Source organism: Phalacrocorax aristotelis, chromosome 2 (genome assembly GCF_949628215.1).
Source record: "Phalacrocorax aristotelis chromosome 2, bGulAri2.1, whole genome shotgun sequence".
NCBI lineage: Eukaryota > Metazoa > Chordata > Aves > Suliformes > Phalacrocoracidae > Phalacrocorax > Phalacrocorax aristotelis.
Genome location: NC_134277.1, coordinates 28,891,555 through 28,995,066, shown reverse-complemented (window position 1 = coordinate 28,995,066; position 103,512 = coordinate 28,891,555). Strand labels below are relative to the sequence as shown.

Here is a 103,512-nt window from a genome sequence, read left to right as displayed (position 1 = left end):
CTGACTCCCCAGCAGTTACATGTAAAGAAAGCAAAGCATGGGGAATTAAGAACCATTTCAGTATAATTTGTTTCAGTGTTTTAGTATATCCAGAGAGTTAATGGATCTAGGAAACGGGATGATATTCTAAAATAAAAAGATAGTTATCTGATCTTCAGCAAGAGGATAAAAAAATAACTGATTTTATGACGATTGCCACTTTTGTAACATTTACATAATAATTATATAATTGCTGTAACAAATCCCTGTTTTGTGACTTCACAAGAATGTTCAGCATCTCTTCGGCTTGAGTCTGTGCTTGCAGTGAAGTCCTGCTGAAATACAAGGGATGTATATATGTTAGCATTTCAGCCTGGGAGTCTGTCTCTGGATCATCCCAACTTACTGTTGTGTTTCTGAGTCATGGAGCCATCTCAGAGCAAGCTGATTTCCTTCCAAATGGAACTAAACCAGAAGCTGTGCTTCAGAGTCCAGAGGACATTCAGCCTGTAGGACAAGAGGAACAGGAGTCTAAACTGGCAACGCTTGTACAAGCGGGTATTAAACCATCGGCGTTGGTTTATATTTTTTCTCTATGGATCCACTCCTCTTGGGCTTGCTGTCGTGTGGTCCCCTTGCTGTTGTATGGACAAGGCTAAAGAGAAGCGTTACTACCTGGGTATTAACAAAGCATGCTACCCAGAGTATCATCTTAAACCAATGTCTCTTTAAGAGGATGGATAGGGCTCAGGCTTCTCTGCAAACCTCCTGTACTGCACAGATGTGGCCACCCTGTATGCATTTCAAATCCAGCTATTTTATTACTCACTGCTCCCACGGCATCCTTGCTCAGTGGGTTAAGAAACTGCAATTATGCTGTCTGCCCTGAGACAGCTTACAAGTTGTCCTAATAAGCAGCAGATTGATTTTAAGTTGCCTCTGCTGGCTTTCAAAGTGCCTAATGGCACTGGTCCCAGCAGTAAGGGAGTTTTTGCCCAGGCACTTCCCACCGAGGAGCGGTACTTCCACAGCATGCAGAGATCGCACTGGTCTGCCTGAGGCACTGAGGGAGCTGTGGTGTTCCTGTGGTGAACCCAAGCATGTAGAACTTGTCTGCACATGACATCAGGCTTAGTTCACCCTTCACTCCGAGCAACACCTGGAAACATTTGTTTTCCAGTGGTATTTTATTTTGACTATGAACAGACGGTACTTGAATGATCTTTCTTGGATTTTTTTTTTCCTCAAAATTTTCTGTTTGTTGTACCCAGTCTCTAAAGGTAGAATACATACCCCTCTGCTTGAAACAAAGGAGGAGGGCGGGGGTTTAACCCTGAGGGTCAAGAGCCCCTTGTGAAAGCTGCCAGGGTGCTGCTGAACGTGAACTTTGGAAAGGGATGCCCTGGGATGTGGGATGCTGTGTCCTCCTCTACCCACACACATTCTTTCCAAATGAAGGCAATGTGGGGAAAAAATAGCAGACACCACGGCCTTGTCTTGATGTGCGCCCAGGATACAATTTGGGTGTGTATCTGAGGCAAGAAGTAAGTCTTTCTGACCCCTGAATTAGATGTATAATTACTAGCAACTGTGAAGTAGGAGTCCATGTCCATGAGAAGCAGGGTTCAGATCCAGCAGGAGCTTGGAAATGGGAGCAACAACCGGTCACAGGAGCAAAATTTTGGCTTTGTTAGAAAAAAAAAATTCTCGGCTCCCAGTTGAAGTCCTTGCTCCCACTGAGATCAATGATCATTCTGTCTGCAGGAACAGCAGGTGAACCCAGCGAGGGGCTGCAGGCTCCAATCTATGTCAGCGAGACAGGCAATTAGCTGAACGTGCTGTCCTACAAAGCACAGCTCCCACGTTGGCTGCCTTTTAGGAACCCTGCAGTAACAACCACTTTGCTGAGCTTCTGGAAATACTCCAGATGCAGACTGTTGCCCCCAAAGCAGCAGAATTCCCAATCTTAGCTTTGCAGTCCTAATGCTCTTTTAGAATCAAATTTATATGGCTGTAATTGTCTGGATTTAAATAAAAAAAAAAGAACCCCAGGACAAGTGAGCCTAGCTTTTGCCCCAAAACCCATCATGTTGGCTTGAACTACGGCCCCACCTGGGCTACCAGCGTCACTGGGGGTTCAAGTGTCTCACCAGCCTGATAGCTGAATCTGTCATGAAAAAAGGTACAGAAGACTGTACTGGCAAATTTCTCAGATATATTTGCTAAGAGCAGAGAAAAGGTGAGCCAGTTGCCTAAAAGTGGAGATGAGATGCAACTGCAGGGTGAGCGCTGTTGACTGGAACACACAAGATGCAGACAGGCTCCTTGGCAGGCATTGCACACACAAACAGCATGTTTTTAAAAAGCATGGAAGGCAGCCACATTTTAATAGACTTTCTCCCTGTCCTTTTTTTAATCTTACTTCAAAGAAGAGGTCACCACAATTCCTTTCCCTGAGTCTCATTCTTGCAAATATCTAAGTCGCTTAGATTCAAAAAAAAGAGTAGGAAAATGTAGACTACAAAAAATGAGCTGGACATGATCCCCTACGAAGAGGAATCGCTGTTCCAGACCAGATTCTGCCAGCTCTTTCATGTGAGGATTTTCTCCACATTTGACACTTAAAATCAATCACTGGGAGAGGGACAGAGAAAGGGAGTGAAGGGCAGGCAGCAATCAAACTAATAAACAATTTGGTTCCTGCTAGAGAATGTGTCCTTTAAATGGCAAGAAAAAGATAATAATGTGTTTTCTTTTGTGTTCATGAAATCAAGTATTCTCACACTAAGTCAGTATTAACATTTTAAAGAAGCTTTAAAACATACAACCAGGTTTTGTAGTTAAGATGGGAAAACATTTTAAATTGGAAATGTGCATTTAATTCCCTCAATTAAATGTAAAATATTTAAATACTTAACCTGATTGCTGCCAACTGCAATTTCCTATAATAAGGAATTACAAGGATAGAGAGTAGTTCTTAAAGGCACATGGTTCACATGAAACCAGCAAAGGTTCAGGTCTGGAAACTGCAACTTCATCTATGCATATAGTCACTTATATTTAGCCCCTTCACGCATGTTACAAATGGGAAAATTTCCAGCACTATTTTTTATTTGGCGTTTAAAAAAAAATCTTCTTTTTTCCTATACATGGACTAACTGGTAACTACATTATGAACAGCAGATACAGCAAAACAATACATGTTTCCAGCCAGTAGAGTCACGTGAAGCACCTGACATCTGAATTAAAGGACATCATATGAGAATTCTTCTTGAAAAACTGAAGACCAATCTCACAGAATGCATTTCTTTGTGAATAATCATTTCATCTATCTGTCTCTCTATCAATACCTATATATATATACACAGATACATATCTACGTTCGCTATATATGTATCTGAGGTCATGACACATTTCTGTTGCCCAAACTTTTCACATTAATTCTGCTATGATCTTTAGGACAAATCCTGTTCTCAGTTATGATGATGGAAATTACAACAACTTTGCTGAAAGCCAAGCGTGTGGAAAAATCTCTTTCTTCTTTCAGAACTGCTTTTTTGTGGTGTAAGTTACCTCCACGTTGAGGACAAGATGCAGGCACCAGCTGGCAACTGGACTTCATGGAAGTTATGTAAACACACAAGGGCATTTTCTCACACATTTTGAGAAAGCAGCAGATTGAAGAACGCTGGTTGCTGGCCTACAAGTATATCCTGCATTCCACCTCAATCCGTTTTAGGAAGTGGTCATTATAACTTAACTTCCTCTACATCTCTCTACTTTGAACTGCTGTTCACTTCATAACTAAAACTGCATCTAGAGAATGATGTTTTCTTTTTATCTGACTTTTTCCTTAAATGCTGCATATTCTAATTTCCTCCTCCTCCCTCCATGGCTGGCAACAGACCAGCTCTTTTATTATATTTGGAGCAAAGAAACAGCCCACTGAACCTTTCCCAGACCATATTGTCAGGACTTAAACACTTTGAACAAATCAAAGTACTTATTTAGAAGTAAATTAATTCACATTTGTAATACAGCCTTCCACTGCTAACGACAGGTCTGATCTCTGCAGAAATAATTCATGGGCAGAGAAGTAGGACAAAAAGACTGAGATAGAGAAACTCATCCCATTTCCAGGCACTTTGCTGGGGCCCTCACTGGCAGCAGCAGTCACACTTGGCTCTCTGCGTAGACAGCCAAAGGAAGAAAGGACAAGCCAGAGGGTGATTCTCATCTCAACGTTGGCCAAAAAGCTCCTCTTTCCCTCCTCTCCTGTGAGCAGATGGAAACTAGGATGGCTGGGATTGTAATTAAGCACATCAGCAGAGAAAAGACTTGTATCTGAGAAATTCCCTGCTTGCACCTTCTGTCCCGGCCTGAGCCAGCATGCCATTAGGCACTTAGAAGAGGCACCTACAAGTCCAGCACGGATGTGTGGGGGGCAAAAGGTTCAAGGGAGGAAATTCTCAGATAAGAATTGTCCCTCTTCTCTGTTTACCTTGAATTTCATCAACTTAATGTAATAAACACTGTGGAAGAGGCTTTCTCTAGGTCAGGGAAGTTTAAGATCAACAGATATATGCAGGGGGGTAAGGTAAACAGAGTAAGCCAAGTGTTGCTGTGTAACCATGTTCTCAACAGCATTTCTGTCAGCTATTACCAAGTAGACCCTCAGTGTTTTTACAAATATGAGCAAAGTGCCAAGCTGCCACCTCTTTTTTTCTTTTTTTGACCAATGAAAAGCGTAGGATATTCTAATTTCTGATGTCATCAGTGCCCTACCTTAAATCCCCTTGTGGTGATGCCTTCTCTCATCTTCTAACGCTCTGGCAATGCCTATGCTGATCCAGTTTGCTGAGGTGGTTTTGCACAGATCATCTGTCCTGATACCAGTTTCAGAATAAATCCTAAAAGAGAGTGGACTATCCTCTTAGAGACTGAGAGATGGCTGGGTCATGATTTCCAGACTAAAGTGATCTATCAGAAGCGAACGGTGGTTCAAGTGAGAACTTCTTCAGCATTATCTTCCTAGTTTGTTAATTTGGGGAAGCAGAATATTAGATTGTGTATGAGCCAAAATAACTCTTTGAAGCAAGGTGGGGCAGTAGATGCCAGAAACGCTGTGTTCAGTTAATTGCAATTTATCTAAAACCACAATAATCTATTTGCCAATTTCCAAGTAAGATTTTATCCCTCATTTGAATTCCCTCATCTGTTTAAGAAGGGTGTACTTTTATTCTTCCTAACCAACAATTATTTTTATTTTGGAGACAATAATCTTTGTTCAGGAAGGTTGCTGTTGCAGTCGACACATTAGGAACACTTCTCCTACTCTGTGCTATGAAGACAAGGATATGCGAACCAAGCTAACACCAAAAAGTTATTACTTAGTCACTGTGCGCATATTTTTATAAAGAGCCGGAGACTTCCATTGCTACAGTAGATCCTTGCAGAGCGAGTCTTACCTGACTCCTTTTTGACATCTATGGTGAACAGATCGGTCTTGGTATGGCTTCCTTTTCAAGGAGATAGCCTTTAGCACCTTGGCCTAAATCTCGCTTTTTGGTCTAAGCAGGGTGAAACGGCTCAGGCAATCTGCTGAGATTGGCAGATCACCAGAAGATGATCTTGCTCAGTCCAAAATTTTAAAGGTAAATTGTTTTCCAAGAAGACAGAAGAGGACTTGAGCACCACCTTGCATGATTAGAGCAATTGTGCCAGGTCTCTGTCATTGTATGGCTAGTCATGTAGGAGATAGGGATGGAAGGTGGTCAAGTCTGCATTGTTTTTACCCGCAGGGTATTGATGTGCAACATCCTTTTCTTGAAGGACTATCACCCTAGAGATGCCTGTCTACCAGGATATGCCCCATCCCAGAAACAAAGCATCTGTCAAGACCCGACTGGATGGAGTAGAGCATCCCAGAGGAGGCATCGGACTGAAATTTCTAAAATAGGGCGCGACTTTCTTCTGAAGGAGAGACAGCCGTTGGAGGTGGTGGTAAAGAGGGTTAGTTTGCGAAGAATTAGACGTCTTAAATATGAAGATGAACAGTTTTGGACAAAACATATCATCCTGGAAAATGGCTTTATTCTTACACATTCTCTTAGATTTGTCCAAATCAATAGCTAGAACAACAGACTGCCATACAAAATTTTGTACAAATGTTGTAACTGCAAAATGAATAGAGATAATTTCACTAGCTAGCCTCTAAGTAAACAAAAATACATCAGCCATCTTTGTTCATTCAGTCTATTATTTACAGCTGTCCTCAGATTTAAAATTTGTCTTCAATTTAATTTATATTTAATATATATAATTTATGATACTGACATTCAATCTTAATACTGATTTCTACTGTAAAGCATTCTAGAGATCTTCAGCAAAGGACTACATCTCTGCTTCTCAGTCAACAGCCTCTTATTTGACGCCCTTTAAAAACCTGATGGCAACTTCCAGTTTTGAAGCAGTTATTTGAACTTTATCATTGAGTGGGTGCATGTACTGCACACTACATGCGGTAAACATATCAGAAGGAAGTCATTTTTAATCCCTCTATTAATCCAGTATCAATTGCCAATATGACACCTTCCCACTTTGCCTACCCCCAAAACATGAGTTACCTTAATGTGAGTTGAACTACATCAGAACATAGAGAATATGTTAACCCTGTATGTCCAATTTTAACCGTAATTATACTAAGATTGATATGTAATATCTGAAAGAACTGTAATATTACTTGAAATAAAATTTGGCAGTCCCTTCTGGGATAAATTTAGTGCACATGTTCTGTTCCACCCTATCAAGTAGAGGGAGACATGTAAACGCTTTTTATTTGAGAGACAACTGAAGGAGAACTAACCAAATTGCAAAAGACATAAAAGTCAAAAAACAACAAAAAGATCCTTTGAATCAATTGGTAAGTTAAATATTAAGTCTTTGACAAAAGCCCTATCTAAATATACAATAGACAAAGTCAGAGTTACAGGAATCTAAAAATGTCTTTGAGAGCAGAATAAGCCAAGCAGATGCACCAGTAGTTTCTAAAAACAGCTGAAAAAGGAAATTACTGTACAGTTTCCAAAACATCACACATTGCTTAATTTTCTTAAGGAAAACAGACAAATAGCAGATCTCTTCATAAAAAGGGTGACACAGTGATCAGACTAAAATCCCCAAATCTTTTTCCATTCTACCAAGTATCAGCTGCTTTAAATAATTCCCTTCTCACCGTGATGATCCATTTCACCTGAGCCTTTGTTTTCTGAGCCCATCTGCTTCAGACTCCTTTTCCAGTGCGATTTAGATGGATGCCCAAAGCTGACCTCCCAGAACAGTTACACGAACATTTGGACGTTGAGTGACTACTCTAACCGTAACACCGATATCCACTAACAGTTGGATGAGGGATGTTTATAATTGAGGCTCATCTTTTTTTTTGTTTGCTTGTAAGCAGTTTCTTTTATGTTCTGTTATTGAAGTGCATGTGTCGACTGACTTAAGAGGACAGCCTTGTAAATGAGATCTTTGATCTCAAGAGTTTATTTTATCTTTGCAGCAAGGAAAAGTGAATTGAATTGGCTGGCAGAACTAAGCCTGCTCTTGTCTCTGTTCTACAGCTGCTGCATCCTTCTGGGGTCATCATAACTTCCACTTCCACCGCTAGATACTCTCTTTTGGCACAGAATTAAAAAAAGCCTTCTCCAATACCTCATCATAACCTGCAGTACAACACTGAAAGTTGTACAACTCCTGGTTTATTATACGAATGATGCAGCGTGTTCAGACTGTTTTGCTTCTGTCAAAGGGACGTATTTGACAAACCACTGAGCTGTGAGCTACCCTGATACCTCATCAGGAAGTAAACTTTAATAGACTATTCATTGTATTTTTTTGGTAAAACAGTCTAGAAAGACTATGGCATGGAAAGATGCAGACTAAACCCAAATATCTGCTCTGAGATGTTAAAAGGAGTATGTGATCCATTTTTCTCTCCCATTATTTATGTTTTCATACAGAGGCATTAGCATTACGGACCTTTGTGCTATCTCTACATCTACACAAAAAAAGACAGTATGGGGCACAGTAGCAGTTTACTTGTGACTCGGATCACTGGTGTGATAGTGTCATCATATTGTTACCACCTGCATTTCATTTAGTTTCTATATTTTCATTACAGCCAAAATTATCTACTACAGAAATAATGTTCAATGAAAACTGCTTTAAATTTCCTCCTTCCCTCCCCTTAGTTTGATGTAATTTTACTACATATTTTTCCTTCTATACAACTAAAGGAAATAATGAATACATGAGAACTCTGCCATTTCATGGTAGGTAGATAACTGTAAAAAACTGAATCATTTTTAATGGCCTTAAAGAAATTGCATGTAGAGTAGCCAGGCTTAATCAGTATCTATAGCACGCACCATGAAGGTGGAAAAGCTTTCCATTAAGAAACTTTTTTGTTTCAGAAACTAAAGTTTAAATTATTTGGGGGGAGTTCTACTGAATTCTTAAAAACATCATACAGGGAGGAAAAAAAATTCTGCACACAGAGTTGCCTTACGAGGGGTCAAAGTAGTGCTTCAAATCTTAGAGATCTGCTTCAGATCTTCTTCAGATCTGCTTTTTAGTTTATTCAGCCTGCACATCAGTATGTGCAGGAGAATTAAAACAGTCTTACTCTTTAGTATTATACAGTGCAAAGAAAAACTTCACATATCTGTACACAAAACCTAAAATCTGTGCTCCATAACTCAACAGAGAGTGAGATGCCATGCCTAGGAGACTAAGTCTACTTCTTCAACTCCTGGCATGTGAAAATGATGAAATTCTGAATTGACAAAAATCTCAGTTTCATTCTATGGGCAGCAATGTTTCCAAGTTAACTGACTGTCAACACAATGGGAACAAGGTAGTGACTTTTCTCCCCTTCCAGTAAGCATGAATAGTTACATCTCTTCTTGTGGATGGCTGTGATTCAGACAGAAGGAAGGCTAAGAAGTGTCTATGGAAACAAATCCCTTTTGCAGAAAGAGACCCAGGTGTCTCTTCAGAAAACATTCTCATCTCTGTGAAAGATGTTGAAAAGAAGGATAGTTCTCTACAAGAATCAAAGGATATAAATACCTAACTGGTAAAGAAATAACATGGTCTCAATGGAGGATATAAGGAGATCGATAATTTTCCTTAGTTCAAGGAATTTGGCATTTTGATGGGAAGAAATTAGGCCTAACATACCTACTTCTGACCTTGCAAGCTTGTTACAGAATATCAAGCTTAAGACTGATGAAGAGATGTAGTACAGCAGGTGGGCTGAATGTACCCAACTTGGCTTCTTGGTTGCAGGAGCGCTGCAAACAGGACAGGCAAACAGGGCATGGCGTGGAAGTTTGCATGGCAGTTTGCACGGAAGGGTGCGCAGGGAAGGCGCTGCACCCTGCTCGTGGGCCCGCAGCCCAGGGAAGAGCTCTAGCTCTCTGCCAAAATGGTGGGCACTCACCTCAGAGCTAAAACCAGTGTTGCTGCAGAGAAAGCCCCAGAGATGTTGCACACGGATGAGCAAAGAGCTTCTAGAGAAACTGAAATGGAAGAAAGAGGTTTACAGTATGTGGAAAAAGGGACTGGCCGCTTGGGAGGAATATAGGAACGTTGTCAGGGTATGCAGAGATGCAACAAGGAAAGCCAAGGCCCACTTGGAACTAAATCTGGCAAGGGATGTCAAGAGTTAACAAGAAGAGCTTCTTGAACTACATCATCAGCAGCAGAAAGACTGGGGAACTGGGCCCGCTGCTGAATGAGGTGGGTGCCCTGGTGACACAGGATGCAGAGAAGGCAGAGTTACTGGATGCCGCATCCCAGCCCCCAGAGGCGAGAGGGAAAATCTGGAGAAAGAAAGACTTCGCCTTGGTCGAGGAGGATTGAGTTAGAGATCATAGAATATCCTGAGTTGGAAGGGACCCACATGGATCATCAGGTCTAACTCCTGTCCCTTCACAGGACAACCCCAAAATTCACACCACGTCTCTGACGGCATTGTCCAAGTGCTTCTTCAATAGTGTCAGGCTTGGTGCCATAACTACCTCCCTGAAGAGCCTGTTCCAGTGCTCCACCACCCTCTGGGTGAAGAACCTTGTCCTAATATCCAACCTAAGCCTCCCCTGGCACATCTTCCTGCCATTCCCTCAGGTCCTGCCACTGGTTGCCAGAGAGAAGAGATCAGCACCTGCCCCTCCTACTCCCCTTGTAAGGAAGCTGTAGACCACGATGAGGTCTGCCCTCAGTCTCCTCTTCTCCAGGCTGAATAAACCAAGTGACTTGAGGCACTCCTTGTGGTTTCTCCTCTAAATCCTGATAGCCTTCTACGATGGTGTGACTGGCTGGGTAGATGAAGGGAGAGCAATGGATGTTGTTTATCTCAACTTCAGTAGGGTGTTCGACACTGTCTCCCGTAACACCCTCACACACAAGCTAAGGAGGTATGGGTTAGATGAGAGGACAGTGAGGTGGACTGGGAACTAGCTGAACAACAGAGCTCAGAGGGTCGTGATCAACAGGGCAGAGTCTGGTTGGAGGCCTGTAACCAGTAGTATTCTCCAGGGGTCTGTGCTGGGTCCGGTCCTGGTCAACTTACTCATCAACGACTTGGACAAAGAGCCAGCGTGTAACCTCATCAAGTTTGTTGATGATACCAAGCTGGGAGGAGTGGCTGATACACCAGAAGGCTGTGCTGCCATCCAACGAGACCTGGACAGGCTGGAGAGCTGGGCTGAGGGGAACCTCATGAAATTCAATAAAAGCAAGTGCAAGGTTCTGCACCTGGGGAGGAACAACCCCATGCACCAGTACAGGCTGGGGGATGACCTGTTGGAAAGCAGCTCTGCTGAGAAGGACCTGGGAGTGCTGGTGGACAGCAGGTTGACCGTGAGCCAGCACTGTGCCCTTGTGGCCAAGAAGGCAAAAGATATCCTGGCCTGCATTAAAAGCAGTGTGGCCAGCAGGTCAAGGAAGGTTATCATCCCCCTCTACTCCACCCTAGTGAGGCCACATTTGGAGTAGTGTGTCCAGTTCTGGGCTCCCCAGTTCAAGAAAGACAGGGAACTACTACTGGAGAGAGTCCAGCAGAGAGCTACAGAGATGTTCAGGGGACTGGAGCATCTCCCTTATGAGGAAAGGCTGAGAGACCTGGGTTTGTTCAGCCTGGACAAGAGAAGACTGAGGGGGGTGTGCTTATCAATGCTTATAAACATCTGAAGGGTGGGTGTCAAGAGAATGGGGCCAGACTCTTTTCAGTGGTGCCACAATGACAGGACAAGGGCCAATGGGCACAAGCTGGAACACAGGAAGTTCCACCTGAATGTGAGGGAAAAACTTCTTTCCTGTGAGGGTGCCAGAGCAGTGGAACAGGCTGCCCAAGGAGGCTGTGGAGTCTCCTTCCCTGGAGACACTCAAAACCTGCCTGGACATGGTCCTGTGCCCCCTGCTGTAGGTGTGCCTGCTCAAGCAGGGGGGTTGGACAAAATGATCTCCAGAGGTCCCTTCCAACCCCCACCATTCTGTGATTCTGTTTCTGTTTGTTGTTTGTTCTGTGTTTGTTGTTTTTTTTTTAATTAAACCTTCTTCCTATGGCACTAAAGAGGAGCCTACCTTTGGATTGTAAGGAGGATTTTCTGCCTCTCTGTTGCTGTAACAGACAGTCTCTGGCTTTAAAAGGAAATCTGGTTAATCTGGAATTGCCCTGTCATCAGTAGAGGAGTTGCAGTTCCCTAAGAAGGGAAGGATTTACTCCTAGGAGTTGCACTTCTCGTTCCTCTCCATACTCACTAGGGCTGAGCAGAGAAAACCCAAAGAAGATGAATTATTGTGTTAAACAAGAGGGTGGTAGTGGGGAGGAGAGAAGGAGGTTTCTCAAGCGCAAATTTTATGCTAGTGTTCAAAACAACGCACTCGTCTTGCCCAGAAGGCTACTTTAGTGCTTTTGTGAACATAACAGGTGCAATAAACTCTGTTATTTTGAGATACTGTAATTACTGCAGTGAATATGCTCTTTGCCTTTTTCCTTTATTTGCTTTAGGGTCAAAAGCTCTCATCTGTGACCACACAAGTGTATACTTGCCAGCTGCAGTACTGTAGTATCAGGGTTTGGTTCATACTTTACAGGAAACATCAGAAACTGGATCTGTAACCGCCTCCTTGACTGACCTGCCGGGCATGGCCTTGTCTGGTTCTACTCCTGAGTTTGTCACCAGGGAGTTGTCTGTAGGGACCAGCTCCCAGTCAGCCTTCTGTCGGGCTGCTCTGGATGCAATTATTCTTTGATTTACCTTTGAACACGTGGGCTTTTCTCCCCTTTTTCGATGTTTAAAATTAGACTTTTCCAGAGCCTGTATTTACAACTTTTCCAGAGGAAATAAGAAGTGTCTTGTTATGTTTGATTTATTAGAAAGTTCCATGAGGAAGCTATCACACAATGCGGGCTACATCTCTGGCAAGGAGAATGTAGAGAACTGCAAATGAAACTCAGAATCTCTCATGAACCAAAGGAACTCTAAATAACCTATTTCATAAAGGAGTGCAGGCCTACTAATACGTCCACTAATGGCAATGACAAAGCTCCCATTTACAGCGCTTCATTGGCCCAGGGTCACACCGCAGCCTTTAATTATTAGTTCAGGAGTTGACAGCCTGTCTTAATTCTGACGTTAATGACATCAGCTATGAAATACCTTTCAGTTCTGTTGAAACAATTTACATACATACGCATAACACAAAACGAACAGTTCTGTAGAAGTTCTCATTTTTATATACAGAATATACAGAAAGGACAGCCAGGGCGGTTTACTATTTTGATGTCAATATTGATTATATTTTCATCGTTTTTAAATTTCTTAAAATTAACTATATTCCTTCATCAGGGGTCAAATGTTTGAATGACAATATTTGTTGACAGTGACAGATACACCTATATTCACATATATTCTATGCAATAATCACTTAGCATATGATGTTAAACATATCTTACACAAGTAATTCACATTTTTATATGAAATCTTTAATCTTCTGGAGTTTTGTGCCGTCTTCATGTTATTAGTGGGCAAATAGTAATATCCATAAATCTTACTGATTTATAACAGTTTAAGTGTATTTTTTTTCTTATCCCAGTGGGAATGAATTCACCTTTGCTGTCTGGATACCATTAGGTTTCAATCCACTTTTTATGGATGATGTCGAGCAAAGGAGAGCTTTGAGGCCCAGCCCTTGCTAAAGAGAGGGCAGTTGGGACACACATTCCCAGTGCTCATTACTAGTACTCTTGCTAGGTGTAAATTTTACCGTTTACAGAATATGGTTAAGAATGCAGCCAAATGTTTACTCTACCATCCATATTTCTCACCATAGGTGAATACAACCTCCTCTCCACCCTCCTTTGCCTCTTCTTTTCTTCTGAAAAGGACGGCATATTGGCTTGTGAGTATAACGGAGCGTGATACTGACGTGATTATTTTAAATAAATAATCTATCTTTAAACAGAAAATGAACACCAAAAAATTATATGCTAAGTCAGCTAGTAAGGAAAGAACAAGTATAATGAGTTTCTTGGCTCTTCAACAGTGTTTCACAGTTCTGCTTCTAGACCAGCTGAGCCACAGAAACATTTCAGATTTGAAACTGACAACCTGAATGGAAACATGTTATTTGCAGGATGGTTAAGTTTTTAATGATTAAATATAAAACAATTATGAAAAATTTAGTCCTTCAGGTACATGTTAAGTAGAAAACTCAGCACACAAACCATTTCTAAACAACTTGGTAAAATGAATTCTTCCTTCTAAGAGGTCCAAATAATTCCCAAGTACTTCACAGCCATACTATCCTCAGAATGTCATGGATGACACCTAAAACACCACAAGTCACCAACACAGTACACAGAATACATCAGATGAAAGTGTGATATATTTGATTAGAAGGACCCTGATTTTTAAATGACACTGAAAAGATCTCCACGCTGATTTTCCAAGTTCAAGCTTCCATGAAGTCTGAATGGTCACAGCGACAATAGACAATACAAGTGAAGCCAAGCAATTATTCTCACACGTAAAAAATAACTCACTATTATTTAGCATGTTTTTAATTGGAGTGCAGCACAGATACTTTCCCTGAAACAAAAACTTCAAAACATTTATGAACATAGCTGTCAAAAATATTAAATACATACATTTTAAAATATCTAAAACATGAATATTTAACAACTAAAGACATATTCACAAGGTAACTTCTCCATCATTTACAGTATTTATCTGAAATGCTGTAGGAGGATGAAAGTCTGAAAATATACGTCCTTTAGAGCTATCACAGAGCATAGAAAATATAGGAAAATATCCACTAACATTTGGCACAATATAAATATTCTACCCCTAGAGAGAAAACAAGTGTAGTCTTTTGTCTGACACAGATTATTATTCATCACAAATCATGACGTTACATCAGAGAGCTGTTGCTCATGCAACAGCAGCTCTGGTTTTAGTCGGGAAAAACAGGCTGAAAGCTTGTGAGCTGGGGACACAGCGGTCTGTGAGAACGCATGTTTAGGTACTTAGCCATTTAATTTAGCTGGATAAGAAACAATGTAATGTTTTCCTGTTGTTAAACATTGCCATCTGTATCTCTGGCACACAAATTAAAAAAAGAAGGGTGTGACCATTAAAAGTACGTGTCCTGAGATTTCCTTCTTCAGGGGGCAAAGAGGTTAAAATGGAAAAGCTGATCTATGTATAAATCAGGAACACATGTGGTAATGAGAACAAACAGCAGCCAACAGGCAGGCGGGGAGGACTTCTCCAGGCACAAAATGAGATGGACATAAATACCATCTACTGGAAAGGGAGCAGAGCGACTGATTTTCACTTTGAAATTGGTAAATTTAACCAGTTCTCTTAAGCCTTCATAATTATTTAAATACTCATGATTAACTCTGAGTTTTAAAACTTGGTTTAACTGCAAAGCTGCCTGTCCAGCAGCATTGCTTTAGCGTTAATACTGGTTTCTACCTGTAGAAAATCAGAGGTGATCTTAAAGAAACATGTATAACAGGATCTATGTGTTTAGTATCCGAGTGAAATAACAAAACAGTGCAGACGTGCGTAGACTTCATCTTACAGTTGTGAAATGTTTGTGTCTGCAGCCTACCTACTGGAAGTAGATACCAACAGCCAGTCTCCCACTCAAGCTGAAACACTTTTGTTTGATTTCTCCAGAGATAAACAGAATATTTAACATAGTAAGTTACAGTTCACTTAAAGCTAAGAAATATAACATGGTTGTGAATAATAATCCTTTTGATCCAATGCATCTGTATACCAGTGGCAGGCCCCCAAAATATTAAGTTGATTAAAATAAGTCTTTATCTTTACCATAAGACTTGCTTCTTGACACAGACAGAAAAAAATAAAGAAAACATTACGGATCACAAAGCACTGAATTTTCAAGTGTAAAGTCATACCAAAATCTTGATAAATTGTCATTGATGTCGTAGGTGAGCAATCGGTCAGGAACGTCATTGTGGGTGCCCTGTACTGCTAACACATGTGGTGCTAGGGCAAAGGGTACGTCACTCAGAAGATCTGACATGAAAGGGCTGCTTTCCAAATTTTGACTCCTTTCATTTCCCACCGCTGCACTTGATAGAGTCAACTGCGATCGGTGCCCTGTATTTATCTAAAGAGAACAGAAGAACAGAAGTTTAGATGCTACAGTAACTCAGGCAGCTAAGGCTTTGTATGTAGAACCATCATGACCTACTAATAAATGAAAACAAAAAATAAAATAATAAATAAAATCAGTTTCAGGGTTTGGTTCAGGTAGATCTAAAATAGCAATTCTTAATACCTGTTGATAGAATTCGTTGGATCAGGTTGACTTGAATTAAGGCTAAAATAACCATAGCTTTTTTTTTAACGATTAATGGGATTTCTCCACCTAATGTTACTCTGCATTTATGAAACCCATAAGGCTGGTGGGACTTTTTGCCATTATGTCCAGGCTTGTTTAGGGGAAATCACTTCATATAATTCCTTTCATAAACTGATGAAGCTCCATCTTGAGTTCCCCCTGTGCCTTTTCAGAAGTTGTCCAATAAAGGCATGACTTTGATGATTAAAAACCACTCCTATCCCAGTTATTTCAAAGTATTACTGATGTTGCTTTCCAATTTGAAATAGAATTGCATGACTGGCTGGTGATTATTTATGGCAATATATGCATTGTGAAATATGTGCTTTATAGAAAAACATAGTTTACAAAACTTAAAAAAACCCCAACAAAACCTCCTGAACCAAAACCAGAAATGAAATAAAAAATTCCCAGAAAAGGCCAATATAATTTACAGAAAATGCCAGCAGATAGGATGCTGGACCCAACAGACTTGCAAGCTTTGATATTGGCCTACCAACATGACCTTATTAAGCATCTATCCTAAAACTACTACTGTTTTAAAACAAAGAAAATACTATTTCCTCTGCCTCTAGAAATCACATCTAACTTGTTTTACTATTTATAGCAATAAAATGCTGTGAAAACCAATAGCTCTCACATAATCTCTAGGAGTAAGATGTTTGTTATATGGATTTCTGTTTTGTATAAGAACACATACAGAAATAATCAGTAATTTGTTCAAAAGTGCTTAATAAGTCATGTCAGAGCCAAGAACATTAGACATAAATTTCTGATTGCAGTCCTGACTTCTTCCTTTCAACCCTCCATACTCAGCACACAGCCAGAAAAATCCAAAGCTTACACTGTTATTCGGGAAGGGAGAGCACTGAATGCTTTAAACGCTGATTTGGTGTTCAGCTGACCATAAGACTTAAATGGATCTACTTGTATGGAGGTTGCTTTCGTCCTAAATCATTCCAGGATTTTTAGGGGAGTTGTGCTGCTTAAGATCTGACCTGTGCTGGAGTTGAATGTTACAGATCACGATTGTTACAGAGAACTCAAGGTTGTGGCTGTTTGACAGGAGGACAGTTTGGGCAGTGGGGTGGTGGTGGGGTTGTTTGTTTTCTAGCCTGGGACTATGTAACACAGCTAAGCATTTAGCCATGTAAAAGGTACGCCATATCCTTCTCAAAGGAAGGACTGGGTTTGATTTGAATGCAACCTGAGCACTAGTCATTCCTTACACAACCCAACATTTCATCTAGTAGGACAGATAAACAAACGTTAAACCTTCCATTAAACTGTCAGCAATGAAATAGATAATCTTGCCAGCCTAGGTCAGTTCAGAGCCAGCACTTGCCTTAGGTGATGGAGGAGGCTCACTCCTCCATAAGCTACTGGGACAGAAGGGATTAGTGGTGCTGCGTGCTCTGAAATGGACCCTCATTTGAAAGCTTTTGTTTATACTCACGATGATGATGACTAGAAACCTAAAGCTTAAGATAAACTTCCCAATATCCATTACTATGATGTCACAGGATAACAATGTAAAACTTCTTAAGGTTAAGAAGTTTCAACAAAAGGAATGACCGCTAGATATAACTACTAACTTTAGTGGTTATGATCCAATACAAAAGAGGAGCAAATGAGCTCCAAAGGAGGCGAGTGAGGAAAGCACCTTCCTACTGTACTAGGATTCACTTCCCAGTACAAATCCTATTTTACTCACCCCACTCCACCCTCCCACCCCGTCAGATCACCTTCTGGGTAATTGCTATAAAATGTTTTATTTTATAGGTATCAAAAAGGAAAGAGTAGTCCTATCTTTGTCTATTCTTCTTGGCCACTTCAGAGCCTTCTGGAGATAGACAGGGTGTATCACTGGATTTCTCCTGCTTTAACAATATTCTCTAAGCTACTGTAATACTGACATGTCTGCACTACATAATTCCTACAGCTACAGCTTACAGATGTTTCTTCTTGTTCTTTTACTTTCCCTAGCTTCACTTTTCTCAGTTCTCTATTCTTATGAGTAGCTAACAGCTCTTCAGAAAGCTACACACAACAGCAGAGGCAAGAGTTGATAAAGATTTCTTTTGGCTTTTCTTACTGATTCTGGTACTTCTGGAGGGCAGAGAAAATAGGAAAGCTAGCAAAGAAGTCAGGAAGATAGCCTGCATAGTTGTACTCCTGCTTTTCCAGCTCTGAGCAAAAATCCATGGGCAATAGCACCGTAAATCTGCACATTCAGGAAAAACCCTAAAACCTCTAGTACTTGTCTGTTCTAATCAGCACAGTTATCTTCAAGTCAAAGATCAGCAGCTCTCACTTTAAAAGGGATCTTAACCTCTATAGCTGCTAATTGATAACACTTAGAGGGCAGTCTTCCTTCTTGTCATGGCCGAATAGGCTCAAGGCATGCATCATAACAAAATTCATAAACATCTTCTGCTACAGACATATTATCTTGTGAAGAACACTGCCAAACACACGGAACATTTATTTATTTGAATGATGTTTATCTGGAAAAAAAAAACCCACAATATTTCAAATAAGTACTTAAACTTGTAGCTGCTGTAAACTTTAAAGCTTCCCTTAATTTCTACTCTGCATGAATTTGTTACATTCCCTCTTGAAAGAAATAATCTGTGGAGCATTTACTGAGGTGCTGGTATTTGCTTGTATTACATCAGTCCAATATTCTGAAAGGGAGAGCAGAGCCAGAAAGCCCCAAATGAAAACCAGGAAAAGGTTATATCTAGGAATCAATTAAACAAGATCTTCAAAGACCCTTCTGCCTCCCCCTACTCCCACATACCAGGGAAAAATGATCCCTCACTTGCTGTCCTATTCCCATAGCTCAGATGATAATCAGAAATCCCTAGAATCTAATGCTTATTTTGTTTGGCAAATTATACTTTTATGAACACCTGTTTATGTCTTCATTGTCCCACAAGCTGGATGAACTCAATTTACAATGCAAATTAGACTATCATGTGGCAAAACTAACTTCAAAGAGAAAAAAAAACAAAATTGGAGAGAGCACAAAACATCTTGGGTCTTCTTTTTTCCTCCAGAAACCTTACGTTTGTTAGAAGGGTGCCAAATGGGCAGCCCCAGAAATGAAAATCCTTTCTGCGTACAGCAGATACCGTGTATCGACAATGAGACAGCAAGAGCCAGCTCCAGCTTTTCTTACTCTCAAGCCCCACTCCGCATTTCAAAACAAGACTGCAGTAAGGAAGGATAAATTACATTAGCATTATTTTACTGTTAAACCTCATTTTGCCATACTCAATCTCTGCATACTGTCAGCGAGGTTCTTAATAGACTATAGATTCTGATACTATTTGAATAGTCAAAAGAGTATCACAAATGGCTGGGAGCAACATAGTACAGATAAGTTAGGAACAAAGAAAAGTGTCAGGCCAGTATAACAAATACCGTAATCTGATCCCGGATCCAATGGTCTTTGGGTTCCAATCTACCCCGTCCCTCATGAGAAGGTCTTGGGTCCAACATGACAAGATCAGTTCACAGCATAAATGAGAAAAGGACTCGAGATTTCCTGTTTCAGTTTCACACATAAACCACTACTGTCTCTCCCATGAAAATGGCTATTTTTCACTATCGTTATAGCAAGTCACATTTTATGTTACTATTTTTGGACTGACATCCCAACAAATTATGTAATGGGAAAAATACAAAACCTGGGGAGGATGATTCTTTAATGTAGTATGCAAAACTCAATCATGGTGGAAAAATGCTGGCCAAAGTTAACCTGGAAAGTTAACTGAAGACAGGCTGCTGGAAAACTATCATGTTTGCAGTTTAACTCCTTGAATACCGTGAAGCCCAACCCTTTATCTAGTACACAGTGTGTCATATGCATTATGGCATATACTATATTATCTCTTAGGTATCTACATACAAAGGAAAAAGTTCTTGTCCTGAACAATTCAGGTTGCAAGAAGTAATTTTTCAATTCTGCCTAGTGCAGTCATTACAGGCAATCATTGCCCTTTGCTATGCAGAATGGTTTCTGAGCACTCTTGCAGTGATAATTAGATATTGGCCTCATGTGCAAGATCTTATCAAACTAGACATATTTTTGTGCTTCCAAATCATAAAGACATCCTTTAAATGGGCTAAGACATATTTCACTCACATGCTGGAGAATCCACATCGGTGAAAAGACCTTGACGAAGCCAACCTGACCAGCAGGCTTTTGTCGTGACTGTGGTAATGCAACGAAGAACTGGACACTCAGCTAGAGAGTAGCCATCACCCATCAGTGCTGAGATCACCCAAGTTGGTTACAGTGCAAACACGAGCACAAAGCTATGTGATGCAACCAAAGTCAAAGCTTTGTTTTCAGGCATGCACTCTTCAAGCATATATAGAACTGCAAGTCTTAGAGAATCTGATATCCCACATTAGTCACACTGGTTTCTACTTAAATGCCTAACTTATTTATCCAGAATACAATCTATTCAAAGCATATTCTCTGGACATTAGCTAAACACAGCACTGCCAAATGCTATGACACACAATCCTGCTATGAGAAATATGAATTGAATGCACTTAGAAGCTCACCAAACAGCAGCGAGTCAAAATCAGTTAAAATTACAGAAGGTAAGGTAATCAACTTTAATTCGAATAAGCAAGGTGTTTTCTTCAGGCTTCATTCGCAATCCAAATGAACAGGGATAAAAGAAACACTCTGTAAATATATATGGTAGCTGGCCACCAGATGCTAATTGCACTCTGTTGGCAAGGGTGTTTTATGTTATTTTAAAATTAACAAAGTATAAAATTATCCTCTAAAGCAAATTCGTTTTTGCTTTTTTTAAAAAAAATGTTTCTCAGCTGCCTTTAAAAGCATCTAATTTGCTGCATCTCTGTGTGCTAACGATTAAGTCTGCCAAGAGTCTCGTAAGGAAGAAAAAATGCAGTTTACAATGTAATGAGAAGCTGGATTTACAGTGCTCTGAAGGAGAATCAAAGATCAGTGCTAGCATTATTATAATCCAAACTATTGGACAAGGTTTTCTAACAAAAAGTGGTTAATTTAAAAAATTTTTTACTTTCTGTTAAAAACAAAGGGGTTTTTTTTCAGAAGCAGACCCATCTTCCTTAAAAATACAGCTTTGAGATACAAACAGTACATTCAATCTTCCAGAATTTTTAGAAAATATCCAGCAATAACATAATTATGAGAGAGAACTACAACACTACCCGTGATACAGAAATATTATCTTCATTTTAGGCAATTTTGTAGTATTACAGCAAACAGTGTATCATAATGTATCTCAAAATTTATTCAACATTATGCAGTTATTTCTGATGTATCTAGAAATGGAAATTGTCTTAGGGGATTGTTCTTCCAATTGTGTTTCAGTTGATGCTTTTTAGGGTATTCACTGGGCCCTTTTAGAAAATTTGTAGGAATTCCAGAGTGAGCATCTCCAGTGATGACAACAATTCACTTTTCTAAGAAGAACAGACGGGAAAAGAAAAATGACTCACAAGGCTCTCCGAATTTTTACCTCTTTATATTCAAAAATTTAAGCTAGGAGAAAAGGATCAGTAAAACCTTGCTAGGGGGGAGGGGGGGGGGGAAATTGCACGACATGATAGTTTTTAAATGTCACAAAAAACCCAACCCAAAACATCAACAATAAAACACCCCCACGCCCAACACACCAATAGGTACGTGACCTATACCCTTACAGAACTGTAAGGAGGGAAGAAACCCACCCAGATAAGCACAATACAGATGTCCCTGAGATGGTTCAGCAAACCTCACGTGAACCATGAGCGCGGCTATTCTTTCCAGGCTCACTCAAAAGTTTAGTCAGCTTCCCCTCCAGGGACTCAAAAAAAAAAGAAGTTATTTCTGTCTGAGGGGACAAAAGTGGATGGAAGAAGTAGCGCTGGAGACCTTGCAGTAGCTCATTGCCATATCCAAATGGCTTCTGGTTGCTTTTTTTGAATGGGACTGTAATACTAGCCTAAGATTGGTGTTGTCCGTGGTTGCAATAGGGCAGACTTCAACACTGAAAGCTTCAGGCTAAGATGGAGTTCTTGGAGAGGCTTTCAGAGGCAAGAATGGCTGTCAATGGAAAACAGCTCTCCCATTTGCTTTGGGCTCTTGTTTCCCAGCTTCTTATGACTTTCATTCTGTAATACAATAGTGATTTTTCTTTCTTAAAGAGCTCCTGCTACCTGTACAAATTTTGTGTGATGAGTAGGCAGCATGTTTTTTCTCCATTTATCAATGTTGCTGTTCAGAGTAAAACAGAACCAGATTTTAAAACAAGCATTTAAGAGTATTTTTACTGATTTGTGACATACATTTTAGATATTTTTCGTTTCTTAGACTAGAACGGAATCATGGTCAGGTTAACGTTGCTGAAATCTTAAAGAAAAAAATTCTAAACAAACAGCAAAAAGTACCTCTGACATTCTACAGTTTTTCATGATTGCAGCAAAGCTCCCCATAGAGTATCCTGGCCTGCAAAGAACAGTAGGGGAGTCTTTGCTGAACCACACTTCAGTATCAATAGTGATGTACGTTTGTACATCCTTATTGGCATTAAAGCAATTAGAAAAGTGAACTTATTCAGAACTAGCTTTTTCCATAACATAGGAACAATTCAATATTTTAAATGCAGAATGAACTTTCTGCAATTAGTACATGCTCCTTGCTTTCTCAAACAGCTAAAACTGTTAATCTCTGCAGAGGGGAAGAACTGCAAGGTTGCCATTGGAACTCTGGATACTCCGAATGTGGAACAGGTTGCCCAGAGAGACGGTAGATGCCCCATTAAACATTCACGGTCACCTTGGACGGGGCTCTGAGCAACCTGATCTAGTTGAAGATGTCCCTGCTCACTGCAGGGGGGTTGGACTAGATGGCCTCTAAAGGTCCCTCCCAATGAAAACCATTCTGTGATTCTATGATTCTAATTATCCTGTGAGATTTATGTGTGAAATTCTTACAGAATGTAATTCTACCCTGAAAAGTGTTCTTAGGTACCACAAAAGATTGCCTATCTAGTGTCTAAACCAACTATCTCGTATGTCCTAGAAGAAAAAAGTTGATTTTTGGTAACAATTTCACAAACTCAGACCAGAGGAAGATTAAGGTTCTCTTTTCACTCGATCCCCTATAATAACAGCTGGGCACAGGAAATACTTGGAGGAGGGGTGTCAGTGAAAAACTGAAAATCTATTGAACTTAGTATCACCAAAATTGTATAATGATATTTTTATTCCCAATTCCTACTTTTATTCCTTTATTCCTGATTCCTATTATTCAATTATTTCATTCAAAATTGTTTAAAGACAGAGAACCATAACATCTCAAATGTGGGCATCTATAATACAAAACTATAAAATTGTGAACAAACAGGGATGACATGCTACATGAAGAAAGACTGCAGAACTAAGAGAAAGCAGAAATAAGAAGGAAGCAGAAAAGGATTCTAAATCTTTATTAAAAATGCTGTCTTAATTTCCTACCATAACTAAAATAATCACACTCGTCTTTCCTTCTATCCCAACCAATTTTAGGACTTTTGAATCTGGTAATTGAAGAGCTGTATCAGCGTTTATGCCCCTCAGTAGCAGGGTTCCTGTTCCTCCTGCCTCCCTGTGCCTCTCTGGAGGCCCCTGAGCTTAGGGCACTGTCCGAACAGGTGAATTTTGGGCTACGTTCCCCTCTGCAACATGGATATTGTGATAAGAATTATCTTAGAAGAAAGAGGGAGGTGAGGGTTCAAGTAAGGAACAGTGTTTCTAGTTCCTCTGCTCCTCTGAAGTACTATGCATGCTATTCATAGCAAAGATCTCATACATTATAATAAGCAATGTGAACAATATTCAGCATGCTATGCTTTGGCCAGTGCCAGGAAATGTTGCTAACTAGGCCAGATATTCTTTCTTCTGTAGCATGTATGCTGAAAGATTAAAAAGTTCATGAAAATTACTATAGTAAGTAAACTGCAAGCCAGAAGAACTATAATTGAAAATGCAGGCAGCTCTAGACATCCAGCAGCGCATTCCACAGCCACAAATCAGAAGTGAAGGACAAGTCAATATATGGCAAAATGAATAGAGAAGTCTGATAAATGCTGATAATGGATTTGCTCTGTAACTCCAGTGTCATCCAAAAGCAGAAAGCTCTCACATTTGTTTTGCTGCTACCTTCATTCCTGATATAACACCAAACTCAGATATTAACTACTGAAATTCAGTATGTTTTTGATTTTTAGACATTTTATTTTTATATAATATTAATTATTATATTAAGTTTTAATTATTACTTAAATGTAAAATAATATTTAAATATATCATATACCAATAATAATAATATCTATTAATATTTAAATATTAATAGATCTGATATTAACTGAAATACAGTTCAAAGTTTGAAGCAATTTTGAACCATGAATGAGTTCTTTGCGTGTTGGGTGATAATTTTAAATAGCTAGGGTGCAAATATTATACCCCACAAGAAAATACTCTTTTAACAGAGCTGGAATCAGGAGGAAAAGCTATATTTTAACTTTTCCATGTAGCCAGAGACCATACTAGGAAATTAATTTTCTATAAAACTTTAATTGCATATTGAAATAAAGAGTATTTAAATAATCCATTTTAATTTAGCAGCTACATTTGGTCAATGTAGTTAGTGACAACAAAATTTGAGTTTCTCTCTACTGCTCGAAGCAAAAAAATATCCTGAAGACTTTTTTGGGAAGCTGATGTCCTGAAGAGGAGGAGTTTAGACAAACTGGGTGTCTGCCTCCATGTCTCTACCTCTTGTTCCCAGCTCCCGCTACTGCAGAAGCTCTGACATGGTAACCTGCTATGACAGGAAAAAGATGACAGTTTCTCTGAGATGGTAGATGTCCATGGAGCAGAACCTCTAAAAAAGAGGGATAATACTGCATTGTCTCATTATTCTACTAAGTGTATGAAAATCCAAGGACTTGAGTGGGAAAGGAAGCTGTCTACTTAAGAAAATAACTTAGACAATTAAAGACTTGTAAGAAAATATTTAGCAAATATTGTTTCACAAAAAAAGTCAATAATCTTTTCAGCAAATTGGAGCAACTGGGAAAAGCTGCATAAATCAGAAGTTATTGTTTTGAGAAGAAACGGAAATCTCTCCTTGAGTAACTGAGGTAGTCAGCAACATCCGTCAAATGTCTCTCTACAACGTTAATGTCAGTGAGAGGAAAAAGACAGAGGGATAACAATTTCCATCTACAATAAGAGGAAAGGAAAAGGAAATGATCTTGGGCTTGGTTTTCAGAAAAAAAGCTAATTAAGTAGAGTGAACAGAAAAGAATTACTAGTCTGAATCCAGGTGAAGCTTCTTCCAGTGATACCTGTGAACAACATCCTCAGCTGTGCTTTCAGAAGTTTTGTTAGGTAACTAAACCCCTGGATCTTCCTAATGGTCATTCTCGTCAGCCTTGAAGAACATGGATTCTCAGGCAGATGTGTGAATAAAAATTGATGTATTAAGTGCTTTATTCTGAGGTTTTTATCATGCTGCTTAAAATCCAAGCATGTGGCAAGACTAGCAGTATGCCCTACTTACAAACTTAAAAGATTCTAATGCCAAAAAAGTTAAGTAGGCAAGTGTCTCCTTACACAACTTTCCACCTGCTCTCCATAGAGATTCAAGTCAATAAGAGGAAGGAAGAATGGATATTTAACTTTAAGTTCCTCCATACACAGTTGTGTAGCTGGTGCACTTGTCCACAGCACCTCCGGCAAAGAGCTTACCAAGAGCCAGAGCCTGTCAAGCTTCAATGTAGAAACAGTAACAAGACTGAGTTGTCCTCAGCACCTACTGCTTAGGCTTTTGAGATGCAGGAGTAAAAGCATGACGACTTTCAAAGCAGTAAAGGACAAATTAATTAATTAAATAAAAGGAAACAAACACTGGTCATCTCATTCAATCAAGGTGGCCTCTTTCAGCCTCCTGGTCTTCCATGGAAGGAAGATAATTGGACCATAATGCAAAGGAAGATGGGTACTTTTGGGGCTTTTAAAATTTGTTTTTATCAAGCAGGTCTACTAATTACATTACAACATTAGAAAAGTAGTCTTAAAATTTGTAATACTGTTGAAGCAAAGAAAAGAAATTTGCAAACAAATTATTTCCATTTTATCTTGTATTTTTAAAAAGCGCTTTAGAACAAAATTTGACTATGTACTACCCAATGGACAGTCTTTCACAAGTGTGATACGCCTGAGGAGTAGTGAAGTTTTGGGGACTTCTTTAAGGCAGAAATTACAGCAGTAGCACATTATGGTGAAAGGATCAAACCACACTGATGGAAAGTACAGAAAAACATATTTTTGTCTTACAAATATTAGCACTTTCAACTGAAATGAGACAGTTTTCATGCCATGCTTCCTTTCCATTAAAATTGACTGCCCACTGCTGTCTGGGGTTTGGGGGCTTTTTTCCCCTGAAAGTAGCAGTGAAACCAACCTAAAGACATTGTTACTTTCCTTACTTGGTGTTTAGAACAATTATTACTAAGCTGCCCTATACTAACTAGTCTTTCAGCCACCATTTTACACTAATGCATCGTGTTGTAAACCTCACTGTTCCGTCAGGCTGTATTAGCACTCAGTCTCACCAAGTGATATATGATCTACATTGCATTTTAGATAAATTTTAATATTTGGAAAGCCCAGAAGGGTTGCTCCCAGAGGCAGGATGACTGACCAATCAATTTGTTGACAGCAGCAAAGTGAAGCAGCATTACTGGCTTTTAGTCCAACCACATGTGTTTGGGCAAGAGATACAGGATAATGAGTGGTTTTGTTTGGGCATTAAGCTACTCAGAAGATCCCAAAATTAGAGAAAGGCTAAAAAGTGTGATGGGAACATCTGGGCACCCAATTTCAGTGTCTCCTGCTACAAATAACCATCCAATGTAACTGAATAAGCATGTAATTAAGTCAGGCATATCGCAAGTCTCTGCCCTAACTAAACAGGGAGGTACGCAAATTGTGCTTCTGGATACCTGTGCCTTGGTCACTATTTGGGGTATATCTTCCTTTACTAAAGCCTCGCTCTCAAAATGAAGAGGCTGCCAATCAGGCCAATTTTACTATTTTATGAAGTTTTTACATGCTGGTATGTACATTGCTATTTATAGGCACTGAACGATGAAAATATTCCATGCTTGTTTGCTATTCTTTCCCTACCCGAGGTGTTTTTGTCTGATGTTGCTCAAACCTTACCAGTCATACAGACCGACCACAGCACTGACTCCAGACTCCACAGGCAGGGCTGTGTGAGGGAGGGATGCTCCAATCCATTTGTTGTGTTTATGTGTATTTGCTGTCCAGACAGAACATTCAAGTCCCATCTTGAAAGACTGTAAGGCTTCCTCAGTTCTTGTCATAATGAAATCTCAACTGAAGTTAAAGGGTTATAACAGTCTTTCACACTTGCGAAATGCTATAGAAAAACACTTTGTAAGAGAGAGATGCATTGCTTTTTTGAAAATGAACTGTTTTCTAAGTTCAGAGAGGAAGTTGGTGACAACCACGTTAATTCACATCTCTCAATTCCCACTCCAGTTCCCTATATCTAAAAATATAATACTTCCCTTTAAGAAAAAGACAATTGACATAGCATTCTTGACATTACTACGATTACTAGTATCTGAAATAACCCCAGCTGTGTATCATGTTACACAGACAAAAAGTCTAACTATTCACTTTTAGAATTGGGGAAAACCCTACAAGGTGATAGTCTTACAAGACACCCCCAGGTCTTACTGGTTGACCCTGGGTCAATAGATCACTCAAATCAGAATTTATAAAATCTTTTTTGTGAGGCTATAGCAACTTATCCTTTGTGATGTGTAGAAGCATGTGTGTATATATACATGTAATATGTACCTACATCCTACCCAGCTTGCCCAATGGTTGAGGGCAGACAGAAGTCCACTGGTCCATACTTTCAGGAGGTCCTCCTAATATGAAAAGACCTCTTAAATATTTTGGTCAATTATCAATCAGATAGCAATATGAACGTTACAATACAATGAAGCTTTATAAAATATGCTATTGCATAGCAATAGTTGTAATATGTAATAGTTGATTTCTTGTAGCTGACTGGGCTATTTACCTTTATTCTCAGTAAGATCCCAACCATATACTGTGCCCTTCTTATCATATGGCAGCTCTACATCTTATCATATGGCAGCCACACTTCTGATCTGTGGCTGCACATGGATTCCCCAAAGAACTGCCAGCTATTTACTATACATGCAGAGGATGGAGGGAGCTAAGAAAGATGATGTTCACTGCAGCTGCCAACTCTGAAAACTAGTCATCCTCCTTTAAAGGTATTGTCAAAACTTCACTTCCTATAGCTTATGATTGTGCACAATAGCTGAGTAAAACTTAAGATCTTTCTTCTGACGGTACCAACATTTAGAGAAAAGAATGTGCTTGATGACCTGCTGCAGACTTATTTCAGTCCCTTCTAAGAGTGGATAATTTAATTAAGTGATTACTGCTTACATACCCAATTAAGAAGAGAGAAAATATGGACCAACATGCTTTTAGGGCTTTATAGGTGGAAAAGAAGATCTTGGAGTTAATATGACATATGAAAAGCAATTACTCTAACCAGGCTGTGACTAGAATTCTAGCTTATGAGAGCTTAAAAAAAAAAGCACCTATCTAAGCAGCAATATTTTCTATAGACACCATATTTTGTCAAAATGAAGAAAACTAATCACAAACATTGGCCAATAATTTTGAAATATAAACCACCTTCTCTAAAGCAAATGTAGGGAATGTAAAATGATGCAGTAAATCTAGACCAGAACAGCCTTCCTGAGATTTTAAATATGGGACCCTCTGAACCATAAACTAAGAGTTGGGTGATGATAAGTAATAGCTCCTTTTCCAGTAACTTGTAAAAATAATCCAGGCAGCCAAGGTTAGTAAAAACTGGGCAATAATAGGTCTGGAAGAACCATTTAAAATTAAAAATAATAATAATAAAAATTATAATGTTAGCATTATTAATGCCCTGGAATTATATCAGGTGATCTGCTCAAAAGGATATCCTAAAAGTCTACCAACTTCAGCAATACTTCCTAATTTCTCCAGATGAGTGAAAAGAAAATGAAATTATTTTTTCCCCTACTCTGTGCATGCACAACTCCCATTATCTCTTCCCTGACATTTTATCTCTCATAGTATTTCTGTTTTTCCAGTTGACTAATATGACCCCTATGCAGATGCCTAGGAAACTGTTGTTTACATCTTTCAGAATCCTTACCTAGCAGCTTTACAAAGCTTTACAATTTAATGAGGATATTATCTGCAAAGCCAGATACAAAAATATTTTTTCAAATTTATTTAGGTACTTGCCCAAAACAGCACACATTGGTATCTATATGCAGAAAACCATAGAAAATTTTAAATTTACTTCAGGAAACATGGGCCTTTATCTGCTATGTTCTCAACTTATAGTAGCAAATTATGTAAAGAAAGGGCACAAGAACCATAGCAGAACTATTGCAACTCATAAAGAAAACTATGTCCTATGATGGTAAGTATCACAGCAAGGTATATAATTAAGTGTGGCTATAACAACAACATATAAATTAGATAATTATGGATTAAGCAATCCCTTGGGGGGATTCTCTCTTGCCCTAGAAAACCTATAACAAGCTTCTTAGATAGAAAGCAATAGCTATTAAGTATTTGAGGGAGAAATACGACTATAAAGAAAAACAAAAAAACCCCAAAGACCACATAGCAAAAGAAAAAGAATCTTAATTTACAATCTAAAGACAGCTGTCATTTTTGGTAGTTTGTTTTAATACACTTACTGGTACAGTTTTCACCCGTTAAATCTGCTGACGTCTTTTGGCTAAAGAGCACATGTCAGATTATCAAGAAGTGTGGTATGAAATAAACACGAGCTGTTTCTTAAGGTGATGGTAGAGATATACAAAGCACTGCAGCTATTACCAGAAATGTAATTTTTGTTGTTGTTGTTTCTTGCATCAATTTAATAATCCCAGGTGTCCTAGACACCAGACATACAATAATCTTCATAAATCCTAATTCACAGCCATACCATCTGTCAAAAGTATTTTTCATGTCTCTTAATAGATATGCTCCATAATTGCTCTCACAGTAGGACAAAAATACATGGTTGCACTAATTTGCTTTACCAATGGAATAGCTCATTATCAAAAACAACCCCACCACATTACTAGGGTTTCTAGCACTCTTCATACATCAAAACTAACCTTTCCATTTTGTTATTTCTATAACCTTAAATTCCCAGTGAAAGCAAATAAAGATTGAATTATCTGGAAATTGAACTACAATAATGGAAAACTCGCAAGCATGAAAAAAATAAACCTGTAATATCTCTTTTTATTATGATGGTGTTGCAGTTAAAATTAGAAGCTTTGTATTTCAGTGTCACAAAGAGACTAATTTAAGTTCTCAGCCCTGCAGAGTGCTAAGCATTTTGGCCCTAATCCACAAAACCACTTAAATGTGTGTATGACTTAGTTCATGAGCCTGAAGCAACTTCAGCGGGATTGTACACGCTTGATTAGGCCCAGAGCACTCGTTACCCTGCCGGACAACGCATCTCCCTAGGACTGACTCGGCATCAGGAGATGACCCTCCCAAACCTCCATCTGTACTCGCGGAGGTGGAGAGGATACCCCACATGGGACTGTTCAAAGCAGGAGCTTCTGTTCCCACTCTGCAGAAGGTAAAACGTTTCGACTAAAGTTGGCCTTTGAGAGCACCCTTCCTCAACAATCTGCAGTTCCTCTAACATGCATGCAATATCAAAACGTCTTAAAATAACGCAGACTGCAGGTATCGCAGTTGTTCGGAGAGGTTCTGTTACATGTTGCTAGTTGCAGCAAGACGATCTTGGTGTAAGCTGTTATTTGTGCAGTAGTTTAAGTAAGCTGTGCAAGTTTATACAGAAATATGTACTTGAGAATTCAGTAATTGTACAGAGAAAAAAAATCCAATAGTACCTAAGTAAATGGGAAAATCCAAAGATGACAACAGTTACCAAAAAATACTCCAGAAGATACCTTCTTCAAAAAAATCAATCTCAACCTCATTTCCCTTTTGAATAAGGAAGTGAACCACGAACAAAGCATTACATAATTCTTCTTTAAATCACATTTCTAAAAACACTTTGCATGTTCCACAAAGTTTACATCTATTAAATTGTAAAATAGGTTATATTTAAAAATAGAAGCACGTTTCCAGCAATTGAAAGATGCAGTTGAAGAACTAAATGCTCTTCTGTTCAACTCTGCATGACAAATATCTGATACTACTTTGCAGTCTAACATATCTTTTAACATACTGTACAGTGTTTACAGAGTATTCTTGTTTTAATGCTAACAAGTTCATTATTTCAATTAACGTTCTATTTGTCAGTGACACTGAATATATAACGCCTTTCCAATTTTGCTAAAGTAGTAGATTTCTCCCACAATTTTATAAAAACATACGTAATACTGCAAATAGGAGTATTGCTTCCTTAATGGCCAGAACTATCCATTTTATTTCCATGATCCTCAGTTACTCTATTTAATTTGAGAAGTGGAGAACTCCTTTGAGTAAATGTGAAGTCCAAACACCCAAATCCATAGACTGGAATTAAGAACTTATATACTACCAAATGCTATATCTGCTGTATCTTAATTTAACCGATGTTGTCGCAAGCCAGTTCATTCAAGTATTTTTGTGGCATACTAAGTCTTCTAATACAAAGATTAAAAGAAATCTTTGTTTTATTTTCAGTGTAATATTTTCTGTTTTATTCTGAAAACTCAGCTTCTCTCCTCTAACTCATAAACACTTAAAATCTACACAAGTTCCTATTTTACTGAAATTCCACAGAATTGAGCAAACCACTGACACTACAGTAACTGGCAGCTCACAATACCTAGCAAGAACATCACATTAAGGGAAACTATGTTTAGTAGGTAGCCACAACAGCAATGCATTATACTGCCTCAGATTTGCAGGAGTTCAGTTGCAAAAAATTGGCTCAGATATGCATGGATCCAGAAGTCAGACTAAAATTTTGCGATTAATTGTAACTAATTCATACTGCCATGTTATCAGAAGGCAAACCACTCATTACTTCTGACGAATTAAAGATTTCTGTGTCAGACAGAGTTTTAAATTTTAAATTAAAAAGGGGACTACAGATCACACACACATTGGCCACCCTTAAAAGGTGCAACATTATCTCACACACCACTGATATACCAAAGGACTTAGCAATAATATATATTAAGATGGCATTGAGAAGAGACAGACAGACAGACATAGTTAGATCCAAGGATAGATATGAGAGAGAGAAAGTACAGGTTAAGAAAAAAAAAAAAATTGCCAGAAAATCACCAAAAGTCCACGCAAAATGTCTCACAGTTGTCTTGTAAATATCTAAAACTACATGGCAATGGAAAACAGGCTCATACACATTGCAAAAGCATTTTTAGAGGATGTGGAGAAGAAAGTATGTGTACATCATATACAGAAATATTCAGAAAAGCCCACTTTGGTATACATGGCTTAAATATTAAATAAACCAGGTGAAGAAAAAGTAGTCCAGATTTAAAGCCACACAGTACTGAAACAGAAAACAAACACACAGTAGAGACAGTCTATTATACTCACACATTTACAACATGTTACTCACAATGGTAGCTGTTGAAATAAATGACTTATGTAAATGTCTGACATTTTCCATCACTACTCGCCACACTAACGCTTCTAGGCAATTCATTAACATTCTAGCTACAGTTCCATGCTTGCATGTCTCAAGTATAAAAATACAATACTCAGCAATACCATATAGCCCAGCCTTCTTACTATTTCTTTTTCAAATCAATATCGGTGGCCTTGATAATATTGCCATCTAATTACTAGCAATGCTTCTTTTATAATAGATGACAAGGAAGGCTGAGTAGGCACTCAGTCTGCGGAAGATGTGAATGACTTGAAACCTTCTCTGGCAGGACATTTGTGCTTCTCAAATGAGCAGCTGTGGAATTTCATCATGTTTGTAAGGAAATAGCCTCCTACCTGTGAAGGCTGGTTGTACTTTGGTCTGGTCTCCGGAAACGAAGTTTTATCCTTTGACTCTCTACTTTGATCATCAATTGTGTCACCTAGCAAAGTAAAAAAATACCTATTAAATCACTGAAATCCTTCATATTTTACATGGAATAAGAAAATCTCTTCGAGCCTATTCTGAGTAGACTACTACTGAGTGCTACTCAGCAAAGAGTTTATTAGAGGAGACAACTTAGAAAGACAAAAGATTTAGTACTGTAATTCTGGTTTTATTTTTATTTGAACTAATACTGCTTTCTGTAATGGAATATTTTGAAAGTCTATCCTTAACGAGTCTTGCAGCAACATTTCTAAATGAAAGGGTTCAAGTTAACCCTTTTGCTAAGCCTGTGTTTCTCGTTGTCCTTTTCCATTTTCTCCAAAGGGTTAGTTAGAGCCGATGCACCTGGCAGAAGCTGTCGGGAGCAGCAGCCAGCCTTTGCCCATGCCCAGTTAGCCTGGAAACCAAGGACACCCGGGTCCATGCACGCTGGCTCCATGCTGTTATGGACTGGTCAGGTCCCCGGGGTACAAGGCAATATTTGGTAAAGAATCTTATGAAAACAAGCAGTAATATTTAGTCATCTGGCATGCTTTCTAATATCCAAGGATTATTCCTAACAGTGTATTTTGAGAATCATCAATAAGTTATCTTTGTAATACATCATTAATGTCTATTAATGCCATTAATGTCTACACTTTTCAAGATCTTTTCTAGAGTTGATAAATGCTGCTCAGTAAACTGGTAATTTTCTACATAAAATACTCTAAAGCATGGTATTCACACCATCTCTTACAAATAATAAAAAAAAAAAAAAGAAAAAAGGGCGGGGGCAAGACCAAAGAAGAAAAGGAGATGGGGAGTCAGTTCTTCAATTCCACTCCACAATACTGTGAAAAACAAAATTTGTAAGTGCCTATAAGATAATGAGGTAAGTAAGTAACAGCCATGAAAATAAATAATGTCCAACCATTAGTTCACATTTGTAATGAAGTAGAGAGGCCTGCAAAGAAAAATTATTAGAGGTCTTGTAAATGCACTCTGCAGTGAAAGATTGCAGAAACTTGGGGAGGCATGAAAATGGTTAACAGATACATGAAGAGGACAGTAAGACATATTTTTGATATGTTTGCTATGGATGAGAGTGCAAACAATTTTAAATTGTACCGAATTTAGGCTAAATCAGTTTCTCCAGGAGTAAGGCTACTTAAAGCACATGAAACACCCTAAGGAAATATTCTGTCTAAACAGTGGTCCATCTCCAAAAGATTTCAGAGGTAGAAGAAATGTCTGTCATGAATGGTTTCAAGCCTGCCAAGACAAGGAAGATGAATGACCTTTGTGTTCCCTTCTAGTCCTACATTCCACAAAGGATGCTGGAGGAAAGACTCCACAGGATACCCCTCCCTCAAATCAGGATTTGTCAAGGGAACTTATGCTGGCTCCATGGAGACTTGTGAAGGTGCAAGTGGACTGCAGCGAGCTGGACAAAGACTCATCAGGTGTGTAAGGGAAGAGCTGCATAGCCAATCATTAGCAAAGGGACAGCTAATTGAAGTCAGTCAGATGACTGGGTAAAGTTGGGTGTATGCATAAACATAATGAAAGGGAGTTACACAGATTTAAGAAACACAGGAACCAACTTTTTACTTCTTGTTGTTACATACCATTCCTGAGAAAGCACTCAGAAGTTTCTGTATGCAAAAACAAAAGACCAAATTCATGTGTGTTAATACTACCCAGAATATACTTTTTTCCTGTGATTAGTTTTCCTTAGGATGAAAAGAAATTTTTGTTTGAAATCAGACCAAAAGGTCAAAAATGTAAAAATGTTCACAAGAAAGGAGGAATAAGAACAGCTCATTTGGAGAGAAATGAAATTTTTTTACTTAGAACTTTGACATCCAACTCCCAGAGGTCATAAGTTCTTAAGGAGGCCAAAATGTAGCAATATCTATAGTGTTTCACAACTCAAACTGACTTTGTAAACCGAACTTTAATGCAAAGCATTTCTTTCCTTAAATAAGAAAAAAATAAAAGGCAAATGGGAAAACCCCAACATCTTGCCAAATTTTCAGGCATATGGTCCTGCAAGTATAAGCCATGAATCTTTGTATAGACTATTATTCTTTGAGCTAATGGAGTTAAAACAGTTATAGGCAGCAGCACACCAAGCTGCCCAAGATGTCCACTAGGACAGAATAGTCTTCCAGATAAATCAGTATTTTCAGTGTACTTCTTTCACTGGTTCCTCTCTCAAATATCCAAACAGATCATTCATCCTTATTTCTACTAGCCCAAATAATGAATTAACTCTCACATACCTCCCCAGCTCCACCAGTTTCCAACCTTATCAAGCTTGCCATAGCGGACCCTTCTTGTTTAGCCACCCCCAATTTTTTTTGTTTTGTTCTGCTTGCCTTGGTTTCCCATTGACCTCAATTCTAATCTCCTTTAACTAGAAGTCATAGTTTCTCTTCCCTCTTCAGGCTCAGCCTTTCAAATGCTTCCCCTCTGATCTGGCTTTTCCTCTTCTCCACTGCAAACCTGCAATCTCCTCTTCCTGTCTAACTACTTGTTAGGAAGATGGATGAAGGTAAACACCAAGTAGACAGACATCCCATGACAGCACAGACCTTTGGGAGCAGGAACTAATGCGGGCTCTTTTGAGTACTTCACACATTCTGGTTGATAGTTTTTGACTGGGGAAAAAAAACCCCGACCATCACCCCCTGCCAAAGACCCCAGAAAGAATCCTAAACCCAAACAATTCCACTTACACAATCCTGATGCCAATAGGTATATAATTACAATTTTGGCAAACTAAGCAACTGAAATCTGGCTCTGAAAAAAAATCATGAACACGTGACCTTAGTAGACAGGGCTACAAACTCCCCACCACCACTCCCCCAAAAAGTCTTTCATCAGAACTGAACTGCAAATATGTTCATAGATAAGGCCAGAGGGTCCACTGTAATCATCTAGCCTAACCTCCTGTATAAATATAGGCCATAAGATTTCTTGAATTAATTTGTTTGAACTAGAACAAGTTTAAAGCTGTATTTTAATTGAGATAACAGACAAAATGATTCTTTTTACAAAACAATTAGATTCTGGCTCATATATATCCCTTGGTTTAAAAGAATTAGGCAAAGTTTTAGTCATAAAACTCCTATTAAAAAAAAAAAATCTAAGTCATTTATCTAAAAATGTCATATACTATTTAGAGACTATAAGAATTAGAAATTAAGAGCACTCCATGCAGTGTAATACAGTTTAGACATCAGCAGCATAATCTGTGATATGCAGGACGTCACTGGGAAAATTTATCAGGAAGAAAAATAATCATGATTATTGCTGTAAAATATTCCCTTTCTTAACATTGGAAAACTATTTTCAAGTTTGAAAAGAGAGCAGTAGACATATTTAGCCTATTGTCCAGGTGAGCCCGTATTTCAAATCCTCAGTCTTGGCAGGCTGTTTTTAGGTAATATTAAGCCTCTTCCAGGCCCAAACGAATGGTGATGCACTCAAAGGTCAGACATCCATTTCTCCTTTCACTGAGCTGGTGCTGGAGCTGCACCAACATTCTCTGAGTTCCACTGGTATCATCTTTTTCCAAGAACTGCAGGCAGGTGTTGCACAGGAAAGAAATACCCAGTCCAGTCTTCAGTATGTACTAGGTATGTTGCCCATCAGACCCGAGAATTTTTTGTTTCTTCAGAAATCTGCATTTGGCTGCCTATCTGGACCCCAGCAAACTCTTGTATAGAAAGGTTCAACCACAAGTTTGGCTTCTACTCAACAAGGAAGTGGGGTTTCTATTTATACTCTTTCCTCTTCCAGCATTTTGTTATGCTCAAGCTGTGCAGTCTCTTGATCAACAGACAGCATTTAAAAGTCTATCCCACCCTGTTTAAAATATTAAAACCAATTGTAAATATATTTTAGAGTCTTCTGTAATTTAGGCTGCCATTTGTCCTGGTCTGTGCAAGAATCCGGTGAGACAGTGAAGCATGTGCAAGACAGCAAGCAGGAACTAGCTACCAAATACACAGATTTTCAAATGTCACCTTCAGCTTCAAAAGACAGACAGCTATTTTCCATTATACTTTAGTTATTTCCTTAACTCTTTGTTGCCTGACATTATCTTCTTTATCCTGCACAAAAATGGCAAGAACAAAGAGGATTCTGGCTTCTACATAGAAGGAAAAAGGCAAAAAGTTTTGAGAGTACTAGTAGGATCTGAAAACAGGAAAGACTGACTCTGTGGAAGCATCAAGGTTTTATTGCAGTTTCTCGACCCTCTTTCTTACTCATAAATCTTCCCGTCTCCCTGAGATAAGGAAGAAAGACAGACCAGACACACCAATTTTAAGTCATCCTGCTCCAGAATAAACTAACAGAACTTCGGGCTTCGGTCCATCAATAGTGGCAGCACTTTCAATGCAGGAATGTCTTGAAGAAGCACTGTAATTCCCTTTCCCCTCTGAACATGTGAGTCTCAGGACTCCCTACAATCTCATTTCTGCATAAAGGGATACTACCACTTTTCTGAGTCCTGCTCTTCTCTCAGCCTCATTTAAATAGCTTCGAGCTCCTTCAGCAGGGAGGAAATGTGTTTCTACTCAGTCTCTACCAGGCCCTGCTCATTTGTCCAGCACCCACTGCCAGGGTCTCACAGCTTCCCTTTGCTTCCAGCACCACTGCAAGCTTATTAGTAAAAAGTTCTTTTCCTTTCTTTGTGCATACAGCAGATAGGCAATCAGCAATGGATGTCAAGTGGCTGCTGTTCTCCTCACTGCCACTTCCATCCTCAAGCCTCATCTCAGTTGCCCTGGTTTCTTTTGAGAAGAGTTCAGAGCTACATTTAGAACCAAAGAGTGCTGAGCTGTCAATCCAGAATATCAGCCAAATATGTTTACCAGTCCCTTCCTGCCCAACAAGGCTGGGGACTGCAGTGGGGCAGTACCAGGGAACACAAAATTGTGCTGGTTTTATGGGATCAAGACAATTAACAGAAGACAGAGGGAAGGCCTTTAGAATCTTTGCTAATAAGCATAGAATCACAGACGGTTTGGGTTCTTTAAAGGATCTTTAAAGATTGTCTAGTTCAACCCTTCCCCCTCCTCTGAACATACTACACACAATTATAGCAAAATATAATAAACTGTAAGCAATTTGACACTTCCTGTTGGTGGTTAACAGACTGTTCAATGATCCATCTGAACCAAATATGGCACTGGCCAGGGACTGTCCTCTTCAATGAAAGAGATGGGACATTGGTGTGTAGGTGCTTCTTCTCTTTTCTTAAAGTGGGACTACCATTCTGTCTAGCATTAGTGCTATAAAACCTACACATTAATCCTCATTAGCTTCCATGTGCACATGGCCAAGACATAATAGCCTTATAAGAATATCTATAGTTGGCAAAACAATGAAGTCATCCTAGTTTCAGGTCACCTCATCCTGGTTTCATATTAAAGCTTTTCGTATCTACAGCAGTTTCATTTCAACAAGCTAATAATACCCCCTAAAATCCAACATATCAGCAAAAAGATTCTCCACAGCTGCAACTTTCAGCAAAACAAGAGTTTAAGAGTTTATGCTGCATAAGGGTGAATGAGAAGGAAGTCTGTGTAAGCCCATGCTAAGGCAGAGGTCTGTGTTAGCCTAAGCAGGTACATGGTAAGTCTTTGGCAGCCTTATATTGAGTTTCAACAATGTTTTTATAGCTGGGTGTTAAGGAATCCTACAAAGAAATCTTTGACCAGGAGTAAAACTTACCAGTATCTTCTCTAATTATCCTGATGAACTGTGAGAAAAATCTTTATAAACCTTGCAGAATGATAACCCTGAAAGACTGATTTCTTCAAAATTGTAAAAGGGAAGTGGGGGCAAAACTATAACAAGGTAAATGTTTTCCTGAATGTTTTTGCATTTACAGACATGAAGCAACAAGGTTCAGTCCCTTCCCAGTTAAGAGGAACAGCAAATCTGACTACAGCACGTGCCACTGAAGATTATGAGAGGGGCACTCCAAATTGCCACCCAGTTTCCTTTTGGTAACCCATCCTTCTGCAGGTGACCTTAATGTAAAGTCCCCATTTTCCTAAACAATTTTGTCAGAGTCTTCTCAACCCACATCCCATTATCAAATCAGAGCAAAAACACAGATTAAAAACTCTCCTATAGACCCCCCCCCCAAAAAAAAAACCCCACAACTTTTAGGAAGATCGCAACAGAAAACAATATGAGAGGATTAGAGGCTCCTGTAGAGTCTCAGTATCTCATATCTACATTCTTCTAAGTTTGCAAAGAGCTTTTTATTTCTGTACCTTTATGTATTTCCAACTTTTTAAAAGTTTTACTTTTTTTCAAAGCTTTCCTGGATCCTAAAACAAAGAATCCTTAGAGCTTAAATCCAACTCCATCTCCAACCACTTCACTGAAGCTAAATTGCTCCCACTCCCCTAACCCCCATTTTTACAGCTTTCTTTTAAGAGGTGGCCAACTCTTTCAGAAAGCTGATGAATGAAAAGCCAAAGACTCATAGCAAAATTTTGGTTGGAAGGATTCCTGGAGGTCACACTAGTCCAACCTCCAGTTCAGCGCAGGGCTAACTTCAAAGTTAAATTATGTTCCTCAGGTGCTTGTCCAGCTGAATCTGGAAATCTCCAAAGATAGAGATTCCACAGCCCCTCTCAGCTCTCAGTTATATTTATCCCTCTACTATTTGTTACCTCCAAGTCCACACTCACATTCAAAGAAAGCTGTAGAATTTATTCATCCATAAGCCAGGATCCCCTATGACTGAATTTCATTTTACTTTGGTTTTAACTTAAAATACTTCCATGTCAAATAAAGAAATGCCAAAGTTCAATCTCATTCTGTTCTACTGGTGTGATACATCCATGCAAGTACCTTCCCCTCCATTATATAAGCATACCAGTCTTTCTAAGTAGCCCACAAAAACACTGAAGCCCCTCACCACAGTATATCTTTCAGTAGATCTCACTTTTCCATTCTGCTGTTTGGAAATCCTATTCTAGAGTTCCTTACCCTAGATGCTGCCACACCTTTCTTATCTAGTCTTGCTATCGGAACGAGCAGTTGATGAGACTTATCAGCTACTCAATACATCCTTAGTACTGAAGCAACCAACACAGTACAGATCCAACTAAGGGATTATGGCATGTTCGATCATTTTATAAGAAAGAAGTTGAAAGCAAAAGCTACACAAGAGAAGAATATGTCCTCTAAGTCTTCTGACTCAGCAGTCGTGTTTATCTGGGTGTGTGTGCCCCTGCCTCAGGGAGAACCTCAGAACTATTCACTACTCTTCCTTTGTTCAACTGATACTGTGCTGCGGATAAGCCCCCAGCACACCTATTACATGTTAGCATTGTCATGAACCTTGTCCCTAAAAAAGAAAAATCTGCAAAACTGCCTGGAAGGCATAGATTAGATGCCATAGGCCAGTCTCTACATGCATTAAGTGGCAGTTCTTGACGTTCCCAGAGAACTTTTAAATTTTCCTGTCATTCATTTTATCTGTCAGTTAAGGGCCTCCTCTTCATATCAAAACAAACACAACCTTCCAAGCCCAAGTGAATCATATGTTTCTGGGGAAGTAATCCATTGAATCTACTTTTCTGAAAAAGAGAAGTTTTATAAGCTGATAGCAGAGTATTGCTGGTGAGCAACTTTTCTTGTCACTAGTTCAACTAACCTGTAAAGCCTATGTCAGGTGTTGTTCACCTTTTCACTATGAAATTAAGATTATTTCACCAGCCTCATTTAACTATGAGATTAGGACTCCCCTCCTCCTGTTTTATTCATGCTGTGGTTCTAAAGGCAATCCTGGCCAGAAAGAACGCAGCACATTGAAGCCCACTTTGACGAGGACAGAGATTTTCCTAGCACTTAAAAATCTGCAGTGTGGTCTGCCTGCTCAGTCTCTCGGTTACATGGTGTAACTTGCACATCAGTAGGTCCGGCATGTATTAAAATTATTTGCCTGTCAAAAATTGAGGTGCTGATAGTCTAATATTTGCATACGAAGCTTGCTACATAAATGCAAATTATGTTAGAAAACAAACAATGCAAATTAAAGCTAGTTTCCTAAGGAATTAGATTTACATGACCAATCTTCCGTCCCTGATAATGCAGAAGAACATTGTCAAATGTGGTTGAAGCTGGCACAGAGACAGAAAACTTGAAGATGTTTACAGAATGTAATCATCTGCAGCTGGGTAGTACAAAGAGACCAGGAGTAATGACCCTACTGAAGGAAAAACCCATTGCTCTCTGTTGTTCTTGGCCTGCTAGCAGGTCAGCTGGCAAATGTTGCTGTGGCTGGTCACTGGGAATGAAGGCAAGGGAGGCCACTAGAATAACGCAGGGAAATAGCCAAGGCTCTTGTAGTGGCGTAGACAGACTAGGAGATCCTCAAGCAAGTCCTTGAGAAACTGAACTTCATCGTTTCTCTATTCCAGGGAACACCCTGTTTTATCCTAGCTTGGTAGCATTTCGGGCATGTCTAAACAAGAAATAATTTTTACATAATGAAGAAGAGAAGAAAACCTCACAGAAAAATTTGTAGATCTATCACTCAGTCTACCCATATCAGGGTCACTTACACCGTTGTCCCACTAACTTCTGTGGTATGCACTGTGATGAGCAGATGATCATACAGAACCTCATCCCAATAACTAGCCTTCATGTGTGGGCAGCTACCTACAACATTCATGTTAGCTATTAAAAGCTCTTTTTGTCACATCTTCTAGAAACTCTGAAGGTAACCAGAAAGCTCAGTTAATACTTTGTGGGAGATGAATAAATGCATAGGACAGAACACTTATTTAAGGTAACTTTTATGCAACATAATTATAAGTCATCATCTCCAAAGTAATCATCATTTCCTACTTAAAGCATCCTTTCAGAGGCATGGAAGCCTCTGCTCAATTCTGGAACAAAGTTAAGCTGAATTAGTTTAAAACATAAACACCACACACCAAGTTATATAGATACACTGATACACAGCTTATATGTGTCTGTATGATGTACAGGCACCAATACACATGATGCACAAAGTTGAATCATAATAGCTAAGCTTCTGTCAGACACACTTTAGATAAGGCTTACAAATAGTCTGGCTCAAAAAGCTCCCCTCCCCATATTTTTCTGAAAGTTTGTCTAGACAGCAGCCTGGCAATCTTACGTCACTGTGGCAATCTATATCATGTCAATTCTGAGTATAAAACCTTATGTTACATCCACTGCTGCTTTTGCATTTCTGACACATTCTTGCAGGGTTTTTCTGAACACAGCATATTTTGTTTTCCTCTAAAAAGAAGTATAAACTCTCTGTTTGCATTTTGTGTGGTAACACGTATAAATTTATGAACATACCTAAAATTGTTACACAAAGGTTCTGAATAGATATTAAAAAAAAAAAAGGAAAAACTTAGATCCAAAAGCAATCTTAACAAATTATTCAATATACCAAACAAAACATCTCTGCCTCTACAACTCCTTGAAATATTACTTTTGGTTTACACTGTTAATCCATTGTATTACTACCACCTTCTGATCCACCTCAGTCTTAGGAAAGGGATCTAAAACCAAAAAAACCAACCAAACAAATGAGGTTAAGAAGTAGGCACTCTCCTCACAAAAATAAAACATAAATCCATTTAACCTGTCCTCAGAAATGGCAAAAACCAGCAGGGTAGCTAATCTTTGGATCAGAACTCTCTCATGAATAACCAGCTCCACACAGATGATTAAAGGACTACATAATTTTAGTTATTTTTTTATTTATTAGAGCACATAGGTCAATAATATGGATTAGCTGGGCTTTAAGTGTTATTTCCCTGATTACTTTTGTGTTTTCAGCTGGTTTAGTATTTCTAGGAACTTTATTTTAAAGTCAGCTTTGTAGAAGAAACTGCTCTATGGAACTTCTTGTTTACTTTTGACTTGTGTATAAACAACATGGAAATGTTCACTTCAACATGTTAACACTCGATTGCTTGATTTTAAGTGCAATGAGATAAATAGCATTAAATATTCACACACTTTTAGTATTTCTGGCTTTAGTACATTAAAATCTTTCTACCCCTTGTTTGGACCTTCAAGTGCATTTTCACATTACACAAAGGTAGTAGCGGAGGTTTGTTAGGAAAAAATTGGAAGTACCAGTACAGAAAACCACTAGCAGAATAATTTAAAATCATCCAAAGAGGAGGGCAGAAGTTACTTTGGGGTGGGGAGGGTCGAATGAAAATTTCTGATCAGAGAAATCTAGTTCACAAAGTCTGAAAAAAACCCCATCACATTAAAATAACCATTTACAAAGATACGAGGGCAACAGAACAAAAAGTGTAGTTGGTATGTTTCTGGTTGCATCTTCCAATGAAATCTCGAAATATTTGTATGTACACAAAAAAGTGACATTAACACTGCCCACAAAGCAACAAGAAAAAAAATATTGTACAGTACTTGAATAATTTGTTAAAAAAAATATATCTGCTAATGGTGTAGGGTCTGAGGGCTATGATCATTTATGCCAAGTTATGCCTACACTGTACATCAGTCCCTTCCCTACACACAGGAATGGCACTTCCCAGCTGAAAACAAAATATTTCCATTTGACAAAAAAACAAAAACAAAACACCCACATAGGATCATGCCAGCTTCAAGAGCACAAAGGCAATCAGGCAGTTTCAAAAAAGAGCATTTCTGGTTTCCTGAGATGGCAACCACCCACATCCCTTGGGGAGCCGGCAGGGTGAACTGCAGTGGGTTTCAAACTCTGCAGCCACAACTTCCAGTGAACTCCAGGCTTATGGGCACTCAAGACCCATGGCAATGTGTCAGCTATGTTAACAGGGGCTACCAGGTCTTCCAAGAAAAACTTCCTGATGTTCAAAGATGAAGGACCACTCTCTGTCTCAGGCTTTCAAGCTTGCAAAGTTCAGCTGACCAGAAGTACAAAGATTTCTGAATTGCCCAAAATCCAGCAGGCAGATTGTCCCAGAGGCTGAAGTACAGTATCTTCCAGGTTCTGTGGGTCCTTACCCACCTGCTCAACGTCAAGTTCCCAGACAGGTTTGCCTTGCACATGTAATTTTTCTGCAGAACGTTTTAATGCAATAACACAATTAGAATAGAATAAGTATCTGTTTCAAAACACAACACACTGAAAACAGACAAGGCCACCCTAGAAAAACAAACTGTGCACATCTGGTAACTCCCTTCTGGCTACTATTTGAAGAAGTGTCAGTCAACCTGTAGTGTGAACACTATTACCTAAGGGTGAGTTTTCACAACACAGCTGAGTCAGGCTAACAGCTCGGTGCTGCCAAAAGGAGCGGTCCTGCCTCGCCCACCCGCCCCGATGCTCCTGCTGTTTCCTTTGTAGTGGCTCCCAGAGTCTCCTGAGGTCTTGCGAGCCACCTGAGCTCACTGAACTGCTTAAAAAAGATAAATACATACTCTCTTTCCTGCTGGATTAGTTTTCTGCCAGTATAGTGAGCTAAATCAGAGATGTCAAATGAGCTGGCTGAGCTGGCAGAACAACGATGGAAAGTAGTTGTACTTCCAGCAGCAAGAAGCAGGATGCCCCGTTCTTCAGACAGCGAAGTGGCTCAGCTGTCCTGTGGAAACATACCCTATCACAGCACCAGTCTCGCTTTCCATCATGAAAAAACAGAAGGCAATATTTCAGATCTAAATGCAGTCTCCACTCTAGACATCATACAAATCAACATGGAAAGTTTCAAAGGTGTGCTAGCGTTACTTATCAAAATCATGATGGAATTCTTAAACATACCCAAAAAATCCCAAACAATGTACTGTACTATGAAGTGCTCCTTTTTGATATTATCTGTAGGAAACTAGAGATTAATTTATATTTTTAGTTTTCTTCCTTTTCTCCCTAAGGGGTCAAAAATGCAACTGGTTTTCTGTCTTCTGCTTTCTCCTCAAGAAACCTGTTTTCACTTTTACTTTGGCAGCCCCAGAGAATCAGACAAGTGAACACTCACTATGCAAAACTGAACTGCTGTGCTCAAGGAGCCACCTCTGGAAGTAAACAGTGTTAGTCTGGATGACAGCTCTTTCAGGACTTTCATAAACTGGCTTTCAGAACTACTATGGGCAAAGTAATTTTATGAAAAATTAGAAATCTTACTTGGTCAATGCAAAGAATCTATCCAAATATTTATTTTCTTGCAGACATCGCAGTTAAAAAAAAGTAGGTCAGGTCATGCAAGTTTTACAAATTCTGTTTAAGATGCACTTACATGAACCCTGGACATGAGGAATTTTGTGATGATTATATTCTTTCCCATTTCTAGCCATACTCCTTACCACCTCTGTTTTGAACTTAATACTCAGAAAAGGACAGACCAACAACGTCACCCTGCTCTCTCCCTATAAAACAAGCTAATGAACCAACCCATCCCATGCACAAAGGGCTGTGTTACCAGCTACCTATTCAACTGGTTGAAAATTGGCAGATCAAATTCTAGGTCACAAAGACCTGACCTCCTGCATCTGATAGGAAACCGCTATGGTAGGTTAATTATTTTCACAAAACAAGAGAGAATTCTTTTTCCATGATGCAGTTACTGCTTTACATGTGCTCTACTCGGGAACGTGTCCTGTATTCAGAACCTGAAATCCTCACACTGTGATCTGCCCACAATCATTATGCAACCTGCTGTGCAGAAAAACTAGAAGGAAAACAAAATCCAGGGCCATGAACACAAAATGAGACCCCCTTCTTCCCCAAAGACACTGCCTCTGTCTGGAAGACAACTGATTTTGTATCTCCTTTGAGAAGAGGCAAGGACCACAGGCTTAGTGCTTAGAGGTTTACACACACAAGCACTGCAGTGGGACAGATACTGCACATGGTTGCCGTCAGACCAACTCAATGCTGCTAAAATGGGCGGACCCGTCTTTGTGTTCTGAGCTGTTTGCTCCTGCTATTCCCCTTGTCTGTTCTGAGGCTAGCCTGGCTCCTCAGGGTGTCCACTCACTTCTCTAATTCAGAAGAACTGTTTCAGCTGGCTGAATTGGCTCTCTCCTTAGTAAGCAGACCTGGCTCCCTATCAGGTATCTGAATAGTACTGTGCAATGAGACACTAAAAGGCAATCAAGCAGCTCACCAATGCCCAAGGATGTGTTTCCATTCATACCTCCCATTTCTGCCTTCCCTTTTACTTTACCTAGCTCCATCACTCAACCCCTTTGAACCAATTCACCTTACTAGAAGAGCACAACACAAACCCAAAGAAAGCAGATACCAAATAGCAGAAAATTAAACAGCAAAAGTGTAGAGTCTGAAGAGGGATGAAGGAACTGGCCCTCCCTCAGAGAGGCAAAAGATCAGCCCAGCTACACATGGAGCTAGCCTAAGATGGGGTGATTTTCTCAATAGAGCAACTATTTCTGTGTGCAATATGATCAATCTTTAATCATTGCCTGGGTAAAGGTGACCTTGTGTGAGGCCACATGAGCTGATATAATCACTCACTACCACTAAGGAGGGAAATTCCTCTTCCCCTCACTTGAAGGCCCTGCCCTTGCACTGACTCTGACAAACTTCAGACTTTCCACTTATTAACCCATATTTTTCTGGAAACTCTGCTGATTCACAAAGTCCAGCAAACACCAGAGCTGGGACAAAGATTCACTGAAGTGGAGGAAAGTGGCACCTTCGCTTTTGGGAGGCAGCAAGCTGATAAAAATCAGATTATCCTCTCTTGCAAAACCACTACTGGCCAAACATCTCTTAGATGAATGAAGTCAGGCATGGGAGAAGACAGCATACAGGATTTTGCTTTTGACATATCCCACACTACTTAACTTTAAAGCTTTTGTGGCTAGAAAAAATTCCTTTGCTTTACTGTCCTGCCCCAAAGGGAATAATTAGGAACAAAGGACTCAAAACCAACCAGTCTCAAACTTTCTAAGCCATTTGGAGGTTAGAAGACTGCCTGTTGTGAGTTTGTTAAAGTGTAAGTGTGGTGTAAAAATGCAGAGAATGTTTTGAGGCTAATTATTGGGAAAGGGCAACAGCTGCCACACAGACCCCCCAAGTTAGATGAGGCTCCCCACACAACTACTCTTAACAGGCTTCCCCAAAAGGCAACCATGAGGCACCGATGTTACCACACCTGCTTTGTATGCAGGGAAGCATCCTTCCATTCAGTAACCAAAATGGAAGAATTGCTCCCAAATGAAGACATCTGAAGTCAAACACTCCTGTAAGTGACCTAATCCATGATCTCTATACCATTGTCCAACATGAAGGGTAGACCAAACCTAGGCAGTTGTTCTGAAAGGTTGCGATCAGAAGAAAAGCTCTGATACAGCGAGAAGAGTTTCAGATGAGATGTGAGTATGCCTCTAAGAGCATCCCAGCAACTGAAGAGATTTCGGGAGGAATAAAATGCTCTGGCGCAAGAGATACTCCAACTCCCCTCTAGTTACCTGAGCTCCATCCTATATTGCAGCCACCCTGCGCATGTCTTCTTTAAGGCATCAGTGCAGGTGAAGTGATGCCTGCAGTGAGGAATTAGGTGGGAACAAGGGTCTCTTCCTTAATCATGGGAAGATCCAAGCCAGAAGCACGAGGGGACAGGAGTTGAAGCTTCACCTGGACTTCAGTGTATATGTTGAATGAAGGTGTAAGACAGGGATTCTGAGTTTGCCTTGCTTGAATTCATTTCTAAATTAAAAACATTGTAAAAAGTAACTGGACCACAAGCATGTTCTGCAATGTGATTTCCTTCTCCCCATCTGCTTCTTCAATCAATTTACAGTTATAGATGCAACAAAGGTAATGAAAATATAATACATCTTAGAATTAGTGTCTCTTCATTACTGTCCCAGAATCCCAAATTAAAAGCTCAGGACAGACCACAGAAACATTACCGCTGTACTAATACCCAACCAAACCTTTTCAAAACTTTGTTACGAGAGGTCTCTGATTTAAGAAAGGGGCTCTCAGTTGCACGCATGCAAATAATGACTTACTTTCACCACCTTACTTCTAATGCATGGGTGTCAGATGCATATATCCAAAGGTTGAATCCCCAGCAGCACATCAGAGGATGGAGTTCAGAAAACAACCAGACCACCTTTTGATCTACCTCATGTGACCTTAAAATATCCCAGCCCTACCAACACCCTCAGTGTTACCAGAGGTCCAGCAGGAAAGCAGGATTATATTCTTATCTCAACCCACATGGCATGGATTTATTTACCTGTATTAACCTGAGACCAGGCTGTTCTCATCTGAGGTCTGCATTACCTACCGTCCTTCTAGCTTGCTTCCCACAAAACTAAGTGTCATTTGTGCTAATCGATGCTAAGTGAACCAGAAGCGAGAGAATGGCAGGGATCCAACTGACTCATTAATAGCAGTGTAACGGATTAACCCTTTTACATTGTCTTCCCACCCCCCCGCAATTAGTCAGCATCAAAGAGGTTTGAGACTGCATACAGTCTCAAAATGGGACAAAGTGTTTGAAAACAAAGGAGAACATCTAGGAGCAACATCATATTCTGCCACAAGGACTATTATCTCCATATTACTTGGGAACAGTTTTGTTTTGTTTTGTTTTTTAAGTTAAGCTAAACTTTATGTAAAAGTCAGCACGAGAGTGGAATAGCCTGGCTGGAAAGAACGAAACATTCTGATCTGTATAATTAACCCATATCAAACTTGTCATATATATGAAGAATGTATAGTTCAGAATGAAACATACAACTAGCCACTCCAAGTTCAAAATAGTTATTAACTGTGACTATAAAATTACTACAAAATGTTAAAACTGAACCTTTCTTTATCTTTTGGGTTTGTTTTTTCTTTTTTTTAACATATGGGCAGCACTTTCTGATTTGTGATGCGAAACAAGATATTTTTGGTTTAGTCAAACACTGCTATTTAGAAATCCCTTCTAAAACAAACTGTCAGTCTGAGGTTTTACATTATATGAGATTTCCCCACTACTTACCTGCTTTAAAAAGTTCTTCTAAACGTGTAACTGCCATAACTGCCACCAAAGATTAATGACCCCTCTCAGTGCCTCTGGTAGCCTTCTTTTCCATTTGATAAAATACAAGCATCTTTACTTCTTAAAATAAGAGTATGTATGAACACGTGACGTATATCCCTACATTCAGACAAACAACACATCCAGACAATTTAACAAAGAGACCTCAACTATATTTGTAAAAATTTTTTCGGAAGAGTGGAGCATTTCTTATTATGCAGTTATGTACACCCTTCACCAAAACCAGGATTACTGTACTGTGTAACTCGAATGCTAATGCTGAAGACTTAAACCCTGTTTTATACAATATATGTAAGAATATCTCCATACATAAAATGTTTCAATGTGTAGTAAATTCTTGCCTGTGTAAATGCTTTTCATCCTTTTAAAAATTCAGTTACAGTTTAGTGAACATGCTGCTTTTAAGACATGCATCCAGCTTTTATATTTGCTTCACATAGTCTGTCTCAATTATACTACAGCTGTCTCACAGGGCATAGCTGGCCATCTTCATCATGAACAACCACCACAGAATCTGAAGTTCTTGATTAAAAAGCAAATGGTTTTGTGAGCCAAGCTAAAACTACCGCAGCTGCTCCATTTCACAAACCAAGTGCCATTCAGCTGGGAAGAATGGCACCGACTCTGAATTGTTCTTCCTGAGAGTTTTCACAATAAAAACAAACCACACTATTTCCAAATTTTCAAAGACTTGGGAAAAAAAAATCTTCACTATTCTGGAAACAAGTGTTTTCTTTTTACTCTGAGCTTTTGATTTCTACATCAGTGTTCCCCTATGAATAAAAAAAACAAAACCAAAACCAGCCCCTCCCCCAAGCACACACACACCACATGGGTTCTTGTAGATACTTTTAATGACCATCTACAGCAAGTTTGAAGACGTATTAAATAGGAACTGCAATGCTTAACTTTAAAAAAAACAGCAAACCAAGATACTGCTAATCAGCTGATCACTACTGAAGCTGTTATATATCATATTCGGTAACAGGGTAACTAATAGAGAAAAATAATTTATTATTATTATTATATTATATTATCATCATTATTATTGACATATATTAACACAATGATTAAAAAATTGTAATTTCCTTCATCAAGACAAAATATCAATCAACTCCTGATCACTTGCTCTCCACAATCTCATTACAATGAAGGTGAAGCAAATGAAGTAATAATATGTGGTGTGGATAAAAGTCATGTTTAGTACAACTTGCAATGCACGACTTTTGTATGTGTCACCTCATTTTTTTGGGTAACCACAACAAAATGTAAGTGTTCATAATAATAGAAGACATAAGACACCCAAAACATTCCCACAAAAATGCTGAAAGAGACCTTTTTTTCCACTTTGTTGAAATTGATTTCATTAAAATATCAGAACCAAAACCATTACATAGGTTTCCTACAATATCCCAATAACACTTTCTTGGTGGTCAGGCTAGCATGTGTCCAGGAAACACTTACAGCTAAGTTAACTTTTATACTTCAGAAATAGTGAACGGTTACTCAGATTTTTGGGTTTTAGTTATTTGGCTACATGAAATTTATGTGATGTCTTACCCAAAAATAAACTGCATGTAGCTGAAAACACTTCCCATTTTATTCTAATGAAAATATTCAGAAGTTTTCCCTAAGCTAATGTTGACAGACACAACAATGTGAACCAACTCCTTCAAATTGTTCAAAGTCACTCACTTCCCAGCAATAAAAAAAAAAAAAGCAGAGCTCCATTAAGGATTTTTCTTTAAAATATTGTCTGTAGCTTCCCTATTACCAGTTCATTTATTTTGCCTTTATCCCTGTTGTACTTGAGCTAGATTAGAAACACCAGGTTAAGTATACACTAGACATTACACAAGGCTTCAGAATATTACAATTTTTAGCATATAAAAAGTGAAAAAGCCCAAAACTGAGGTTACCTTACTTTTCATTCTACCTTCAGAAGCTGGAAAAGGTTTGATTGTGTGTTGCCAATTAATTAGGATTGGTTTTAGGCTACATGTATCACTGCAGCGTTTTAGAATTTTTGCAAACAAAATATACACATTTGTTCCTTTTTCAATGTAGTCTGAAAGTAATAACTCAGGATAACAAACTAACAACACTGAGTATCTTTTGAGTATTTCTTAAAAAAAAACCCTCAGTATTTTACAGACTAGTTGGTGGATTTGGCTTCACAAGTCAACTGCATATGACTTGCATATGAAAAGTTCAACAGGTTTTTTTTAGTCTGTTCTGTAAAGTAAAAAAGACACCATGAAAGATGAAGAGAAAATGAATGTTTATCTGCAAATAATAATTTCCAATTTCAATGGAAACAGTACTTTCACTTTGAAAACCTTGTCTTTCATAGTACAGAACTGATTTGTGTGGGCCTTGTTTGTTTGTTTTTCTGTAGACAAGTTCTGACACTAAGGAAAATAATGATTTAAAGATGGTCTTCCCACAGCTCCTGTCACAAAGTTATTGTGCCACTTCCAGGCTGTTTTTTTTGTTTGTTTTCTTTTTTTAAGTCCTTGAAGCAGTTAAATTCAGCACAACTTTCAAACTTCTTGAAGCAAAACTACTAGTTTCATTTTAGAAGTTACTTCTTAGTAACTGTCAAACTGTTCACTTTGGTAAGATTGCATATAAGATAGCATAAGTATTGAAAATTCATAATTCTAGGAGCAAAAGTTAATGATTTGAATCTACACTGGATATTTACTCTAGTATATACATGTATCCAAAGGAATCATCCTGCCCTCCTTCCGATTTTCAGTTCTGTTACTTGAGAAGGCAGGGAAGACACAGGCTGTCTGGAGGCCACACAGTGCCAAGGAAAAGACTTCAGTTTGTTTTGGCACTCACCGAATCCAGGTCAATGGATGCAATGCGCTGGTGTTGCCAAGCCCTTCCTCGAATATGAAAATGTTTCTGAAATTCAGGTATTTGAAGAATGATATGCACTTCTCTAAACACTGCAACCCAGTCAAGAGAGAGTGTTTAAAATTTTCCCCAAAGTACAGTTTCCAGCAATTTTCAGGCCAAACTAAGAATGAGAAAAGCAAACCAAACCATGTTCGACACAAAGCACGCAACAGCCCCTTTCAGTCCAGCCTTCTAAGAGGAACAAGCAACTCATTCAATCAAGGGATTCAAGGACATAAGTCTCAAAAATTATTACATCTTCACAGATTTCATGAACAAGGCAGCTGTGCAGACAGAAATTAAGCTTCCAACTGTAGAAAACCCTTCAGCCAGATTTTGCAATAAATCACGAGAAAAATCCTTAGGACTCAGGACTACAGAAATTCTAGCCCTCCCAGAAACAGCAGTGTAATTATCCCTCTCAATAACTTTTTTTCTTCTGTGTGTTGTCAGGATATCTGACATACAAGGAGTGAGGGCAGGGAGGGGGGGCGGAAGGAGGAGGGAATGAGTGGAACTACACATTGAGCCTATATTCACTTTTTAAAATTTAGTTTCTTCAAAAATTAATTTCTTATTGTACTAGATCTCCTAATAATGCCTCCTTGAAAAAGTTCTAGGATCCTTATCTCCTCCAAACCCTCCAGTGTTACTTATTTGCCTGCTGTTCGCCCATTTTGAAATGTTATTTTTAATCACACATAGGCCGAGACCGTGTATCAGCAGGAAAATATATCACTTGACTTCATCAGGGGAGAGGGTGCAGGGGAGAAAATCATTACAAGTTTTTAATGAAAACCCCATTTTATGTCTATTACGTGTACACATCACAGGTCAGCATTTTCGTATGGTAACTGAATATTTCTAGATGGGGAGAGTGAGAAACTTAAAAGAAAAGTCTAATCTTTAATAATCTAATAAGCGTTTCATCAAGAACATTATCTAGTCTGGAGGTTTTGAATTAAAAGAAATGCAGAATCAGCTTTAGGATGTTAATTAAAGAAAGTTGTTTTAACCATAACAGAGTATGTGTAGTTTTTACTTTTGATAATACTTTCCAATTCTCTCAGATGGAAGACCCGCTACTACCGCAATGTTAGTAAGATAAATCAGGTGACTTAAGGGCTCAAAAGAAATCTAGTAAGGAGAATGTAAACTAAAGTAAAAAAATCAAAGACCTCAAAACTTTTTTTAAGCAACTTTTTCAAATACATATTCTTCATACATAGCTGCTTAAAACGGAAGCTAAACTTAGACATTTAGATATGTAAAATAAAAACTAACCCCAATCAATATACTGTCATGAACACTAAAATGGACTACACATATACAGCAGTCATTTAGCAGGTCTGAAAGTTTGTACTGGGTATCACAAGGCTATAAAGTACCTTTTCTGAAATCCCAACTATTTAAGATTGACAGGGATTTTGTGACAAAGTGCAAGGAGGCACAACCTGCAAAGTCTAGATCAAAAATAAGATCAGAATCATAAATAAGCAAACCTAGCGGTATTTCAAGGGGTGAGAGGGAGTATTTGGGTTCAGTTCCCACTTCGATAAAATACTCTGGCAGTAATGGAATCGACTGGATACTATCATAACCTTTGCAAGGAAGCAAATCTTGATTAATGTTTTAAACAAGCTAGATACATTGTCATTTACTATGAAAAGCAATAAAATCCCAAGCATTTCCCTCCCACTTAGTATTACTATATTTTACAATTGGGTTTTGGCTGAAATAATCCAGGATTAAAACCATTTAACTCACATGAACCCTTTGTTCTCAATCATCCACACTTCCATTAATTTGAAAGTGGCAGTGCCAATACTGATATTTCAGAGTGTAATACCACCAGATTCAAAAGCTAAAACGTATTTTCCATTACAAAACCCCCTTACAAAAGTCCTTTTCAGTGTGGAAAACCAAAAGAAAGAGACAATTTAAGAGATAATAGATTAGCTTCAGTACTATCACACTAATATTATCAATAAATGGATATATATGGCAAAGCAACACCAGTTTCTTCTTTACTGCAATGGAAAACATTCCAGGGACTGCAACATTCAGGACACAGGGGGAGCAACTTAGAGTACGGCTGTGTAGAAAGTCAGGATGCGTTTTTGTAGCTTGCATTTTTTATTGATAATGGTAAGGTGATAGTTTTTATTTTCCTCCACACAGCATTTACTGACACAAGTTTGTTTTGAAGAGGTAAGTCTAGAAATTGTCACCGCGAGCAGCAAGCTAAAGAGCTGGAAGACAAGACCGAGAGGCTGAACTCACTGGCATATAGCAGTAAAGGAAAGCAAAAGCACAGTGCCTTTGTAATAGAGCTTGCGTGTGAAGACTTTGGTCTGTGTTATGCGAGTCACTATCCTGGACAGGTTTCCACTTTCAAATTTCACAAGGACACTCATCACCCATTTTGCACAGTGACCTCCTTTCTCTACCATTAGGTTGGTGGCCAAGTGGCTTCTGCACACTTTCCTTCATAGTTCTCACTTACTTTGCACCACTTCAGAGAACTGGCAAGGGCTTAGCACATTCTAGAGATTAGAGAAGTGAAGTAACTAGTACACAGAATGAGTAAACACTGCCTGCAAGCTCCGATTTAACCAATTAAACATTTTAGTGATCAATTTATGTTTTAAGTCTCTTCAGTCTAATGAAGCAAATCAAACATAAAGATACTGGTTTTGAAAGGACTAAATGTTTGAAAAAGTACATATTTGTGTTACAGCACAAAAATGTACAATATTGCTGCCTGGGCCCATGTAAAGTTAAGGCAAATGGGAATCAACATTTAGGAAGCCCATGTTCTTTCGGACTATCAGACGCTGCTTAAATTGGCTTCTCTTGATGACAATATTAGCCTTTGAGGGCTATTCTTAGTAGAACAAAAAAGCCACCCATTTGTTCAATACCTTTTGTCTTATTTTGCACTTAATTAAGCTCTTCTATGTTTTTTTATCTCCCAGTTATGCCACTTCCTTTCTACACTCTTGTTACTACTCTCCATCTTCGCTCAAATATTTGTTCAACAGCAGCAGAATGCTTTTGCATTTTTACTGCAACTCAAAACACGTGACCCCTGAATGGTATCCCAAGCTGATTTTACAGAGTATTTAACTGAAGTAACGTGATTCTGTTTCTTATAAATTAAGTACCATGCAGTCATTCTTACCCCATAGTTTTAAGACAGCTAAGCTAAGGTAAGACCTCACTAAAGGAGCTGGTCCTTCACACTGCCTCTGCTGTTCATCTGATGCTTTGGCAAGACAGTTCAGTTTATTAAGCAGGCAGGAAACCTCAAAGCTTGTGTGTATGTGTGGAGGTGACTTGTTTTTCACCAGCTTAGTGAAATGAATCAAATCATCAAGAAATCAGACAAGTGGCTAGACTGACTCAGGCACAGGGGAGAAGCCAGCCCTTTCCACTGACAGTGATCTGTTAAATGAACTCATTAGTCCTATCTGCATCTTAAGTGGAAGCCTCTTGGGCAAAGCCCCATAAGATTATTCTCCCATTATTCATAAACTCTCCTTTTTTTTTAAAAAAAAAAAAACCAACCAGAAGGATGTTATAATAATGGCACTTGTAGCTAGTATTAGGCTGTGCCTCAGAAAGAGAGTGCATGTGAATACTAATGAACATTTATTGCAGATCAACTAAAAATCAGCAATTCACTGAGCTCTAAAATTTCATCACTTATCACACATAATACAACACTCTTTATTCCACAAAGTTTTAATATTGAAATACACCAATCAAGAAGCACCATGTCTTTGGCACTAGAAGTCAGCTATTTTATATTAAATATTTGTGATGGATATCTCCAGGGGCATATATGAAGGATTGTTTTCAAATTCTTCCTCTTGCTTTGAAATTATCCCTAAGTATAATGTTTCTTTAAAATTCCTTGCAGCAGAAGCTGCTGGCGTTTTAAAGTTGCAATCGCAGAGTAGTATCCCCACAGAGAAAAAAGAAATATTAGAGCTCTGCTGAAAATGAACTAGGGGAATTTAAAAAAGAAAAAAAACTTTATGCATGTCGAATAGAATCCAAATTACTTTTTGAAATTGCAGCCTAGGATTTAGTACAAAATGTCACATTGTGCACAGCCTAAATTTCATTTGCATTTGACTCCATAATTCCTCATGATTTCAGTACATTTTCAACTTCTTATCATCAAGCGTTTTGGAGCATTCACAATTTCCAAGATGAGGCCACTGCTCCCCAGTATGACACTTAAAGTACTTCTACAGTGGACAAATGTCTTAAAACATTACAGAAGAAAAAAACAGTTGTAAACATGCAAACCAAAGGCAAACCAGTAAAGTTAAACATTAACTGTTGGACAAGGTTTGTATGTGCGTATCTGACTGCAGCACCACTAGATCAAGCATATTACACTCCATGTATGACTGTTGGACTAGATTGCCGTGACTAATGAATACTGTGTTGCTGCTTTGGCCCAGAAGCAGATATAAAAAACACTGAAAAACCCAGCAACTCAGAGATATTTGTTTTACTTTTTTTGTGCTCTGAGAAGGATCACTTTACTTAATTTCCAGCAAATCCATATTCTTGTTGGAAACATTCCTCTGTGGGCAAAAGAAGTGATGCAGAGTCTAGTTGTCCCCCCCTTATCCACACTGTTTCTGGAATCGATTTACATTAGCCTTCATCTCTCTATTTTAAATGACATTCAATTTTTTTTTTTAGGGGGGAGGGGTTAAGGAAAGAGAATAACGAAGGATTTGGGTTTTTCTTCCAAATAACCAGAGGAGTAATACTGAGTTACATATGCTTTATAACAGGTCTTTCAAAAAACTAAGTAAACAAGAGTAAAAAGCAGCGCCATCAAAACCCATGGTATCACTAGCCAATTTAGCACATCTATTAAAAATCTACTGAATATCTGTTTGGCATCAGCCTTTCTCAAAATAATCCCAATTCAAAACATTGCCAAGCAGATCCCCACATGCTCTGGGGAACTAAATGAAAAGTTGTACCCTTCCAAACATCACATGTCAGGGTTGTTGGGAAAAGCTGTAGAGCAGTAAGCCAGAAATTCCAGATAACAGAACATTTCCAGATAATGTTATTTCTTCCCCTAATTGTGTTACCCTTAAAATATCCTTGTATCCTCTCACGGAGTTTGATCCCGGTCCTATGAAAAGTAATTAACTTCAAAGATGCAAGATCAAGCCTACTATAGGAGGAGAAAGGTTCTACTGTCTATATATGAAAATAAGCTTGTCACAGGTATCTACATGATCCAATACAAGGAAACCAATGAAAGTTCCTAAGTTGAAGCCTAGTGAGTTCACATGGTCACTGAAGCTTTCTGGGGGCAATTTGAGGTATTTAAGTAGAAGTGCTAAATGTTTTATCATACAGTTTGACTCTATTACAAGAGCCTGAGATCTTGATTTGTTTATAACTGCTTGCTTTCTGCATCTAACACAATGCTTCTTTGCCTCTTTGTTTATCCAACTTAGATCACTTCCATTATTCTGGTACTGAGGAAAAGGAAGGGAAGAAACATTAATCATATCCTTACTGGCTAACTTTGAACTGATAACCTGAGTTTTTTACAGCTAGTTTGAATAATGCTGGCTATGCCTAGGTTATCAAGCCTACAATTACATTGTACATGTTATTTACCACGACATACATAACTAGCCGTGCTTTGTGTATGTGCTTGTTTTTTATAAAATAGCTTCATTCATATACTATTAAAAAAATAAAATCTATCAATTATTAACATGTAAAGAGACAGATTTCTTTGCAAAGAAATATGCAGTCCCTTCTTTTTTTTAATTCATGACTTATGACATATTAATTGTCTCTGTTTTGTGATTCTTTGTATACTCCTTATGCTGTATAGACAGATGATGTTTCCTTGCTAAATGCTTTGCTGTTTCCCGTTGTGAGAAATTAATTGACTGTTACTATTCAAGTCCTAACAAACAGCATTTCTACTGTCCTCTGCTAATTATGCCATGCCTGCATTTTACATAGCATTTCACACTACATTTGTTTTTCTACTTTATATTTTAGGGCAGCTTATTCGTAAGAATGCGCATTTATGTTCATATTATCTTGACCTAACAGACCAGATCTGATTGCTTTTTAAATGCATGCGAATAATTGCCTTGGAAACAACACACAAATATAAGTGCTGCAGTTAGTGTGAATGCAAGGAAAGTTAAATTGGTCTGGCACTTTAAATAAGCTCAATTTGCCAGTTTAAGAGCATGTTTTGCTTTGGGCCCAGAAACTATACAATGGACCTATCTTTGGGATAATAACAGAATGTCTGCTTATCATCTCACTTTAAAACAAGCCTAACCTGCTGGAGAACCAAACAGTATGTTGTATTAAATGTAAAATGGCAGTCAAGAAAGACCGAAGGGGAAAATATCCAAGACAACCTCTTAATATTCTCACACATGGTCTCAGACAACTATCAGGGTAAAATAAATGTCTGTCAGTTAAGAGTACAGACAAATAACAAGTGACTTTAAAAAAATAACTGTAGTGGTGGTTTGTTGTAGTTGTAAAGGTCTAAGAACTCAGGCAGGACAAAGTCTATATGCAAAAGTAATAAATTTCCTTAGATCAACTAGAGCAGACAGAAATATTAGGCTTTGGGTCACAGAAGTCCTCTAGGCCTAAAACCAGAAGCAATTAAGGTTTGAAAATGGAATATAAGTGCAAAATGACTGTCTGGAGTTGACTACAGGTTTGCACATAGTTTGTAAGTACTATCTGTTATTCTCTCTGACAGACATTAAAAATCATGGCCTCAAGAAAGATCTTTGTTTTACAGCAATTCTAAATCCCCATCCTCTACTGCTAATCTCTCCCTCCCACAAAACCTGGGTCCCTACCTCCCACATCCACTAGCTCTTCCTCTCCATTCAAAAGCATCAACTCTTTTTTCTTCCCAGGGTGGTTTAGCTTAACTACATTTTGAGCAACCATCTCGGATGGTATCTGGCTGAGGAGCAGCAGCAGCTTTCATTTTCACACCTGAAGAAGGTCTGGTGTCTCCAGAAAGCTAGTCTAGTTTAATGATACTCATGGCTAATAGGAGATATTACCTCTGCCTATAAAAGCTGTCCTGCCTAGAGGCAATTTACCAAACAAACATACCAAGTATGTAAAATAAAACCTAAATGAATAAAAAAATAATTCTGAAGGACAAACTCTATACTAGTTACTGAGAGATCAGGTTACCTCAGAGTTACAACTGTTCAACATTTCCTTTGAGAGGCAGAGGCGAAATACAGAAGCTTTCAATATAACATGTAAAGTATGTTCTCATATACTGTGGTTTACGGGGAGAAAATCTGAACTAAAAATTCAAAGACTAATCTGCTTTTGAAACACGAGGCAAATTCAATTACATTTCTGCAATTTTAAGTTCAAAGACATTACAGCAAAGAATTCATAACATAAGGCAAAGATCATTTTTAAGCACAGAAAGCAACATACAGTCACATCTTAAACATTTCTATTTTTAAATAGTCTGTTGTCATTAATTAGAGTCGTTAATATGATGTGTATGGACAAACATTTAACACAGTGTAATCAAGCCTTAACTTCTGCATTTCCTGAGTTCGGTTCTCGGTTCCATAACTGACACCATCTGGCCAAAACCTCAAATACAGTCTTGCACGTTATCGCAGTAGGGATATCTGACACCAGTTGGAGCAGCTTGAGCAGTTCCCATCCCCACAGCTGCTGGTCACCAACCCTGCAGACCAGCCAGCAGAAGAACCATACTGATGTTCTTCAGCTGCTTTTGAAGCAAAATGTTAGGTCTATCTGCCCTAGAGAATACTGTGACTATGACTTAGAGAAAGACTGATAACAATTAGTGTAACTAATTGAGTTTCCTGTACTTTAAAGTGTAGTAATGGCCTTAATATAATGGCTGATTAGAAAAAAACCTTCGCAGGTAACAATTTAGTCTGAAAAGCCAGTACTCAAACTCAAGCATATGGGGCTAGTCTGGGACATGATAATCCAAAGCCCATGCAATGGACAGGTCTCAAACCTTCTGCTGAGATGACAGTCAGGTTGAGAAAAATAATTTTAAATCTGTGATGGCTGGCAACTCACTGCATCAGTTAATACAGTAACTCTGTAATTAAAAAGTCTCTATGTTACGCACAAACATCCGTAGTGACCGCTAGTATCTACAAGATGTCCCTATGCATGGTGCAGGCATAATTTTAGCTACAGCCATGAAGATTGGCTCCAGAAACCCCAATTACCAAATTACTGCTGATGCCAAAATCATTCTGAGCTCCTTTTCTGACTACACCTCACTGCCACCCTTTCCACTTTAGCTCCTTACTCTGAATAAGCCTTCACCATTTGTACTGCAGCTATTTTTCTTTTCCAGTGTACCTACGAAGATAACATCAGCTGATTTCTTTGACAAACTCCCAGGTGCCATCATCCATATGTGGGAAAATTACAAAACAAAATTCCTATGAGTTTTCAGGACAATTCCCAAAATTCTTCTCCCTGGAACACATATACCAGGTTACCATTTAGCAATAACCACCCCAACTTTTATTTTTTTAGAAGAAAAAACCCGCCACAATCTTTCATATTTTTCTTGATTTGTGCAACTCTTATCTATCTTTCAGATGACACATTCTTGGGACAGGGACCCACACACTTCCCACAACACTGCATCATAAAGTTGGCTGTTAGACAAAACAAAGTTATTACCAAACAGGAATTACTACTATGCAACAATTTTGTTTAAATCAGAGGTGAAATATGGCTTTTATTACAAAGACTAAAGGGATGGGATGAAAAAGAGAATAAGTTACTGCAGCTGCAATTTTCTGAAACCTATGTACAACTTTTTTTATTCCATCCCTAAGGTGAAAAATGTCTTGGTTTGGCCTTTAGCACATCCATGTCCAATGAAGAAATTAAGCCAGTTTATTACTTTCTATTTCCCTCTAATGGAGTGTTTCTTTTCAAGCTATAGTGCCTGTACTAACACAATAAAATCCGACCCCCCTCAAAAAAAAAAAGTGTTTTGCTTCATCAAGGGCTGCAGAACTAGACACTCAGAAAATAACCCAATGTCCCTTTCTCTAATGACTAGCCAGCAGGAATGTTCAGGCACAGTGTAATCACTCCTCTGCTATAACCAACACTATTGCATTAAACTATAATTTAGTTGATCTAGTTCTTGGAGTCATTTATTACATTCCGAGTTCTGTGGATAGTGATAGGGCCATAAATGAAGCTATGAAAACTCTTATCAGCTGGACATCTATTGCTATTACATGAAAGTTTGGTAAATATGAAGATTTACTACATGAGCAATGTTCCATGAGAACACTGGTTATACAGTAAAGTGGAGGTGACTTCTCTTTCATTCTGGAGTTTCCTTCATTTGCTACTCGCACGCTGTTTGAAAGTTGAATGGTTAAAGATTTCTGATGTACATGTGTTTCTCAAAGTGAGATTTAATTCTTGACAAACTAATATAGTCTTTTAAAGCATGTCTGATCAAGATTGAAACTATGGTGTCAGTATCTGCATTGTTTTTTTAGGTTAGTGAGCAGTGACAATAGATGAGAAATTTTATCTACCACACACCTAGTTCCCTGCTCTGTGAACAGAGCTTTGTGAATGCTGGAATTTCATATATAGGACTAGACTGAAGCCCAAAGCTTTATGTTGGTCAGTTAAAACTGTACACTCTATATGTGTCAAATAGATATTAAAAAAACAAATCTGTTTTTTCTGTTGTAAGGAATAAATTATTTTTGCTCTGTATTTAACAGAACCTTTCAGTAAAAACATATTTTTAAACAATTCAACAGGAAGTTGTGATCAACTAACTAGACAGATCAGACAAGCTTTTCCTTTTTACAAACTCCCAAAATATTGATTTTTATATTCTTCAAAACATCCCTACTATCACTGTAAACAGAGGTAAAATACCATGGGCATGAAAAGTGTATGAAAACATACATCTTCATTGACATTTAAGAATCCATTCCATTTGTGTGATTTTAAGCAAAGCTGCGAAGTACAAATGTAAGATTTAAAACTGCTTTGAAGAAACATGCACAAAGCTGGTTCCATGCAGTAAGTTTTATAAGTAGAAAGTTAAAATGGTAATGAAATAACTCCACTAGTACAACAGAGCAGCAACTCTTTTAAGGCTGAGATGGGGAGGACCCTCCCACATACAACATACATACATACATACATACTTCAATCTTGCATCTGTACTAACTTTGGTTACCTTGAAATATGTTGTACAGCACTGAAGCACAGTGTAAGGAAGTAGTTAGTTTTACCAGGTAAAACTGGTACTGGTAGTTTTACCAGTTTTCCTACATATAGCTCCTTAATTTTGCAAGGCTTTCTACGAAGCAGTATGTCCTGGCTTTAAATTGTTAAGTGCAATTGCTTGAAATCTTTACAGTAACCCAGCTTAGGAAAAAAAGAGTTATGAAGGTTAAGAATGTACTAATCGTTACCCAGTTTGGTGATACTCTATTGCAGCAATAAAACAAGGAGGGGGGAAAAAAAAAAAAGATACTGCATGAAAAACACCATTATTAGTCACACATAAATTGACAAAATGAACCAGAAATTAATGACTCAGGACTTTTCAATCAGTATGAATTTTTAACGGAAGAAAATTTCCGGTTTCATACCACTAATCTTGCAGCTACTTAAAATATATTCCTTACTAAGAAACTTAGGTTCATATTTGCCTTAAACTGTGCCAGGACAGAATTTTGCACGTACAGAAATTTCTGATCAAGCCTCTGAAGGACTCGGAAACCCCTCAGAGACGTTCATACAGATGTATTGTGATATATCATGGTCTCTGCTTCCTCACTGATTTAACCTGATGGATCTAGCTGTGTAATACAAAAACAAGGAAATTGAGTAAAAGCAGCCAGCCAGTCCATTAAGAGAGCTAACTACTGAGTAACTATGTTAGTGGAATCAGTACAGTCACGATACACTAACTTAAACTAATTTTTCATTTATGTTAAATATATTGTCCACTTAATTCTAAGATATATTTCTAATTAGTTTTTTCTATGTTGAGTTTTAAAAGCGACCAGTTTTCAGAAAAAGAACTACAACTGAAAACAGGCCTCCTTTGCATTGCCTACATATATTTTGTGACTCACACTTGTGAAAAACAGCAACGTTTACTATTAAAATTCAGGTAACTGTAACAATCATTTTATAAGAAGCACTGCATTTTCCTCATTGCATGTTTATTTACAAAAATGTAGTAAGTACACATATGCTCTACAGGTTTACCTTGAGGGCTGGTTTCACCATCAATTTAACCAACATTAAGCGCAAGCTGCAGCTGAAATCGGCTGTGCTGTCACCCCCTCTCTCTCCACCCCAGCCAGACTGCATCACTGCCTCCAGGCCTGACTCTCAGCGTGTACCTGATCAGTCGATCAGTTCTCTGATCCAACTTGTGGGCAGCCACACCAGCAATGTTGGCACATGGAATGTATGTGGCTGCCACTTTTCAGGGGATACACAAATAGGTATACAAAAAGCAACCATGGAACCATGGACTAATAAAAACTAACTGCCAGCTTATCCCACAATAGCATGCAAGCGTCGTGGATAACAGCAAATGCTATATAAAAATACATAAATATATATAAATTTGGCAAATGATATATTGATTTTCTTTATATATCCTATATATCAGCCCTACAATCCTTTTACAGAAAGTTTAACATTGCATGCACAACAATCTTGCTTTAAAAAACCCACAGGTCTTATGACAGGTCTCTCGTTTTCTTCATTTGCAATTAATTAGCTGAAGTCTAGATTCTAGATGCCCTCTTCTCATAAAGTACCAAAAGTGTCCTTAATTGGCACAGTTCAATGAAAATTCCTGTCTAGTCTATTACAGAGTTTGTACTGTACTGAAACTATCCATGTTATTGCTGATACAAGTGTTGAGCCTTTACTGCAAAAAATGCACTGTAGCCAAGTCCTGACATATTCAGACAACAGACAGCTGCTAAGTTTAACATTATATAGAGATTTAGACTTCAATAAATTGGTAAGACAGAAATCAGAATTTTCAGCATTCAATTACTTGTTTTCAAGAGTACACCACATGGATGTCTGATTAAAAGCCAGAATAGATCTTAATCATACAGCAACACACTACAGTGACTCATTGAATACAAATGTCAACAAGAGATCTCAGTAAAGTTAGTTTATTTTTAGCATGTTATTCAGGAGCAGCTGAACACAAAAGTGAAAGAAAAAGATCAAGGAGGAGGTTCTGTGCTAGCTAAATGTGCTTATCACAGGATGTAGTGGAAAACTAATGTGGTTTACCATATAAATTTAAAATAAAAAAAAACCCCAAAACATAAAACTCACTAATCAGGATAAAAGTCTAAGAGGGAAACAATTAGTGGTAAGAGCCTGGATTCCCCCATACCTTCCAAGCTGATAAATGTGGTCCTTAATATCAAACAAACAGTAAAGAATCAGACAAGATCTTTAGCAAACACAGATTGAACTATCACAGATAAACTACACAGCCATCCACTAGAGCAGATTTGTGCTATTTGTCAAAGAACATATCTCTTGAGCAAACAAAGAAAAAAAAATTCAACCCCCAAAAAAGAGTCTTTCAAAATATTCCACATCTGCAATTTTAGTGGCTCTCCTAAAATCAGCAGCTGGCCAGAAATACCATGGCAAAAATCAAATGTAAATATACCTGACAACTATTTACGACATGTTGTATACAACTTTAACTATTTTACCTTTAAAGTTGACATCTACAGCACTTTCCAGTTAATGGAAAACTTCTTATAAGTCTTCTACGTCAAGGCCTGCCAACCTGGCTAATTTTGCTGTGTTATATTAAGCACAAAAGGGAAAAAAAACCACTGTCCTCCCTCCAACTTGAATTTTCTTGTGTCAATTACTAATATGAAACACTTTTAGACCAAGATAAAATGGAAATTACTACAGTCTTAATGTTAACAGTGTTAAAAATAAATCTTTAAAGAACATGACAGCTCCTGTGGCTAAATATTTCCAAGTATCCCCAATCAGCTTGTATTTTGAACATAGACACATCTGTAAAAACCGAGCATAGTTGTACCCTGGTATCCAAATCACAGAGCTGGAGAAGCCCAGTCACTTCAACTTCTCTCAGCCGAGAAAGTTGTCGTATGTGCTAAACGTATCCTTGAGGAGAAGTCAGCAATTTATTTTATGGGCAAGTCTGAACATCTTCACATGTTCATTTCCATTCTATTCCGGACAATCTATTTATCTGAAGAGTGGGCCAGAACTGTTGAAATCATTACTATAAAACCAGCAGATTTCATGTAAGCAATTATGAAGAATATACACTGCTGTGTAAGATACTATAGTATGCCTGGATAATGTGCAGGATCTACCATTAAAAATAGAGATCTAAAATGAGATAGAATCTACACATAAGCATTTTTTTCTCACTTCTGTTTACTAATGCATAGGAAAAGGAATGGTATGTGCTAAAGATCAAATTATCTGTCTCTGATCATTTGTCAATGATAAGATGCAATATAAAACAAAAAAAAGAACTTCAAAAGCACAACTCTGCTTTGAGTTTCTAAAGATGGGACACATAACTGAAGGAAGAAAGTTTATTTCCACATATGCTTTTTAAGAATGATAAACTGTTAAAATTGTTTAACACTAAGCTTTAAGCAAAGCTCCCAATTTCAATTAAAATGTTTGACTAAAAATAGTCACTCCCAGGAAAGTTATACTGGTTGACAAGAGATTTAAATGAACTTAATACTAAACTAACAGGTTTGGAACAGGACTAATGCCCCTCCAAAAAAGGCATTTAATAGGACCTCCTTTTCTTGAACATGCTCAAAAGATTGTAAGAATATGATCTCTAGTTCAAATATAGCCTCCCTGTGTTACATTTTACTGGACTGACACTAAAAAGTTGCAGTATAAATTCTGTAGCAGCCATAGTCATAATTTAAGTGTTTTTCTGAGTTCTGTTGGTGTCTTGAACCTAAAGAACCACCTCATCTCAATAGTCTTTTACACTACTTGGCTTCCAGACAGGAATCAGTAATGCACTTGCCCTTGAGACCAAGGATGTGCCTATATAGCTATATGCTGACAGACAAGCTCCTTTCCCAAACATTCTACAGTGGCAGAAGTCAAGGCAGCTCCAGCCTAGACAACGTAGCTCCATTACCATGTCACTAGCATCAAGGTAATCAAAGCTTTGCTCTCAGCAGGTCATCAGCTCAGGCACAGTTCAACACTGATGGATGCATTTTTAAAAGTACAGAAGTCCCACGTTCAGACAACCTACCAAATTCAGGCAAAGTGAACTGGAATCTGTCTGGACTTATCCATTCAGACAAACCCTGACACGCTGAAGCTATACCTTTAAGATAAATCAATTGCAAAAGCCACAGGCCATCCAGGCAGTAAGGGTTAAGAAAATCCACAGCAGTATCACTACCATTCTCTTTCCTACAAGGTTTTACTTGGGCAAAGGTATAGCAGCAAAAGGTTAAAAATATAGTGATGGCCTTGCTCTTTGTTCAAGAGTACAAGAAACAACCCACCACTCCACATCTTGGTTCTGACACACAGGGGTGTGTCTGGCAACAAGGTATTGTACTTTCAGATGCAAAAAGGCTGGCCTAGCCAAACCCTCTGCTGGTATGCTCCTCTTCTTGCAAATTTTGGTCTTCATCTCCCCCTGGTGGACTATGTACAGGCAGGGGAAACTTTGCTACACCTAGAACAGCTCCACCTAGAAAGTCCCCCTCTAGAGTCAACACAACTCCATTCGTCTTCCAGTTATTAGGAAATCCTCACCTCAGATGCACCAACAGGCAAAGCCAGCAAGACCATCTCGAGTAAGTGGATTCTGAGACACCAGTGTGGCCACCATGTGGCCAAATAGGCAGGTGTAGCTCTCTTGCTCTGGAACCCAGTGTATTGAACACTTAGGAAAAAACAATTATTTTACTACATATAAACAGGTTTCATTGCACTTGCCTGCTGCGGCACTGGGAGACAGAAACAGAGCTCAGTTTGTACTTAGACAGGACTGAATAGAACAAGTTATGAAAGAATATCCATAATTAGTACAGATATATCATATGAAATCTGGAAAAACAGCACAGGAGTATACAGACCCAGAACTCAGCCTTTCTTACATTCTCTGAAAGACACCAAATACCATACTACTACCATTGTCCAAATGCCACAGAACACTTCATGAACTGAAGTGCGTTATACAGTGCAAGACAAGTCAACCAACCTTTTTTGACTGATATTAGTATTAAGCTTTGGTCAGCAGAGCCAACAGAAGTTCTCTATGCCAGACCTATACTCGACTTCTAGACCTACTCAACACTATCCATCTCATGAATTGTTGCAGCTCCCTCACTTTTATACTGAGCGTTTCTTTGTATTACTTTGCCTCCAAATTCTGTCCAAAGCTTTCAGGAAAAGGCAACTGTCTGGAATTTCCTCTGCCCTCAGCTATTTTCAAAAATCTACTTTCAAAGTGTGGGTGGCACGCTTCAGACTAAGTATCAACTACAGGTACATTTTAACTTACAGCAGAAGTAGCTATGTGCTTCTATTCAGTATTTTCTAAGCCACCAAAATTTAGCAATGTTTACACACATGGACATATAGCAAAGTAGACAATGTAGATGGATGAACTCCTTCAATATCAAACCAGATCTACCAACTACACTGTTTCATTCTCACAAGTCACCGTCATGAACAGATAAACTAAAAGATATGTCTCCTCCCCAGTCGGAGTTAGTACAAGCTAAAACTTGCCGCTGTAAACTTTCAGGGTGACAACTGCTCTGTTCAGCACTTGGGAATTCTGAAGTACTTACATTTTACTAAAAATAAACTTGAAGGTAGTATTAAACACTTTATCTCAATGTGACAAGTATACAAAACTGTTTGCATCGAACTTTCTAAAAACTTCACTTAATCATATTAAGACTGTAATTCTTAGTGAAAGCTAACTTGGTCAACATGGAGGAAGGAAAAAAAAGAAGAGTCTGCACATAGAGTAGATATACAGACAATGACTACTTTTTCTGGAGACTTCAATATTGTTTTGCAGCCTTATAAAATGTTCTAATTTTACTTGAGTCTGCGGATAATCAGCCATCTTTCCTACTAGCACTGGAATAAGTTTTCCAACCTTCTTCAACCTGAGTTCACTGTGGGACAGAGCACCTGTACTTAATCCAATGTGAAAAAAACCCTTTCACTCTACTTGCAAAAAAGTTCTGATTAAAAAAAAAATTGTTTTATTTAATGTATCAAGGTACTGTAGTAAGTGCCTTACACATACCAATAAAACTACCTAAAGTACAGTTGAAAACACCCTGGAATATACTGGCTTAAACAACAAATTTGCAATGGCTATGCCGATGCACCTGTACACATACACACATTATGTCAGTATTTTCTCCAATAATGTCAATTGATTTAGGGATCTACTTTTTTTGGATATGCTTGGCTTTAATAGTTAGGTGGCTCTGAAGCTATCTAGCAATACCTCTGTAGACCTGACTCCTTTCTTCCATTATGTGTCATGCTACATCCATCTATTCTCAATCACTGCCAATACAATTCCACAACTTGTGTTCTCAGGAACAAAGCAGTGGCATCCTGCTACCCATTTATGGGACTTTGAAAAAGTCATGTGGGGGTTTTTTTTGGCCTCTATTTTTTTTTTTTCATTGTTTCTCAGTATACTTGCCTTTCCTCCCTTTTAAAGGACTCAGTTTGAGATATCAAAACACCCGGGTATCTAGCTAGCATAGAGATTTACAAAAGCAAGCAACTTTCTTTTATGGAAAGATGCATCTGCGAAACATCATTGGCTTATCATACTCTTAAGTCAGTTTCTGGCATATGGTTGCTCTCAGACAGGTTGCCTATAGTTGTTTCTACCCAAATGAGTGAGCTTACCAGTGACAAGCTTTGAACTCACCTAATAAGATGCTTTTAGGGACAGCAAAGTTCATAGCTTTATTTCTGCAGAAAGTCACCCCGATCAATCTACACTCCAGCACATTTATTTCACTGCATACTCCCTTGTTCCATTGTTCTTGATGTCTTGCACACATTCTCATCTACTTTGAATTTGGGGATTGCAGCAAGTTTTGTAACAGGAGGGCACACCCCTTGATATCCAGCTTTTATATGCCCTGATGGCTTGTCATCTTCCCCTGGTATGGGGAAAACTTACTTGCCATGTAAAACAGTAAGAATCAAGTCCCTGGGAACAATCAGTCCTCATGTTTTTCTCAACTGAAACATATAATCTTTTTGCAGCTCTCCTGAAAGTTGCTTTTTTAGTAAGGTAAGACAAGTACAGGCTTTCCTAGCTTTTATTTTAAAAAAACCAAACAAACACCAAAAACCCAACCAAAAAAAAAACCTACCACACCCCCCAAAAAAAACCCCAAACAATCAAAAAACCCCAAACCAAAACCAAACACAAACAAGCAAAACCAACAAAACCCCAAACCACCAGACTTTAATTTGGGGTAAAACCATGAGACCTTAGGCAGTTATCTGAACAGAATTTTATTCTGCCTGATACAGATAGTAGGGAATGGGAAGATAAGCATTCTGCATACTGACAGACTGCGCTGAGTTGTGCACTCCAGTACTTCTCCTTCTGGGAATTTCTCAACCGTTTCTCACCCTACAGTGTGGAATTCCTAATCAAATTATTCAAAAAAAAAAAAAGGACAAAAAGCGTATCAGTGAAAAACAAAACAACCCCAAAAGAATTAATATAAATCCAGTGTCACAATACTTCAATTGTGTTTGTGGAACAAGCTAAGCTACAGCTATTTGAGTTTTTGCAAATGTAAAACTCATCTACCAAGACTCGTATACATAAATGACACTTTTAATAAAGTTTTATTTAATGGTTACAACACAGGAAAATATTTTTAGAAGGTTGAAAAATGTTTCTAAAAGAAGTAGTTCAGAATAACAATGCATACCCTTTCACAGGGAAAGGGTACAAAAAAAGTACTGTTTTTAAAGCTTCAAGCAGTACACAGCTAGAATTTCTTTTTTTTAAAAAAGGCTTTTGCAGTTTGGATGGCCTGTGTGCTTTCCTTTGTTATTCATTAATAACTTTTGTGATCATTGGCCTGTGACAATTAAGCTTCAACCAAGTCCCTAAAACAGAGCTGCTAAACCAGATCAGCACGACCAAGGGTTATACGGCTGCGAGCAGCCGCTCGAGTCAGTTGTTACCCACCTGCGGCCCAAAGCCAAGCGCTCCACTGGGCTCACCTGCGGGGGCCACCCGCCCGTGCGCTGGCTACCTGGCTTCGGACCGGCACACCAGCTAGTCTCGGAAGTGCCATTCCTTGCCAAGCCATTAAAGGAGACATTTGTAGGGAGAAGGGATGGGACTAAAGGGGGATAAGGGAAGAGGGCTAAGGCTAGCAAGCAGTAAAGCCAAAGAAGGGCGGGCTGTGTGGGGGTTTGCTCATAACGGAACAAGTTCTTCTGAAAGCTGCTTCTCCTTTCAGATGCGTTATGTATTGCATATTATTGCAGCCTGCACATATGACTCACAAAATGCATGGTCATCATACTTAGAAGCGGGCAAGTCACACTACTTTAGCAGATGATGATACACTTAGAGAGCATAACTATCCTATTTAAAATTTCAACTTTTTCACCTATAAATTAAGTTAGAAACACTGTAAAATTATTTCTATCAAATTAGCTTCCACTAGAAGAAAAAAAAACAACTAAAACCTATATTTTTTCCTTTTAGTACAGAAATGTGCTATTTAGTTCCCAAAATAACTTTTTATGGTTTTAGCACAAGAATATATTGCATTCTTGCTTTCATCACTATTACCTGCAATAATTAAATTCTTTACCTCCCTAAAAAACGATGAACAAAACATGCCCAAAATTTTTGGATAAGATGGACTCTATTTTATTATTATTTTTCTCAAGTGTGGGTACCAGTCTGTGTTGTAACTTTGGATTTTTAAAATAAAAATATAACACTCAACTTTGATTATATCATACAGGTTTTTGAAGAATCAGTAAGGCATATGACAAAAATAAATGTGGAGAGGAAATGAAGGTATTTTCTAGAACTATTTATAGTTATCCAGTCATGCCAAACTGATTGTATTTCCTCCTATATTGAAAACGCACAGACAGCTGCATACAAAATAAATGGCATCAACTTTCAACTTAGATCCAATGCAAAAAATAACAAGTAAACATACTTGTAAGTAGACTAACACTGCTTTCAGTTTACACAGGGAAAGGAAAATTTACTGTGGCCAAATCTTGAAACCTACCATTTGTATCGATATATTATTATCTCTCTGAAATAAATTCACATACAAGAACTTCCTAAAGATTAGGCTCATTTTCGCAAGAACTGAATTTTCACATTGGTACAGTATTTTTATGAAAGCACTTAGACACAAGTAAATTATTGGCAACATGAATATGTTTTTTATTTTTTTAATTAAAAGAAGCTGTAAAGTGTAATTGTAACCTAATGTTTCCCCCAAGTGTCTGGAAAATGGCCAAGAGGTATTGGTTTCTGTAAGGTATAAGTCTTATCAACAATAGAAGCTGAATGCTGAACAGGGATAGCTAACACTTTGCATCATGTTTTTGATAAGTTATGCTTTTTCTGTCTACCTCTTCACTTTAAAATTTGTTAGCTTTGGGGTCAAAAGGGCACTCTAATTTACGTGGACAAACGAACCTACTGGACAGGCCACCTGAAATCAGTTAGTTCAAAGGTAAATTAAAGACATATTTGGTCTCTCTCACATTTCCTCTCATGTTCTAAGGCATTCACAGATGATTTAGTTGCAGTGGTTCCTTCATACACAATGTTTAACGTCCTGAAACTCCCCTTTGTCAAGACAGCATGATCACCAAAGACCCTAACACACCTGAAGTGAAGAAGAACACAAGGATACAAGAATGAAATGGTGTTATGAGACTGGACCAGACAGTCAGCCTTTCTTCAGCCTTTTGCTACTCTGCCTACCTGTTATTTGGCTGTTTGATGATTTCTACTGGAAGATCTCACAGGAACAAGGCAAGAACCATGTAGCTCTGCTTCACTTCATTAACTCCGCATTTAGCTTTGAATCTTTTCAACTTTAATACTATAATGAATTTATCTCCAGTGCACACATTTATTTTAATTGAGGCTATTCCTTCAATTCACTGTTCAGAAAATAATGCATAGGCAATAGACAAGCATATACATATGCAGCAGGTGGTGCATATGCAGCAAAACTTTAGCGGTGTTCCGGAAGGATCAGCTCCATAGTCTAGTATTTCCTCTACATTATATAAGCAGGGGAAAAAAGGCAACAACTGACCCTCCCACACTAAAATAGGGACAGAAGTTAAGGGGGAAAAAAGGTAACCAGACACTCAGCTTACAATAAACTAAATATAACAAAGCCTCCCCCATCTGCAGTGCTGTTTATTCCAACTGTATTTATTTGATCTATCTACATCAAAGTTTACATCAAGATCTAAAACGTCCAAGCACTTCCACCATGACTACAGCATGGATTATGCTCACTGCCAAGAGAACCTCAACAGTTTTACCAACAAAAACAATTGTACATAAATCCACCTTGGGAAATCAGGAAGGCCACAGACATGAGCCCAAACAAACACGTCCCTAATGTTTCAAAGAAATCTGCAAACCGTTCCTGAGGTTTTTCACCACGTCCCTTAGAAGAGTCCATCATGCTTTGCTTCAGGGTGTGTAGTAATGTGTACAAATAAGATGTTTCCAGGTAAGAAGAAAAGTTACTTTGTATTAGTTAGTACCCCACCAGAACATCAAGAGTGTAAGAATACAGAAAGCTCTTCCTTTGGATATCTTTTTCTCCATCAAGTGTACAAGACTCTTCTATTTGTCTTTGATTAATAAATACATCAAAAGCTAGCAACATTTAAAAGTAGACTGGATTTTAACAACTGTCAATAGTAACTGCACTTCAGGATATTTCTGCCTTTGCTTGACTACCATTTCAGCATGTTTCTGGAGCAGTGAGGGTCACGTTTTTCATCATGATTACCTGCACACTGCACTTCACAACTAGGTTTCATATATATCATTCAATTTATAATTCAGACTATGAGTTCCCAGTTAAAAGTGTTGTTGTTTTGGAGGGAAGAAAGAAGAACAAGGACCATGTTACATTATGTTCTGATCTTCAGATGATTTCTGGAGGCAGTTTTTCTGGCATTTATCTATTTAGTTATCTTGAAGAACACACTCAAAATCCTGCCTCTCAAAAACTGTCTGCTTTTTTCATTTCAACAGCAGTTCTGTTCTTTTGGGTGGTTTGACAATAATAAAAAGCATCCCAGACATACTTGCAGAGTAAAACTAAAAGCAAAAGTCAAACGGCATCCCCATAGTACATCAGCTATCATCATCTGCTTGGAGCATGTCAGCATAGCACATGGTTCAATCATAGAATCATAGAATGGTTTAGGTTGGAAGGGACCGTTAGAGGTCATCTGGTCCAACACCCCAGCAGTGAGCAGGGACATCTTTAACTAGATTAGGTTGCTCAGAGCCCCATCCAACATGACATTGAATGTTTCTAGGGACGAGGCATCTACCACCTCTCTGAGCAACCTGTTCCAGTGTTTCACCACCCTCATTATAATTTTTTTTCCTTACATCCAGTCTAAATCTACCCTTCTTTAGTTTAAAACCCTTGCCCTGTCACAAGAGGCCTTGCTAAAGAGATTGCCCCCATCCTTCCTATAGCCCCCCTTTAAGTACTGAAAGGCCGCAATAAGGTCTCCCCAGGGCCTTCTCTTCTCCGGGCTGAACAACCCCAACTCTCTCAGCCTGTCGTCATAGGAGAGGTGTTCCAGCCCTCTGATCATTTTTGTGGCCCTCCTCTGGACCCTCTCCAACAGCTCCATGTCCTCCTGTGCTGAGGGCTCCAGAGCTGGATGTAGCACTCTAGGTGGGGTCTCACCAGAGCGAAGCAGAGGGGCAGAATCACCTCCCTCGACCTGCTGGCCATGCTTCTTTTGATGCAGCCCAGCATACGGTTGGCCTTCTGGGCTGCAAGCACACATTGTTGACTCATGTCCAGCTTTTCATCCACCAGTACCCCCAAGTCCTTCTCCGCAGGGTCACTCTCAATCTCTCCATCCCCCAGCCTGTATTAATGCTGGGGGTTGCCCTGACCCAGGTGCATGACCTTGCCGTTGGCCTTGTTGAACCTCATGAGGTTCTCACAGGCCAACCTCTCCAGCTTGTCCAGGTCTCTCTGGATCTCATCCTGTCCTTCTGGTGTGTCAGCTGCACTGCTCAGCTTGGTTTCATCTGCAGACTTGCTGAGGGTGCACTCGATCCCACTGTCTATGTCAGTGATGAAGACATTAAACAGTACTGGTCCCAGTACAGATGCCTGAGGGACACCACTTGTCACTGGTCTCCATCTAGACATCGAGCCATTGACCACTACACTCTGGATGCGACCATCCAGCCAGTTCCTTATCCACTGAACAGTCCACCCATCAGATTTGTATCTCTCTGGTTAGAGAGAAGGATGCTGTGGGGGACCGTGTCAAAGGCCTTACAGATGTCCAGATAGATGAAATTTGTAGCTCTTCCCTTCTCCACTGATGTAGTCACTCCGTCACAGAAGGCCACTAGTTTGGTCAGGCAGAACTTGCCCTTGGTGAAGCCATGCTGGCTGCCTTGAATCACCTCCCTGTCCTCCAGGAGCCTTAGCATAGCTTCTAGGAGGATCTGTTCCATGATCTTCCCTGGCACAGAGGTGAGGCTGACAGGATGGTAGCTCCCTGGGTCCTTCTTTCTACCCTTTTTAAAGATGGGCACAATGTTTCCCTTCTTCCAGTCCCCAGGGACTTCACCTGACTGCCATGATTTTTCAAATATAATGGAGAGTGGCCTGGCAACTACATTAGCCAATTCCCTCAGGACTGTGGGATGCATCTCATGAGGTCCCATAGACTTGTGTATATCCAGGCTCCTCAGGCAGGCATGAATCTGATCTTCCCTTACAGTGGAAGGGGCTTTACCCACCTGGTCTCCATCCTGTGGTCCATCAGCTTGGAAGGGGTGAGAAGAGAGGTTACCAGTGAAGAATCCTCTCAAAAGGGTCAGGATACACTGGACTCCTGAAAGGCTACATCAATAGACTTGTCTTTAACACTCCAGGTATCACATTGGAGCAGTTATGCTACTTTAAGTTCCACAGACAGACAACAAAATTAATTGTTGGGTGCTCTCCAGTTGGCAAAGGTAATGGAGGACATACATGAGGAAAGTCATTTCCTCTCGTCGTATCACTAGTGACCTGGGAGAAGAGTCCAATCCCCACCTCACTACAACCTCCTTTCAGGTAGTTGTAGAGAGCAATAAGGTCTCCCCTCAGCCTCCTCCAGACTAAACAACCCCAGTTCTCTCAGCCACTCCTCATAAGACACATTCTCCAGACCCTTCACCAGCTTCATTGAGCTTCTCTGGACACACTCCAGCAACTCAATGTCCTTCTTGTACTGAGGGGCCCAAAACCAAACACAGTACTCACGGTGCAGCCTCACCAGTGCCGAGTACAGGGGCACAATCATTTCCCTGCTCCTGCTGGCCACACTATTCCTGATACAAGCCAGGATGCTGTTGGCCTTCTTGGCCACCTGGGCACACTGATGGCTCATGTTCAGCCGGCTGTCAACCAACACCCCTACCTCCTTTTCCTCCAGGCAGCTCTCCAGCCACTCCTCCCCAAGCCTTTAGCAGTCCATGGGGGTTGTTGTGACCCAAGCGCAGGACCCAGCACTTGGCCTTGTTGAATCTCATACCGTTGGCTCTGGCCCAACAATCCAGCCTGTCCAGATCCCTCTGCAGAGCCTTCCCACCCTCCAGCAGATCGACACTTCTACCCAGCTTGGTGTCACCTGCAAACTTACTGAAGGTGCACTCAATCCCCTCATCCAGATCATCAATGAAGTTTTAAAGCAAGAGCCTCTGAGAGTGTGTTCATTTGCACACCATGTTAAGCCTGATCTCCAGAGGCAAGATCACAAGTGCCTAGACATGTTCTCACCAGAAATGTCTTAGCTTCATAATTCATACTCTGCACAAGAAGTTCATTGACTTTAGGTACCGAATGTAAGCAAACAGATGGTTTATGCTGCCAGGAATGCGCTGGACACTTAAAGAAATATAAACCCAGAAGATTCAGAAGTTTCACTGGACCCAAGGGAGAGGTTTAAAAAAAAAAATAAATAAAAAAGATGGGAAGTAGTAGACAAGACCACTTACACATATCACACCTTCTGAAATAAGAACACAAAAAAGCAATGCAGGCCTCCTTAGCTTTCAATCTGATTCATCAAATAGAGGCTAGAAAAGAAAACAGCTACTCTTGAGGAAGAAAAGCTAAGAAGGTCAGTGTCTAAGACGTGCAGCTGAAAGATACTTGCTGACATTAAGCAGGTATGAGCCTGTATTGCTTAACCAGTAAAAGATATCATGAGAAGACTGGGTGGATCTTCATAAAAGAAAAAAAAAATGCTTTGCCTTTTAATTTTAAAACAGAAGACTGCAAAAACCCCAAAACACTGCAGGATAAATTAGCTCAGTGTATAAGGATACAAAGTAGACTAACACTGTTCCACTATGGCCCTCATCAACTTTAAACCAACTTCCACAGCAGCAGTATGTGCTTCAGGTTTAAAAAAGCAAAATGCAAGCAAATAAAATTTATAAAACATTTTATGATCTGAAGTTCTCAATAGCTTCTTATAAGTAAACCTGGAATCAAAATGTGCTGGATAGCTTTTACTATTATTTTACATAGAAGAACCACCCCTTTATTTTACCAGCCAGCGCTGTGAGCCCTAGCCCCCCGCGGGGGCGAGGGGCCCGTGCCTGCCGGATCGCTAAGGCGCCAGAAGGAGCACGCACAAACAAAACGCACCCTCTTCCGCTGAACAGCTGCGCCTGCAACACACCTCCCAGCAACAAAGTAGAGCTCTTTTTAATCAACTTTTGACGGATAATGAATGCAATTGCATCTGTGACAAGTTGAATATCACCCAAAAGTAAGACCCTCAATTATTTCCTCTTAGAGTTCCCTCCCTTCTTTCTTCTAATAGTTTCTTAATACTCCTAAAAAGGTAATTTAGTCTAACAGCAAAGACTCGCAAGTATAGAATTTGACTGCTGTTTAATGCTATCTAAAATGAAAAGCATATTATAACAAACCACGACTCATTATCTTCACACAGCACACACATTCTGCTATCAACAAGATTAGAATGGGTATGATGCCTGGAAAGGCATACTCAAAACAATAATCTAAAAAAGCAGCTGTTTCAGAAGCCACAAAATGCATTAGGGATCTAAATTCATTAGCTGTTGCGTCTGCACATGAACACAAGCGTCCTGGATCTCATCGGGAAGCAGCTGAACTCCTGCCTCCCCTCGCCTCCCCCACAGCATGCTGCAGGCGTAACAGGCACCTTTTCCCTGGAAATTGAAACAGGAGAAAACGGAGCAGATCCCACTTTTCCCCTCACCTTCTAACTGTCCCACTCAAGAAGCAATGGACCTGAGATCTGGGCCACATAGTCTGAAGGTATTCAAGCTCCTGCCTCCCACAGTAACCCTCCTGGTCAGCTACACTTTAATTTGCTTGAGGCATTTTTTTCCCCTTCCTTTTGAAGCTGGACCTGGTTCACCCAAAAAGGAAAGATTGCCTGGGACAGAGGTAAAACAAATCAGAAGTGAGCCTGATGCCTAAGAGCTGGCAACACACTCTTGTCTCTTGACGCTGTTATTCTGGGGGTTGGGGTTTGTTTTAACCTTTGGTCATTTCAGTTCCAGAAAAAAAAGCACAAACCCACAACACACACAGGCTAGAGAGTAGACACCAGTATTCCAGTTTCCTCACTCCTAGGTCACTACAGTTTAATGATTAATGCAGTATCAGAGAAGCTCCTACATCTTGCCTTATTGAAGTAGAACCACTGTGCAGCCAATATAAACAGTGGACATCCTCCCAGCTGGACTACATTAGACTTCAGTGCTAGAAGATGTGCATCTCACTGTGCTAAGCCTATGCAGAACAAGATTTGAAGTCTCCCACTTCTCGGATGAATGCCTGAATATGCACAAGTACATACCCAACATATTTCAATAACATGCTGTAAGTTCAGCTTCTGGTTTTGAATCAAGTGGACAGACGTGCTTGATGTACAGCCCCTTGATCGAGACACTTCAGCTCCAGAGCATACCATGAATTCAAGCTTACTACCAGTCTCTGCTTTTGCCAGTGGGTCATTTTAGGTAAATATACTCAAAACACATTTTGTAAACTGAATTTCAGAGATGTTTAATTCTACTTCTTGGATCAGTCCTCATTTTTTTAAAAACACAATGCACACAAATTGGAAACTACTGGGTCTCACCTCTAGTTCACTCAGTGGTAAAGTACGAGTAAATTTTCATAAGAGTTGGTATATCCAACCAAAGTTTATACTCAGCTGGAGCCAGTATATTAAATTCTGCTTAAATCTAAGGAAAGTTCTTTGTGCATCTCTTTCTAACGGTGTTGACATAATTTGTGGGTTAGTAAATGAAAACAGTTCCAGCAACCGCCCCCCCAATTCTCTCTCCTAATGAAGGGTGTATTGATACGTGTATTTAATATTCATGTTTTGAAGATAATATTAGCTGCTTTCTGCTCTAATAGCTTTGTTAATGCTTTTGTAAATCAAATCTTCCTTAGTCATAGCCTATCTCTTCTGCAAGACTTAAGGTTGAAATCATTCAGAAGAAATTATGTAGGCAAGGTCCCACTGAAAAAATAAAATGGCAAAGAAATAGGCAGGGAATGGGACTTTATGGCTCTTGAAAAACTGAAGTTTCATACAAACTGGAAGAAGGATAAAAATTAATCTTGTGGATTTTAAGTTGTTCCTCTCCCTTATTCACCCTGCAATAGGAGAACTCTGAGCTTAAACTCCTAAACAACTGCATTATAATGCTGGTCTAGACAGGTCTCAGTAAAGAGATTTAGAATTATATGGTCACTTTTTTTGTTCCATGAAAGGTCTGGGACTTTGGATCATTTTAAGGAAGCTTGCCCATTTCAACTGAAAAAATTACTATATTGTACATGTTTAATAGCAGTCACATGTTCAAAGACTTCATCGTTAATCTGGGGGTAACTGAAAAAGAAAAACAAAACAAAACAAATGAACCTCACCATTGACAACTTCATACTACCAACTGTGAGAGCTCTCTCTGCAGTTCGTACTTGCATTCACAGACAAAATACAAAATCCATATTCCCCTAACTTCACCTTGACACCCTGACAAAAACAAGAAGGAATTGAAGAGACTGTATACATCCGCTGAGTGTATTTGAAATCTCATGTTTATCTCAGCTACTGGGAGGGGGAAAGACAGAGGAACACTCACCCTGTATCAATATTCCTGAGTTAAACTCACTTAAGCTTTTGAATGATTTTCTGTCCATTATCATTTTTGCCCCATACACAGTTTTTGTAGCAAATACCCATGCGCAAATTGAGGAAATAATATACAGAATTAAAAGTGTGATTGCATCCTGTGATGTACATGGTTAACTGTAATAACAAAGCGTACGCTAATTGTTAAAGAAACAAACTGCACAAACAAAGCAGCCCACTACTTATAGGAGGCCTTTGCATTCCTCTATTTTTTACTATCACATAGAAGGACATCTCCATGACAATGGAAACAGCACTAGAATAATTTACTAGAAGATATAAAAAGCACAAAATGAAGCAATCATGGTCACAAAAAATGATTACTGTATAATTTCCCCTGCAAGCCATGGTCAATGTGTGAGCAAATGCTTATTTTTGACTGAAGGAAGAGAGCAATTTCAGAACTGACTCCACACAGCCCTCATTTCTGGGGGAAAAGCAGCATGAAAAAGCTGAAGATCATTCAGCTGTGTAAGCAGAGAACAGAAAGCGCATTACATTTTTGGCAACCACCAAAGATGTGTTATGGCAGAAGTAGATGAAATAGCACTGAAGTGCAAAACAATTGACTGGATAAATCACCGATACTCTTTAATTTCTTTGGCCCTTACTGAAAGGTACTTAACTTAGTATATCAGGAAAGAGCAGCTAAACAAAAAACACCTTTACGCACAAGGTGACAAGCCATCTTTCATTTTATAAAGAAAAGCCTTACACTCATGTTACTATTTCATATCAAGGCCTATGACTTGACTGGCTTGCTACACTTGTGGAACACAGAACATAACCTTCCTGAGCTTCTTTATACTAACTAAAAATAAACAAGACAATGCATCTTCGACAAAGTAATTTTTCTTCTTCCACTGAAGAAATGTATGAAGACATTTATTTGCCAGAGATACAGAGGGGTGAGTGTAAAATCAGCTCAACGTAACATTTCTGTCAGAGAAAATTAACAGTGATTAACATCTGTAGAAGTCTGACTCCAACCAGACAGGCAGCGATTGCATGGACTAATAATGGCTAGGGCTCTCTTTGCAAAGAACAATCTTCTAACTATGCTGTGAATTGCTGGAAGAGGGACTTCAGCCTGAATTGATCACTTTCCAGAACAGCAACTTGTACTCCTGCAACGTATTTTCCACCTCTTGTTTTTCAGTTAGACCTAGCTGTAAGTTCACCTTATATAGGAAAATCAGACTTGCACTAAAAACATATTATAATATCTTGAGCTATTTTCTTTGTATCATAAAGCAAAGAAGCTTTTACTTCCAAAAGAGATTTAATGACCAGCATATTCTGGGAAACAAAGTTTAAAACCAGCACTTGAAAACTCCTACTTTCACACTACATTTTGCTATTTTTACTCTGTTTTACAATAAGCAACCAGTATTTTCCTTTCTTATATTCCAGTTGCAAATTGTTTTAAGACCGCTATATGGACCAATAGACTAAGGCACTACTACTAGAGAGTAAATTACTATGTATGGGAGTAAAATTGTCAGAACCCAAGTGTCAAAAGCGATCACCCTATCATAAGCAAAGGTTAAAGAACACTATGTCGACTGTGTAAATACATCATTGCAGAAGACCCTTCATCTTTTCTGAGGGTAAATTTCTAGCTAAAAAAGGAATTTCTTACTTCAGCATATACTACTTCCATCGCTATTTGCAAGAGTTAAAATCAGTAGGACCAAACCTCTCAGGAGCAGTTTGGAGACCTGGACATGTAGAGAGTGACTATTATACATCAAGTCAGAAGGCAGTTAATATGAAAAACAGGAATGCAACTCCAACCAATATTTTCTTAGAGGGCTGGCGGCAAACTGTCAGATGCATGTGTGACCTCAAAACAACCTTTTGCCAGATGCCTCTTTAACCTCTTACAATTACATCAACTTCTAAAAAGACTTACATTTTACCATTTTTCTCCTTTGCATATGCAAATTAAGATGTGCTTAAAAGACAGATTGAAAATGTTTGCTTCTGTGCATTTTTGTCTGTCTTAAGAGTCCCAAAATAGAGCTCTTTAATACAGCAGCACATACTTTTTTTTCTCCAAAATTAAAAACTGCTGTAGAAGTTAAACAAGAAGTTGTCTTCTTTCTTTTCTCCTCCCTTGAGTCAGTGTTCAAAACCAGGTAACTTTTTGAGATAGTTGTGAGTTAAGGGGCCAAGAAAATATTCAGCCAAAGCAATCAATAAATCACTTTTAATACTATCTACCATTTTTAAGTAACTTTTTTTTCCATAAAAAGTATGTTACACATCTCATGTTGCAATCAACAGAAGGCAACACAATGATTTGAATTATTCAGATTCAAAATGGCCTGTATGCTAACATTTAAAGAAGGGCATTTCTGCAAATTTAAAAATAATCAAATTCATAGCATGGAAGCATCATGAACACGTTTCAGGGGCTCACGCCTTAGAAAGCAAAAAAAAAAAAAAAAAAGAGAAATGTTACAGGATGAAAAGTAAGTAGGTCATGTACACTAAAGTGCTAAAAATACTAACATCTGATTTGTGGCTGAGAGAGAGAACTGTTTTTAAAATCTAGAGGTGTACAAGTAAATGAAGAATTGCACAGTCCTTTGTCAACAAAAACATGCTTTGATGAGGCATTAAAAAGACTGCCTGTGCTGTACAGAATCCAAGAAAAAAATTTCCTTTAAGAAATATACCTCCTTATACAGCAAAACAATGAATTTCAGTTGTTCTGTAACCCAGTTCCTTTAATCTGCATAAGAGATGCTGACTGAGTTCACTCAACCAAATCACTACTGGCTTTCAGAATACAATCAACACATGCTTTTCAACAGTATTAATATAGCATGAAGCTTGTGCTCCTAATTATTCATGTTTTTGCATTCTGTTTTTTCCCCCTGCTGTAAAATATGCAAATTTACTTCTTTGTGTTATTTAGGTCCCACATGGGCCTCAACAGATCTGTTTGGAAGGAATTACAAGCCAACATCTAGATACATGCTGTCAACATTTCAAGCTTCATTATTTTTATTAGATTGGAATGCCATTATAGATTTGATATTAGGCTTTAAAAAGCTTTTAATAAATCCATTGAAAACCTACAGTCTAATAAAACGGTGTACTGATAATTACTACTACTCCACTTTGTGTGTGTGTGTGTGCATGAAAGGGAGACAGAAAAGCCCTACAACTCTTGAATACAAGAGAAATCCCCATCTAGTGGTACTATTGAAAAACGCAGTTTGTTTTTGTGCAAAATTAGTACCCAAGAGGATTAGTTTGACTTCATTACTGAATGAACGGTAGCCATTACCTCCTTATGCAACTAAGGATCAGTAACAGGAGAGGACTGTTTCTTCTGAATTCCTCCTCCTCCCTTTTCAGACAACTCTGCCTGTAAAATTCAATGCCCATATGAGCTACTGACTATATTTAAGTATAAAACCCATAAAGCAGCACTTCAAGAAACAGGTCACTTAATACAGTAACTTCTTGGTGTGCAAATCTTCACTAAGAGTGGCACAGGCTGACACGTAGAAAGTATTCTTTAGATAAAAATATTAAAACGTTTCCACAAATCTCAGATTATTCTAAAGCTAGTATGAAATATTTTTATCTTAAACACCATATTGAAATAGTAGCTTGGTTATCTGAAAACTGCAAGGTTGGAAATAACTACACAAGCACTTACTGTGATATAAAAAATACGTAATATAAGCCCATTGATGCAGAAAGTGAAAGGACATTGAGACACTGCTTTTTCCACCTGGCACAAAGCCTTGTACATTTCCTTAATATAATAGTGTATTTTAAAACACTGCAGCAGCCCAGCCTTCCCTACTAGCGCCACTAAAAGCTCCTTAAATATTAACGAAAAAAACAATGTAGGGATTCACAGGAATCTACTACATGTTACTACTGACTCCTAGAAAACAAACGGCAGCAGTAACACTAAGATTTTAAAAAGCTCTTGATGCATTTAATCTTCGAGGTTTGTACGCAGAGAGAAGAAATAAAAAACTTATTTGAATTGCCATAATAAACTAGTATGGGAGTAGTTCTTTGATTTGGGAGGATCATTATATTAAATTTCCCTTTCATAACAGATTCACACCTGAAGATTTTAAAATTGCACATTTCTCTCAGAAGCAAACATTTAAGGAGTTCTCCAAAATACATGTAGAGGTCTGTATTACTAAGATCAATATGGAAACAATAAATATGCAATTTATCCAATTCTCCCTTCCACAATAAAAAGTGCCCAAAAAAATGACTGCATGCAGAATAAATTCATGACAAAACAGAAACAGGGAGTTGGAGGGGGAAAAGTATATGTAAAATTGGTCTTCAGAAAAAGTCAAGATTTCCAGAACTAAAGACTGACTTGTGTTGATCATTTTACTTTTTTACATCCTCGGTACAGAAGACTTCCTCATCTGTTAAGGATGACCTTTTGCAATATATCTGCACTTAACGAAGGGAAACATTCAGTTGGCTGTAAATAATTCTTTTCACAGTCTCAGAGCTGAGTGAGGATGCTCCTGCCTACAGATGAGGATGATCCTGTACGAAGGAATTATAATACTGAATTAACTCAATAATATAGATAATGAATACATCAGAGGAAGGTTCAAGTACCTCATTTAAGAGAAAGCCAAAGTTCAAATGCCTTGCAGAGATTCACTTAAAACAGTAAGTCATACCTGACCACCAAAGTTTTGAGATAACAAATTATGGTGGATGATAGCAGATATTATCAAATTCATTGCATACTCTTTTTGCAGCTTGTTATGTTCCTGACTTTGTCACAGCATGTAGTAGTGATGAATTCTACAACACCTTGCTTCTCGCAAAAAAATTCCTGAACTTTCCACCTTTCATCTAATACCAGTTCTCTTCGACTTTCTAAATAAGAAGGAAATATTTGCTTTATGCTGTACTTCATATCACAGGATGAAGAGTAGTAGTTCCCATCTCCTTTTCTGTGAGGTTTTAGACGCTGGTGCAAGCCTGACCACAGTTGCTCTGTAGAGCTCCTTCTCTTCAGACATCAGCATTGAAACAGAAGGTACACGTTGGTTAATTTGACAGATCCAAGACTCAATTAATACCACAAGTCCTTCTCCTTATTGGGAAGAGATTTCAAAGCACTTAATTTCTTATGTTTAAGACTATTTATGTTCTCTTGAGAGGACACATAACAGGCAAAAACCATGCTTGCTCCAACAGTGAGAAGCATAACAAATAGGTGTTAATCCAAAATTTGCTTACTAGTTCTAGAAGGTCTCCAAGGATCTAGGAAAGTATAGTAGAGAAAAGGGAGGTCTACAGAGCAGGAGAATATCTTCACTATAAAATTCCTACCAACCATTCTCCCCATGGCCACAGCTTCCCTGAATCTGTGACAGTCACTCCACTCTGATGAGATCCCATGCCTGTCTCTTTCTCCTTGGGTATTTACTCTTGAAATTTTGAAAAACTCCTCAGCAAAATTGCTGAATCTCAGAAAACAACCTTCAGGTGACAGTTAAGTGCTCCCTGTAAGTCAACTACAATACTCCCTCCCACCTGTTAGAGATCTGCACCTGAGGCTGAGAGCAGAGCTCTGAATTAATAGCTATTGGTCAGTATTGAAAATTCATGTTAATTTACATTTTTAAAAAAAAAAGTCCTAAGTTCAAGGAAGAAACAGAAGTTAAATATGTTTACAAATCAGGTTTATCAGCACCAGCAGCTGAGCTTCTTCTCCAAGCCATTTACTCCATTCCAATTTATGACATAAAAAGAACCCTAGGACAAAACAAAACAAAACCCAACGACTCTTAAATCCATGAAACAGGTTGGTCTCTAAAACACAAGTTAAAAGTAAACAAAGCAGACTTGAACTCAGGCATGGTCAAAGGCTCAGATCAAGAGCTCCTCAGAGAACCGTGCTGCATCCAGACACTGGTGGGAGACAACACAACCATCCTGGCTGTTCAGCCAGCACGGACACTGTGCAGCCTGAGCATGTCCATCAGGGTCCAGGCAAAGAGCTGCGGGAGAAAACTCATCTCAGGTTCCTGGTCCTTGCCCAAGTCACCCTGCAGGGATGCCTGTGCCTGCCCATGCACCTTGATGACACTGATCCTCTGACCTGACTTCGTGGCCTGGCGTCAGATCTGCCTCATCCCTGCGGAGCTGTCTGGCCATCGCTGGACTCTCAGCTGACCCTTGGTCACCGTCACCAGACCTGCTCTGCTGTCCTTGCTCAGGTAGAGTGGGACTGCACCCCTTGCTGGGGAGGTCTCTGCCCAAGCCTCTGCCCTCTTGGCACTCTTGCTTGGCTGCAGGCTCACCTGCCTGGTGGAGTCACCAGCACTTGCTGCTCCCTCACACTGGCTTACTTCAAATTTTTCTGGAAAAGTAACGAAGACCCTGCACATCAGCATCTTAGAATAAACCTGAAAACAAAATTAACATTTAGCAGTATTTTTAAAGAGCACATACATAAAATTTTGTGATAAGTGATTTTTTAAATTTTTTTTTTTAAACGATGAGGGTGATGAGACACTAGATGAGGCTGCCCAGAGAAGTTGTGTTCAAAGACAGGTTGCACAGGGCTTTGAACAACATGATACACTGAAAGGTGTCCTTGCCTATGGCAGGCAGCTTGGACTAACTGATCTTTAAAGGTCCCTTGCAACCCAAACCATTCTATGACTTACGATTTTCCAGTCGTCTTTAACCAAAAAACATTCACCACCCACCCCAGTGGAACCATCAGATGCTTGCAGAGTTTCTGACCTTCTTGCCAAACCCACATGGGAAGCAGCATTACTGTCTCAGTTTTTCAATTCCTGATTTTAGGCTGAGATTAGGACTACCAGTTGCATGAATCTTTAAGATCTGATGGGAGATTTTTAGCTGTGTGCCAAGCCAAAATGCTAGCACTAACCTGTCTACAAGCAAAGGTAGATTTAAGACATAGCAATATATGTAACAGGACTTGGAGGACTTATGAAAAAAAAAAAGAACACAAAAAATTATCCTCAAGATTTGACAGGGCAATAGCTCTAGTGGATCTTTCCTAAGAAAGTACTGAATCTTCTTCCCTTTTTCAAATACCACAGGATACAGAAGACTAGAATAATTAGATATTGCTAGGAAAATCACACTTAATTGTCTACAATTAATTGTGATGCTCAGTACTCTCACTACATTACTTAATATATTTCTTCCATACTGTAATGGACATGGCATTTGATTCTTTCTTGGCAAGCCTCATTCAGACTTCCAGTAAGATTCCTGGTGGCCCTTATCAGTAAGACATGGTATGAACAATCTTGCAAGGGACTTATGACAGACAAGTGCTCCTGACCACAACAGTGAAAATCAGGATCAAACATCCCCTGAGGATGTATTTTTTCTCCTTTCTCCAGGAAATAAAAGCAAAACAATTCCTCCCATGTCCACAGGATATCAGCAAACTAGGCTTTTTGATCTTCTATATAATGAAAGACTGGGTTTAGGAACCAACTTATAACATAAGAAATTAAATTCTCACTCCCTTCAAGACTGCCTACAACGGTATTCACACTAATGGCCCTATAATTCTGCTGAGATTTGTTCAAAACATTTACTGTGGGTACTCTACAACATTTTACACTAAGTTTAAAAAAGCTTCAGAACCTCCCATGTGAGTAATAAAAACGTAACTAGCAGCATAGTTAGGTGTGGTGGTTTGGTTTTTTCGGACTGCCACTACTCCTAGACAAACAAAGCTTCTTGATAAGTGTTCTACTGAAGTGCTGACCTATAATTCTACAATTACATCCATCTAGCAAGACAATGATATGCTCCACTGACAAGGTTGTGGCAATTCTTTTGCCCAGTAAAAGTTAGTTAAGATGAAACTACAGTCCATTTCATTGCCGTTTGCTAAATTAACTTCTGTCTGAGCAAAAAATAATAAATAGAAATAAGAGAAGATTCAAGAAAAACTAACAGTTCTTAAATTTATATTTAACATATTAATTTAATATGAATTTATATGAACAAAGTTTAAATAGTCACTGACAGCATTTCAGGAAAAAGGAATGAATCCAAATCGAATGCAGAATCAGGACCAGCAATTGTGGGACATAAGCAACGTTTCGGTGCAGAACACTCTGCCTGTTACAGAATTTTGAAGTCTAAATGGCGTCCAGACTTTTTTGGGACAACGGTATATCCCCTTTGACCCTTCCACAATGCCAGTGCTGGAGTGATTTGATGTAGCCATCAAAACCAGCGCAGATGAACAAAATCTATTGGAACGCAACCATTAAACATGACAACACAATCACAGATGTGAAAGCAGATTTGTTTTAATGGATATTTATTACAAAGAATATAAGTGAGTTCTCCTCAGAAAGAGTACCACTACTCTCATATTGTTAGATTTTTATAATCTAGAGGTTTTTGTGACTTGAAAATGCTTAATAAGTACCACTTAAATAGAGAAACACTAAGATTCCTGATAAGAACAAGTCAGTAAATCAGAGCAGCAGAAGCTGAATATTGATGATGACAGTTTTACAAGGAGGAAAACACAAATTTTGAAAAGAGGAAAAAGAAAAGGATCTGTTACAGCATGACAGCAATAAATTCTTTATCTTCTGAACACTTGAGCCATCCTACAAGACTGTGAAAGAGCTTGATTAAAGCTGCAAATTTAGCCAGTACTTCAGATTAGGTTTTGAATAACAAAAAGACTTCGAAAACCCTAAACTGCTTAATTTTCATCAAACTAAGCAAGGGTCAGATTCTGAGACGGAACACCTACATTCACCATGTGACTAGAAATACAGAGATGCTTCCTGGCTTCTAATATTTTTAAATTAGACTTCAGGGGTAACACTAAAAGGAAGGAACCTGAAAAAAATCAGTCCTCTAACAACTGCAATAAGATACTCTCTTCCCACAGCTGTAATCATAAAGCTAGAAGCTTCAACTTTGAACTTCAATGTTTTGTAAGGATGTAACTTCTCCTTGCTCGCAATACAAGACGAAAACAAGAAACTACATTTTCAATGCTCTTGAATGAGTTCATACCTATGTAAATAAAACTTCAGCTACTTAGTCCAAATTATGAGACTAGGAACACGAATTCCTTCAAGAAAATTAAGAATTCTGAACAATTTTTAGCATGGATTCTCTTAACATTTCATTTGGTCTCAGCATCTCAAAGAAATTTTTCATTTCAAAGTTGATAAGAATCACTTTATATAGAAGCACCCCTTACCCACAATAACAAATCCATCTGCTTCTCTCTCTGGCACCGTAACCTTCTTTGAATCTTGACTTTTTCGGAAGAAGCTGAACATAGCCTCGTTTTTATTTCTTCTAAGTCGTTATCTAAAATGAAGATAAAACATGTTAAATAAATACAAGATAACAGAATCTACCATAAGAAGTTCACACCATGCCAAAGGCCACATACATGATACTACAGCTTAACCTTTATCACCAGATTTGAAATATCAGGCATTTGTATGTCAGACAGATTACCTTGCTGATGGAGCAATTGACTTCAACAGGCAAAAAGACAGTGAAGTTATACAGTAAAGGCTTTTCTATAGTTAGACAGTGAAGTTATTTCTATAAAGTTAGACAGTGAAGGCTTTTCTATAAAGTTATGAATGGAGTGGAACCATTAAAAAAAACCCCAAAACTTCAACCTTTCGAAAAGAAAGAAGGAAACTCCCTTCAGTACATTTCCATAGTTTTCTGCTACTTCAAATTGTAGTTCCACAAACTTTCTCATCAGAGTTAGTTCTAAAGCATCTAAACTTTGAAGCCCAAAACAGGATCCTATAGAAAATGCAGCTTTATAATGAAGGAATACTTGAATAAAGCAAATTGCAGTAGAGGTTTTCAGTCTTAATTGTCTGTGCATTAACTAAAAAAACCAACCCACCCATCACTACAATATTAGCATAGTATCTGTTTTCATTTTCCCAGTTTGCAATCTTAGAGACAGCTTAACACTAGGTGTACGTGATTATCAGTTTCCAAAGATTCCCTTAAAAGAAACTGCAACAAAATCGTATGTTGCAAATTTTTCATAACAATCATTCATTAAAAGAACCTTCCAAAGCAGGTAAGAACTCTTGAGTTCACAACAGCTAGAACAAAACAAGGAAGCAAGTGGGATAAAAACATTAACTGCAAAAGATTATGGTCAGTATCTCTTCTCTCTCAAGACTGGAAGATTACATAGAAGCAATTCTGAAAAGCTTAAAAAGGACAAAAATCATATTAAAAACCCCACGAGCATGAGCCAAAAAGATAGGCAGCTTGGCCAGCTTTTACAAAATTAAGTCCTATGAACCACCCCATAAACATGGATACATCGTGAAACATTCTTCTGAGCCAATTCTCTAATTATTCTGAACTTTAAGATGTAGACTCAAGGAGGTTTCTCTTCTTCCAAGAAAAGCAATAAGAAAAGCTTTATAAGGAAGCGTCACTCTTGTGAAGAACAACCAACAGAACTATACAAAGCACGTATTCACAGGTTCATATTATTGAGAGGACTACCAATGTACCACCACCTACTTTCTATTTCCTGCCTAACTGGCACCACTGAAAGCAGCTACTGAGAGTCTCCCCAGCCTCATCCCACAACAGCAGCTCCATCCATAGTGCTGGGACAGTGAGAAAAGGAAAGAGGCACCGCGGCAGCAGTTACCCCTTGAAGGTGTGCTCACCTCCAGCCCCCAAGGGCTGAACTTGGATCACTGGACAACACCAACCTATGGAGCGGCCTGTGGTCTGGCTGAAGCACACTGTGTGCCAAACAGACCAGAAGGTTTAAAGAAAGGCACGTGAAGCTCTTCTCTGCTAAAATACCAATATAAAATTGGGAAAAGTGGAATAATGTAATTTCAAGTTTGAAGTACAGTTTGAGGAGCAGAATCCTGATTTACTTTGCAGAAACCAACAGTTAAAGGAGAAGGGACTGGCAAACCAATAGCAATGTCTAATATACCCCCCTAACAGAGGAAATCAGTCCAGTCTAAAGAAAAGAGGTGTACAGTGTCAAGTTTTGATACATTATTTCACACTAAATTTAACAAAAAAGAATCTTTAGAAGGTGGGAAGGGGAGAGAAGTGCTACCATATAGTGTTTGGATTAAAAAAAAAAAAAAAAAAAGATAAAAATCCTGGATTAATTATTTGCTGCAACTCCTCACTTCCCACCCAAATATTCATGATACCATAAGCTAGGCTTTTTTTGCCCTAGCCAGTGACCTGTAGCAATTAACTGCACGATCAGCACTGACTATTCACCAGATATAAACTGCCTCGCACCCTGCTGTTACAAGTGATAGCAAACACTTCCATACTCCAGATCACAGAAAGTCCTATATGAAGTGTAAGCACTGGCTTTCAGGAACAGCATATAAATAGAACATGGCAAAAGCAGTAACAATTCAGACTGTGGCCTGACATCCGAGACTCAAAGACTGAATATCCCTCAGGCTGGCCAGCTACTGCTTACTTATGCTTGACGCAGTGCAGTTTCTAGCAACCGAATAAACTACACTGATGTGCACAAGAACAGAAGAAACCACCCAATCCCAGGTAAGCAGTAATTAAAAAAAAAGTTACTTATCTGCACTATATTCCTTTTTGCTTGTTTTCCTACCTTACCACCTTACCACATGAAATACTGATATTTCCAGTTCCGTGGAGATTACACAGTAGAGACTCCTAATTATCTCATTTATTCCTTACCTTCCCCCACACCCAGGCTCAACACATGGCGCCAGCAGCATATTCCTTTTTCAGCCCTCGGGGAATAAGTCTTCTCCTGCTACCAATTAGGGTTGTCAGTCCCATAGCTCAAGTGGTAAAAACCTGTGCTGTAATGCTCAAGAGTCAGGTTTCTGCTCCGATGATGTATGAAGGAGAGGCAGTTGTGGAACAGTTTAAAATGCAATTTTACCTTCATCCTAAGTGTGCAACAACAAGGAGCAAAATCAACTTGATGTGTAAAATCTTACAGATAGTTTTGGTAAAGCTCAGATTCCAGTCAGCCACTTCAGGTGCCAGAGCTGCAGTTGCTCCGATCACATATTTTTCTCTTTCAGATCTGCATTATTGTACAGTTTTCAGCTCTATCACATAGCGTTCCCTTTCACTCTTTCTTGCACAAAAAAGGTAACTTAATCAGTATATACATGGCACAAAGGGTAGCATAGGAAACCACGCATTTGTGTTTAAAACCTGCATATTTAACATACCCAAACTTCACTGCTTACTGGACAACAGACATTTCAGTTCAGGGTAAATTAACAATCAGTACAATTTGAGCTAGCCAAATGAATATTACAAGCACTTTCACACAATAGATTTTTTCCTTTCATAGACAGAAGTCAGCCTGAGTATCCCAATTTTTAATAAAACCCACAAAACTCATCGACATACAGGAGGGTTGATCTTTACTTTGTAGTTTTCAGTTTCCAAAGTAGCTTTAACTTAATTCCACTGTCAGCAGTATTTCTCAAACAGAAAATAAAACAAAAAAAAAAAAAACACCCCACGCATCCTTTTGCTTGAAGCAGAAAACCAAACAAAGCTAACAGAAGTACCTCCTAAGCTCACACCTCAAGTTCTTATGCTGTTAAAACCACTGGTCCACAAGTAAGAAAATGGCATTTGTTGTATTTTGTGTCTGTGAACGTTGGGAAGGTGGTGAGGAATCCACATACTAAAAGGCTAACGTGCTTAGTGAGGCTGTTTCCTTCTCTGGGTGTTCACCACTTAGAAACAAAACTTGTGCTTGTAGGTCTCCGGTCTGCATAACTGATGTGGAGGAAGGAGCTCGCCAGCTACTTCTTGCAGCACTTCAGTACCTTTGCTGAACCCAATATTAAGTTTAAACTAAATAACAAAGAACGACTAACAAAACAGAACGGGGACACAGAAACAAAAAGTAGAGCTGAATACAGAATGGCATGAGTAAAGGAAAAGCTGCAGACAGGCAGTGCTGGGACATTTGTGATATTTGCTCTCGTAAGAATTTTATCAGCTGTGGTACTTCAAAAGTAAACGTAAATCTCTCCAGCAACGGGAAATGCAACCACTAAATTTCTTTAATTACATGTTAAAAACAGAACAAAGCCCCTGTCCAACAAAGAAACAGAGAGCTGAATGGAAACACTCATGCTCTTGAAGATAAGAACACAGTTTAAGCACTTGCAGAATCGGGCTGGAGTTTTACTACTTGTAGATAAGGTGAGGTTTCAGTTAACAAAAGTTGAGAACAACCAGTTTCCGCACAAGTTGCATTTCAGAGTAAAAATTAAATTTGAAGTTTCTGGACCTGGGCGCACGGTCACACAGACTAGAGGAAAAAAAAAACATGAGTCGTGGTTTTTTTTTTCCAAAGCTGTCAGCACAAAATCACAGAAAATACAGCCACCATTCAGAGATAGTACCACGTACCTGCAGTAATTTCTCCTATAGAGCACAGCACTTTTCCCTTCCAGATGGGATTAATTTTATTTCTATCGGAGACTTGAAATTGAATTCACTGCCTAAAGATAAAAATCTCCCTTGGTAGGAATATGCAATTCCCTTCTCCTCGTGTTTCCCCCTCACCAAAAAGCGAACACAATTTTTTCTTTCTCCAATCTCAATCGCTGAGAGTTAAGAATAATGCTTTTGGCACCGCTTCAGTCATTAGCAAGTAATAAACTGTGAACTATAGCTATTCTGGGAGGCTGCAAAAAATATTTTGCCTTTCTGTGAGTCTCTGAGAACATACGTGGGACTGGACAAAGATGACTTACGGAGTTGCACAAAGGGGTTAATTTATTCCTCCTGCAGTTTGTCAGTCTCCTTTGACAAGAAGTATGGGTGACCTTTGAGCCAAACCAATACGTTAAATCCAATCAAATTTGTCTATACAATGAAGATTCTAGCGTATTTAGCATCACTTTTCATCCCTTTCAGACATGTTCACAAGTGACAGGAGGAGAAAGGCAATTTAATATTAAAAACACCAAAGATGCAAACTAAGATAAAGAGAGGATGCCCAGGAACAGAGCAAAGCAGAATTGCAGTGGCACTGCCGGTAATTATGTAAATGATGAGGTCAGAACAAGATACAAAACTGACCTTAAAGAAAGAACCAGAATAACTTCATGCCTAGTAGTTTAAGCTATACAATATGTGGAAGGAGAAAACAGAAAGCATCAGAGCAATTCGCTCTTGCATATTAGCGTGTGCTGAGATTCACCAATAAAGTAGCAATTACAAAAAGGAGCAAGGCATTTACAGCCCTTTACAGCCCTGCTTACGACATGAAAACAACCAGTTTAAGAGTCAAGATCATGCACGTCAAAAAGATTTCTCTGTGACACCAAAATAACAGTTTAAAAGCTTTTGGCCTAGTGTAAGCTACTATGTGAAAACAACAACAACAACAAAAGACATATAATTCCTTTTATCTGGCATTAACATTAGCTGTATTCCTTTACTTTGTGCTTCTGCAAAACAGAAGGAAGGAAAGTGTCATGAGAAAGACAAATACAAAAAAGGGATACACATACAACAAAACACTAACAAGACTTTGTTACTTACATAAAATGTGAATATTTACTTCTGAAGTTCTCATTAAATTTAAGGGAAGCAGAAATACTAAGAGGTAGGCAACCCAAATTATCATAGTATAAAACCACTCAAAGATGCTGAATCATTAAAAAAATCAACCACAACCAAGTCAGGCGATAAAAGCACAGGTGACACAGGCAAAACCAGGAGTGAAGTAGCAGTACTCAAACCGATCTCAACATTCAAAGCCCTGAAGAAGATAGAAAATGCTAAAATAGAAAGCTGGGTGTTTATTAGATACAACACTCAATATTGTATTAACTGAGTAATTTGAGTAATTGAGTTAAACTGCTAAGCAGGATACAGACACATATTTGTAAGAACTTCTACAATGTGTTTTTCTAACAGCTCACCCTTCAAAGGCGGCAGACAAATAGCCTTACAAGAGCCATGTTGCAGCAGCCTGCTGCATTGTGCTTCACCTGTTACATATAGAATCATTAAGGTTGGAAAAGACCTCTAGGATCATCAAGTCCAACCATCATCCCAACACTACCACGTCTCCTAAACCATGCCCTGAAGTGCCACGTCTACACATCTTCTAAATACCTCCAGGGATGGTGACTCTACCACCTCTCTGGGCAGCCTGTTCCAATGCCTGACCACTCTGTCAGTAAAGAAGTTTTTCCTAATATCCAATCTAAAACTCCCCTGATGCAGCTTGAGGCCATTTCCTCTCGTTCTGTCGCTAGTGACCTGGGAGAAGAGTCCAATCCCCACCTCACTACAACCTCCTTTCAGGTAGTTGTAGAGAGCAATAAGGTCTCCCCTCAGCCTCCTCTTCTCCAGACTAAACCACCCCAGTTTCCACAGCCACTCCTCATAAGACACGTCCTCCAGACCCTTCACCAGCTTCGTTGACCTTCTCTGGTCACACTCCAGCAACTCAATGTCCTTCTTGTACTGAGGGGCCCAAAACCAAACACAGTATTCGAGGTATGGCCTCACCAGTGCCGAGTACAGGGGCATGATCACTTCCCTACTCAAGCTGGCCACGCTATTCCTGATACAAGCCAGGATGCTGTTGGCCTTCTTGGCCACCTGGGCACACTGATGGCTCACGTTCAGCCGGCTGTCAAACAGCACCCCCAGGTCCTCCTCCAGGCAGCTCTCCAGCTACTCTTCCCCAAGCCTTTAGCAGTGCATGGGGGTTGTTGTGACCCAAGCGCAGGACCCGGCACTTGCCTTTGTTAAACCTCATACAACTGGCCTCGGCCCATCGATCCAGCCTGTCCAGATCCCTCTGCAGAGCCTTCCTGCCCTCCGGCAGATCAACATTCCTGCCCAACTTGGTGTTATCTGCAAACTTACTGAAGGTGCACTCGATCTCCTCATCCAGATCATTGATTAAAATATTAAACAAGACTGGCCCTGACACTGAGCCCTGGAGAACCCTGCTCATGACCAGCCACCAACCGGGTTTAGCTCCATTCATCAAAACTCTCTGGGCTCGGCCATGCAGCCATTTTTTTATCCAGCGAAGAGTACAATCGTCCAAGCCGTGAGCTGCCACCTTCTCTAGGAGGATGCTGTGGGAGACAGTGTCAAAGGCTTTTCTAAAGTCCAGGTAGATGACATCCTCTGCCTTTCCCTCAACCACTATGTGATCTCTCCTTTAATATCTCTGAAGGTATGCTAAGCAGATGAGGACATTCTTTTGCAAATATACTACTGAAAAGGTGAATGGCATAGTGTCATTCAGGAGATGAGAAGCAGCTACACCCCATTGAAGATACAACCCTACAGCACTCCCCTTCCCAGCCACATACTGGTTCTGCACAGCTTCTGGTGGTAGCTTGCTTCCTTGCTGAGCTGGTTCAGAATCACCACAACACTAACCCAGCCAAGAAACAAAAACTACTTTGTGCTGGTTAGCAAGCTGAACCACCCGTGGCTGGTTAGAAGAGACAGCCAGCACACAGGCAGTGTTGGGATTGCACTCTTAAGCTGGAGCAGAGTTAGATTTTCTCAGGTATTTCCTGAAACACCGGTCCTGGAAACAGAAAGGAAATCACAGAACCACAGCGCGGCTGACGTTGGAAGGCACCTCCAGAAGTGGTCTTGTCCAATCCCCTGCTTAAGCAGGGCCCCCTAGAGCTGGTTGCCCAGGACCGTGTCCAGATGGCTTTTGAGTATCTCCAAGGATGGAGACTCCAAAAGCTCTCTGGGCAACCTGTGCCAGTGCTCGGTCACTCTCACAATGGAAAAAGTGTTCCCTGATGTTCAGAGGGAACCTCCTGTGTTTCAGTTTGTGCCTATTGCCTCTGGTCCTGTCAGAGGGCACCACTGAAAAGAGCCTGGCTCCATCCTCTTTGCACTCCCCTTTCAGGTATTTATATGCATTAATAAATCCCCCTGAGTGTTCTCTTCTCTATGCTAAACTGTTCCACTCTCCCAGCCTTTCCTCCTATGTAAGATGCTCCAATCCCTTAATCATAATTGTGACCCTTTGCTGGGCACTCTCCAGTACGTCCATGTCTGTCTTGTACCAAGAGCTTGAACCCAGCACTCCAGGTGTGGCCTCATCAGTGCTGAGTAGAGGGGAAGAATCATCTCCCTCGATCTGCTGGCAACACTACGTCTAATGCAGCCCAGGACACTACTAGCTGCCTTTGCCACAAGGGCGCTTGGGAGGAACCTCTCTACACAAGGGACAGTCAGGGAAAACACACAGAAAAAGGCAAAACGCTTGGTGAGAGTGCCATGTCCAGATGCTAGCTCTGCCTTATGTCCAACAGTTGCTCTAACCCTGGGGATTGAGTGTAAGCTCTTTAATGGTGAAATGAAATTAAATTAATGGAATAGAAGAGAATGGAGCAGAACAGAATATTTCAGTTGGAAGGGACCTACAACTAGTCATCTAGTCCCACTGCCTAACCACTTCAGGGCTGACCAAAAGTTAAAGCATATTATTAAGGACATTGTCCAAAGGCCTAACCGGCTCAGGGCATCAACCACCTCTCTAGGAAGCCTGTTCCAGTGTTTGACCACCCTCTCAGTAAAGAAATGCTTCCTAATGTCCACTCTGAACCTCCCCTGGTGCAGCTTTGAACCATTCCCATGTGTCCCATCACTGGGTACCAGGGAGAAGAGATCATCACCTCCCTCTCCACTTCCCCTCCTCAAGGAAGCTGTAGAGAGCAATGAGGTCACTCCTCAGCCTCCTTCTCTCCACACTAAACAAACCTAGAGTCCCTAGGCGCTCCTCACAGGACGTTCCTTCCAGCTCTTTCATCAGCTTTGTTGCTCTCCTCTGGATGCATTCAAGGACCTTCCCATTCTTCTTAAACTGTGGGGCCCAGAACTGCACACAGCGCAGAAGGTGAGGCTGCACCAACGCTGAATACAGCGGGATGATCACCTCTTTTGACCGGCTGGTCATGCTCTGTTTGATGCACCCCAGGACGCCGTTCACCCTCTCGGCTGCCAGGGCACACTGCTGACTCATATTGAGCTGCTGCCGACCAGCACCCTCAGATCCCTTTCTGTAGGGCTGCTCTCCAGCTGCTCCTCTCCCAGTTTATACTTGTGCCTGCGGAAACGCAGTTTTTAACACCAACCACGGCCTGTAAAACAAGCGAGGGTTAACAGAACCGTTGACGGGAGCGCTAGGCTTAGGTCAGCGGTGACCTAGGGGGAGGCAATAGCTAAAGGGAGAGGGAAAACGGCCCTTAGGGGAGCGGAAATACGGGGTAATTTAGGGGGGAAAAGGATTAAATAACAAAATATACATTGGATAGGGCTGGAAGGGGCCGGGCGGGGAGGCCGGCTGGCGGCTGAGCCCCGGGGAAGTCCCGGCTTCCCCGGGGCTCAGCCCTCCGCCGGCCTCCCTGCCGCGGCGACACCCGCCGCGCTATGTCACCCACCGGCCCGACCGCCCGGTGCCGCCACCGCCGCTCACCGACCGCCGCCTCCGCTTCCGGATCGCGTCAGGCGAAGGAGGAAGTCCCGCCCCGGCGCTCCCCGTCCTCCCCCGTTGCCACGGGTAGCAGCGCCCCTCCCCTCCGCAAAGGGCGGGAAATCGATGCCGACATGGGGGACATCCATGAGGGTCCGCGGCACCGCATCGCCACCGCTCACCTGGCGCGCTACATCGGGCAGCCCGTCTGCTTCGTGGGCCGCGTCGAGAAGGTCCGTGATCTGCCCGGCGGTCGATTATTGCCCTTTGGGCCGCGCCGCGGGGGTTTCGGGGCGGGGGAGTGGGGGGAGTGGCTGCCCTGTCGCCAAGGGTAGGGCTGTGAGGGGACCCTGCGTGAGGGGACCCTGCGTGAAGGGGCCCTGTCGCCTTGCGGCCTGACCTGAGGGAAGCTGGCGGCTCTAGTCAGCGCGGGGCAGGGCGGGAGGCGCCCGTAACGCTCGGATCCCGCCGAGGAAGGCCCGCTGCGCAGTTCTGGTGCAGGCGGCCAAACGTGCAAGGCCCACGGCCGGCTTCTGAGCGCACAAGCTGAACGTCTTTTGTAGATTCATCCTACTGGGAAGCTTTTCGTGCTCTCGGATGGAGAAGGAAAACATACGACTGTGGAGCTGAGCGAACCTGTAAGTTAAGGAGTACTTTAGAAATACTTGACGTTGCCTCTTGTGGATACCGGAGGTTTTGTCCCTTCTGAAACCTGTGCATGCCTTGCATGTATTGAATTTTTTAGCGAGGAACAAAAAAAATCCCTTGTTTCTCCCTTTTCCACCTATGTTTCTTACATCTTCCAGCTAACTCGCAGTCTTCATGAACTGCCTTGGTCTTTGTCAATTTTCAACTGGTGGTAAGACAGAGAAATCATTCCTTGTCAGACACATCCCTGTCTGGCTACTTTGTCTTACTCTGTTGTTTCCAGTGTAATATATTCCTCAACATGCATTAGCTTTATTTTGACTTTTTCATCCTTTTTTCTTATTGTCTTTATCTTTGTACACCTAACAGTGTGTTTGGTGAAGATAATCCAAAAAACTTAAGGATACGGTACTGTCAAGCGTTTTTTGAGTTGACATTTCTATATCCTCTTAGAACACTTGTCATAGCATTCCTGTAAACTTCATAGTTATCTTGAAGCATTGTTTTATTAAAAAATTTAAACTCAGATAAATTTTTTTTAATTAAAAAAATATTTAAAAAGTTAAGCAATTAATGCAATGGGTATAAGATATGCTTATAACTACTGCACAAAAATATTGCTTCCTTTGATATCACATAGCACTAAAAGAATAAAACCTTGGCGTTCTCCTGTCTTTAGGTATTTTTTTCCTTTAGCAAATATTATTTTTGTTGTGATGGCAAGTGCTGTAGCTTAACTGAGCATGAGTGCAGCCTTCACATCATTTTCTCTGAATTAATTGATAAACTCTGAGAAATCTCACCATTTCCATGTGAAATAATTGCACATGGTAGTCTCTGACTTTAAAGACAGGAGTCTCTCCTTGTTGATGAAAAATTATGTTAGATCTCACAAAGAGTTTTGTCTTATAAATGTGAATCTTGCTGACTTCGAAGTGCAAGAAAATGTCTGTCCTGCAAGTTCTGCCTGTCTCTTAACTCTTTCTTGAGTTCATGAAAAGGTTTTCTGCCTTGAGTTGTTAAAACTTCAGATGTCAGCATCTGACCAATGATTCCACAGCTTTCCATAACAGATTAAGTCGTTGAATTTCATAAATGCATAACTGCAGTGTTGGGCACTTCGCAGTCTGTGTTCCACTGCGGTAGGAGAAACTGGTGTGTGCAGAAAAAACATGCCAGGTTTGTCTCTTTGGTTGCTTAAGGTCAATGGAGGAACTTCTAGATTTGCTAACCAAAATGCTTTCCAACTTTTTTCCCCTTTAACAGATGCCTTTTTTTGCCTGTGTGTAGTTCCTCCTTTCAACAGAGAAACCCAACATTATTGGGGGGGGGAGTCTATTCCTGTGTTCTAGGAGACTTACTAAAAGTTAAAAAGTAAGAGTTAGATATTGGAAGAACATTACTGAAATAGTACTGCACTGTTAAAGTTAGTATCTTAAAAAATAAAGAAGGCGTGTTCATGCTCAAGTTATATGATTATGGAGTAAGATAAATTTTAGCCTTTTTTTTTTCTCCTGTGTTCAACCAAAGGCAACGTCTTTGTATTCTGAACGCTATTGCTGACAGATTACTTAAGAAATTTTTCCCAGCTGTACCTCCTGAATCTGGAATACTGTGACTGCTCTCTGGTGCACGTGATACCTCCTTAGCTCTTAGAGAGTTCTAGAATTTGTTCAGGTTTGAATGCAATGCATTAAAATCTGGATTCTTCTGCTCTCTGTGTCCTAGATTTATCTCTGTTCAGTGATTAAATTACACAGTTTTATATACTTATAAACTGGTATCTTTCCTCTGATGCTTCTTTGTATATTTTTTTGTGTCGGTACTGAATTGGCTGTTAGAAAAACTGTAGATCTGCAAGTGGCTCAAGGCTTTTGTGGTATTTTTTTTTGGGGGGGGCAGGGCTGTACAGTAGTACTGGATTGTTTGACATGGTTTGTTCTTGACAGATTCTGTTCCATCTGTTGTGGAGGGTTCGAGGCTGAAGTGCCATGCAGTAGAGACAGCAGCCAATTTAGTGATACTGATTTCATATTGGGGTGTTTTCTAGCTAGATGAAGAGATCTCAGGTGTTGTCGAAGTAGTGGGAAGAGTAACAAATCAAGCAACCATCATGTGCACGTCATATGTCCAGTTCAGAGAAGATAAAAGTCCATTTGGTAAGTAAGAATATACATTATGACAAATTCATTTTGAGTTCTGAACTCTTCTTCACTATGTAAAAAGGGAAACCCTGGTTATATTTTCTTATGGACAAGGTCCTTCCTCAAGCCACCAGATATGGAGTAGAATGTGGAAAAGAGCATCATGGGAAAAAATCTGTACGAAATACACTGTTTCACTGCCAAACTGTGGGGACTGACTTGAAGCTGGAGCCAATCTAGATGATCCGCCTAGATGGTCTAGGTGTTCTCCCACTCCTGACCATGTGGTTCTTGCCTCGCACGGCACCTTGTGTGGTTGTGCAGCTAGCAGGCCTAAAAATAACCCTCCAGAAAGCAAGCAATGAGAGCGTGGCTGTCTTGGGAAGACTGGGGAGGATGAGGGAGACTGGGAACACGCTTTGAAACAAGCAGTGCTTTAACGCTGTCATTCGCTTGTGGGGAATTTAACTTATGCATCATAACCATTTTCTTTGCTCTCTTTCAGATCTGGAACTCTACAATGAAGCACTAAAAATTATTCATGAATTCCCTGAATACTACCCGTTCGGTACTGGGAGGAACAATTGATTTGCCTTAGCACGTATTTAGAGCTTCAGAGGGGGCAGCAGTAGTGTCACTTTCTTGCTTGACAGCATGGTGACAGTTGCATTTATTTCTAACAAGTATACTGAAAAGATGCTGTGACGTGTGCCATGTATTGCCAGTCAAGAATATTTTATTTGGAAACGTATTTATTCAGCAAGAAGGAGATAACTTCTATGGATATCTCACTGTCTGTATATATTTAACCCTTTTGCATCCACGAGGAGTGTTCTTTGGCAGGACTGGACTTGCTAGGCGCTCAAGTTTTGTAGGTATCTTTTGGTTGTTGGTAGAGGTTCTGGGATGCTTTACAGGAAACCTGTACTGAAGACATCTGGTGGGGTTTTATTGTAAAGATTTTTTTATTTCATTTGCTTTGACACAAATTTGTTGGACATGGGATGTTTTGCATCTTGAAAATGGTCTCTTCTCCAATAAAAGAGTGACTACATCTAACTTGATGTCGGTACAACGTGTTAGAGTGCTGTTTTCAGTGATACATGGTGACTCCTGCTCTGTTTTACCTGACTAGGGTAATTTTAACAAAGCGCAGTACATGGTACTTGCCTTTTGCACTGATGGTAAACACTTGGAAGATGTCTAGTTAGGCTTGGGGATTTCAGGCGCCATTGACCTCCCATCACAACCGTCATTCTTGGTGGGAGTCTAAGCAGAAGTGCCAGGATTCAGCCAGCTTTTAATGACTTTAACCATGTAAACTTCCACACCGGTCCCAATTGTGTCACTATCCAGGTTACTTACAGCACATAGCAGAATTCTTATATCTCCTAGGGTAACACAATCGAAGTAAAATCTAACTTGGGAAATACTCTCTGTGAATTACTAAATGAAATATTTGAAAGGATTTTAAATAAACCTTAGCTGCGTTCATTAACCTTTCATACAAAGGTTTCAGGTTTAATCGCTAGATCTAGTGCCTTATTAAGACCGTTAGCTTTGTGCTTATAGACATCTTTTTCAGTCAATGAATTTGTTTTAAAGACTTCTTATTTATCAAAGTTAATACAAACTGGGTGGCTGATCAAGTTAACGGGTGAGGTATTCCCCCCTCCCCCTCTACTTAGAAGGCAGAGAATGACAAAGTTCCTGTCACGGGGAAGGAGGAGGGCTTTTGAAGTAGGAGTCAGTCTCATAGAGCAAACAAGAACACAAGGTCCAAGTGGTATGGTGCTGTGCTCTGTCCTGTAGTGCTATCACTGCTATATTTCAGCGCTCAGTAGAATAAAGTGTCATTCTTAATAACTGCAGGCACGTTTTCCTAGCATTTAAGAGTGTTTTGTACTATCCTACTTCAGAAAATGGATATTTTGTGCACATGTATTCTTTAAGATGTTGCCTACAGTTACCAAGACTACCCAGGCCTAATAAAAGCCCACCTCTAGATGGCTGTAGTACTTCTCCCCCCACAGAGACAGTCCCTGGACGGGTGGCCTTGTGCCGCAGTGTTTGAACTGCAGTTTCCCTTTCTCAGTCAAGACTACTCTTCTTCATCCAGGCCTGCAGCGATGATGGGTGGTGAGGCAAGGCAGTGTACCACTGAAAGCTTCCACTGTGTGCTTTTCATTCATCTGCTTATCTATCGACTACCATGTTTTGTGAGGAGTTAGTATGTAATCATGTATATATAATGCAGCCCACCCTGGCTGTATGGCTATGCTAACTAGACAGCAATGCAAGGAACTATGAAATACTCTTCATAGTGAAGCAATGCTCAGGTCACATGTGCAGTTACCAGGATAGCACTGTGGGAAACTGCCACCTGTTCCAGATTCCCAAGGGAAGTGAATAAGCGTGGGG

General features: G+C 39.5%; 2 protein-coding genes and 1 long non-coding RNA gene across 6 annotated transcripts; 2 read left to right on the top strand and 1 right to left on the bottom strand.

Annotated features, from left to right (window-relative positions):
• Positions 1–12,610: 12,610 nt before the first annotated feature.
• Positions 12,611–98,374, bottom strand: UMAD1 (UBAP1-MVB12-associated (UMA) domain containing 1). 4 transcript variants are annotated; one of them, XM_075082907.1, is made up of 5 exons: positions 98,268–98,347; positions 97,588–97,967; positions 89,021–89,133; positions 33,070–33,155; positions 12,611–15,696 (listed from the first exon to the last, which is right to left on the bottom strand). In XM_075082907.1, the coding sequence occupies exons 3-5, from the start codon at positions 89,100–89,102 to the stop codon at positions 15,439–15,441; spliced, it is 426 nt and encodes a 141-aa protein (XP_074939008.1). In that variant the 5' UTR covers positions 89,103–89,133; positions 97,588–97,967; positions 98,268–98,347; the 3' UTR covers positions 12,611–15,438. The 4 variants fall into 4 exon arrangements, with proteins under 4 accessions (XP_074939008.1, XP_074939007.1, XP_074939009.1 ...); XM_075082906.1 differs by having other exon boundaries at positions 97,763–97,967; XM_075082908.1 differs by lacking the exon at positions 97,588–97,967 and having other exon boundaries at positions 98,303–98,374.
• LOC142052593 (uncharacterized) lies at positions 76,966–82,856 on the top strand. Its single transcript, XR_012658901.1, has 2 exons — positions 76,966–78,580; positions 82,694–82,856. It is a non-coding gene; the product is annotated as an uncharacterized LOC142052593 (long non-coding RNA).
• Positions 98,029–102,155, top strand: RPA3 (replication protein A3). Its single transcript, XM_075082904.1, has 4 exons — positions 98,029–98,532; positions 98,863–98,937; positions 100,998–101,106; positions 101,597–102,155. The coding sequence occupies exons 1-4, from the start codon at positions 98,257–98,259 to the stop codon at positions 101,677–101,679; spliced, it is 543 nt and encodes a 180-aa protein (XP_074939005.1). The 5' UTR covers positions 98,029–98,256; the 3' UTR covers positions 101,680–102,155.
• Positions 102,156–103,512: the final 1,357 nt, after the last annotated feature.

Excerpts from the sequence above, each read along its gene's own strand:
- UMAD1 (XM_075082908.1), bottom strand. The coding sequence starts at position 89,102 with ATGTTCAGCTTCTTCCGAAAAAGTCAAGATTCAAAGAAGGTTACGGTG. Across the intron at positions 33,156-89,020 it reads AGATGGATTTGTTATTGTGG|GTGACACAATTGATGATCAA; the intron begins GTAAGGGGTGCT and ends TTACTTTGCTAG. Across the intron at positions 15,697-33,069 it reads AGTACAACCAGCCTTCACAG|ATAAATACAGGGCACCGATC; the intron begins GTAGGAGGCTAT and ends TGTTCTCTTTAG.
- RPA3 (XM_075082904.1), top strand. The coding sequence starts at position 98,257 with ATGTCACCCACCGGCCCGACCGCCCGGTGCCGCCACCGCCGCTCACCG. Across the intron at positions 98,938-100,997 it reads CTGTGGAGCTGAGCGAACCT|CTAGATGAAGAGATCTCAGG; the intron begins GTAAGTTAAGGA and ends GGTGTTTTCTAG. Across the intron at positions 101,107-101,596 it reads AGAAGATAAAAGTCCATTTG|ATCTGGAACTCTACAATGAA; the intron begins GTAAGTAAGAAT and ends GCTCTCTTTCAG.